Here is a 144,179-nt window from a genome sequence, read left to right on the forward strand (position 1 = left end):
TAGCAACGTACGCCATTGTTGATTGACTATTCATTTAAACTCGTGTACAGCTGGCGGCGGACGAACGACCGGCCGCTCGCTCGATCGATCGATCGGTACAATGATTCAGCTTCAAAAGAAAGATCAAAAGCATCGATTTCAATGCGTATTCTGTAATTTAAAAGGGGGGCTTCTTGACATAAGTTAACAAACGGGATACAACTTCTAAGGGGTTATTTTAGGTGATAATACAGAGTTTTCGCAATCCTCTACAACGCAACATTAGAGTCCGGTAACACAACAGTTAACGATTAATCATAGACCCGATTTTCTAGATTGATTGTACATTATAGTCAATACAATCGAACATAGAAAACTGTTCTACAATCATTGATAAGCTTTGTGTTACAGGCCCTATAGATCTTGATTTTCGTGTGCAAAATTCTTTCATACGATACCAGCCTGCCATGCCATGCCATTTGCCTGCCTGAGCTCGCGGCGGGACTGTACTATCATGAATATCATGACTCCAGCTGGCTGGAGACATGCGAAATGTAGATTATAAAATGGATAGGAAAGTGGTTTTTCAGACATATCGAGTACATATTGAGTAAGGAAAAACTTACTGAATTCAGATTTAGATATAAATCATAATAGTCCATCGAATCGATGTTGCATCTAATGTTGATTATTTGTGGATCACTGGCAATTGATTCCATGGTTCAGATCACCTCTCCAGCTGAACCATTTCGCATGCGCTGATATGTACACAGCATATGCAATAGGCTTATTCGTCTGAAACACACCCAACTTTGCGTTTTACCCCTTTCCCTACTCTTCCTTCACAAACGATATGCCTCTAGCACACAATGTAATTGGCATTAAGTATTACTTTCCCCCGAAATGGGTGATTAGATTCAAATTTTCGGGGGAACCACTTCCATTGACGAGTGGATACCAGGCGCGACCGTGGGGTTTCGAAAAGCACCCTACACAAGGGAAGCAAGTCTTTTCCAGATTATGAAAATGCATCCCTTAACAAGAATTTGGCTTGTGAAACCCTACAAGACTTGTATTGGAAATGAATCCGCTTTTCAGTGTTTTAAACATCGATTTTGACACCCTAAACGTTATTATATAGGCCTATACGTAACGTATTTGCCCACCCTTTTTACGCGTGGTCGCGCCTGGTATCCACTCGCCAATGAGAGTGGGCCCCCTGGACGGCCTCTCGAGCTCTGGGATGAACCAAATGTGGGTCTGGAAAGTCGTCCTAAATCGGATATGTCGCTGTTACCATAGTATTTTGCACACGAACCGCAGATATTGATGTTTCCGGTGCAGATGCGAAAGCTAATCAAAATCCTCATGTCACATAATTCAAATTGCTGGACAGCCTTTTACGACGGGCCCAAAAGTCTCTTCCAAAATCAACTACCGTCGTAAATAAGCGTTCGCGTTCTCTAACGAAAGGTCGGGAACGGTACCAGGCGGGGGCGTCAGCGATATATTGATATCTGATATTCTAGAGTATTAGCCTGGCTATAATTGCGAAATAAAAGTCATGCAGAAACGCAAAGTATTCAGAACACGGTTTGTTTGTGAGGATTAAAGGTATCCTTTCTTTTAAATTTCACTCTTTCCTTTCCATAATATTCATAAACAAGTTCTGAGTCCATACAATGTATTGTATTGGTCAGAAAAAACTGTTTTTAGAACTGTTTTTATTCTCAAAAAAAATATATAAAGATGAGAAGTTTTGCCAAGTGAGCTTTCTTTGGAAGTGTTTTTTAGAACTGACATAAAAATGAAGAGCGCCACCTTGAGACCAAATGAAATCAATATCTGCTCATAAATATTCATATCTCTCGCCTCTGCGCGAGTCTGAAGCAAGTGCCGATCTCAAGTGCCAATGCACGGAACGGGCGCATACCGCGGAGTCGAGTGTGTTCCTTTCCTGGTTTCAAGTGCGACTTTTTCTTGCAATTCCACAGTAGAAAGGGTGTACATTCGTGCAGTCCCTCGAATCATGGACCTACTATATAGCGATGCAAATACAAATAACTTGGAAACAACCAAGGAGCTACTTGAAATGACCATCATAATAATTGTGATGTTATGCACGTTATTTTATATCGCGGAGAATATTAATAGACCTACATCTGGATATCTGGGCAGAGTATCAGGTGCCGAGAGGGAGAGAGAAAGAAGGGGGGGGTGATCTCCGATGAAAAGGGGAAATGAAAACAAGGTCTGACGGCTTTTTCCTTCCTTTCATCTTTGCTTCGTTGATCTGTATTGTTTCTCAATTTCTCCAGGGTATGGAGGGAATGAGATCGGGTGCTTGTGAAAGGGAGAGAAAGGCCTATATTCTTATTTATTATATTTTTTCTAGTTTTTTATTTCTATTTTTTTCTTATATCAGGGGTGTTTTGATTTTCAGCTGAATTTCAGCTTATATTTGGCTTTCCTCTGTACAAAAGTATGGGAGCTCTTTCTATCTCAGATTTTTTCGATACTCTTCAGCTTTTTTCAGATCTTTGTATTTGTGACCACTCACATCCCTGTTATATCTACATATGTATTTTTGTTTGGTTCCGATTCACTGAATTGTTATCATTTTCTTCAGGTTCTGTATATTGATTTTTTTCATTATTATCACGTGTAGTAATATACGTTGTAATTTCTTAATTGTCTAAATAATAGGGCTATGCTACATTTTTTAAAGGAAAAATTAGAAATAATTTTGTATTGAACTAGCTTGGCCGCCAATTTCGTATGTTGCTTTGTGTGTCCTATAGGCCTATATAATGTTCTCTATCCACCACTGAATTTGTCAATATACTGCCTCACCGTATTTATCAATTAAATTGGACAAATACCGCGTGGCCTAGTGTTTTTTTTTACAATATCCAGGGGCGGATCCAGCTCTCACTAATAAGGAGGGAGGGGACTGAAAAATATTTTATATTCCCCCATTGGCGTACCTGGCATATTTATTGCGTAATCAATAAACACAATTTTTTTTGTAACAACTCCCCCCCCCCCCCCCCAATATGGAGGAAAATTGTGAATTCACAGAATCCCTTGTTATGTGAGTTATTTCACCACTCATTTTTTTTAGAGTACCATTTTGAAATGTGTCTGTACCAATTGAAATGAAGTCACTGATTTGCCTTTTTCCCTTGACATAAACCGATGCATGCGAGTTTTACACACAAATGAAATAGTGCTCGCTCAGTTCACCCTGATAAAAGTTTGTTGTAAAATAACAGAAACATATCAATGAAGCTGTGAGGGAAATCCGTAATAGATTAAGAAAGTTATTATAAATTTAAATTATGGATTTGTGACGTTATAATCGAGCAGCTGCCCATTATGTCATGCAATAATTATATCATGCTTGAATTTCATTTTTTAATGGTTCCTGATGACTTATTTTCTGTTTTCTTTTCATGATCGGGTGTAAAATGATTTGTCTATTGATGTACAAAAAGTAAAGTAAAAACGATTTTCGATTTTCTGAGAAAATGACATTTTATTAATTTTTTTAACATTCGCTATGTAGAAATGCTGCTCGCAAATGACGTCACAACTAAAAAAAAAATTGTAATAACTTTCAATTCTGTGATGGATTTATCTCAAACCTTCAGCAATTTTAATGCTATTTTTACAATAAACTTTTTGTTAGGGTTAACTTCCGCTTTAACATTTTGTCAATATTCTGTTCCGATTCACCAAATATCGACAAACACTTTTTTGCTATTTGTCAATATGACGGCCATTTGAGCAAAGAAAAACAAAACAAAAACAAAACGAGGGGGGTTAGTCTCATATCTGGAATTCCCGGGAACTCTTTATTAGTCAGATGATTGACCAATCAGACGGTTAACCAATCACATCCTTCTTATTCTAATGAATATTCATAACGGACAAGAATATCTGGCATACGTGTTGTAAAATCAATAAATAGAGCTAGATGCCCCACAATCCCGGCATTTCCGTTCAACTGCAGACAAGCAATCATCGATTCGTCTTGTCTTCACTCTGTTTCTCATTTTGTACTTTCTTTGATTGCGGTAAGTGTTATATACCATCAAGTGATTTATATTTGCATTACTTTCATTTACACATAACGCAATGTGTGCGTTTGTGTGTGTGTGTGTGTGTGTACATGGGCTATGGGCTATGATATGGTTGTATAGCGTCCTTTATTTAGTAGTCTAGCTTTTGATCTTTGATCTTCATCAGGACTGTAACTCTGTAAGCATGAAAACACAGAATACAATATGATGGCTTAAATCAGAGGTACATGTAGGCTATAAAATGGTGATGTTTCAGTTTGCTTTAATAGAGCATCGGCACCAGCTTAAATGGAGAAGGGTGTTCTTCTGAGTATTGTGATACCTCATTTATCAAAATCGGTCAAAAATTGAGAAGGTGCCGCCGAAAAAAATGATTTTGGCTCCATAGGACCACCCCCTTTGAAAACGTGTATATTATACATTTCTTGACATATTTTGTAACATTTCTTGGCGATAAATGCACAACGCGTATATATATTTTTTACCACACCTCTGCACAACCACAACTTTTGAGACTGAATTTGCGACACTCGGGTGCGCGGTTCCAAAGTTGTGCAACATTTTGGAAATAAATGTCGGGCCCAAAATTGCCCCAATAGATGATTTTGTGTACAAATCCAGTGTAAATTCTCTATGTAGCCACAATTGAAAAATATTTCATTACTTTGTTTACGTTTGCTGACTAAAAGCAATTGATTTCATATTATTTACGACTGAAAAAAGTATTGCTGACGATTTCCGTCGAAAAAAAAAAGCATTAAAAAACAAAGAAATACATAATGTATAAAAATTATGTACATGGATGTTTAGGAATGGCTGTCTGATCCAGCTTGAGTTGAGTCATGGATCACATCCGAAGGGTTTTCTACAAAAGTGCATAAGAAAAATGACCTGTTTAATATTCAACGTCACATGATCTAGTGGCCCAATAAATGATCAAACTTGATTAAAAAAAATTCACCAAAAGTATCAACTCTGGCTTCGATATTATTAGATTCATTGGATTATTAATTGGTCTATAAAAACTTCTACATCAACACGAAAATCACCCAAACGGATACGGAACATATAGGTTATTACAAAAATGCACTCAGACACTTCCATATTTGGCCAATTTGGGGCCACGCACACCCAGATAAGATGTTTAGGGCGACACCTTCTCATTTTTTGGCCGGTTTCAATAAAAATGGTATCAAAATGCTCAGGAGATGAACCTGCATCAAATAAGCAGGTGCCCCAAGAAATTTGGAACATTTCCCTTTTTTTACCCAGTATAGCCCACCTCTACTTAAATGTATTACTTAGTTTGTTTATATGTATAAAGGTTTGTGATCGAATCGTAATCACCCTTGTTTATGTAAAGTAATCATCATTATTGTTAATAACATTGTTCTTACCATTCATATTTTTTATCATTAATAAAATTAGCATTGTTTGTACCATCATAACTAATACTCTTAACACTACTGCTACTGTCATGACTTTTACTTCTATCATCATTTCTTAATATCATAATAGGCATTTCTGCTAACTAAACTAAATATTGCACATCAATAGAGACAATGAAACAAGGGGATTTTACAAAGTAATCAAGGACAGTATTAAAGTAACATTTTCATTTGTATACGGCCTAAGTTTGAACTGAAAATGAAATAAAGATTTCCGAGTAATTGAGGTACAGTCGGGTTATCTAAATAGTTCTTTTGCAGAAATTAAAGTAGGTCTCAATGATCTAAATTTTAGATCATTGAAACCTACTTTAAAATTTACAGAGTGGACTTGGAGCTTCAAAAGTCACACTAGATATGATTATTAGTATCATTATTATTATTATTATCATGTAGATATGCGTTGGGGAAACTCTAAGTTTTCAAACTTTCTCAAGTGTGTGATGAAATACATCATAAGAGGTTTTTGATGTGAGAGATAATGGGGGCGTCGTGGTCTAGTGGTAAAGACCATTGGCGGCGGAATCCAAAATATTTAGGGGGGGTCCACCTAAAATTTTGGGATGGACACAGGTAAAAAAAATAGGGGGACAGGAGACCCCCCCCCCCCCCTGCTTCCGCCGCCTATGGTTAAGACTCTCGTCTTTCAATCTGAAGGACGTGGGTTCGATTTCAAGCCATGACGTGTTTTCCTTCAGTAAGAAATTTACCCACATTGTGATGCACTCGACCCAGATGAGGTAAACGGGTACCGGCAGGAAGTAATTCCTCAAAAATCTGTGCGCACCGGAATCGGTAGACCAGCTGAACCGGGGTAATATAGGAGCGCCTTGAGCACCTAACAAGGTGGATACGTGCACTTTACAAAATCCTCTATTATCATAATGGGTACTTTATTTATCATAGAAATATGCGATTAGGCCAGATTTTCTTTACATTTATTTAGCCGACTCCGTTAGGCATTCAAGTAAACCATTATTCTTTTACTGTTGTTCGTAAGTTGATGGGAATTCTTCGCGGCATGGTCAATTTTTTTTTTTCGAAGAAAAGGCAGTTAACTTTAAACAACAGGTGTATAGAAAGAGACAGTTTGTTCGATTATTGGTTAATATTCAAATTTAACTACGTGGGCAGGTGTAGTTCAAATACATGTCGGATTCTTAACACAACTTGTGATGTGTTTGAAGTTACTTAAGAAAACCAATTTTATTTGCTCATTTTTGTTTATACATCCATATCCATAATAGATTATAGAGAATTTGTACTGATTTTTTTGTTGGATAATAGAGTTAAATACACAGACCGGAACCAAAAATGAAAACTTATCATAACATTTCTTACAAAAATGACTTGATGACATTTTCAGCTTTTGACTAGTTTTTGTGATATCTAATTACGCCTATTTAGCGCAGCTTTCCAATTTTGCATTAAGATCACGTTTGTCAACTTCTCCTGACAAAACAATTTAGGCCCAAAAAAGAGCCAAATAGGACACCACAAAACCCATCGTTTTCACTATTAGTTCCTGTCTGGGTCTTTAAACTTGAATTTAAATATGAATAATGTATTCGATCAGTGTCTATGGTTGATGAGTGTGGGTAAGTGTGATTATGTGTGTATGAGCGCGTGTGTGAGGGTATGTGGGTGTGTGTGTGTGTAAGAGATGATGTGTGTGAGGGGGTGACGGAAAATTTAAGAGATGTCATATATTGCGTTTTTCGCAAGGGGACAGAGTTTCAGCTGCGAAGAGTTACTACGTTTCTACTGCGCTAACCATTTGCACATTTGCTATACTGGAAGCCACATTAAACCTTTAGTCATGGTAGTTGGATAGTTGTGAAGAGATGTGAAATGTAATATCCAACAATGAGCATTTTATTTGATTTGTGCACTAAGCCATGATATGGAAATCCCAAAATGTTTCACAATAACATACTGCACGTCTACATTTGTACATTGTATACATTCATTCACACAGTGTATAGAGATTGTAAGCTGATAGAGTGTGTATACTTGAACTTATAGGTAAGTACGTAGCTTAAGAAATCTATTTTAATTGTTAGGAAAGCAAAAGCATGACTTTGATAACTTATTATATGAATATATTTGATCCACGTTACTTTAAATTGGCTAATATTATGAACATGATCTTCGAAAATAATGCCCTACCGAATCTTTCTGATGAATTCCCTGACGCCATCCCTACAACACATGTAATGTAGCTCGTCTCATTTTCATGTTTTTTGTTTCAAACATTTTTTGCTAGGAATAGTTTGCCTCTGCATTTCCCCCCATTAAGTTGTGCGTTTACATTGTATTTATGTCTTACACTAGCTGTTATCATAAAATTACCAGCTGCTTATATGTCGTTAGGCAAGATTAGGTTTTATGCATCCCATGATTGGAAAAAAAGTAGTACCATTACACACGAAATATAGTCATTTCGGTTTTCAAATTAAGATGAGTATGTACACCATAACCGTGATACGTCGTTCTTTTATAAACTTCAGGCTTTAATTGTAGCTGAACCGAGAGCCGAAGCAAGTTAATCGCGTTTACACGTAACAAAAAAGCAGATTCTGCATCGGCTCGATGCAAAAGCCGATCACAAGCCGGATCCGGATCCGCGGAGCTTCTCTATCCGGCCCGCGAGACTGTGTTTTTTTTTTTTTATCGCACAATATGAAACATAGCTCAATATGATTACATTGTGTATTCATGAAACCGTAATACAAGTAATGGCAGTCAAATTAATTTGACTTTTAAACAAAGTTTAGTGGAGTCTTTTTCGTCTGCTCTACTTTCTTATTAGATGACCAGCGCTATTTTGAAAAAGTAGTTTCACATCAAACGTTGATAACACGCTGCATTTGAAAACACGTGCGCGCACATTCCAACACGCGATCAATTTGGTTAAAATGTAAGCTTAATTGCCGGTTCAGGTCTGCGGATTTCTCAGGGGTTTATTAGTCATCATTAATTGTTAGCCAGGTCAAAATGGCATCAAATTCTGCAAATAAAATAATGGTGGATCCTGAAAATCGTTTTTTCCATGAAGAATGGACAGACAAGTATGCATTCATTTTGCCGCAATGGAGCACAAGGCCAATGTGTTGGCCAATCTACTTTGACTACAAAAAAATATTGATAGGCCTACTGTACAGACCATTTGACCGCATTAGTCTCGACTTTAAGACGATGCCGACCTCATATACCGGATTTAGACATTTGATGGTTATTTGCAACGAAATTACAAGGTTTGTAATTTGCGCGCCTTTAAAATCGCTCGATGTTGAGACAATCTGCGAGGCACTCATCCAAAAAGTCATTTGCAGTTTTGGACCACCATCATGTCTTGTCACTGATGCAGCAGCTTCTCTTACATATAAGAGTAGTATAGGAGGTGGTCTGAGAGTCCGGTTGAGGAGCAAATATTGAGGGTATGTCGCGGAAAACAATAGAATAATCCCCTGAGAACATAAGAGAGTGGAATTCTCAAACAATATGTGAAGAGGAGTGAGGGAGTGTTAGGAGAGTATATCGACGATTGATAACAATAAACATTATGCGGTCTGTTTGGACTTGTTCTTTTGTTGCGATGAGATCAAGGAAGAAATAATCGATAATAGGAAGAGTGGTCATCCCCCAAATTATACAATAAGAATGTTTTATATACCAACCAGTGGTTTGGAATGGTCGTGTGTGTTTTAAGGAATCAATGCGTATCTTTCCAAGCATAAAGTGTTGTTCATTTTTGTCTCGCCTGCATAGCAGAGCGAGACTATAGGCGCCGCTTTTCGACGGCGACGGTGGCGGCGGCGCACAGTGGGTCAGAATAAGTTGAAAGTGCGCCAAAATTATGTTCCGAGTTATATTTTTACTTTAACATGTTGATTAAGGGTAATTTTGGGCGTAGAATCGACTGAATATAATTTAAAGCCGATGTGACGTCGCCTTGATACCAAATTTTGATTGGCTACTTAAAACCTATCTGTGAAAAGACAAATTACGCTAAACAATGTGTAGTATATAAACTTTGTGTTATGTGCTATTTTCAGATTGACCAGAGTGAATGTTGGTTTATGCTTCTCACGTGCCTAAAAAGTGTGTATGAGATGCCGAAAATAATTTTATGGCATCAAAATGATCATTAATTTTATTTATAAAAAAACACCTTTGAAATCTGAAAAATATTAACCGTGCTTTATCAAGCTGTGTTGACTTGTTTAAAACACAGAGTATATATAACACCACGTATGTATCACTATGATGAGGGTTTTTGGCAGAAATTATTCTACAAGTAAGTTTTATCTCTGAAATAGTTGTGGGTATAGCCCTTATTTGCGTTAGCGACCTTTATTTTGTTTACATTATGCCCGGAATTCATGTCATTTTCATGGAATGGAAGGGGAATCGTCCTCGCTGTGCAAAAGCGAACGGCAATGTACACCCATACGGTGCTCTAAGACGACTGCCCGGTATAAAAATTACCGTTTTTGAACAGGTTTTTGGGGTGTTGTGTCAAGTAAAATCGGCTCTAACATGAAAACGGGCAAAAACGGGCAGCTAAATTTGGTATCGACTTAAAGCTTATAGACATCGGGAAAAATGATGCTTATAGAATTTAGACGGAAATCCACGGAAATCCAAACGTTTCTAATGTAAATGCAAAAAACATGGATTTTCAGCCCATTTCGAGGAATAATCATCCTATAAACATCCTGAAAGGTGTCTTTTATCTACTTTGAACCCTTTGACACGAAAAAAAGAATATATCAGGATTATGTGGGAGCCATTTCGGATTCCTACATGAAAAACCTCCAGTGAAATGGCCTGTTTTTCAACTAAGTTGTCATATACGCGACATTTTCCAAAATGTCACATTTTACGATTTGAGGTAGGAAATTAACAACCTTTATGCAAATTCCAGAATGAAATATTTTGCTGAAGTATTCTTCAAAGTGTTGTCTTTCAGCTAGGCATGACAAAAATTAAAAATCTGAAATTGCCCAAAATGACTTTTGGCGCACTTTTGTTTCGCCCCGGCCCACTGTGCGGCGGCGCACAGTGGGCCAGGAGAGAGCAAAAGTGCGCCAAAACTGTTTTTTGGTCATGAAACAAATTTAGTTTTTTCATGTTCTAAGCAAAGATAAGAACCTGTAGAATGTCTCCATACAATATTTCTCCATGAAATTGATTATTAGTTGCCAATTTTATTCAATATTTTCGGAAAATGACTATTTACGGCTACCGCATGTGTAAATGACACGTTTTAGATATTTCACTGTTTTAACAAAACGAACTGCTTAATTTATTTCTAATTCACGGTGCTCTTTGATGAATGATTGTTTTAAGTGATCGAAGATTTTAAAGATATAATGATAATCCCTTCAGAGGTAATTTTGGACGAAACCATTTGACAATGGGGGGTTTTAGCTATTTTTTTTTTCCATGAGCATTTCTTTTACAAATTGCTGCCGATTGCTGCGCTGTAAATACCATGACGGTCTTTGTTATAGTTCATGCTTTACACTGATACCACATTTAGCTGCATATACGTGCATTTTCTTGAGTTATAACCAATTTTCCAACCACATGTTCGCCGTATTTATCACAAAAATCGTTCCAAGTTAGTGTCCCATTATGCGCGTGCCGAACTTTGCGGGTGACATTAAACTATTAAACTCCCCGTCGCGCGCTGGGAGAGAGAGAGGGGGGGGGGGTGTCTGGCTCAAGTGTCTGGCTCTTGTGACTGGTATCTGCCAAAAATATTTTCGTTAAACATACGTAAAGACAAACTTTCATTTCCACTTCCACTAACTATGTAATAATACATGTAACACAACTTCATGTTGATGCCAAACTGTTCCATCCCGTGTTCCATATCTGATATGCTGTCATCCTGAGAAGATTAATTCTTGAGGGATTCCCGGGTAAGATTATTAATTTGTTTTGTTGTTCATAAACCAAGTAGGGGCTACTTTATATCGCTATAACACACATGACTAGGGATGTGATAGGTCTCACGCAGTTTTCTGACAAAATATAAAAATGTGTATAGGACAGAGATGGGATATACGTGGGCTCTATACATATATAAGTTGCATTATCATTACAAGTATTTATCCCCCCAAAAGGGTTTGTAACTTCACATACACGTAGAATTCGTTTATCTCTTGGCTCATTCTAAATTTGCTATAAATTATTGCCCGATCAAGAAGGAAGTGTATATTATAATTTCAAGGATTGTTTGGTTTATGACTCTCATTGACTTTATATGTATTCCACAGACTAATGGTAACAGGTGACATTGTGATTAGTAGCAATTTTTTAAGAGTACAACAATCACAGCCTCTTCCCCCTGATGTTCAAAGTATGCTAATAGTCCAGTCAATCTAGCCAGAATAGGGGGGTAACCCACCACTAATTGCAACACAAGATATTCCACTGAAATGCTTTCCAGGAAGGTCCCCTAAACAACATACTAAAAGTTCCAAGAAATCCAAGCAGTGGAAATTTATGAAATTTGCATATTATGCAAATTAGCCATGAAAAATTAGAAAAAGAAGGGAAATAATCCAAAGATTACAAATTAAATGTCCAAAACAATTTAATTTAAGTGGAAATTCATGATAAATAACTGAATTCAATGTTTTTAATCAAAAGTGCAAAAATTTCTACCTCATTTGCATATTATGCAAATAAGCATCCTTATATGGAAAAATGTCAAGATATTGTGAATTTTCTCATACAGACTGCTTGAAAAGACTTCATTAATGTTGACATTAATATGCTACTATATCACTAAGCATGATAATTCATCCCAATACCTGAAAATTAATTTGCATATTATGCAATTTAGCCATTTAAAAAAATAGAAAATGAGGAAATTAATCCAAAGATTACAAATCAAATGTCCACAGCAAGTAATGTTGAACAAAAGTTCATGATGAATAAATAAGTTCAATGTCTTTATTTAAAAAAGCAAGCAAATCTGCCTCATTTGCATATTATGCAAATAAGTATCCTTATATGGAAAATGTAAAGAAATTTTGACTTTTATCACATTGACTGCAATGAAAACATTTCAGTTTTTCAAATTAATATGCTGCTATCACTAAGCATTCAAATCTATCCTAATATGATTTATATTCCAGGAAAAATACTGGAAATATATTCTTCGCTTCCTAAGCTCGTTAGTCTGACAAGATGATGGGATTGGCAAGAACAAAGCACAGTATTTGAATTGGTGTGTAGTTTGTTAGAGTTGAAAACCCTTTCTTATGTGGATGGGAACGACTTAGACTTTCTTGAAATTTCACCGCATAAACATGATAAAGTGAGGCCAGGAAAAGCAAACTTATGGCAGGTAAGATCTGATGAGTAGTCTCATTAAGAAGTGCAGCAGAGATTCCGTCTGGCCTAGTAGCTTCATGCAGGTTTTCTTTAACATTTTCTTCAGTAGTCTGGCTACACCTGCTTGACTAAACAATATGTTATCTGGCCATATCTGGGTCAGGACTGGGTCCCAGGACTTCAGCGTCATCATCATCATGATCAGTGGTGAATACTAAAACTAAAAATATTTGCCTTCCTTTAATAATGATATTCCAATGCAGTTGATAGCTATTGATATTAAGGGCTTCCAACATGCTAATTGTTACAGCCTAGATCATTGTCAATCCGGTCAACAAATTATGTATTATAGGCTTGTCTACAAACCCTCTTATGGTCCTCTTTAATGCATTGTAGCAATTCTGAGCTTTACCTTACTGATGCTTTTGGAGCTCTAAAATGTGCAAGCCTTCCTAACCTTTCTCTAAAACTCTTGACATCTTCCGACACAACTTATGTCCATTGTCTCATTGAGGCAACTTGTGTCGGAAGAAGACATGGTTAACGGTGTGTTCGTGTTAAAGTCCTCTTGATTGGCATTCAGTCTCCTATGCTCGACTTGTCGGATTTCAGTACAGAGAGTTGTATGATTGTCCAAAGTACATCTGCATGACACTATTAAAGTCAGCATTCCTCCAGAAGAACATCCTTAGTTGTACCATAAAATGTTTATTCCTCTGGACAACCTCACAGTATACCCATGAGTAGCACATTGTGGCAAATAAATCCTGGAAGTGGTACACACTATCTAATCAATGTTGGATGATATTTGATGGTGATGTTAAGGGTGTTCCATTATGTTGTGTCCTCTTGTTGGAAAGGCAATAATCTGGCTTAGTCCTCCATCAGGTTTGTTCATTGTCTCACTGAGGAATTTCTGTTTACCATAAATATCAGGAAATTAATATTATTATTTGCATACGACTTACTTAGAAACTATAGCTTTAATATTTGGAGATGGTTGCCATAGGAGATTTATCAAAGAGGAAAGAACAGAAAATGGATGCTTCATCATGAAGCAGCAACTGGATTCAGCAAGAACGTCTATAATCACGATTCGTGTATCTGAGATAGATGCCTATAATGCACTTTAAGCCTTCATCATGAATTTATGAATGGCTTTCATGTCGCTCGTATAGGCAAATGCCCATTGTTACTCTTATCATGCTTATCAAGCATGCCCAGAGATCTTGTGATCCAAGCAAGTTCTCATATTCACCACCAAGACAAGTGATGATGATGATGATGGGTTCTTGTAAAGCGCCGGTATCCGCCTCAGCTGGGCGCTCATGGCGCTTGCTCAAAAATAGGAAATATCTCACAAATTTCAATGTCTTCAAACAGTGCTTAGATCATCATTCAGTTCAAGTACTGTCCTGGTAATGCTACAATTGAGTTATTCTTGTCTTGGGATAATGTTGCAGTGGGGAACAGAAATGTCTTCAGGTAAGATTCAAAAGTTGATTGTGTCTCTGCTCTCCTGATAAATTGGGGAAGGCTATTCCACAGATTTGGTCCAGAGATGTAGAAGGCTCTGTCACCCAAGGTTGTGTGGCTGAGAGATTCCCTCAGCAATGCTTGAGCTGCTGATATGAGACTGCGTGTTGGTCTATGCTGAGATAAGAGCTCTGAGATGTAGGGTGGAGATTTATCGTTAAGCGCTTTGAATACAAGGATCCCAAGTTTATAAGCTAATTGGTGTGCTACAAGGACCAAATATTCGAAGCTAATGGGCTTTTATTTATACGGGTGTGACATCTTGTGCTGATCACTTGGCAATCCAGGAGCTTGCTAGCGTGGACTATACTCGCAAGAAACGCAAAGTCTCTACAAAGTCAAGAAGAGAGCAAGACTTGGATGGAAATAATGAAGCATTCAAGCAGTGGGATCCATGTAGAATGGACTCATCATTGTACAATATGAGTGGGGTAACTGCTCGTGACAAAAGTCAATATCAACCAAGCAAGAAGTGTAGGGAAGGTCATCATGGTTAATACACATAATCTACATGGAATTTTAGAGGAAAGTATCACTTATGTGTTTCCTTGAATATTTTATTATTATTATTATTATTTTGGCGTCACCTGTGCCTGGGAGGCGAAAAGCGAACTGAATCACTATGACCCGCAGGTCTCTCCTTCCGATATAACTGATTGGGGGGAATATTTATAACATGTCGGATGCTTATTTGCATAATATGTAAATTACACTTCAGATATTAAGCTGAGTATTAATGTATTAGCCATTCTTAGTGATCACATCATATTGATCTAGACTGAAATGTTTTCATAACTGTTTTTGTGAGAAAAATCAAAATTTCTTGATTTTTTTCCATATAAAGATGCTCATATATATGCAAATGAGGTAGATTTATTTACGATTTTTTTTTTTTCATTTGAATATAAATAAATTTGTAAAACTTATCATGGGCTTCAGTTCAATTCGTATTGATTTCTGCACTTGATTTCCAATATTTGGATTATTTTCCTTATTTGTAATTTATTATGGCTAATTTGCATAAAATGCAAATTTTGTGATTTTCCATATGCTTGTATATTTAAGGACTTTTAATATGGTGTTTAGGAAACCTTCCTGTAAGGTATTGCCATATTCCAATTTCAATAGATAATCTACTTGCAATTTTTGAAGGATGTATCACCAGTGTGTTTTCTTGAATATTTATAACATGTTAGATACTTTTATTTGCATTATATGCAAATTACACTACAGACACTAGGCTGAATACAAATGTTTTCAAAGTCCTTAGTGATTGCAGCATGTAAAATCCAACATTAACGAAATTTTCAAGCAGATAATGAGAGAAAAATCACAATACCTTGAAATTTTTCCATATAAGGATGCTTATTTGCATATTATGCAAATGAGGTAGATTTTTTTTGCACTTTTGACAAAAAACATTGAATACAGTTATTTATCATGAATTTTCGCTCAAATTGAATTGTTTTGGACACTCAATTTGTAATCTTTGGGCTATTTTCCTTATTTTTCTAACTTTTTATGGCCAATTTGCATAATATGCAAATTTCATAAATTTCCACTGCTTGGATTTCTTGGGACTTTTAGTATGTTGTTTAGGGGACCTTCCTTGAAAGCATTGCAGTGGAATATCTCGTGTTGCAATTAGTGGTGGGTCAAACCCTATATTGACTGGACTATAAAAGATCCTCTCACCAAAGACATAATAGTTGGTGAGATAGCAGAGAGAGACTCTGATTGAGAATAACTTTGTATACACCGTTCTTGGTGAAATTGTAGGGCCTTGTACTGGTTAACCTGCAGAGGACCCGGCCTCTATTATTTATCATTTGAATCATTATTTTAAAGATTTCACTGTCCACTTCTGGTATCAATCCATTTTAATTCATGTAGTTGTGGTTAATCATTGTACCAAGGGAATGAAAATACTCCTTTGCATTTTTTTTTCAATTTCACTGTGAATTTTACAATTCCGGATTTATGGTAGGGCGCCCTCTTTAAGCGTTACTCAAGTCACCAATTGAATTGTTTGTACCCTGAGCACAGACTTTTCTTGTTTGTTTGCCTGTTTGTGTGTTTGCTGTTTGCTAAATATACTTAATTATTGCTGAAATTTCTCTAAAACTAGTTTCTAAAAATTTAAAAATTATTGTAGAATTAGAAACATGTAATTTCTTCTCAAATGTTAACAGCCAATCAGAAAACAGTATTTTAACGACGTCATCAATATTTGAAAAAACTTTTATTCGTACACATGTGTGAATAATGGGTTTTGGCGCACTTTGGGTTCATTCTGGCCCACTGTGCGGCGGCGTGAACATCAAATCTTAACCTTAGGTTAAGTTTTTGAAATGACATCATAACTTAAAAAGTGTATGGACCTAGTTCATGAAACTTGGATATAGGGTTAATCGAGTATTACTAAAAATCCAGCCTGAGTTTCAGGTCACATGATTAAGGTAAAAGGTCATTTAGGGTCAATGAACTTAGACCATGTAGGGATAATTATTTTCAAAATCTTAACCGAAGGTTAAGTTTTTGAAATGACATCATAACTTAAAAAGTATATGGACCTAGTTCATGAAACTTAGACATAAGATTAATCAAGTATTAGTAAACATCCTGCCTGAGTTTCAGGTAACATGATCAAGGTCAGAGGTCATTTAGGGTCAATGAACTTTGGCCAAGTTGGGGGTATTTGTTGAATTACCATCATAACTTTGAAAATTTATGGATCTAGTTCATGAAACTTGGACCTTAGGTTAATCAAGTACCACTGAATATCCTGTGCGAGTTTCAGGTCACATGACCATGGTCAATGGTCATTTAAGGTCAATGAACTGTGGCCGTGTTGGGGGTATTTGTTGAATTACCATCATAACTCTGAAAGTTTATGGATCTAGTTCATAAAACTTGGACATAAGAGTAATCAAGTATCACTGAATATTCTGTACGAGTTTCAGGTCACATGACCATGGTCAAAGGTCATTCAATGTCAATAAACTTAGGCCATGTTGGGGTAATTGTTGAATTGCCATCATAACTCTGAAAGTTTATGGATAGAGTGAATGAAATGTGGACATGGATGTAGTTGACAAGTCTTAAGTCAACGTTCAAATGTCATTTATGGTCAATGAACGTGGTATTATATCATTATATGAATGGTGTTTTTGTGAATGATTATTTTATAGTAGTTTTCAAAGTTAGCACTACTGCTATATTAAATCGTGTAATGCAGGCGAGACTGCCAGAGGCGTTCCACTTGTTAGTTCATGTTGCTGTGGGTCCAAGATTGTGCAATACAATGGTGACGTCATGCATTGAATAGGCATGGTAAATCAATAATACCAGCATTGTTCACTACTCTAGTTTGAGACTTGTATTCGTATAGTTACTCAGATCAAAAGAATGGTTAATGTACATGTAGTTAATGATACAGAATCCTTAGTGTAGTTTGTAGTTGGATTGGTATATGATATGTTTTGTTGATTGTGTTAATTAGTATATTTTGGAGGTTGCTAGGCAACGACTAGGTGTTTATATTTGCTATTGCTGTTTAACTGTACTACCATGCAAAAATATCATTGTCTGCTACCTGATTGAAACGTTTAAAAAGTTGGTGTTCATTTTTTCACGACTAGATGTTTATGTTTGTTGCTGCTGTTTCATACTGTATCACCATGCAATTAGAACCACCTTGCTTGCAGGCAAAGACCCATCATACCCTGAATGACTGAGTCATATCGATTATTTTGAAAACCGGTGTTCGACAGCTTTAATTCGATCGAACATCGATGCATCGAATTTTGAAGGCGGGAAATATCGAGTAATTTTTTTTTTTGCTCCGGCCGTCGCGTCGATGCGCTATGCACGCACTGCATGCACCTACGTATGCGCTGGCCGGGTGAGTGCACAAGCAGATGACAGAGCAAAGTTCGTTTGTATTTCCATGATCACAAAACACAAAAAAGCGGGGGACCAATGCAGAATTCTTCCCAAAATATCTTCAACAATGATATTTGCAGATTACAACTTATAAGTTTAAAATTAAACAATATTAAAGACATGAATCACGCAGAGTCGATCCGAATGATTCGCAATCCAGACTCGCACACACCAGCCCCGTCCGCAGCCCCGTACACTCACTCTCCCGAAACGACAGGCGTGCTTGCCAGCGCCAGCCAGCGGAGAGCGATGTAACTTAATTGCCTGAGATTGTGTAGTTGGCGGAGTAGTTGGATCCAAAACGAGCTCCAAATTGATGGGAATAAATACGTAATTGTCTCTGGATGGTCATTTGAATTGGTATACAATGCTGATATAACGATTGTGAGGAAAGATTGTGGAATATGGGTTATGACGATGTTCGAGAATTAATCCTGATATGATAATCAATTTTTTATTTTAGACGCAGGGCATGCGATCGAAATAAATACGAACGTCTCGGATCGAGCTCTAAATTCATATGAATTATTATTGGGTGTTAAATAATTACGATTTAATAAGATTTTATGGCCATACTAAGAATATTGACGATGTCAGCAAAGTATGTTATGTTCATATGGAAGTATTAATAGTATTATACTGGCATTATTTTTATTCCATCTCTGGACATTTCCGAGAAAAGAAGCACAATGTGCATGCGCGTTCGATGACGTATGACATATTTTCCATTCATGAAATCAGAGCCCAAAGTTTGACACAAACTAGCTTCAAATTGATGGGAAAAGAAATCAAACGCAATTTTCTCTGTTTTGTCATGCAAAATGTTATTATTTGGTGATATTACGATCTTGAAAAGAGTTTCTGCATGTTGACAATGGTCGAGAATCAATCCTGACGTGATAATCATTTTTTTAGACAAGTGCTCTCACTCAAGTCGATCGTCATGTGATGTCCGTCATTGAAAATTGAAACAAAATACAAACGTTTCACATCAAGCTCTAAATTCATATTAATGATTATCATATGCAAATTATTGTTAAATATTACGATTAAATAATGTTCTATGGTCATGGTATTAATATTGTTCATAAAAGCAAGGTTTATTTTAAGTTGATCGCGTCAATTTTCCGGTAATTTTCTGGTTTTATAAAAGCACAGTACTGCGCATGCACGATCGATGGTGATGAATCCATTCATGAATTCATCGTGCAGAAATTATCTCGGCACGAACAGACGAGTTAGACTCGAACTATGATCGAAATAAACTTCAAATTAATGGTGAATAGGCATCATAATTACACAATCTGTTTCATTTTGGGGGCAATATAAATCAAGTAAGTAGTAGTCAAGTTGGACATTACTGTTTATTTTGATGAGTGATTGTGTGAACCAAATAGTAGGGGAGAGAGATAGGGTTCCCATGCACCCGAATGATATATTTTTTAAACCTACATTTTTGTAATCCGTAAGATGTGTAGTGAATGAATTTTGATGTTCCCAAAACGAAATATTGTCCCATGGGGTTCAAATTCAAGATGGCGTCCAAACTAGCCGCCATATTCATGGGATTTGGATTTTCGTACATAGATTCCGACACAAACATTCATTTGCCACAAAATTAGTGTCATATGAAAGATAACTAAATTTTCTGCAAGTTGATACTATTCATGGGTGATAAAATGGTAATTCGGCTGAGATTTTAGTACGAAAAGTGCAATTTTAAGATTTTTTTCAAAAAAATTGAAAAATTGCGAAATACATGATTTACCATAAATCTGAAGAAAATAAAGAAATCGCCTCGAGAATTTCTAGAAAACTTTCCTAATATACAATTATTAAGTGGACGAAATTCCAAATCGATGTCGTTCTTAGTCACAAACTTATTATGTCTCAAACTTGAAAATTCAATTTTCAGAAATTTAGCTTTTTTTACTGCATATCGGAGACTTGGAGATATTAATGTATATTGTCACATTTTCAACCCAGAAAATGGAAATAGGCCTTCATAAATGCGAAATTATCTCTTATTTTGTTGGTAGAATTTACTACAATCCCTTTATTCTTTGATTTCAAGTCGGTTGATATAGTTTTTAAAAGAATTTGGCAAAAATTTGTGTGTTTTTGTATAAAAAATTGCAAATGCACTGTTATTGATCAGATTTATTATGAATATCAGTATTAAATGCACAATCTCAACATTCGATATGAAAGAGGATGTATCAACGAAAATATTTGCAGGCTTCATGCCACCATAAGTATCTTCATTTGCTTCAAATAGAAGGAAAATATGCTGAATGTATTGAGCGATTTTGCGCTAAAGTGAGGCCAAAATGCAACCTTAGTGTGGCAGTCACATCCATGAAAACGATTGCAAAGTGATGAATGGTATGTCATTCAAATAATACAATAGCTTGGATCAGCCTCTCGCATCGATTGTGTAGGTATGACTAACACACCGTAATGTCCAGTATGTAATGTGCATGGTAAAAGAAATGTTTCTGATTTAGAAGGATGCAAAGACAAAAAAAGGTGTTTCTGTTACATTGTAAAGAAATTTATTAAATATTGTCTATTGGAAACAGTTATAAGATACACTAGCACTGCAGGTAAAATAGATGAAGTTCTTACACATCAATACACAGCTCAAAGGAATTGTCGAAGCTACCCCCACTTTATCTGTATTTTGAATCTATGGCCTGTATTCCTAAATCAGGTTTATCTTCGAACACAAAATTAGTGTCATATGAAATATGAATAAATTTTCTACAAGTTGGTATTATTCATAGGTGATGAAAAGGTAATTCGGCTGATCTTAATAAGATAAGTGCATTTTGAAATTGTTTTCCCCAAAAATGAAAATTTGCAAAATACTTGATTTACCATATATCTAAAAAAAATAAAGGAATTGCCTTGAAACTTTCTAGAAAACTTTCCTAATATACAATTATTAAGAAATTGATTATTTTACTGCATTTTACAGACTTAAATTACTATATTGTCATTATCTTTACCACCCCTTTTCACCAAATTGATAAATTTTTCTAACCTTCACCTTTATAATCCTGGAGTCGTATACTGAATGAATTTATTTTGATGTTCTGAAAACTTGAATATTGTCCCTTGGCCGCCACTTTGACGGCCATCTTGGATTCTGACAAAAGAACTCTTACAAATATTTTGAGGGTATTCTGAGTATGAGAAATTAATTGAGTGGGTTATCTTTATTCTTTACAATTTAAATCAAACAATTCTGATACATTAAAGTGCCAAAAATGACAAAAACCTCTTTCTGTTGACCAATGTAAAGAAGGGGAAGGCATTTTTGGAACATTGAGATGTGTATGGCTGTGTTATTAATCTATTTAATATTTTCAAAAGTAGAAAATGTGGTGACGAATCAGTACCACGGAAAAGGCCTCCTGTAAATTGCATTTTACAACTTCCAACAATTAACTTATATCATGTCAAAATGCAAGCTTTATGGTTCTTAGGGAGGACTTTGACAAACAGGCAGTCAATCTTAGAAGTCATTGGCAGGCTCATGTGCTACATTTGGGCGATCTTTTTAGCTAAAACTTTGTGCCAATGTGATCTTGAAAGATATATTCCTGATCCAGAAGTTGTAAACTTTGGACTGGAAAAGCAATTTTGCTTGCTGCAAAATTCAAGAGAATTTTATTCTCTTTGAGAATAAAAACATGGAATTTTCTTGGTTGCCATCCGGGCAACCATGATGGCAGTTTTGGTTACCAACGTCATCCGGGCGACCGCTAATTTCGATTCCTGCTTTGGAGTGGGGATGGTGGATGGAATTTCACTCACGTGTGATCCGTTCCTTTTTCAAGATTCCTCCGTTTGGCTTTGATACTTCGTAAGACCTGGGTTCCTCACAGACTTTGGATGCTTTAGCTGGTATCCAAGTGTGTTATCTTGGATGTATAACTCTCACTGGCTGTCCTACATGCAGAGGTGGTAGATCAGAACTTGCATGTCGATAATGCACTTCCTTCACCTTGCCTTGCCTATTCAAGAGAAAATCAGTGGCAGTAGAATCTCTCGAGAAATAGTGACTTGATAATGTGGTTCTGATGGGTCTACCAAATAACATTTCTGCTGGTGATCTAAAGTAACTTTCGACTGGTGTTGCTCTCAGGTTCATCATTGCTAGTTGACTGTCTTGGCCAGTCTGAGAACATTTTGTCAACAGATTCTTGACTGTACGAACCATCCTCTGAGCTAATCCGTTTGATCTTGGATAGTGTGGAGAAGAAGTAATTTGCTTGATATTCCACTTATTTTTTTCTGCTGCCTTGCTTGATGTTTCTGGCACGTTTCACTCTGCTTTATCAACTGGTCGATGTCCTCGTTGATGTTTGACAAGAACACCGTCTCACGAGCAAGTCAGCTGGTACTTTCGATTCCCATGTGTCCTAGGTGAAGCTATCCAAGGATATCATTCCTCAGTGACTTCGGTACGATGACTTGACTTCCCGTGAAGAGTATTCCATGTGATAATCCGATGTTATCTCTATACGACCAATACTGCATAAGGGATTTCAATAACTCTTGGATTGTTTCAGGCCAACTCTTAGTAACTATCTGCCATAATGATCTAGGTATTGGATCATTAGCTGCTTCTCTCTGAAGTTCTGTCCTCTTGTGTTTTCTGAAGAGTAATAAGTCGATCGCATATGCGAATCTTTTTCCTAAGAGCAGATGGATTTAACTCTGACACCTAACGGTACATCGCATGCTTCCTTGGGATTACAAAGTCAACTCAATGAATCGGAAAGAATCATGTTGTTTCCAGGTCGGTAATTGACTTGAAACCTGTTTCCTTGGACTTTGATTATAAGCGATCGCTGTAGATGCGGCAGTGCACTTGTAAGAATTTTTTCCATATAATTTCCAGTGGTCTGTGATTGATTATGACTGTGAATTCCTTCTCGAACTGATATTATAGAAGCGTTTGATACCAAACATTAGGACTAAGATTTCCCTCTATGTTTGAGTAGTTGGACTGTGCAGTGGAAAGACTTTGGATGCAAACGCAGCAGGTTACCATCCTGAAGCAAGGCATGCTCCTAGATTTTTCATTGATGTATCCATCTCGACAGGCCTCTCTCTCTGGGTCATAGAACTGTAGGCATGCACCTGATGATACTGCACATTTCAGGCTGTTCAAGGAATGTTCATGATCATCGTCCCAGATGAACGGTACTTCCTTGTGGAGAAGTTATCGAAGTGGTGCTGACTTTTCCCACAAATTAGGAATATATGCTGCTAGGTATTTGAACAATATTAGGCATTTCTGAACATCATCCTCTTCGTCCTTGGGTAATAGTACTTGGGTAATGTGTTGGCTTCTACCTTGCTAGGATCTGAGTAGATATCTGATCTAGTGCACTTGGAGCCAAAGAAGTTGATAGCTTCTTTCTTGATTGTGCACTTGGAGCTGTTGAACACTGAGCCTTCTTGCTTTGCCGTCTCCATGAACAAGTACCGATTCTTGTCGTGTTCCTCCACGTTGATCTTGTCCTACAATTAATGTGCTGCAATTGCGTGGTGCGTCTATGGTAGGTTTAGCGATGTCCTTGACATGAAACATCGTTTTTTCCTTTGAAACTACCAATAGCATCGAACTGCTCTGGAAATGCTTGTTCGAGATCCTCATCACTTGTGATAAGTATTTGTTCAGGTTTAGGGTTAGGTGTTGGTGTGTCATAATTGTACATTGAGTAAATTGTGATAATTCCAAGGTCAGTGCAACCTAACAACCCAAGGATAGCTGAAACCTTGACATCTGGTACATAGAATGTCTATGTTGAACATTTTGGACTGTAACATTTTATGTCAAATTAGTGTACCTTTACATTTGATTGGAATCTCACCATAAGCTTCAAGTTTTACTGGTGTTTGTTTCAATAATGATTCCCACTTTGAACTTTATATTTCCTCGGCGTACGGACTATGATAATGTTAGTACTTGCACTTGAGTCAACTCTTAGGTAGAGCTTATGTTGACCGGCTCTGTGGGCATATGTAAATGTTAGCAAATGCTACTGTGCCTTCTGAATTTACAACTGTGTGTGGTCCATTGGTATGTATTATGTCAAATTATGCAAAGTTGGATAGACTGCCTTTAGACTGATAATGATCAGGATCTGTGATAGTATCGTGTGCTGTGTCCATTTCGCTGATTGGTTAGTTCTTTCGACGTTTTGATTTTGATCGTTGCAGACGAAGGTGCTAAGCAGACATGGCAGAGTGTCTAGCCTGCCGCATGCTTCATGCAAGTCAGAATACAAGCATACAAAATGTGTCTAAGATCTGTCAGCCTGGCTGCATGAAACAAATATCAAACGACACTCGATTATGCATGAACAGAATAAAGCTATGTAAAATGCTGATTGAATATAAACATTATCGTATGTTCATTCGAAACTGGTCCATGTGTTAACTTTATTATAGAGTTACATGTCCAAAAAATAATATAGCATCATTTCGGATAATAAATCGTATTGTAACGCTATAAGAGAATGAAGAATTTGAACTAAGTGTGTGTTTGAAATACACAATACACTTTCAACTTCCGTTAGAGACATAACCATATTGAAAATGGAGGTATTGATTAGGGTGGTAGACTAAATGAACCTGTGGGCATGACCAGTAAAAGTCAGATCTGAGTTAGTATGGAGTTTATTCCGTAGATGAAACTATATCCAAAAGAAACCGACAGATATACTTTCGAAGTTAAGTATTATCAGGATGCTTTTGACCAAATATTCATGTTGCCTGTCATGCTTACTGACAAGACTGAATAATGTGCTATCGTAATCTAAAATTAAGTTAAGGAGAATTGAGATTTCGCCACATTGGCTGCTTGATAATCCAACAGGAATAGTAATGTCCTTGTCATGACACTAGCGAAGAAGCAAAACTGAACATGAGGTAATTGTTAATTCAGATACTACTTAATCTATTTATGTATAACAAATTAAACAATATAATAATTTTGACAGAATGATGTAACGTTTTTAGAAAGATTTTCTAATGATTCTAAATTCAGGTCACCTTGAGCTGATTATAAAATGAATATAAAAAAAAATAGCATCATAATTTCAAGATGATTCATTTACGATTTAGCAGCATTGGCCAGGTATAACAAGAATCATTTATAGATAAGTGAGCATAGAGGGATCCCTATCTCCTTGATTTTCCTTTTAAACATAATAGCATCAACTTACTCTCTCCAGACTGTCCATTCGCTAGTTGATGCGTTGTTTCTTGAGGCTTTTCTGGTTTGTAGAATAACCTTTGCTCCTATCACTTTGATTCTGGTTTGCATTTGTTAAGATTTTCTCAGGTTATATTAGGCGAGCGGCGGGAGGCCAAAATTTGGGACTTTAATCCCCCGACTGGATCAAGGCAAAAACATGCATAATTTTGAAGGAAATTTTCTGAATTTTTCAGAACTGAGAATTAAAAGTGTCGCAGAGTGTAGCGTCACCATGGAAACCAGCCTTGAATAGGCCACGCCCATTTTTTGATAAATGCAAAGCAGTAACTTATTATTTATATTTGTTAATTAATTAAACTAATTTATATATAAATATAGAATTTACAAGGATAAAATCACTACAGATTGAATATGATAACGCCTAGCAACCAAATATATATTTCATACATATTTGATTTGAAAACTGTTGCCTAGCAACATTATTTTCCATAGCAACCATATTCACTTTTCAATATTCTCTTATTTTTTTACCAGATTAATTCATTTTATAATTTTTTGTTTGTTTTTATTTTGTAAAAACTTAAAAACTAATGAAGGTGGAATTTAATGAAAAAGTGATAAAAGAGGAAGACTAAGATGTATAATGCATTTATGATCATGAAAAATTACATTATTGCCATGTTTGATTAACCCCTGCATGTGACAGATATCACTAATATGTTTGTGTGTACAGTGTATTTACGACTATACGCATCATTTAATAGATTTTATAATATTGCTATAGATCATTCTTAGATACCCTGCTGTGTCATGTTATCTGTTTTATTCTTTAAAAATTGAGTATTCATAGATTTTTCTATTACCTATGGAAACCATTTTATGTTGCCTAGCAACAATATTTTCCCTAGCACCCATCACTTTTTGGCGATATTTCAAGCCTGTAACCTCCCCAAATCCCCGTTTTTGGTACTCAAAATGCATCTTATAATATTCTATGCATTTATCGTAGTGATGACAATTATTTCACCCATCTGGCCAGGCAGTAGGCATATCGAGAGAGGGCATGGCTGTACGCAGAAAATTTTTCATTGGGGTTTTTGTTTGTTTGTTTGTTTTATTTTCATTTCTGCGTTCACAATACATTATCAAAAATATTTACATTGTTTGTAATATACAAAATAATTCATAATGCATACAATATAAACATAATACATAATTTGAAGGAAAAAAATGGTGTGGGCATATACTTCAGTTTATTAATAATAAAAAAAGAGCATTAACAAAATTTAATGAACGCAAGGGTACCGCCATCCTGGGCGGTTAAGCTTGTAATTGATGGCGGCCTCAAAATATATGCTTGTGATGCTAACTTGCTTCGCTCTCGCTTCATACTCGGAGGGAGATTACTCCTGATTGAAACTTTGGCGAAAGGTGACTCAACTGGAAGACGCTGACGTCCTGGATTCTCATAGGCACGAAGGATTATGTCGCGGTCTTTCATCAGGGCGAAGCGGACGATGATTGATTCAGGTCACGGGGTCTTGGTCAGTGGCGAAATTATGCTAGGGAGGCGGTGTGCGTTGGCGAGTGGTATCTTTGAAGCGTCTGCCGTGGGGATTCCAAGAAAGCTGGAGAAGACCTCACTTGCCTTCTGGTAGACATCTTCGTTGGGTGATTGTTGAACACCATACAGGAGAACGTTTGCCTTTCTATCGTGGATCTCAAGGAGAAGAAATTTTCCCTCCATATCTTCACGCTTCTTCTGGATGTCGTTCTGTACCTAGGGTAGCTGGTCTTTCTCAATTTTCGATATTCTCGACGAGGAATCTGACACACATGATTCAAGCATTTCAACCTTTTCTTTTGTTAGGCTTGAGGTTAATCGAGTCAAGTCCGTCAAAATCCGGTCAAACTTACTGCTCATTTGAGTTGTCAACGCACGAATCAAATGTTTGATTTCAGTGATATCCGCTGCCTTGTCGGGCGCGCCCGTAGCTTGCCCGAGGATCGGGGCGCTGGCGTCTTGAGACGATGTATCGTTGATTTGCACTGCCTGCGGCTGCCACGCCCAGGCTCTCCTTTGGCTTTAAAACCGAGGATTGTATGTCCTTTCCTCACTGATTTCCTAATTTTTCTGACGTGTGATGACATTCATAGTAAATACTTATCAGGCCTGAACTCCAAGTAGAAGATATCGAATGTAAAATCAACGAAAATGTGAGTTTTGTCAGTTTAAATTCGGGAGATTTGGCGTGCGTGTGCGTCCTCTAGTACATCCGTGAACTTCCCAACTTTCATGTTTCGGTCATGAAAAAGGAAAAACGGAATTCAGCCCTGTAGTTCTGTTTTTAAACACGTGAAAAGCAAATCGCAACACGCTTTCCGCTCTGTGATTCTGTTTTCGAACAACAACAAATAACGAAGTTATTGAATTAAAAATGTACCAATATTTTGTGAAAACAGGTATATGTACATCGTCATGAATATTCATTAGGTGGGCTGAAGATGTCACATCTCGACTTAGTTTTTTCTTATGCTATTACATGAAATTATAAATGTTTCTCTTTTTTTCAAATAACGAAGTTATTGAATCTTAAAATTTACCAATATTTTGTGAAAACAGGTATATGCACATCATCATGAATATTCATTATGTGAGTGATGAAGTCACATCTCCACTTTCTTTTTTGTTATGTTATACATGAAATCATAAATGTTTCTCTTGTTTTCACACATGTGTAAATGATGTGTGTCCACTATAATGAAATAAGATGAGGCAATAAATAACTAATGCATTTCATCAGTTGTCAATCCAATTGTTTTAGTTATTAGTAGAAAAAGTTTGAATAAACCTAATTTCATATAATATAATACAAAAGAACAAGTGGGGATATGACATCATCAGCCCAAGTAATGAATATTCATAAAGATATGTCTAGAACTGTTTCACCCGAATAATTCAAGTCAATAACTCGGTTATTTGTTATCCGATTTTGATCAAATTTTCAGCATTTTGCTTTGTGAATTTTACTCAATATTTCCAGCCCGGACCAGTCCTTTATGTGACATTTTGTAAAACACACCCCATACCTCTATTTCTTATCACTATTTCTTATTATTTTTTTTAGTACAGAGCGATGGCTGAGTTCAAAGTCATTACGACCAGTAGCGATGTTCCTGTGGGGTGGCGATTGGCGACACATGAGGAAGTAGAAGGTTATAAGACAAAGGTTGTGGGCTTACTTGGCGACATGGATGAATGGGTCATCGCTAAGCTTGCAGACGGATGGAAAATTTCCGGTTCGGGGTATAACTACCAAATTCAGAAATGTGCAGATCCTTCCGAAGGGATGGGCCATCGAGTGATCATCAATATGAACAAATCTTTCAAAAGTAAGGAGATCATATTTATCCTATAAAAAATCCAATTCGGTGCCAATGTGGATTGTAATAATCCTACATTATGATTTATCCGATACCTATTTCTCCTTAAAGACTACAGTTCACCACATTAAGTTGATTTCAACCAATAGAGGAAAATCAAACAAACAAGAAAAGCGACGAAAATTTCATCAAAATCGATTGGATAATTTTCAAGCTTCGCTTATTTTTACAAAATAGTTATAGTTACAATACAGCAAATGAGTGTCAGTGGTGTCACTCACTCGTTGTAATGAATATGAATACCGAACGAACATGGTTAGAATGTTCCGTTTAAAGGTATAAGTCTAAATAAATAAAAAAAAAATTAGCTCTCCCGATTCGCGCTGACATACTAGTTTTTTCTTTCTTCATGTCTGATCAAATAAAAAAAACGTGCCTTGGCTATCCACTTTCAGTTATACTTCAGGAATATATTTTGATTACTATATATAATAGCATCATACTACCCCATTTGAATTATTGCAATGTTGTCTGGGGCTACACCTTCAAATCACACTTAGATAAACTACGTATTTTACAAAAAAAGTAGTTCGCATTATTTCAAACGCTCCCTACCGCACTCATACAAAGCCTCTATTTTCTCAACTGAACATAATGCCATTACAGGACTTGATATCATTACATTATCTCGTATTTATGTAAAAAAATTTATGCTAAAATCTTGCCTCCTCTTTTCAATGACATTTTTGTCCCAAATTCTACAATACACTCTCATTTCACTCGCCATAGCAATCAAATTCATCTACCCTTAGCTCGATCAACTATATCTTTAAATTCCTTTAAAACTTGTTTTCCTAAGTTATGGAATAACCTCCCCTCTGACATAAAATCCAGTTCAACTCTTTTTAGGTTCAAGAGACTTATCAGAAAAATATTAACATGTGCTTAAAAAACTTTCAGTCAATTATTTGTTCTTATCTCATTGAAAGTCCTCCCTTCCCCCCACGTCCCCCCCCCCCACTCTCCCTATGTTTGCGGCTGTTGCATCAGTGTACTTAGTGTAATTATTATTAGTTGTTGTATATATTCTCAGTGTACATTTTAACTCGGTGTCCCCTTTTTACAAGCTCTGCTTTCTCCGGGGTCACCAAACCGTCATTCTATTGCTATATTTAGTATTTGTATAATTATATATTAATGGTATGTATTTAATTTTTCAGTGTTATTGTTTGATTTTTCTATTTTTATTCCAATTAACTTTTTGTCGGGGTGGACTTGTCCTTTAATGATTTTGGTGTCTTTGAATTTTGTATCATTGGAAAAGGCGAAGTTATCATTCAAATTAGACTTTATTTAATTCGATTTGGCAATATGAAAACCGTCATTCAATTTCGCAAAGCATGAGTCGAAGAAAGAATTCTGTGTTGGATAATGGTTTCATTTTCATCCATAGGCAATCAATTTCGCACTTACGCCGGTCAAAGAAAACAACGTCTAAAGTGGCCTCCTTCCCCTTTTTATATTTACTTTATTTCTTTGCTGTAGTTTTTTTAATGACGGAGTTTGTTTTAGAATTTGTATTGATCATATTTCGTTTGGAGGCTTTATTATTTTCATCTTGTTACATAATAATTGTGAATTAGTAAATATTAATTGCATAGATGAGGACGTTTGTCTTTTTCTTCATCTCGTCTTTATTTGGTTTAAGCATTTTTTTTCTAATGCTTGTCTCTCGTCTGTCTCATTCGTCGATTTCCTACCTATTCAACCGCTTGGGAAAATACGTCTTGAAATGGTTGAGCCACTGGGGGAACTTATCAAGCAATGTCGATCAAAATAAAGATAAATTACGGTAGTAAAAGTTTACGAGCTGCCATGATTGCAACTTTATAAAAAAAAAACAAGCCTTCTCTGACGACTGAACATTTTGGATCCATCCTCTTAATGCTCACGAATACTAATCTTGTCCTTTCGTGGAGCGTTGTGGCCCAGTGGATTAGTCTCCGGACTTTGAAACAGAGGGTCCTGGGTTCAAATCCCAGCCATGGCGTAGTTTCCTTCAGCAAGTAATTCATCCTTATTACGATGCACTCAACCCAGGTGAGGTGAATGGGTACCTGGCAGGAATTTATTCTTTGAAATGCGTGTGCGCTAAAATCTGCGTAATTACGGGTGCCAAGCTCCAGCTGAGGTTATAATATCCAAGTCCTTTGGAAGCGCATTGAGACACTATTCATAATGTGATATGCGCTACACAAGAACTGTATATTATTATCATTATTATTTCGACGCTCACAGATAAAATCATTTGACATGGGCGGTAATTCAGCGAAACAGAATGGTGGGGGAGGAGGACACAACGATCCCTCCTTCGAGTATCGTACAACAGCCTTTAGACATGTTTGAACATAGTCAAGTTTTGTTTGCATACGATTTATAAAACGATTTTCGTGACAATCTGAGATCTTGAGAGAGGCTACTTGGCATACATGTATAGGAAATCGAAAAGTTGCATACTTGATTCCATGTATTCAAAGCAAAGTGCCATAAACGTCCATTGAACCGTTAAGTTAAGGACCAGCTCTTGAATAAAAGGGGAGGGTTGAAAAATTGAGAATATCGATAAGGACTCCTGATAACTTCAGAACACATGCAGCTTGGATAACTAAATCAATGCATATTCTTTGGATCAATTCGTCTTTTTTTATTTTTTGACACCCATCTCCAATTAAAGTTGATTTAAAATGCTAGGGGAAAATAACTTTAACCCAGTTCAATTAGACGTTTTATCTGTAATAAATATGGAAAAAATAAAACAGATACACTTCGTCACATTGCATAAAAGTTGAACAACTTTAAAATGTTACGAAAACGTATTTCAAATCGTGTTATTTAATACGTAGGTTCCTCCCACGACATATCACGTTTTAAGACTGACGTTTCAACGAATTTGAATGCCAGGTTCGAGGATAACTGAATTAATTTTTTTTTTTTTTTTTCAATTATTTAACAATTACATGCTAAAGAAATAGAATTAGACAAAAAATTAGCTTAATTGTTGATCCACATTGTCAAACAATTCCGCGTATAATCAAAACGAAGATAATAATAATAATGATAATAATTTAGTCTTATATAGCGCTTTTCATGAAATCCATATCAAAGCGCTTTACAATGTAAAACATACGAAATATACAAACAAAAGTGAAATTAGAAATCATATAACTAAAAATATAAAAAAATATCAAGGACACTGTAAATGGGGCTATGTTAAATATGCTTTCTTCATGAGGTACGTCTTTAAATTGGACCGAAACAATGTGATATTTGGGTTAATAATAATAATAATAATATAGAGCATTTCTAAAGCGCCAAATCCACATTGATTATGTGCTCAAGGCGCTGTAATATACTTGGCGTATTATTATTACCCCGGCTGTAGCTGTGCGGCCATACAACGGAGGGAAGCTGGAAGAGTGTTCCAAAGTCGTGGGGCAGAGCTTGAAAAGGACCTATCAACAAAAAATTTCGTTTTTGCTTTTTTGACTGTTAAGAAATGTTGATTTGCAGAACGTAAGGACCTACTGGGAGTATATGCCTGGATTAATTCAGAGAGATATTTTGGAGCATGTCCATGAAGAGGTTTGAAAGTTAGGAGTAGTATTTTTAATTGTATACGAAATTCAATGGGGAGCCGGTGCAATTGTTTAAGAGTAGGTATTACATGGTCATGTTTTTTAGTGAGGGAAACTAGACGGGCTTTTCTGGAATTCCATGGAGCAGGCTATTGCAACTGTCAAGAAGTGAACTAATAAATGCATGAATGAGGACTTCAGTAGATGACTTAGAGAGATATTTACGAATTTTACCAACTTTTCTTAGAGCGAAGGATGCTTTACGACAGATGCTGTTGACATGGGGACGCATTGAAAGGTTTTAATCAAACAAAACACCTAAGATAGTAACCGTTTTAGAGGGATGGATATAAACATTTGCAATTTGAATTGGAGGTAGCCCAGGGGTATGTCTACGATGGGAGGAGATATGCAGGACTTCAATCTTGATATCGTTAAGGAGTAGATAGTTCACCGTCATCCAGAAACGAATGGCACCAAGACAATCTTCCACTTCAGTCTGCAACATTCGGAGAGCTTTCCAGACTTGAATGAGATATACAGTGCGTCCCAGAAAAAACGAAACTGAGATTTAGCGATGATTTATCATAACTTAATCACAAATACAATAGACAAATGACCTACCAATGTAAAGCTTAGAATCTCCTCTTTCATCTGATATTACTTAAATTATTCCTCATTCACGCATGAGCGAGCAAAAACAATTTGAAGAAAGGATACCAAAAACTCATTTGGCGGGGGGTATCTAAATTTCAAAAAGAAAATCACATGTCTTAAAAGTTCAATATCTGCTCTTTAATTTGATACCTCAATTACAGAAAATGGTCAAGAAATAACAAAGTTCTGGTTATTTGAAATAAGGCTTGAATTTCCATAATTTCATTAAATAAACTGTTTTCACCAGTTTCCCACAGAAGCTATCGCATGGTTAACAAAAGACTTAATGCATGGCTGATCGTAAACAAAACGGAGTGTCGAGTGAGTTTGAACGCTAGCCTGTAAAACCTCTTCATTTTATGAAATTATTGAAATTCAAGCCTTATTTCAAATAACCAGAACTTTGTTATTTCTTGACCATTTTCTGTAATTGAGGTATCAAATTAAAGAGCAGATATTGAACCTTTTAAAAATGTGGTTTTCCTTTTGAAAGCCAGATACAACCCGCCAAATGACTTTTTGGTATCCCCTCTTCAAATTGTTTTTGCTCACTCATGCGTGAAGGAGAAATAATCTAAGTAATATCAGATGAAATTGGAGATTCTAAGCTTTACATTGGTAGGTCATTTGTCTATTTTATTTGTGATTAAGTTATGATAAATCGTCGCTAAATCTCGGTTTCGTTTTTTCTGGGACGCACTGTATAATTGTGTGTCATCAGCATATATCATACACGATAAACCATACGAATGTATAAGATATTCCAACGGTGTCGTGTAGCATATAAAAAGTACTGGCCCGATGACCGAACCTTGCGGCACCCCCCATTTAAGTAGAGTAGGATCAGATCGTGAGACATCTATGATCACATGTTGATATCGTCTAGTGATGTTAGAGTCAAACCACTTTGCTACAGTTCCAGAGACACCAAATCGTGTTTTCAGCCTGGAAAGAAGAACATCTTGATCAACTGTATCGAAGGCTGATGTTAGGTCCAAAAGTATGAGGATAGCATCATCTTACTTATATTCCGATGATGGATCTACGAACATGGACGGGATAACCTAAATTATTGTTGTTGCCGTTTTATTGTTTTTTATTATTATTTTGGTTAAGATTTTTTGGTGTTTGTTTTCAATTCTTCATCCAACTAGTTTTGTGATGGAGTGCTATTTTGTTTTACTCTATTTATAACGCATTTCTTTCTTTGTATTTTTTTTTCATTTCAAGATGGAAGTCGTCGACGGTCCTATTCCGAACATAAACAGCATGATAATAGTTGATTTTAGTGAATAAAAGTTAAAGCAAATATACATTAACAAGATGACTAGAAACATTTGATTTGTAAATCATATACACTACTCAAAAAAAGTTAAGGACCACTTTTTAATGTGTGTATACAATTTTCAAACCGGGTGTTGTATTTCTAGAAATACCCGAATATGGCTGTCTTGAATCTCCTCAAACACCCTGTAACAATTTCACACATGGGTGGTTTCAGTTGTTGCATGATGTCTCTCGCATTATTGCATATCCTGAAAAGTGGGCCCATTGTGAAGTGGTACAAATGTGGATTCAAATGCATTTTCTGTCTTTAGTCTCTACAATCAACAAATTGCTGACAATAGCAATGCCAAGATACAGCTGTCCAGAATGCCATCAAACACAATGACATCAATTTCACACATGCAGTTCTTTCATGATGTCTCTGGCATCATTGCAGTGGGCCATAAGACAAGTGTCTTCCAAAGCATTTTCCGTCTTTAGTCTGTACAATCAACAACTTGCCTACAACAGCAATGCCAAGACACCACCTAAGTGAAACAGATGTAGCCAGAGCCCTAGGGATGCTGGAAGCTGGCCTCAGTCAGCGAAGAGTAGCCAGAATGATGGGCGTGTCACACAGTGTCATTAGCAGAGCAAATCAAAGACACCGAGAGACAGGGCTATACTCCGAGAGACCCCGCAGTGGCCGACCAGTTTCGACAACCCCTAGAGATGATCGCTACTTGACGAATCTCAGCCTCCGCAACCGCTTTCACAGTGCACGCCGCCTCAACAATGACTTCGCTGCAGCAACTGGAGTGATTGTTTCCACTCAAACAATCCGTAACCGACTTCACAGAGCCAATATGCATGCCAGACGGCCAACTCAGTGTGTCCCACTCACCCCTGCTCACAGAAGAATTCGTCTCAACTGGGCCCGGGAGCATGTCAGATGGACCAGACAGCAATGGCGTAGAGTTCTGTTCACAGATGAGAGCAGATTTTCCCTTGACCACAATGATGGACGTTCGAGAGTCTGGAGGCGACCAGGAGAGAGATTTGCAGACCCCTGTATTGCAGAACATGACCGTTATGGGGGAGGCAGCGTCATGGTGTGGGGAGGCATCACCTACGCCAACCGTACTCGTCTCTACGTGGTCCCAGGGGGAGCAATGACAGGAGTGAGGTACAGGGATGAGGTCCTTGAACCTATAGTGGTGCCATTTGCAGAAAATGTGGGACAAAACATCATTTTCATGGATGACAATGCCCGTGCCCACCGAGCTAGGGTGGTGACCGAGTTCCTTGAGGGCCAGGGGATTGAGCGTATGGAGTGGCCAGCGAGGTCCCCGGACTTAAACCCGATAGAGCACGTCTGGGACATGATGGGGAGGAGTCTCGAGCAGCTCGAAGCCCATCCACTTGGACTGCAGCAGCTGGGTGTGGCTCTGGAGGCTGCATGGGATGCACTGGACGTCAGAGACATCAATCGCCTCATCAGCTCCATGAGACAGCGCTGTGAAGCCGTTATTGCTGCAGGAGGTGGTCACACTCGTTACTGAACTGCCTGAAAGACACTCAGACATTCGTTTTTACCACTTCATGTCGGTAGCTGATACCCCTCGGGGCCCACTTTTCAGGATGTGCAGTGATGCGAGAGACATTGTGCAACAACTGAAACCACCCATGCGTGAAATTGATTACAGCGTGTTTAAGGACATTTAGGACAGTTGTACTGAGGTATTTCCAGAAATAAAACACCTTGTATAAAATCTTTATGTACGTTTTAAAAAGTGGTCCTTAACTTTTTTTGAGTAGTGTATAATATTTTTTTTGAGCAGGTCTGGATTTGAAAAAGCCTTCCAAGAATGATTTGTAGAGTAAAAACGTTGTTTGAATTCAACGCTGATTGTATATGAACGTTACATTCGACGGTAACAAAAAATAAACATAAGCATTTAATCAAAGTCCTACTTTAAATATATTTTCTCAAATTTCTGTTTGTAGTCTTACCGAAATGTTTTATAATTTTTTTTTTTTGTTTGGTTTCAGTCACTAAAGTCGAATATGGGATGCCTGGTGGCTGGAGGTTGGCGACTTACTGGGAAGTAGAGGATTCTATGAAAGATGTTACTGATTTGCTTGATGAATGGACCATCGCCAAACTTCAAGATGGGTGGCAAGTTGTCGGTGGAGGATATGGCAACAAACTTGAGAAAAATGATGATCCCAACAGAAAGTTTGGAGACCAGGTGATCACCTTAATCAGGCCAGTGAAGGATGTTCGTGTTGTTGAAATCGCAAAGGGCATCACACGGGATTGGAGTTGGGCGACGAAATCACAAGTCGAAAGCGTAAAAGGAGATGTAGAAAAATTACTCGGAGAATGGTCTATTGCAAAGCTCTTAGATGGATGGAGAATTGATGGTAAAGGATACGGCTATAAGATCACCAAGTGTGATTCTGTTGAGGGTATTGGGGAAATGGTTATTGTACAAGAATCCCTCTAGATAATGATATTAGCAATTCTGGATTAGGGGTGGAGGCAAACTTTCCAGCCAGACGTTCAGCTTGATTCGGGGGGGGGGGGGGGCTCATATTAAATTAGGCAATTCGGGCCATGCGAAGAACTTTTCCAATGGGAAATGGGTAAGATGGTTAATATGGCTATTTTATAGACATTTGAAAGCGAGGGATTGAAGAAACCTAGAGGGTTATAGAAGCAATAAGTTGCATTTGCACTTTCATATTAAACAAGGGAACTTGAACGATTTGTTACGAAATTGTGTTGATTGTTTCATGAAGGATAGCAAAGTTTTCCATTCGGCGGTTTAAGGGGGTTTGATTCAGCACCCCCCCCCCCCCTCATTCTTGAATTTCATTATTTCTGGATTTTCAAGGAGTTTTGTCTTATCAAGTATAGGAATGAAGAAAAAAAAGGATGTTTAAGGAGGATTAGGGACTCCATAAAGAGGCTGATCAAATAATCGGGATACAACTAACATTTACATGTTAAAAAATATTAATGTATTTTCTTGATAAAATATGTTTATTTTGCTCGCTTGGCTCATACTCGACAAAATTAAGTATCAAAATAGGTAAACGCAGAATCTCTTCCCATTTCAACTAACAATGAAAACAAAGGGCTATTTGGATAATTTTAGCATGTTTAGGACTGTAATACAGGAGTTGCTAGTGTTTATTTATGATCGGTGTTGACGATTTCAGGCCTATTTCAATACTGCATTCTGTGTTTAAAAAAATCCTTGAGAAAGCAGTTCACGATTGCATTCGTATCTTTAAGGGATCGTCCAGGCTGGAAATATTTGTATTTCGATAAATACAGTAAAATTCACAAAGCAAAATGCTGAAAATTTGATCAAAATCGAATAACAAAATAACAAAGTTATTGAATTTTAAAGATTTGCATTATTTCAGTGAAACAGTTTTAGGCATGTCTTTATGAATATTCATTAGGTGGGCTGATGATGTCATATCACCACTTGTTCTTTTGTATTTTATTATGTGAAATTAGGTTTAATCAAAAATTTTCTATTAAGAACTAAAATAATTGGATTGACAACTAATTAAATGCATTAGTCATTCATTGTTCATGTTTATGTTCTAATATATTATGTTTGTAAAAGTGGAGGGCTCCGGTGTAAAGCCGTTTTTGTATTAATTAAACAGGACTACCAGGCACCTTAGTTTATATAATAAAGAAAACATGAATAAATGAATAATAAATGGTAACAAGATTTTAGAAAACAGTTTTGCGCATGAGTACAAGTGGGCCTATATAACATGTATAATATATTGTCTTGGAAATGCGTTTATCCTTAATTGTGAACAAAAGATAGAAATGTACTTTTATTTAGAATGGTTATACGTTAAGTAATTATAGTAGATTAAATGAAATATATTTAAAACGTGATTTTGATCACTCTAATATGTTATCATGTCTATTGAACTACGTATGAGGAAATAAACGTATTTCAGGGGTGAGATTCGAGGGTGTGAGACTGAGAGTGCATCATGTGTGCCTCTGTTATGGGCAGGTGAGGGTGTATTAAGGTCGGTTTTGACAATCTAGTTCCAAGTGCATTTTCTGGTATTTTACCATTAACCGGGGACGTCCCCGGTTCAGATTGCCATGCCTTTCAATTCCTCATGTCGTTCAAATCGTTTCATATAGCATGTATAGTAGACTGATGTTTTGTTCAAGGACAAGTCCACCCCAACAAAAAGTTGATTTGAATAACAAAATAAAAATCCAATAAGCATAACTCTGAAAATTTCATTAAAAGTGGATGTAAAATAAGTAATTTAGAAAATATTTAAGTTTCGTTAATTTCACAAGAAAAAACAGTTATTATGCACATCCTGGTCGGAACGCAAATGGGGGATCGATGACGCCATCCACTCACAATTTCTTTTTTGTATTTCTTATAATATATGAAGTATAATAATTTTCCTCCCCATTCTCTGTGAAACAAAATTTTCTTCCTCCCTGAACATGTGGAATTACCACTGCCTTAACATTTTTAGTTCAGTCACGTTGGTCCCTATCAAACCTATACGAAATTTAAATATTGCGTAATTCAAACATAACAAATTTTCTCATTTGTATAAATGGTTGGTGAGAAGACTACATCGATTCTATCAATTCTGAATATTGAGTTATTTGCATTGGTAACATATAAAGTTAATGTACAATGAAGTAAATGTAATCAATATTGTGCATTGTGAGCATTATAAAAAAAACAATTTTTATTCGAAGTGATATGTATTTCATCATTTTTATATTTAAGAGTCTTTCGTATTTTTTTTTTCATGAGAATGGTGAGGTAGAGTATCGGAACTTTTGAATATATTATATTGGTTTGCTCTTATAGAAATATGATATCTAGGAACCATGAAATAATAAAATTACATAATGAAGTGATGGTGTGTTTGTCAGCATCTTTGGGAATTCAATTTGCTTTTGTCTTGATACATAGTTGCAGTGTATCTGTAAATTATAACGTATCCTTTGAACATAAATATGATTTGTAGAGGGGTTTGAATCTTGCCTTGATCTAATTAAACAATTTTTTCTGTGCGTAGGTTTCTGGGTAATAGCAATATTTTTTAATTCAATATATTGTACTGTAAATAATTGGTTATCAATTTGGATGCAGTTACCCCATTGCATAAACGCTACGCCAATGCAATTCTCAATGCGACAAAGGAGAGTGCCATGACGAAGTTGGTCCCTGCTGTGACGCACTGAGAGCGTTACCAGAACTTAAAGGGGTGGTCCAAGCTGGAGATATTTACATCTTAATAAATAGAGTAAAATTCACTAAGCAAAGTGCTGAAAAATTTATCAAAATCGGATGACAAAAACAAAGTTATTGAATTCTAAAAATGTGTATTATTCCGGTGAAACAGTTCTAGGCATGTCTTCATGAATATTCATTAGGTGGGCTGATGATGTCATTTCCCCTCTTGTTCTTTTGTATTTTATTATATTAAATCAGGTTTATTCAAAAATATTCTACCAAGAGCTAAAACAATTGGACTGACAACTGATTAAGTGCATTAGGTATTTATTGCAACAACTTATTTCGTCATAATGAAGACACATCATTTACACATGTATGAAAAAATGAATCAATTATAATTTCATGAAATAACATAAGAAAAGGGAAAGTTGGGATATGACATCATCAGCCCACCTAATGAATATTCATGATGATGTGTATATAACTGTTTTCATAAAATATCGACAAACTTTAAAATTCAATAACTTCATGATTTTTTGTCCGATTTTGATGAAATTTTCAGCATTTTGCTCAGTGAATCTTACTCTATTTGTTTAGATAAAATAATTTTAGCCTGGACCATCCCTTTAAGCGATGTGGTACAGTCTACAAAATATCTACAAAATATCGAGAGACCAATGCTCATGTACATGTAATTAGCACTGGTAACTAATTTCGCAGTGAGAACTGTATTGGGATAGTCGGGGTATAACGACCTGCAAAAAAAAGACTTAAGACGTTTTGAAAATTGTTTGTGAATGTTTATAACCGTTTGGTATTTGCTTGGATGATTGTAAATAACTTGGTTATAATGTGACTAAGGAAACTATGAACTGAATGAATGACATAAACAGAGAAGACAAGTGTTCTTCAGCACTTTTAAAAATTCACTTTTTTATGATCTTGATACAAATTTAGTCATTTATTATGGTAGTCTGGGGCCCGTTTGATAAAGACTTATAACTGCCATGGCTGCGGTGTCTCCGCAGCCAATTACAATGAAGGTTTCCTGGTAGATACATTAAAGCCAGAGTTACCAAAGTTGTAACTCTTTATAAAACTGGCATCTTGGTCTGTTAATAACATCATTTTGGTGGTGGTATCAAAGTCTTTGGCCCGTATTCTGAAGTCAGGTTTAACTTAGACTCAGGTTTAAAGTTGTGGTTTAAGTATGGGAAGCCAAAAGTATCAAATTTTTTTATTAAGTTGTACGTTTCTTATGTTTACTGTGCTCTTTCTTTATTCATCGATGGTGAAGCCAATAATCTTTTTATACTTCCTAGACAATTATGAATGATTTGAGAGCCAAATGACCTGAAATATGATATCTCTACTGTTAGTGATTTATGTAACAATTGGCTCGCCATACTGAAACCACAACTTTAAATCTGAGTTTAAGTTAAACCCGACTTCAGAATACGGGCCTTTGTGTTTATTACAATAGTTGTTTTATCCTTTTCAAAGTTGTTATAATTATACAACGTATTAAGAATTATATATAGTATGTGACAATGTATGTTATCACTTGTCAACTTTCAAATTGCTCATAAATAAATACACAAGTCATAAAGGTTTTTTTTTTTTTACTTTTAAGGGTCTTTTCGTGTCTGGACTTCTTACAGCAAGCGTATTTTGACATACGTATGACATTGAGGAAATGGTATTTTATGGAATTTGATTTCTTGCTATGAATGGTATATTATTGAATATAAGAAATTGGATTTTGTGATTGAGTGGCTTGTATGACGAGAGTTCATGCCATATTAAGGCATCTTAGGCTTGTGATGTTATGCACGCCAGCATACACTGGCTAAATCACCTACGTGTGACAGCACTCTAACGGGTAAGGCACTTAAGACTCGTTTAGAAATGGAGCGACTCAGAAGCATAAGCTAGCAATGTCTGGAAACAATTACAGGTCAAGTCCACCCCAGAAAGACATTGATTTGAATAAACAGAGAAAAATCAAATTAGCACAATGCTGAAAATTTCATCAAAATTCAAGAAGTTAATTTTTATTTTCATTGCAAATATAAATCAAATACAGATACAAATCAGAGTGTAAGTACAAAATCAATATTACCTCAACATAATAATATATAATAAAAGCTTGTAAAAAATAGTATTAAACGTGTATGGAAATGAGGGGATCCTCTAAAAAGCATTGCTTGTGGCTTTATTTTTCACCAAACAGTGATATGCACAACTCAGTGACATGCAAATGAGTCAGTCGATGATGTCCATCACTCACTATTTCTTTTGTTTTTTATTGTTTGAATTATACACTATTTCATTTTTTACAGTAAGCACCAACTTAACTGAACCATATGTAGTATCAAACAATGCTAATTCCACATGTTCAGGGAGGGATTGATTTTTATTTCACTTGATAATGAGGAGAAAATTTGAATATTTCATACTTTATATAATGAAATACAAAAGAAATAGTGAGTGGATGATGTCATCAGTCTACTCATTTGCATACCAACCAGGATGTGCAGATAACTGTTTCGTGAAATTAAAGGAGAATGAAACTCTTGGAGCAAGTTAGCTTTTGTGAAAGCAGAAAAATCAAAGAACAAGATCAACAAAAGTTTGAGTAAAATAGGACTAGCAATAGAAGAGTTATGAGCATTTGAATGTCGAGATCATTACTGCTATGGAGATCCTCCCATTGGCAACGCAACCAAGATCTATGATATCACAGATGAACAATTCTCCCCTTGTGGACACTGAAAATATACCCCAAAACATCTCTTTTTGCTCGTTCTAATCATATGACAAACGATTCATCAATAATATAATGTTGTGAAACCTCTGTACTTGTCCTCTCATATTAAGAGAACACCTCACCTTGTGATAGATTCTATAAAAGTGAGAATATAAGTGAAATAAGTACTAAAGCAATGAGGGAGTTGTACGTGTGTGACATCACAGATCTTGGTCGCATTGCCAATGGGAGGATATACATGGCATTAGTGATCTCAATATTCAAATGCTCATAACTTTCTTATAATTCATTCAATCTTCCTCAAACTTTCAACAATATGTTTCTTTGATTTTTCTCTTTGATATGGATTCAGCTGGTTTCAAGGGTTTCATTCTCCTTTAAGCGAAACTTTAAGATATCATAACTTTCTTATTTTACATCTGAATTTGATTAAATTTTCAGTGTTTTGCTTGTTGGAATTTTCTCTTTTTATTCAAATTAACTTTTTTGTTGGGGTGGACTTGTCCTTTAATGAGAAAAGTAAATTAAAGAGGTGGTAGCTCCGGATTCATTGACTTTCAAAATCTTTGAATATTAGCTGAGCCTTTTTTCAGGCTTGCATTTGCACACTGAAACAACATCATGACCTCAGAATATATAAGACATCACATTCAGATGTCGTGACATGGCAAAATTATTTTAATATCTTGAGTTTGTTTGCGCAGATTTGACCAATATTTATTTAGGCTTGAGATGCATTTTCTCACCATTTGTGAACATTATGGAATATTCCTTAGCCCTGTCGATTCATATCTGAACGGGTCTCGACTTGATAAATTGAATAACATGTTATGTTATACAGGGCCAGCTGTAAGATCAGATCACAGCTCCGGTGCCGTGGCTACCCTGGGTAAATAGGAGTTATTAAATTTTATTACTACAGATATCTCTTATTGCATTGTTGGTTTAACGGGTTATGTAATACAGTTAGTTATATCGTGTGTATGGGTTATAATATTTGGTATATTTGGAATAAAATTTTCATTTTTCAATCATTCAAAAAGATTGCGTTATGTAATCATGTTATTTACCTCATGTAAAAACAGTCAAATAGCGAGAGAGAGAGAGAGAGGGGGGGGGACAGAGGGACAGAAAGATAGATACAAACAAAGAAGGAGAAGAAGAAGATAAAGAGGAAGAAGAAGAAGTAGTAGTAGTAGAAGCACTAGCGTACCTACGGGGGGGGCAGGGGGGGCAGTCAATTTTTTTTCTGGTACGAAATCCTTTTTTTTTTTTTTTTTTTTGCTTGTCAATTTTTTTGGCGGACGGTTTTGCCCCCCCCTGTTGCACCCACAAATGTAATAACGCCCACAAATGTAATAACGCCCACAAATGTAATAACACTTTACCCACAAATGTAATAACGCCCACAAATGTAATAACACTTTACCCACAAATGTAATAATTTCACCCACAAATGTAATAATGCACTTTACCCACAAATGTAATAATTTTTGATCGCCCACAAATGTAATAATGACTTTACCCACAAATGTAATAAATTTGAAGGGCTTTTTGGCGAATCCGTTCTAAACCAAAATCCTATAGTAATGCGTTCATATAGCCATGGACCTATTGTAATAGGTCCATGATATAGCACAAAAGTGCGAAGTCTTTTTTCCAGACCCGGTTAATTAAAAAATTATGATATAAGTCCAAAGTCTTTTTTCCAGACCCGGTTGTTATAAATAAATATAACATTAGTCCAAAGTCTTTTTTCCAGACCCGCTTATTTCAAAAATTATAATATAAGTCCAAAGTCTTTTTTTCCATACCCGGTTATTTAAAAAATTATAATATAAGTCCAAACTAAGATACGATAATGATATTCCAGTGGAATAAAAATGAGAATCAAGCTTAGTCTTTTCTCCAGACCCAGTTAATTAAAACTTGTGGAATTAATGTCTTGTTGTTGCTTTAACTTATACGGCGCGTATTGTGAATATATGCGCTAAGAGTAAATTGAGAATCAAGCGTAGTCTTTTCTCCAGACCCAGTTACTTAAAACTAAAAACTAAAACCCTATAGCACGAAAGTGCAAAGTGTTTTTCCAGACCCGGTTAATTCAAAAATTATAATATAAGTCCAAACTAAGATACCATAATGATATTCCAGTGGAATAATAATGATAATCGAGCTTAGTCTTTTCTCCAGACCCAGTTAATTAAAGCTGGTGGAATAAATGTCTTCATTGTTGTTTCAACTTATACGGCGCGTATTGTGAATATATGCGCTAATAACAAATTCAGAACCAAGCGTAGTCTTTTCTCCAGACCCGGTTACTTAGAACTAAAAACTAAAACCCTATAGTAATGCGTTCATATAGCACAAAAGTGCAAAGTCTTTTTTCCAGACCCGGTTAATTCAAAAATTATAATATCAGTCAAAGTCTTTTTTCCAGACCTGGTTGTTTCAAAAACTATAATATAAGTCCAAAGTCTTTTTTCCAGACCCGGTTAATTCAAAAATTAAAATATAAGTCCAAAGTCTTTTTTCCAGACCGGTTAATTAAAAAATTATAATATAAGTCCAAAGTCTTTTTTCCAGACCCGTTTAATTCAAAATTTATAATGTAAGTCCAAAGTCTTTGTTCCAGACCCGGTTGATTAAAAATATATAATATAAGTCCAAAGCCTTTTTTCCAGACCCGGTTGATTAAAAATATATAATATAAGTCCAAAGCCTTTTTTCCAGACCCGGTTGTTTCAAAAATTATAATATAAGTCCAAAGTCTTTTTCCAGACCCGGTTATTTTAAAAATTATAATATAAGTCCAAACTAAGATACCATAGTGATATTCCAGAGGAATAAAAATGAAAATCGAGCTTAGTCTTTTCTCCAAACCCTGTTATTTCAAAATTATAAATAACAATACAACAAAAACAGAATAAAGACCCCATAATCTTACTAATGCTGGATAACATGGACATATAACGTAGTCTTTCAGCCAGACCCAGTATATGTCTTTACCCCACACCCAGTTTTTTTCTTTTTAATAATACTAAGACCCATACAAAACATTGTAATAATGCATGGGTAAAGCAAACATCTTTTCTCCAGACTTGGTTATTAGTTGAAAACAAAATAAAAAAGTTTTTACAAATATTCCAAAACGAATACCCAATAATCTAATTACTGTGGAATAACTGTGTGTGTGTGTATTTGAGTTTTGTCAGACGTGTATCAATCAGATATGATTATTTACGTCTGGGACCGACCTTTAACGTCACCATCCGAAAGACGTGACCAGGGCTCGAACCTCTGCATCAATTCGTAACTTCCCCACAGCTTGGATTACAGGCGCACGCCACAACGCCCAGTTAAATCGATTGTAGACTTTCCTCAAGACACAGTTATTTCAAGAATAAAAAAACAATAAAACCCAACCCCCAACAACGAATCTAAGAACCAACAATCCTCCAAATTAAGAGCATGTAGAAAAGCACATGTTTAGAGCGTTGTCTTTATTCCAGACCCATTCATTCAAAAAATAATTTAAACAATCTTAAAAACATAAAACTTTGTCATATTCTTATTCCTGTGGAATAACACGAGTATTATGCTTAGTCTTTCGTCTAGACCCGGTTATTTAAAAGACAAACAAATATTGAAAAAAAAAATCAAGGCTAAGACCAATCTTCAAAATTAAACCTAGTTAAAAATGCTTGGGTTTAGAGTGTTGTCTTTACCCCACACCCAGTATTCTTAAAAATACAAATTAAGCGAAACATTAATCTTAAAACTTAGACCCCAGCATCTTCCAAACTATAAGAACCATGTGATAACGCATACCACAAATACGACAAATTAATCATAGGCGTAAATAGTCATATGATACGCGCCTTAAGGCCACCGCACACCTTACGACTGTTCGCGATCCGATTTTGGAACAAATCGCTTTTTGCTCATTTTCTGAAAATGTGAATGGAACATATCATTTTATTTGAGGTTTAAATTAATTGAAAGAATACTAATATAACCATTTGAAAGATTGCAAGCCTTTATTTCGGAGTAAAGGCCAAATTAGTTTCAAATCGTAGCCAATCGTACGACTGTTATGACGTCATTACGACTAGATATCAAATTCGCTTTTGTTCTAAGATGGATGATAGCATAGTCACATATTTGAACATAGGTATTCGTACGATGATTTAGAACATAACACAGTAAAATATTCCTAGTCTCAATGTTAGCATCAAATTCTACTACATTTTTTCTGAAATCGGGTCGCAGACCAGTCGTAAGGTGTGCGGTCGCCTTTAAAATCCAAGATAACAACAACAACACAACGTAATTCTACATCAATGATATTGTGGGGTCTTTGCTGATACTGTTTGTTTGTTTTTATTGTTTCTTATAATTTCCTATTTTGAAATAACTGGGTCTGGAGCAAAGACTACACCATATTTCCATGCTATTCAATGTTGATAAGATTGCAGGGTCTTTGTTTTGTTGTTGTGTTTTTTAATGATTTTTATAGCTGGGTCTGGAGAAAAGACCACGCTATATTTCTATGTTATTCAACATGAATAGCATCGTGGGTTTTTGTTTTTTTATTATTATTAATTTATTATAATTATTCATCATTTCTTATTTGAAAGATCTGGGTCTGAATGAAAGACTACGCTATATTTCCATGTTATTTAACATTAATAAGATAGTGGGGGTCTTTGTTTCTTGTTGACTCTTTAAAAATGCTTTGTAATTTTGAAATAAGTGGGTCTGGAGGAAAGACTACGCTATATTTCCATGTTATTCAACATCAATAAGACTGTGGGGCCTTTGTTTTATTACTATTATTATATATCTTTTCCATGATTTGTTCTTTGAAAATAAGACTATGCTATATTTTCAAGTTATTCAACATAAATGAGACAGTGGAGTCTTTGTTAATATTGTTCTTTATAATATGCTATTTTGAAATAACCGGGGCTGGAACAAAGACTACATCATATTACGATGCTAACTGGGCGCTGTGGCGTGCGCCTGTAATCCAAGCTATGTGGGGAAGTTACAAATTGATGCAGAGGTTCGAGGTTCGAGCCCTGGTCACGTCTTTCGGATGGTGACGTTAAAGGTCGGTCCCAGACATAAATAATCATATCTGATTGATACACCTCTCACAATACTCAAATACACACACACACACACGCTATTCAATGTTGAAAATATTGCGGGGTCTGTTTTTTATTGTTGTTGTTTTGTTTTTGAATGATTTTGTTATAACTGGGTCTAGAGGAAAGACTATGCTATATTTACATTTTGTTCAACATTGATAAGATCGTGGTGTCTTTGTTTTTTGTAATTATTATCTATTATTTTTTATTTGCTATTTGAAATATTTGGGACTACGCTAAACGTTATTCAACATTAAGAAGAATTGATTTTGGGATCTTTATATGGAAAGTTGTTTAAATGTTTTATAAAACCGGGTCTGGAGAAAAAAGGCTGTTACTTTGCGCTATATGAACGCATTGCTATAGGGTTTTAGTTTAGAACAGATTCGCCAAAAATCTCTTCAAATTTATAACATTTGTGGGTTAAGTCATTATTACATTTGTGGGCGATCAAAAATTATTACATATGTGGTTAAAGTGCATTATTACATTTGTGGGTGAAATTATTGCATTTGTGGGTAAAGGGTTTTAATTTTTAGTTTTAATAATTGGGTCTGGAGAAAAGACTACGCTTGATTCTCAATTTACTCTTAGCGCATATATTCAAAATAAGCGCCGTATAAGTCAAAACAACAACAAAGACATTTATTCCACCAGTTTTGATAACTGGGTCTGGAGGAAAGACTAAGCTCGATTCTTATTTTTATTGGCGCAAATATTCACCTCTGAATGATGTGTGCCGTATAAGCTAAAACAACGACATTCTATTCCACTGGAATATCATTATCGTATCTTCGTTTGGACTTATATTATAATTTTTGAAACAACCGGGTCTGGAAAAAAGACTTTGACTTATATTATCATTTTTTAATTAACCAGGTCTGGAAAAAAAAAAACTTTGCAATTTGTGCTATATGAATGCATTCCTATATGGTTATAGTTTTTAGTTACCGGGTCCGGAGAAAAGACTATGCTTGATTCTCAATTTACTCTTAGCACATATATTCACAACTATATGTGCCGTATAAGGTAACACAACAATAAACACATTAATTCCACAAGTTTTAATCAACTGTGTCTGGAGAAAAGACTAAGCTCGATTCTCATTTCCATTCCACTGGAATATCATTATTGTATCTTAGTTTGGACTTATATTGTAATTTTTGAAACAACCGGGTCTGGAAAAAAGACTGGACTTATATTATAATTTTTGAAACAACCAGGTCTGGAAAAAAGACTTTGGATTTATATTATATTTTTTTAAATAACCGTGTCTGGAAAAAAGACTTTGGACTTATATTATAATTGTTTAAACAACCGGGTCTGGAAAAAAGACTTTGGACGTATACTATAATTTTTGACACAACCAGGTCTGGAAGAAAGACTTTGGACTTATATTATAATTTTTGTAACAACCGGGTCTGGAAAAAAGACTATGCACTTATACTATAATTTTTCAATTAACCGGGTCTGGAAAAAAGACTTTGCACTTTTGAGCTATATCATGGACCTATTACAATAGGTCCATGGCTATATGAACGCATTACTATAGAATTTTAGTTTAGAACGGATTCGCCAAAAATCCCTTCAAATTTATTACATTTGTGGGTAAAGTCATTATTACATTTATGGGCGATCAAAAATTATTACATTTGTGGGTAAAGTGCATTATTACATTTGTGGGTGAAATTATTACATTTGTGGGTAAAGTGTTATTACATTTGTGGGCGTTATTACATTTGTGGGTAAAGTGTTATTACATTTGTGGGCGTTATTACATTTGTGGGCGATTATTACATTTGTGGGTGTAACACCCCCCCTGTGGTAAATCCTAGGTACGCCACTGAGTAGTAGTAGTAGTTAAAGTAGAAGAAGAATTAGGAGGAGGAGGAGAAGAAGGAGAAGAAGAAGCGCAACAACTACTAGGCCTACACACGGCCCTGAGAACGACATGGATTGCTGACGTAAATTTTAGGAGCAAAATAAAATTGTTTCACCACAAAATGAAGATCGTTTTGGTCCCATGAAATTTGACAAGCAAGCCCCTGAATTGTACTTAATTTTGGTGACTTGTTCTGTCTTTTATCATCCCTATCAGATTTCCAGTGTGCTCCCTATAGACCATATCACACACAGCGCCCCCAGAAAAATGGAGTGTGCTTCAGCACCCTCGCTTCCCAGGGTCATGCTACAACAAGACAGGGGGCGCCATGGGTCTAATTACAACAGGAAGGCAAAATATATTCGTTCGGCCCAATCCAGTCGATTTTTTTTCAATTTGATATTGCTGATTGACAAAAGTGTATGAATATGCAGTGGCGTACCATGGGTCACGGCATTGGGGGGGGGGGCACCAGCAAAAAAATTGAGTCACTTAAGCGCGCACAGTTGCCAGGTATACTGACCTTATAAAGACATTTTAAGAACAGTGCCAATAAACGGATATGTATCTCACTGATCAAAGAGCGCGAAGCGCGAGCTGAATTTTTTTTTTATATTTAGACCTGAAAAGGGACATTATGAGCAATTTTGTGTAATCATGATACGTACCTGTTTCGCTAAACAAACAATGCGAACGCGAAGCGCGAGCTGATTTGTTGTATATTTATTGACCCCCAAACAAGATAAGGACTATATTTTAGGAATCCATTAAGAGTATACATATCTCACCATAGTCATCTAATGCGAGTGCCAAGCGCTTGCTGATTTGATAGAATTACATCTAAACCCATGCACTTGTAGTCATTGTAAAATTTAGGAAATTTAGACCTGAAGATGGGCATTCTAAGGCTTGTTTGTTGGAATTCACTAAGACCATACGTATTTCACTATCCAAATAATTCGAGCGCGATCCTCGAGCTGAAAATGTTTGATATTCAGATCAGAAAAAGGGATATCTTAAGGACTGATTTTAGGAATTCATGAAAAGCAGACATATCTCACCAATTCACTAATGCAGACGTAAGCTTGAACAGGAAAAGTTTTATATTAAGACCTTAAAATTGGTCAATCACTTTATGTAGTCATGAAAAAGAACCATATGTCACTACATGAAACAATAATAACTCGAAAGTGCGAGGAAATATATTTGGTGTATATTGCCTTGAAACGGGAGGTTTTCGTACAACAGGATTATATATATATGTCAAACAGGCAATGTGAGCACCAGGAACAATAAAGACATAGGCCCTGAGCAATGTATGTTTCATAAAGAAAAAAATTCCTTATGTAATATAATATAACATAATCATAATATATTATAACATTATAATGACCAATAAATCCTCATTTCCCACTACGATTCTCTTTCTTTCTCTTTTTCTCCTTTTCCCCGTTTTTTTTTTTGGGGGGGGCCAGCCGATGGGGGGGGGAGGCACGTACCCCCCATGCCCCCCCCCCCCCGGTAGTTACGCCACTGTGAATATGATTGAAAATCTGATAGAAATGCTTAATACTGAACTTCTTTTGCCCAAATTGGGAAGATATATCAATGACTTTGGAACTATTTTTTGACTGGCGGAAGATTTAGGGCTATTTTACTGCTTCAGTTGATGAATTCGATCCTGTCATAGCTATCTTCATACTACGATACCCTTTTCTGGTCAGATATGGAATGTCAGATATAAAATCCTTTCCAATGGTAGTAAACATTTCACCCTCTTATTTCACGTTTATTTTTTATGAATTTTGTAAAACTGCCATTTTAAAGTCTATGGGCAATGTTTTATGTCGCGTGGCACCAGGAAAATAATTAAGCCAATAAGATTACGGGGAGAGAGTCAGAAGAAAAATGCGCAGCATACAGGGAAGCGGCTGAAACGTAATTATGAATAAAGGTGATTATGAAGGCTTGATAATCAGTTACACCAATTGACGGTCTTTTATTAACAGGGATGTATTCTATATATTTGAATATCGAAGTAAGAAAGAAAATGTGGTGGCTACTTTTCATCGGGTTCACATGTTGTTCAGTTAGTAAGTATTTCTCCTGTTTCTTTCAATGGTATTGTGTTTTCTGGCATATATGCCCGCCATGCATATATTGATGATAAGAAACTCGTCCATTTTAAATTCGTTTTTCTTTAGTCATTGCAAACACACCATTTTTTATGGGTTGTTTTGATATTTCCTTGTTCTATATCCTTGTTGTTTGTTTGTTCCTTATATTAATATGCTTTGTGTTTGATTTCTGATAACGGGCATTATAAATTTGTATTCTTTATTGCTATCATTATTTTTGTCATTATGAAAAATCCACAATGCCATAATTGTCGCTTGTATTATTTAAAGTAATGTTATTATCGTTATCATTATCATCATATGGATTCCGTAAAAACTTCTCCACTAAGCTGGCTGTTGTTGATATACAGGATAGAATAATTTCTGAAATAAATATAAATCAAAGTGTAATAGGGATCTTAATGGATCTTTCTAAGGCGTTTGATTCACTGTCTCATGTCATTCTCTTAAAGAAATTAAGTACTATAGTGTCAGAGGTATTTGTTCTGAATAGTTTAGGTCTTATCTTTGTAATAGAAAGCAATATACTATTTTTAATTCATTCTTATCTGATTTTAAAGCAGTCAATACTGGTGTGCCACAGGGATGAATTTTAGGGCCCTTATTGTTTTTAATTTACATCAATGATATTGTAAATTCTTGCCACTATTTTTATTTTATTTTGTATGCTGATGACACTACTCTTCTTGCCTCCAATAATAACTTTAATTAACGATGTGCAAATGTTAATTTTAATCTCTCAAAAGTCGCAATATGGTTTAAGTGCAATAAATTATGTTTAATGTAGTAGTAGTAGTAGTAGTAGTAGTAGTAGTAGTAGTAGTAGCAGTTGTAATTGCAATAACTATTATTCCTCTTATACCAGGATCTGCCTTTTATTAAGCTATCTTCTAACAAAAAGCGCCAAGGAAATTAAATTTTAACTAAAAACTTTCCACTATGAATGTCCGAGAGTTTTATTATCAGTCTGATTGAACTGAAGCTGATTATCGCTGCTACCTTTTAGAGATAGTCGTAATTGAAAGTTGAATTTTAAAGTACACCTAAGCTTTATCTCAAAGGCCTAAACACATAATGCGAGCGGGAAGCGAGAGCTATTTTTTTTATCTTTCATGTATTTAGACCTGAATATTACTAATAATAATAATATAGGTATATTTACCCAGGGTGTCCTCTTCAGTTCTGAAAACTGTTCTCCCAGTGGGTCCCGCTATTATTATTACCCCGGCATTAGCTGGACTGCCTAGGCGCTCATACATTCAAGGAATTCCTTCCTACCGGGTACCCATTCACAAGACCTGGGTTGAGCGCAACACAATGTGGATAAATTTCTTGCTGAAGGAAATTACGCCATGGCTGGGATATTGATATTGATCATTCTGATCAGCTTTTGTAGCCATGAACAACATGTGTATCTAACTTAACAACTGATACGTGCTCGAAGCTCTTGCTGAAATTTTTTGACATTTCGACGTGAAAATTGGACATTCTCAATAACATGTATAGTCAATAGGATGATGGTTATTTAACTAAAGAATTGATGCAAGCACGAAGCACGAGCTGGAGACAAAAAAAAATATTTATTGTAATTTGTAATTGTCAATAGGATGGGTAACCAAACTTAAATATATATTCCTGGCTTTTACCGACTTAAAGCTTTTTTGTATGGTCAAATTTAACGGAAAAGGTATGATAAGGAAACACTAAAGAAATTGCTTGTCTGTGTGCGTTGTGTTCCTTGAAAATTGACGAGATGTAAGAAAGCGTTCATACTGGCATTTTCTTATTCGTTTATTTATCTATTTATTAATTTATACTTTTATTTATTTGTTTATTTATTTATACTTTTATCATGTTTTTTTATTTTTGGTGCAGTTGAGTATGATAAAAATTGCGCGATATAAATGTACAATTGTTATTATTATTCATTTATTAATTCCCAGCGTTTATCCTTACACATAAAATGTGAGTGTTCGCTGCCCGTGCACGTTATATTTACTTTTTTCCTATGTTTGTGTGTTCTCCATTATCACTGATTTTTATGTTATCATCCAGGCGATCTCCCCACAACCGAGGCCTGTTATACTACTACTTGGGAAGCCTGCGCGGTATATTTACTTTTTTCCTATGTGGGCGTGTGGGTGTGTGTGTTCTCCATTATCACTAATTGTTATGTTATCATACATGCGATCTCCCCAAAACCGAGGCCTATTATACTACTATATGGGAAGTCTGGAATAGAAGAAATCCATCAGTCAGACCGCAGGTCCCTATGCTAATGAGCAAAAAGGACAGATTCATCCAAATCATCTCGTGGCTGAATCCTCCTCCTTGCAAAATCTCGTGATTCGTGAGATTTTCTTTCTCTAAGAGTTTACCTGTTTTAACCTCAAGTTAAATGAAATATTATTACACCATCAGATAAAGTAAAAGTTACTCTTTCATATTGGTCATTTATTTTGTATACAATATTTTGTTAAATAAGTAAATTTCTGGCCTGAAAATGTGCCTTAAAACTGAATTTTCTTCCTCTGTTTTCTTTTGCAAATTGTGCAAAACTTTTTATTTTGAGCCTCAATGATATCTATATCACCATAAAGCTGAACTTCTGTACTTTCTCACAATGCCAATCTTGATATGCGGCACCTTTTAATCGGGTCAAGATCACACTTTTCCCACCAAGGTACAAGACGAGATTTCTGAAATTTTGCACTTGCAAGAAATCCAGAGTTCTGATTGGCTGGATAAGGTTCACAGAACAACAGGCGCGGGGTATTTGAGGAGATTACCACATGGGAAGTGTGACCTTCCCACTAACCCAGGCACTGGAACCGTTGGAATTTGCCATTGTGTGGTCTCTTTGACCAATCAGAGAGCAGTATTCTTGTTTTCAAGCTGCTTTATGTACCTGGCAAATGAAAAGTGTGATCTTGAACCGATTAAACCAATTCTTATTTTGAAACCTATATCATTTTAAAGCATACATATTCAGCTTTATCATGATATAAAAATCATTTGGGCTCAAATAAAAGTAAAGTGTGAAAATAGCAGCTTTTGTCAGGTGAAAATATTTATTTTGTAGCATATTTTAGATTAAAATTTTAACCTATATTACAAAATCTTTGAATAAATCCAAACACATGACCTGAAAGAATGATTCTTTTGTTTTACAATGGTACCAAATTCATGAAATTCGATGCACAATTAGAGCAGCAATGACCGAATGAAAAGAGGTGTTTTGGTCCGCATCAAGCTCATTAAATATGCAAAACATCTCAAGTCATGAATATCACTTGGATGAAAGAAGCCACTTTCTTGGGACCTGCAGTCTGACTACCATCCACCATCGAGACCAAGCCCGCTGCAAGTGAGTGATAGACAATGATTATGATGACACTTTTGAATGTATTTTGGACTTTTAAATATATTTAAATCCCATCAAGTACCTCCGTTATACATGTTAAACTCGATGAGTCATAGTTCATGTAAAGCATCAGTCTCTTTCAGTCAGTTTGGATAATGATACGACAGAATTGGTTGTTTGTTTGTTTGTTTTATTTCCGTATATGAAAACAACGAATGAAGAGTTTGGTTGCAAAATGGGTTAGATCCACTTTGGACCATTCCGAGAAAAAAAAATCCTTTTTATTTTAACTTACTGCAATATTCATATGAGAAACTAAATTGTCATGATGTACTACCCTATCATGTAAACATAAAATTTGGTATTAAAGAAGTCTAACTCTCTTCAATTTTGTTTCTCTATATATATTTTTTTGAAATTATTATTGTGGACCTTACCCCTTTTGCAAGCAAACTAAAATGAATCCAATCTGGTTGGAATAAAAAAAAGTGATATATTCAAAAGAAAAATCATTGTGGACCTAACCCCTTTTGCAAGCAAACTAAAATGAATCCAATCTGGTTGGAATAAAAAAGTGATATATTCAACAACACAAAAATCTTTGCGGCCTAACCCCTTTTGCAACAAAATTGAAATGGACCTAACCCCTTTTGACAAAAACAAATTCTTCTCCATTTTTGTTCACTTTTTAATGGGAATTTAAACTATTCTTTGGTATTATTTTTACAGAGCTACTAAAAATCTATACATTGTGACCAATAAAAAAAAATCAAATTTTATGAAAAATGGACCTAACCCCTTTTGCAACTGAGCTCTTCATATATTCAAACCTTAAAATTTGACATTCTAGGGTATAAGCAATTTTATAATCAAGATCAGGATGCAAGCGCGAAGCGCTAGCTGAATATTAATCTATACTGAATCGAATAAAAATTTAAATCACAGAGTAATACGTAGATGATTTTAACAGGACATGGCTTGCATTGAATAAAGAATGCAACGCGATGGGCGAGCTGAAATTTTGGGGACAATCTAGAAATAAAAACATTTCAAGCAATTTCATGCAAAGGATGTGTATCTAGCTAAACCAGTAGCGTAACAACGGGGGTCACGGGGGGTAAAAATCAGCTGGCAAAAAAGAGGGAAATAAAAGGGGAGAAAGAAAGATAAACGTAGTGTGGGAAGAATAAATAATTTTATAATATATTATGTTTTGTTACATTATATCATGTATATTATATAGCATAATAAATCTTTTGTTCATAACATTCTGGAACATGAATTGCTTCGGGCTAATGTGTTCATCACGCCTGGTTCTCTCTTTGCATGTTTAATTATATAAATAATCCCAATCAAAGGGGCTAAATCGTGTTAAAACATTTCATTTTCAAGTCAATATACACCAAATAGATTTTCCTCGGAATTCGAGTTTTTATTATTTTATGTATTTTAGTGACATATACTTCTTTTTCAGAACTTCTTAATGTGATTGCCCCCCTTTTAACGTCAGAATCTAAAACGTTCCAAATCCATGCTTAAGCATTACATTGTGTTTCTTTTTATTTTATATTGTCCATTCCAAATAAATTCGAATGTGATTCTTTCTATTTCCACAGAAACCCACTTCGGGACCACAATCAAAGATGAGACATAAATCAGCTTTGAAAGTGCATAAGTTTTTAGAAGATGAATTTTCCCTAATATGGTCAAATCTCTTTGCTTCAATAACTTTTTTATTTTGCTTAATATTTATTTGTAGTTCATTTCTTCTTTGACCTCCACATCCATGGTAAAATAATATATGTTCCCAAAATCTTCACTTCTTTAACCATATTCCATCATTTTGGGACAGAGTCCTGGTTTGTACTGGTTCCTAATCTCATTAAATTAATTTTATCCTTGTTTAATATGAGACCACTTAATTTACCAAAAACATCAAAAAGTAATTCAAGTCTTTCTAAGGACCGTTCATCTCGTACAAAAATCGATACATCATCAGCATACAGCACTTGTTTAACTTCATTCTGAGCCAACAAAACACCCCTAACCCCTGTATCATTTCTTATAACGTTTGCAAGTATAATTCAATAGATAATATAAAAATATAAGGCGAGAGGGGATCTCCCTGTCTTACCTCTGTATATCAAAATAACAGTTGTGAAGCCACCATGTGCAACACAACTACATGCTCCACTATCAAAGTTTTGATCCACTTTCTAAAAGATACACAAAATCCAAACATTTCTAATACATTTTGTATAAACTCATGCGATACAGGGTCAAATGCTTTTACAAAATCCACCGCTAATAGATAGCCTTTTATATTGTTATTCAAAGCCTGAAACAAAATATCATCAATAAGACGAACTGCTTGGCCTATATCTCGATTATTAATGTATCCATAAACCTGGTCAACCTGTATAATTTCGGGATGAATCTCTTTAATTCTTTTGGCAAGAACTTTAGTGAGAATCTTAAATAGGGCTATAGTTTTTAATGTATAGAGGGTTTTTACCTAATCATTCAATTAGTCTAAGAGTGATTACTCCTTGTTTCTGTGATGCAGACAATTCACCTTTTCAAAAGCTTCATTTAAACAATCAACCAATAGGTCATCAATTACACACCAAAAAGTGGAGTAGAATTATGTGGTTAAACCATCATTACCTGGGGCTTTATTAAGTTGCATGCTTTTCAAAGCCTCAAAACATTCACTTTTGCTTAATTTACCTTCACAGCTATTTTTATTGTCTTCTTATAATTTAGTAATACCTTGGAGGAAAGGGAATTTTTTTCAGTAAATTTTCAACATCATTGCAAACTCCCTTACACATGTTACAAGAATATAAGGAACTGTAGAATAATTTGATGATTTTTAGAATTTTACCTTCACGGTCGCTATGTATCTGATTATCTTCACCTATTAATTTATGAATCTCAGATTTACGTTTGTTTGATAACACAAGTTTTTAAAAAAATGCAGAATTCTTTTCCCCCTTTTCACCCCAGGCCGCGCGTGACCTTACTTTGAGACCATCAAGGCCAAAGTCAAATAACTTCTCAAGGAGCTCTCTTTTTTCCTCCAAATTTTTCCGCAAAACATCAGAGTTATTCACAGCAATTTGCTGTTCTAAGTATTTCACTTCAGACTCTAAAATCAGCTTTTGCTTATTTCTTTCTCGTGCATTTTCTTTAGAATATTTTCGAGTATACTCTCTAATCTTTTATTTAATAAAGCCCCAAAGCAATGAGTAATTAGATAAGACATTTCTGTATTGCTTTTTCCAACTAAGAATATCATTTTTCATAGCAGAAACATATTCTTTATCATAACATAGACTGTTATTGAATTTCCAGTATGAAGGACCTCGCTTCACTTTTTTTTCCCACTACTACAGGTAAGCAAAATTCCAGAATGGTCTGGAGTTATAGACGGTAAAATGTCACATTCCAACACCAATGTTTCAACTTCTTTTGATATTATCCAATAATCTAGCCTATTTTGAATAGGTGGTGTCTTCTGTCTGAAAGTAAACTGTTGTTTTCCGATCCTGGATATCTTTTCCTCCAAATATCTATTAATTGAAATTTGTCCATGAACTCCAAAAATTCTGTATTAAATCTAGATTTCACCTGTATGGTTGACCCCATATGATCTGATTTATCATCTAATATCATGTTGAATTAATAAGACATCACAACTTGTATTATTATAAATTATTATTATGATTATTATTATCCTTATCATTAGGCCTATAGATCTTTATTAAATAAATCATTGTAATTATGATACAAATATAACCTGTAAATACATGTTTCCGTGCCATAGGCCTATATATGTATATTAAACATGTTAAATGGGGAAATATACAATAATTAGTTGTAGACAGTCAATCCTAAGAGTAAAAATAGCCTTTTCCTCGTAACGGTTCGTTTCGCTCTCCTTGTCTGTACCTATCAAAAGCACTTCTTATTAATGATTGATATGATATTGACGTGTACATTTTAAACTAGAAAATTAAAATTTGATTATACTGTGTATTTGGTATGTGTATTACATTATACTTAACTTAATTCCTTCTGAAATTGTAAGATTACTAACTACACCTCAGTGAATGGTTTTACCACATTCATATGTATATAAGAGGTGCTTTTCCCGAAAACGAAATATCCATGCAGCATAAGGTTATGAACAGACTTAGACAATACGCAGCTAAGATGAAAGCGAGATACACAAGCGAACTTAAGGACAATTACCGCCCTTTCACACGGTTAAAGAAAATCGTAATTTGAATGATGATTCCAGTGAAAAGTAAGGCTAATGACGAATTTTAGCATGTGTGAAACGAAACTAGAATCACGAATTCAAATTCCAGTTTTATTTAAATTACGGTACGACTTTTCCGTGTGAAAGGTCCGATGACAAATAGCAATCATCATTACAATGACGATGATTCAAGATTCACGTGTGAAAAGGCCCTTAGTTATACTGAGGCTATATCAATAAACGAAACAAGATCGTGTGACTCCATTTTGCCATTCAATAATGTTATATACCATAAAAACATGTTATGTTTCGTTGTTTGATATCATAGCGAAGATTTCAGAATTATTCAAAATGTTTGATGTGATGAAAAAATGCTTAGGTATTATTTTGATTGTGTATGTCTTGGAAAATCCCGTGAAGTTGTCGGTCACTTTACATGCCTAAGATGCATATGTCGTCCTGAATATGCTACGATATGGGTGATGAAAGTGTGTTTCTGTGTATTTATTTTGCCTAAAGCTATTCCCTGATTATTCTTATATCATTTTATACATTATTTTTTATTCTAATTCTACCAATATTATTATGGATTACCACAGTTTTCTTTCCCTGGCGTTCCCATGGTTGATATTTCCTATCTTGTTTTGTTTATACAGAATTGTATTGTTTTTGTATTTTTCTTTGCTGAATAAAAAATAATGATAATAAAAGAATGTTTTAAGTTTCGCACTCTGAAACATTAAATAACAAACAAGAATCGAAGCATTGTATTTAATGAAATATTTTTGACGAATTTAATTCTTGCAGAGTGACATAACAATCGTTAGAAATAAATGAGAAATTATAGCTTTATTGCCGTATTAGATATGAATCGTAAGAGGAATTCGATGTTCTTTCTTAATCATAACAGTGTCATTGAATACTTTCTCTGTAAACAAAATTGTCAATGAAAAAAATAATATTTCCTTGACGATAGGCCAATTCCATAGCCAATTAAAAGAAATAGATAAGCGGTATATAGTTCATTGTCTAACTATGAGAGTTTAAATATTAAATAGGTAAAGGTACAATAAACATTTTCATGCATAATGGTAGGATACTAATACATGGGATACGTTGAAGAACTTTAAAGAAGTCCCATTCTTTTAAACGTTTCCACCACGATTCTTGTCAAATAAATGTTTAAAAATAAACAAATAGTACTGTACTGGAGATAAAAGCAAAAGGCGAAATAGGGAAAGAGATTGAAGATGAATATCTAGATTTCTATTACATAGCTCAGTGGACATACATGCATAATATTTGCCCTACCCCCTCCCTCCCCTTCCTCCATTTCCCAAACATTGTTCTTTCTTTTTTATTGCCCCCTATTTTATAATCCTGTATCAACCTCTGTGCATGAATAATAATATTGCTATAGAGAGGCGTGCGTAGTGTGTTTCGTACATCGGCCGCGCATGTGCATTGAATTTTGGGAAGACATCAGTGGTGAGGACTGCGTTGGTCTGTCTGCACTTGTGTAAGGGTGTGTGGGAGTGTGTGTGTGTGAGAATGTGCAAGGTTGTGAGTGGGGTTGTGTCTGTGTGTGAAAGAGATAACGTGTGCAGTTGTCACAGGTCGGGAGTGTGTCTTCCCCTACATGTCAGTAGGGCATTTTAGGAATCCCTTCACAGACGATTTCTATAACGCGGATTATCTTTTGTCAAAGGCCTTATAATAACAAATCAGTTAATCAAAGACAAACTAGCAGTGTCGTCATGGACTCTGGACAAGCGACATATTTGCACATTTTTTGTCCGGTCCGAATCTTAAGACGATGTGCTGTCCTGGTGCACCAACTATCGACAATGACCTCTAATCTGTCCATTGTGATTTGACAGGCATTTTCAATAGATTCACAACGTTGCAGAAAGCGTCTGCGAATAGGATGCTAAAATACGATGGTGCGTCATCAAGGACCCCATGGAAGAACAGTGGTAAACTGCAAAAACCAGGAAGCTGTATATGTCCACACCAGAGAAGTATCAAAATAACACCTGTTTGGAATCAACCCGATGCTGTTTTAATACCAATTGGTGTTGTATAAACACATATCTGGTGTTAGACCAAAACCATACTGGTGTTCTTTAACACTTCTCTGGTGTGGACATTGCGGGCTGGTGTTAAATCAACACCGGAGTTTTTTCAGTGTATTCTGTTAATACCGCTGAAATGGGCCATCTTCCTTATATTACGATGTTTGACGATTTTTTTAAATTGATCATGTGTATATTTTATTGCTTTATATGGAAATAAACACAAACAAGGGCGAATGCGTACATGGTGTATGTAAACGGCAATAGGTAGTTTTTGCATTTACTACGGAGACACTCTCTACAACGCATCGATTCCTTTGAAAATGCAATTAAAATCACAACGGAGAGGTGGGAGGCTTTTGTCGAGAGTTGGTGGACTGGGACAGCAAATCATCCGACGATTTGCACCAGACGAACATCATTTCGTTGTCCAGAGTGAAGAGATTCCGATGCTGTTCAGGGGCTCATTTCATAAAGAGTTGCAACTGTTGTAACCTTGCCATTATGGCAACTACCATGGTATACTTGTCTTTGATTGGCTGCTGAGCCCTGTTGCCATGGTGGTTGTCATAGGGGCAAAGTTACAACAGTTGTAACTCTTTATGGAACAGGCCGTTGGTCCACTAACTTTTTATCCATTGTGATGTGACTTGTATTTTCAAAGGAATTAGTGCGTTGTAGAGAGTTTCCCCGTAGTAAATGCGAAAAAGTCTGGAATAATCCAAGAAAGGGGAACTGGGGAAAGAGCGCATAAGGATCATTCGTTGTGTGTGTTGAGATGATGGGCGTCGGGTTGTGCGGGATGCTTGTGAGCGTGGGATGCTGGAGGGGGCGTGTCGGTGTGAAAGAAAGATTTGGGTACGTGCGGGTGCACCCACAAAAAAGTGTGCGTCAGGGCGTGAGAGGGATGGTGTGTATGTGTGAGTGGATGAGGTTGGTTGCACGAGTGTGTTTGGGAGACAAAGTGAGGAAGATGAGAGAGAAAGAGATCGAGAGAGAACAAAAATGTGAGGGTGAGAGGGGGTGTGTGTGTGAGGGTGTGTGTGTGTGTGTGTGTGGCGTTAATCGTGTTTGTGAATGGACGGAAGGAGGGTAGGTCCATTTAAAGTTTAATGATGGAAGAATGAATGTTTGGGTATCTGCTAAGTAATAAACTCATGTACTCTGTCTAACCTGTCTTAGTTAAATGTCGAATTGAATTTTTAAAAAGCAGATAACCCGAGATAACAGTGAGATGTGGTGCAATAACTAGCTCATCTATTGCATCATGAATATATTGATAGTTTATTATCATCGAGGTCAAACCATAATTCTCCGAACTCTCTGATGCACATGGATATTTACATTCGAATTGAAAGACTGCAGGTGCCGTAGTAGTTTGTTATCCAACTACATCACGAGTGCACATTTGCTCTTATTAATGTTTTTTTCGATGGAATGAGCTTTGTTTCTAATTTAGGAATGGAAATTGGATGAAAATGAAGTTGTGGCCTTTATTCCGGATCGATAATATCGGTGTAAATATCCTCGTCACTCATTCTGTTCAAGGACAGGTAATCCTGAAAGTAAAAACAATATTAACAATCATCATGAATTTCAGAAGAAATACCAAATGATGGCCCGTATTCTGAAGTCAGGTTTTACTTAAGGCTAAATGATAGACGTTGCAGTAAAACACTAATTTCGTGAGAAAGTCTGTAAAACCAAGGTTAAGTATGACTATGTCATCGTGGATCTAGATCTGGTACAGTTACATAAACTAAACTTTGTGAAATCATAAAATCTAAGCTGAAATTCGATCACACTGAAGATCGCCAACATTTTGACACTTTTGGCTTCCCATAATTTTAGCACAGAGTTAGACCATGGTCTAAGTTAAACCTGACTTAAGAATACGGGCCAATGAATTTCAGAAGAAATACCAAATGATGGGTTGTGTTGAGAATTGCACATTATAAATATTAAGACGTTAATAGGTTGCAACAGATGTATACCTTCGCATCTATCTTTGTCCACACGGTAAAATAATATTGGGTAAAATGTTTACCACCACGAGGGTAATTACATGTATGTGTCCAACCAATTTGGGCAGTATTTTAACCACTGTGGGAAGCATATTTTAGGTTCAATTAAAAAAGCAGCAATTACTTTAGAATGGGCAAGATTTTCATCACACTGGATAGATAAAATGCCTAAAGAAATTCCCAATTTTGGTTGGACACATAATTACCCTCATGGAGCACTTTCACCCAATATTTTAAGAGTGGAAGTCGGCACACTTTTCTGTGGCTGTTAACAGTATATTTCATTTCCTTTTCTCCTCTGAAATATTACAAGAGTATGAAGAGTATGTAATCTAACTTATTGTAGGAAACATGTTAGAAAATCGTAATAATGTTACCAAGAATAAGATGAAGAGATTTGATTTTTTTCAAGCAGTAAATGTGTTCTAGTGATATTTCGTAGAACAGTAGGCATTCCAAAATATCACACAGTTCACTGCAGTGGAAGAGCATGCCCGGGACAGCATTGCTATTCAATCAAAACTTTGGGATCATATATATTTTGCAGATGATCCAATCATTTTCTTTTCTTCAAATGCCCCTTTATTGAATTATAAAATGAGCAATTTCATCAGCATTTGAATTGATGGAGGATGTTTCAATCGGTTACACTTCGTAATTCCGAAGGTTCGTAATTCCGAAGGATCTTTATTCCGAAGGTTCGTAATTCTGAAACACGTAAATTGCCTATACCTCGATGTTCGTTAATCCGAAAACGTAAAAGGGGTCGTTAATCCGAACATTTGTGGCGATATTCCGAAGGTTCGTTATTCCGAAGGTTCGATAATCCGAAAACGAAATAAGGTTCGATGTTCCGAAGGTTCGTTAATCCGAAAAAGGAATAAGGTTCGTTGTTCTGAAGGTTCGTTAATCCGAAAACGAAATAAGGTTCGTTGTTCCGACGGTTCGTTCGTCCGATAACGAAATAAGGTTCGTTAATCATTTCGTTTTCGGACAAACGAACCTTCAGAATTACGAACCTCACTTCGTTTTCGGATTAACGAACCTTCGGAATTACGAACCACATTTCGTTTCCGGACTAACGAACCTTCGGAATTACGAACCTTATTTCGTTTTCGGATTAACAAACCTTCGGAATTACGAACCTTCGGGATTACGAACCTTCGGAAATACGAATCTTCGGAATAACCGAACCTTCGGAATTACGAACCTTCGGAATTACGAACCTTCGGAATTACGAACCTTCGGAAATACGAACCTTCGGAATAACCGAACCTTCGGAATAACGAAGCTTCGGAATTACGAATTTATGCGGTTTCAATCTACTTACATTAGAACCTTCTAACATCCAACCGATTTTGGTTTGCATATCGTGGAACGAATTTCGTTGATTTGTGTCCGTCTTCCAACAATTACTCATAATCTTGAACCTGTTAATATAATAAAGTAAGTCAAACAATAATTATCAACCAATAAATGGCACTTGACAATAAAGCTGCTCTCCGATTTGTACAGCCATCTTCGACTCTGTACTCATTTGGGGACCAATATTCTAGAAATCATTGCCAAAACAGAAAATATGTATTTAACGTTTAAATCTACAAATTATCGTCGTTCATCAAAATTTGCAGAGAGTGATTGTAAGTATGATTGCCAAGTTCCCAAAATCATATCGTACCGATGTCGTATATGAAGCCCTGTTCTTAGTACCATATGATGATGTTTCATCATTGTTACCACTCGTTAGATGCGTTCGAATATTATGCAAATAGAAAGAATCTTTTACAACAATAAGTAAGCTGATCATAATATTGAAATAAAATACATTCACACATAAGTAACCATATTGGTAAAAATGTAACATGCATTTCAATTATTTGAATGAAGTAAAGAGTAGTCTACAAAAAAATGTGATGATCAAGGGCACATGGAGCAAACCAGAGATCAAACTTAGGATTTGCAAGTTTCTATTCGGTGGAATTAGTCAAATCTATAATATCGGCTCCATCATGACATAATATATATATATATATATATATATATATATATATATATATATACATGTACTACAGCTTTGGCAACTCTTTTATATTTAAATATTGTGTGAAAGAAATGGATGAAGAGAACAATGGTAGGCGTAGCTTAAATCAAGGTTCCCTAGAGCTATCTACCCTTTTTGGAAAAATTGGTGATGCCGAAAAAATGTCTCTGCCGGGAATCGAACCCGTGCCCCCAGCTTTGAACGCCGGTGCCTTAACCACTAGACCACAGAGACGGGTTAGTGGCTAGGGCGACCCCGATCCAATTGACCGTCAGATAGACAGATTTTCGACACCATACCAATTATAATTTCCTTTGTCGGGTGAAGGTGGGTTTTGAACAATGACAAGCCGCCATGCCTCAGCTGGATCAAAGCTATTGCTTTGATACAGTACACGTATGGGAGAAAGTATACAAGCTTTGATCCAGCTGAGGCATGGCGGCTTGTCATTGTTCAAAACCCACCTTCACCCGACAAAGGAAATTATAATTGGTTAATTATAATATATATATATATATATATATTCTGTCAAAACTCAGTTGGAACTAAATACAATGCATTACCACTTTGCCTCATTTATATCATCTATGTCCAACACGCGGAATGTAATATCGTTATATATATATATATATATATATATATATATATATATATATATATATGTGTGAAGTTATACATGTACTACAGCTTTGGCAACTCTTTTATATTTAAATATTGTGTGAAAGAAATGGATGAAGAGAACAATGGTAGGCGTAGCTTAAATCAAGGTTCCCCAGAGCTATCTAACCGGGGCCCGGGTTCGATTCCCGGCGGAGACATTTTTTCGGCATCACCAATTTTTCCAAAAAGGGTAGATAGCTCTGGGGAACCTTGATTTAAGCTACGCCTACCATTGTTCTCTTCATCCATTTCTTTCACACAATATATATATATATATATATATATATATATATATATATATATATCACGATTCCTACAAATAAGGATCCTTGTCATACTAGTCACGCGTTTGATATAAATTTTTATAGAAATACAAATTATTCAACCAAACATCTTCATAAATATAACTCATTCAAAACATTTCCACGTAAATACCCGAAATTGGATTTCCTTCCTTGTTTGGTTTCACCATTTCAAGAGAAGTTTCATTTTCAGAAGGAAACTTTTTTGCAGGAACGAGGGGTCAACTGTTCATGTGGTAAACAAGTCCAATAATGAAATTGTAAATTTTGCTGATTGCATAGTCGATCATTTCTGTTATTAATGCCTCTCCATACAATATATAATTCGATGACAAACACTTTGAATATATAACTGGTTAGATTCTAGGGAAAGTATATATTTATTGGTTGAACTCAATGGTATTTTAACATGATGAAGAATGTCTGCATAAAACTGTCTAAAGATATATTTAAAAGGCATGGGCGGCATACGTATCTGACTTCTGGATTGTTAAACGGAAGGCGTACTAGTATTTAGATAATTTCAACATAAAGTAATACTTACTACACTTTAGGCCACCCCTGTTCATGGCAAGCAACGAAGGACATAATTATTACTATTCCAAATTGAATGCTTAAATTACCTTTAAATATCATGCCAAGGTTGTAAGATACCTTTAGAGGTGAATAATCAAGGAAATCACAGATACCATTACATTTGACAATGTTTGAGTACGATTATAGTCATTGCTAACACACGCACTCGTAGTTATTTATGTGTAATCATGGTATGGAACCATTCTATCATTTCCTAAATACATCTTTAAATATATATACATTGATGGATTTACATACATATCCAAAAGAAGAATACTACTGGAAGTTTTATATTTAAATTCTATTCAATTACATTTATTTCCGCCTCTTCTGAAGCAAGTATGTTCATGTATATCCTCCTGAAAAATATACGTGATCAAGAGGTTCCAGCATTATTGATCGTCATTTTGTTGTTGCTTATTGATACGGTAATAGAATTTATGGTACAATAATCATAACCTGACTTGATTACTTGGCCCCAGCAACTAAGTTCTAGTTTTTTTTAGAATACTGTCATATCGCTATAAACATAAATTAGAATTACAGAATTATACAGATTCTTTTGATTTATACCAGATATGAACCATTCACTATATTTGTCATTTATCAAAAGAAATTATAACAAAAATGTACTGTGTTTTAAAAAGAAATACCGAGGTCTAATGATGGAAAGCACCAAAAAAATTAAGCAATGGGCTTAATCATTTTCAACAGGTGAGGGCGCTACTTACAAATCTTCCCCACAGTGCCTTGGTCTCCTCATCCGATATCCCTTAGAGATCCTGTCTTCTAATTCATCATCGTTGACTCCAGGGTAGGGCTGAGCGCCTAACGGACAAAAAGAGCAAAATTACAGGAGAATTCTCGTATTAAAGGTAAATACCAATTTGTACTCAATTAATATAAGTTTACAATTATAAAAACGTAAGTAACCTATATCGAAAAAGCATACCTATACATTTCCTTGATTTCCTGCTAATTCCCAATACTGGTTCTTTTTCAATTACTCAAATCATTATCTTTATTGTATTGTAACAATGTCGACTTCATATGTGTTGTATGTATTGTGTTCCTCTGAATGTTTTATGTATATATGTATTGTGCAGGGCCCTGGTTGACAACACTCACTGATAAGGCTACCCAGTGGGTAAAGAAGACAAAAAAAAGCATGGAATTCTGGTCAGATGTCGGGTCTTTCTTCAACCAATATCAAGACACTGTCCCACGTGTGCATATCTGTGTTGGCCATATTCAGTGTGACCGTTTATAGAGTTCATGCTTTCATACAGTTCAGTTTATTTAACTGATGAAGTTAACCTTTGTTTTACAGATTTTCTCAATGATATCAGTGTTTACTGAAACTGCATTCACGTATTTTTCAATCCGACATTTAAAATTTGATGACTATAAGAAATTAAGGGTTAAAATGACCATAATAAGAGTCAAATAATCAATATATTCGAGTCATGCATTCTTACCGAGGGTAACCAGCTCCCAGAGGAGAACACCGTACGACCATACATCACTATCGGTAGTGCACCTACCGGTTAATATTGCTTCAGGTGAAAGCCATCGATGTATCGTCTAGAGATATAAGAAAATATCGCCCTCTGAATCAAGATGATCAATATAACGATGATAGGTCTAAATGATTCCTTTCCCGGCTAATCACCCTTAACCCCCCCCCCCCCCAACACACACACACACCCTTACACACACACACACACAGCCTCACAGACACAAGTAACATGTTGGGGCGTAACAAGACTTTGAATTTTATTGTTTTGTGTCAAATGGAGCAAACAATGACTTGAAATGGATAACACCAAATTCGAAAAAATAGAATAAGTTTAATCAACATTGTTGTTAAATATTAGAAATATACAGACAGCTAACATCAAAGCATATACCATTTTATGCAGTCTCATATCGAGCGTCTTTAACTTTTGCAAAGAACTTTTGTGAAAATTAATTTTTAATCATAGACATTAAGTTCAACCTTTTACTTTTAGCTTTTTAGCATAACGCCCTCTACTAAACAGATAAATCTTAACTCTAAAAAGCCAGGGGGCGGAATGCGCCCCCCCCCCCTCGATATTTTTCGCGATTAATCCACCGCGCGAAAGTTTTTGACCGCGCCGTTCACTGAATTTTTACTCTCAAGTCTCGCGCAACTTTTGAAACCAAATTTGCGATGCCCGGATACCAGTTACAAAATTACGCAACATTATGTAAATGCATGTCAGGGTTAAGTTTATAAAGATATTAACCATTACCATTATTCAAAATATTTGCGGAACTGATGAAAACTATAGGATCACAAAGGCTTAGTTTATCTTTGTACAATATCATAGATCATAATCATCCTTTTTGTATATCGAACATACGTTAGGTCTATTCTGTAAGCAAGACTACGTGAAATTTAAGTCGAATGGTCGTTTCAAATAGCAAAATAACTTAACCAAAGTAAGTAAGAATTATTTAGGGAAATGTTATTAGATCACACACCTTCGCGTGGTATGTTTGGTGATTGATGTTTTTTTACTCTTCTCTAATAAGATAAATCCAACATTAGTATACGCCTAAAAATGTTTATAAAATGGTGAGAATTTAAAAAGGACTCGGACGAATAAAGAATGTTCCGATTGTTGAAAAAAAAAGTTAGATATATCATTATTATACCCTTTTGAGTTCAATTTAAGAGTATGACCGAAAGATTTGATGTGAGATAAGATTTCCCAATTGGGGGAACTGTGCCCAATATCACCCACCCCCCCCCCCCCCCCCCCCATCCCCTTCCATTGCCCGCTGCTGTGAAGGCCTACTATCACTTTCTCTTCATTATTTCCTTTCCGACCTCAAATTCGATTTGGATAAAGCTACTTCCAAAATCGCCTAACAAGGAGTTGCGATTGATCCGATCAACCACATTGCAATATTTGTATGCGAAACTGAATGTTCATGATACCCTACTATGAGAACATAAAATTGGGTATAAAAGAAATCCACCTGTCTTTATATTTTATAAGATATTCTTTTCCAAAAAAAATTTGTTTGGACCTAACCCCTTTTGCAACTAAACTGAAATGGACCTAACCCCTTTTTTAAAAAAGTGATTTTTCTTTGCTATTTTAGTTCATTTTTTAATAAGAATTTCAACTTTTCTTTGGTATCATCTTCTTGAGCTACTAAAAATCTATACATTGAGACATAAAAATCAAATTTGATGAAAAATTGACCTAACCCCTTTTTCAAGTGAGCTCTTCATATCATTATGGTTGATCGGATCAATCACAACTCCTTGTAAGACGGGTTCAATTATTTTGACACGATTAGACATAACTTACCTTTTTTGGAGAAGAGATCCTAGTCAAACCATAGTCTGCAATCTTACATATTTTATTTTCTGACAAAAGAACGTTGCTTGCTCGCAGGTTCCCATGAACAACCTGTTCAATCAATAAAATTTGTTATAAAAAAATCAAAGATTAGAGGCACCGATCATAAAGCGACGTAATGCATTTTAATAACGAGAAATTAATATAAATCGTAGTGCTTAGAAAATGTTTATTGATAAATTTGAAATAAAATAAATACAGAATAATGTATAATTATCATTTGAAGTCTTATACCAGATTAGACTAAACAAAAGTGGGCTGGATACAGAAATGTTGAATTTATTTGATAGATATACCGTAATAATATTTCGAAATACCTTTCGAGTAGAGTTTTTGATTTATAGAGGAACATCTCTCACTGGCTATTATGAGCTTGACATTATTTTTTGTATCCTGTTTATATCCAAATTCGAACTCATGCTGGGTATAAAGCATCAGTAGTTTATATAAGCCGGACCACCCAGGATCAGATCCGGGGTGATCCAGGGCATTCTTGGAGCATCTTTGGCATCCTTGAAGGCCGCTGTAGGTCCGTGATCGACCGGGAGGACAACGTGGCAGCTTTGGGGAGGTCCAAAACATCCGGCATCCCCTGTGGACTGCCGTGTTTGCAGAGAAATTCGGAACGGTCCGTTTAACTGCCGCGTTGGCCTCCCGGACATACTCGGTCCTCCAGGGATGCCCAAGGCGTCTGCACGGATCTCTCCTCCGAACCACCCCGGATCTGATACGAGGTGGATCGGTGTCTATTTTGTGACTGCATGGGGATAACTTTAAACACGATTAAAAATTCACGCCCGTGATGCCTGACTATAGAGGTTCCTAAATAAACACGCTGAAAGTGTCACCTTTTGTGAAGCTAGAAACTCCATTCCTTTCGCGATCTGCCAGGCGAACGTAAGTATTTCCGGTTCCTTGACCCGTCGAACAATAGATCTAACATTGACGTAAGCCTTGTACGTTGATCGAGTCTTTCCTGCGTTGGTTTGTAGATACGTCAGCAGCGTGCCGTACGGAATGTATTCATACACGATGAACGCTGCAAGGTGCATGATGGGAAAAAGGGTAGAAGAACGATGATCTGCTTTTTTTTTCTTATTACTATTTTTGTACAATATCATTCGATTTGACTTGCATCACTTCAGGCTGCTGTATCAATTTCCTCATGACGGAAAATAAAATTGAATTGAATTGCTTACATGCAAATACTAGCTAACCACTTTGACCGCAGACTTTGTTATTTCGTATTCTAGGCCTAAAGTAATGTACTTCTCAGTTCTGGTATGTTAATAATGTTTAACGTCTAAATGTATGTGCGCGTATGTACGTGAGGGTATGTATGCACGTGGGTGTGTATGTGTGTAAGTAAGCATGTAAAAGAACCAAAAAAGCCTTCCTGCACTTCTTTCAAGTATTTTTATTCTAAGCATTAGAGTTATAGTTTAATTTGAATGTCAGTTTTTTCCTGAAATCTCTTCTCAACCTCTATTCGGGTTGGTGCCAGTGTAAGTAAAAAAAAATGGGCACGAAGACTTCAATTTAAAAGAATGGTCCGGGCTGAAAATATATTTATAGCTTAATAAATAGAGTAGAATTCACTGAGCAAAATGCCGAAAATTTCATCAAAATCGGATAACAAATAACAAAGTTATTTTTGCTCAGTGAATTCTACTCTATTTATTAAGCTATAAATATTTTGTGAAAACAGTCGACATGAATATTCATTAGGTGGGCTGTTTTTTTTGTGTTTTATTACATAAAATTGGGTTTATTCAATTCTTTTCCTTGAAGAACGAGATAAATTGGATTGACAACTGATTTAGTGCATTAGATATTTATTGCTGCAACTTATTTCATTATAGGGGAGACATATTATTCACACAAATTTGATTTTATGTAATAACTTAAGAAAACGTAAAGTGGAGATGTGACATCATCAGCCCACCTAATGAATATTCATGACGACTGTTTTCACAAAATATTGCTAAACTAAACTTCAATACCTTTATTATTTGTTATCCGATTTTGATGAAATTTTAAGGCATTTTGCTCAGTGAATTCCACTATATGTATTAAGATATCAATATTATCAGCCCGGACCATCCCTATAACGTCAATTGTTCTCAATTGAATAGGAAATTAAATTTAAACGACCCAAATCTAGATGACTGTCCTATATTCTTCTTTTCAGCCTCCTTCTATTCCCAATTTCTAGAATAGATATTTTTCTCACTACTTTAAAAAATCATAAGGCGGCACCCCCTCCCAATGGAGCACTGCCCCTCTGCGGTACCTACACTTTAAATGAAAAAGAGCTAATCTGGTCCCTTATAACACTCCTCTTAGAGTGAGACGAGGGATCAATCATTTTGGAGTGGGATTTACATCTTTTAAGAGTGCAATATAGCTTATTCTGGAGTGAAAATGTCAAAAAATATAATGTTCGCCCCAGTAGGAGCTATGACGCACTCTCAAAAGATAATATCCCACTAAAAAACGACTGGTCCCTCGTCTACATCTTTTGAGAGTGATTTATAGCTCCTTCTGGAGTAAAAATTTCTAAAAATACATGATAATCACTGATCGCTCCAGAAGGAGCTATAACGCACTCTCAAAAGATGTAAATCCCACTCGAAAGAAACTGGTCCCTGGTCTACATCTTTTGAGGGTGATTTATAGTTCCTTCTGGAGTAAAAAATTATTTAAAAAAATAATATACACTTTTCGCTCTGGAAGGAACTATAACACACTCTAAAAAGATGTAAATCCCACTCGAAAACGACTGGTCCCTCGTCTAAATCTTTTGAGAGTAATTTATAGATCTTCTGGAGTAAAAAAATATCTAAAAATGATATAACTTTTTGCTCCAGGAGCTATAACGCACTCTCAAAAGATGTAAATCCCACTCGAAAAACGACTGGTCCCTCGTCAACATCTTTTGCGAGTGATTAATAGCTCCTTCTGGAGTAAATATATATTTAAAAAAATAGATACACTGTCCACTCCAGAAAGAGCTATAACGCACTCTCAAAAGATGTAAATCCCAATCGAAAACGACTGGTCCCTCGTCTCACTCTGAGAGCAGCGTGATTCGGGATCAGGCCAGCGTTTCATGAAAGGACTTGGCAACAGTGGTTCTCAGCCAATAAAAATAAGGGAAAGTTGTCTGATCTGACAACTTGTCGGACGAAAATGTTAATGAAACACTCCTCAGATTAGCTATTTCTTGATTAGAGTGTATATACTATTGCATTATAATACTACATACACTGTTCTAAGCAGCATCCGAGACACTTGACCACATTGATGTGTTGAGGGAGAGCCCATAAGGTATTCACGATGTCTAGAAGATTATTCTTTATACCGCTAACACCTGGATCAGGGAAGTACGGAAGAAAAACAAACAGGTGAAAATTTTAAAAGGGTAATAAAAATAGCTTTTCTTTTTTTTATCAATCATATCTATCTCAAAATATCCTTCGACCATATAAAGCAGAACCTAACATAGAATACTATAGATATATACATAACATAAATATACAAGAATGTATGATTTGAATATACATCATAATCAAAATAATAGATCTACAGCAAAATTATATTTCTCTATCATCAATTAAATAATACAAATTTTATTATTTTTCACATAAATATAATGTCCACCAACACGGAAGTAATAAAGCATAGAATTAAAAAACACTTAATAATGGTGTTTTTCTAAATTTGTTTTAAAAGATAATATTTGGCGTACAAAATAATGGAATTAAATTAAACTCCTATATTTCCATAAAATCCCCCAAAAAATCATTTTTAATTAAAGGAACTTTATCTTCTAAAATGAAACGTTGTACATCCATAATAAAACCTCTTGTAATTGGACAATCCCCCCCAAAAAATTATATGATTTCAGCAGAGTTATTACAGAATGAACATCAATCAGACTTCGAAATATTCAGTATTTTGATATATTTACTGACCTCAAATATAACGTGGATCAATTTAAATTGGAATAACGAAACAGGATTTAATAAGCACTAAACATATCATGGCCCAATATAAATTTGGAGCATTTTAAAGAGTATTCCATTTATCAAATGCTTTAGGGGGTTAAACGTTTGATGAACACTCAAACTATGAATATACTGACAAACCCTCAACACTTTCATTTTGTTTTTAATCATAGTCTCTTGAGACGTAATAATTACTTCTGACATGAATTTCGGAATATTTATTTTCCAGTAACGATGGATAGCCGTATAAACTTTTTGGTTTAAGAACATAATTACAAATACACCGATCTGCTAAAAAAAACAGGAAAGTTGGGGGTTACACCTGGATCCAGTGAAGCACAGATAGAACACAAAAAAGGAGAAAATGATAAAATGGATAATACGAATAACTTTTTTTGGTTCAACTACATAATTACAAATACACCAACTCCCACTTCCTGATAAAAAAAGTTATAGATCATTTGTCTAACGAAAGGGAGCTTGGACAGTAATATTCAGAATAACGTTTGGGGATTTTTTTTTATCTTTCGATATAAAAACTTTTAAAAAATTGCTTTCCCATTTGAAATATTGGATTGCCAATACACAAAATTACGAGTTAAATAATTTAAATAAGAAGCTGAAATCGAGACACAGTATTATTTGAAGTTATTCTACAACTACTATATACTACTACAATACAATATAAAAACAATAACAATCATCATAATGATGATGATAGCAATTACAATAATAATGAAAATTATGATATAATGTTAATAACAATAACAAATGATAACAATAATAACGATGATAATATTTATTGATAATTATAATTTTTGAGCGCACACACCGTTTAACGACGCCCACGACGCTAGCCCTGCAACAAACATCTACAAATTCACATGGTGCCCTCTTTTTGTTGCTCTGTTCCTATTATTACTTTAAAATTGATGCTAGGAAAATGAAAATGCACCTGATAAATCTCTTATTGCTGCTTCGATCTTCTTTTTCTCTTTCCCTGGTACACCTCGAATCTCTCCTTTCCAAACCTGACCGAACGGGGTGACGCCAATGGATCCAATCTGGGAGTAAAATCGAATGTTTCTCGACGGTACCTTGGCCCCAACTTGTTTGCCAGTCAGCTCTCGTTCAGTCGTAGCAACTGTAATGGATTGGAGGTGATTGGTATTTGGTATCAATGAAATCGATATAATCATCATAATTGCCTTCATCATCATCGCCATCACCATCATTATCATCGTAATCATCATCATCACCACCACCACAAACATCATTATCATCATCATCACCATCATTATTATGATCATCATCACTACCATCGCCAACATCATTATCATAATCACCATCATCATCATCACTATAATTATCATCATCATCACCATCACCATCATTATCATCAACACCACCACCATCATCATCATTATCATCATCATCACTACCATCGCCATCATCATTATCATCATCATCACCATCATCATCATTTTCACCATCACCATCATTATCATCAACACCACCACCATCATCATCATCATCATCACTACCAATCGCTATCATCACCATCAGTATCATCATCATCATCACCATCACCATCAATATCATCGTCACCACCATCATCATCATTATCATCATCATCACCACCACCATAATCATCATCACCACCACCATCATCATCATTTTCATTATTATTATCACCATCATTATCATCATCATCACCACCACCATCAATATCATTGTCACCACCATCATCATCATTATCATCATCATCACCACCATCATCATTATCATCATCACCACCACCACCACCATCATTATCATCATCATCATCATCATCACTACCCAACTGGAAAGTACACCGTGCCTCACAGTGTGTTCACAGTGTGGAATACAATGTGGAATCACATTCCCACTGTAGTTGAATCTGAGCATTTCAACAGTGTGAATCTCATATTCACATAGTGAACAACATGAACACGCTGTGAACAGTCACACTGTCGAAGCTGTCCACAGTGTACAAATGTCTTCACATTGTTGAAAGTGAACATTTTAACAGTGTGAATAATGTTTTTACATAGTGCACACACACTGTGGACACATCGTGTGACACTGTGTACTTTTCCAGTATCAAAATCATCGTATTTATTATCACCATGTGACCATCGTCGTCAACACCATCCCCATCATCATCACCGTTTTCACTACTATAATCATCGTTGCCATGATCATCATCATCACCATCACCATTTTGATATTCCATTTCTTTGTCTTCTTTTTTTTTTCTTTCATGCTTTTTCTCTCGTCGATTTTTATAACTTATTTTCATATCCCTCCTTTTCTTATTAATGTTTTTACTTTCTTTTATTTATGGCAATGTAAAATGGTCAATAATTTTTACATATACACTTGTATTTTGACTATATAACTTAGAAATTATATTTCATCTCAGAGGCAGTAATTTTTTACAAGTTCTGCTTCTTTTTTAGTGTCTCATTCCTTATGTTTTCTACATCATGTGCAATCATGCTATTGATTTTGTTTATGTATCAAGATTTGTTGCCAATTTACTTCAAACAAAATTGTTAGTATTATTTTCATTATGTTTTTATATTGTTTTCTTTAATTGTGCATTTGATACATGGAAAATAAAAACGCTTCAACTGAAGTGAACCTTCGTCATTATCATGACTAACATCAATACCAACACTATCATCATTACCACCATCATCACCATCATCATCATGACTTACCATTTCCATACATCCTCATCTCGGATGAAGCCTCGTTTGTAAAGTTTTCGGTTCCACTGTACGTAAAAGAAATGACAGCGCATACACAGCATTTGATATATCATAGTGTGTTTGCAGAGTAATATAAAAAAGAGGACATTAAAAAGATCCATTTATCTAAAAATAATTATACACTTTAACAACATAATGAAGACAATTATAGTGTTTTTCTTGTGATTCTCAAAATTTATGTTTTTTTCTTCATTTTTTTTATAAATTATATTTTCAAAATATCAATAACAATGTATCGTTTTATTTATAATAAACGTAGTAAGAATAGTAGTAGTAGTGGTGGTAACAGTGGTGGTAGTACTAGTAGTAGTAGTAGCAGTAGTAATTGTAGTAGAAGTAGCAGTAGAAGTAGTAGTAGTAGTAGTAGCAGTAGAAGTAGTAGTAGTAGAAGTAGTAGTAGTAGTAGTAGTAGTAGTAGCAGTAGAAGTAGTAGTAGTAGTGGTAGTAGTAGTAGTAGTAGTAGTAGTAGTAGTTGTAGTAGTAGTAGAAGTCGTAGGAGTAGTAGTAGGAGGAGGAGGAGGAGTAGAAGTAGTAGAAGTAGTAGTAGTAGTAGTAGTAGTAGTAGTAGTAGTAGTAGTAGTAGTAGTAGAAGTAGTAATAGTAGTCGTCGTCGTCGTCGTAGGAGTAGGTGTAGTAGTAGTAGTAGGAGGAGGAGGAGGAGGAGGAGTAGTAGTAGGAGGAGGAGGAGTAGTAGTAGTAGGAGTAGGAGTAGTAGTAGTAGTAGTAGTAGTAGTAGTAGTAGTAGTAGTAGTAGTAGTAGTAGTAGTAAGAGAAGTAGTGGTGATTTGGATTACCTGATGTGATTCGTTTGATTACGCCCTGAGAAAGAGAAAGGAAGAAGAAAATACATCTCTGAATTATCTAATTTGACTAAGTATATTATTTTTCTCATACAAAATGATAGAGATATAATAATTGCATCAGCAAGAGATGATATCACTGAGAGAAATGTAATGTCTTTTTTAATTAGTCCTGTGTTATATGAAGAAAGAAAATGTTTCTTCATCGAAAGGTAAAAATTAGAGAACCAAATTACGGTGCTCAAAATTGAAAATGCAATATTTATCTTGTGTTTACCAATATCCATCGATTACATCATTAAGGCAATGCAACATTTAGCATGAACTAACCCAATCTATGCATAAGAAAGAATATATGGCGCAAGATGGTGTTCATCAAGACTGTTTCATGGCAACCTTATTTTTCGTTGTTTACGCTAGGTCTTGTGTTAACAATCCAAAAGTCGACATTTTCTAACCTGAGTCTGGTTTTCTCTCCCTCCTTCGCTGAAAGATAAAAATGAAGATTGCCAAAAGAACGACAAGAAGACAGATGATGACCCCAAATGCTATGGAGAGGTTCCGGTAGAGATCTTCATTACATCGCCCCGTAGATGAAACAAGGTCTAGAAGAAAAAAAAAATTGGGATAAATCACTATTTACTTTTTTTACATAAAATGTGTTAAGGCCACCGTACACCTTGCGATTTTTCTGCGACCCGATTTTGGAATAAAACAAAATAGAATTTCATCTCAGTATTGGGACAAGGAATATATTACTGTGTAGTGTTCTAAATCGAATGTTTCTTCACGTTCCAATCTTTACAAAAATGCAATGGCCATTTGTTTTTTTCAATCGTCAAAATTCAAATTTGGATTTTTTATTTATATATATGAAATATATATATTGCACCCCCTCTTTATTCTTTTTTTATTTTTACAAAAATAGCTTAATGATCACTTACTTTCTTCATTTAATGTTAGAAAGGTGCATACAAAGACTGTATCCTGTTATTTTAGTACATAAAATGCTTGGGAAATTGTAAACCGTTTTATATGACAAAAAATCACAAGATGTTTTATTTTTGTCGGGCACCAGATGAGTAATCTGGTGTAAAATCGCTAGATATAGCTAATAAAACAGAGTTTCCGTTATTTCTACTTGATTTTTTTTTGTCTTTCGCATAACTAATATAGGACATGCACATTCATGGAATAATTGATTTATTGAAATAGTGAAATGAAATTGGGGGATTAACCCAAAACATAATGTTAAAAACATAATACAAATAAAAACAAGCATTATTCTAACTTAGTGGTTTTAACTACAAAGCATACCGAAGATAACTAACTAATGTGCAACATTCCTTGCTATACACCGAATGCCAATGAATAAACTGACACCACATCATGTTTGTCTCCAGAAGAAAAGAATCATATTTACATTCGTGTGTTTGTTCTCCCACACCCCAAAACTCACCCACACAAACACATACATCAGAATATTTCGAGTATCAAATGTCATGTTTACTTACAGTCGTCGAAATTAGCCATTTTCGCCTTTTTATCACCGGTACCATATAATAATATCTATAACTAATTACCAACATAATGTATTGGCTATGAGGTTCAATGAGGATGTAGCCGTTATGATTTTGTGACATCAGAATAATAAATCTCAAATTAATCGAAAGTGAAATCAATTAATCATGATAATTGTCAAGACTAACAATAGTTTTGTATCGTGTATACTTAACTTCTACACAAACGTTGAGTATGTCTCATAAAGAGCATAAAGATTTAATGTAATTTGGACATCAATGAGATCATATTGGTCATGAAAGTGGTAGTCTCCATTGAGTACGCAGTGACTAGTAAGTGTGCAAAGGTTTCCTTGTTGACAGACCATATCAATGATATAAAATGTAAAATTGTGGAGTGAAATGGCTAAATTTATAATATCACATCAATCAGGGGCGGATCCAGCATTTTCCAAGGGGGGGGCAAATTTTACCGAGGAAAAAATAAGTTTTTAAGAAAAAACTAAGGATATTCAAGAAAAAACTGAGGATATTTCGTCCACGAAAAAATTTGGCAAGCAAAAAAAAGGTCTTCACTTTCACTTTCAAAGGGGGGGGGGACACTTCTGTTTTAACGGCATTTTTACATTAAAAAAGTTAATTGTGCCTTTAAAAAGGGGGACACGGCCCGGCTTTGCCCCCAACAGGATCCACTCGTGACATCAATATGTCAATGATTGGATCCGGAACTTATCTACAGCTTTTCTTAACATTTTACATGATTTGAATGAAAAGATACCAAATTTGATTGCTTTATCGGCACGACCATTACAACAAATCTTGCTCAGAAATTTTGGATATTACAGAATTTCAGAACCAAATAAGTTTGCGTACAGTCATTCGCAGTGGCCCGTATTCTGAAGTCAGGTTTACTCAGACCCCGGTCTAACCCTGTGCTAAAATTATGGGGCCAAAAATTATTTTGATATTGTATTGGATGGCGGTGGCTCTCCATGGTTAAACTACAACTTTGAACCAGGGTTTAATTTAAACCTTAGTTCAGAATAAGGCCATTATGTTTATAAAAGGCGTTATGATTTCCATAATGGGGGACAAGAAATGATTGAGGTCTTTCGGCTCACCCCTGATAAAATAAATTTTAATTATTCTTTGCGAGCGTGCTTAAAGGGAAAATTTGCTATTTTAATAGGAAATGAAACGGCGTATAAAATCATATCATTAGACATTAGAAAACTGTTTCTGTTTCTGTTTATGGTCACCCCGTAGGAAATCGGCAGGACAGCGTTTTGCTGGTAAACGCCAAGCTGGTATACAACCAATTACCTAGAAAGCATTTTACGTCTAGGTTAATCAGTAGCTGACCTTATAGACGACAGATCTTACTCTCGGGCGTTTTTATTAGAGTGGAGACAATGGCAGAATGGGGATTCGAACTCACAACCTTGCGATTATGAGTCCAATGCTCTAACCATGGAGGTAGAAACTGCTCTAACCATAAGACTACAATACTCTATGTGACAGTCCGACCAATAGGAATATTAATTACAATTGCTTGCTTGTTTGTTTTCAAAGGAGGAAAGCTCCGGAGAGGGAATATTTTGATCTTTCGATGGCAGGGCTCTGGGAACGATATTTAAAGGGGGGTGCTGATGTAAATTTGACAAGCAAAAAAAGGGGGTCGCTAAAAAAAAAAAAAAGGAAGGTCATTTTGGGAGAGAATTTTGACAAGCAAAAAAGGAATTACAATTCTCCATTTTGTCATATCTACCACAATTCCAGGGGGTGCTGCATATGGAAATAATACACGCAGCCCCCCCCCCCGGAAAATCTTGGGGTGCTTCAGCATTCCCGCTTCCCATGGAAAAACTCAGCATAAAAATCTAGCAGTTCAAAACCTAAACTATGATTAACAACATGCTAGCCATTGAGGGAGGTAGAAGATGTTTATATTCTCTTGGAGTGTGCCACCCCCCCCCCCCCCCGCCAAACGTTGCAGTTGGCACTTCGCTTTTTTTCGGTACAAACCTTCTACATACAGATTGGCCATTTGTGACGTCACATTTCCCGAATCATCTCCATGGATACACGTAAACATTCCTTCATCTTCTTGGCCAGCCAGGGTGATATGTAAAATAGATTCGACGAATTCTTCATTGGCCCGAACACTGGTGTGAAAATTGTCGTACTTTGCTTTTTGCGTCAACCGGATTGTCTCCGAAAATATTGGCGTTCCTGAATCTGACCACGTGATCCCGTTGGACGCGTTCATTGGCTGAGAGGCATTGCTAGAGGCTGGCATAACGATGAACGCGCATCTCAGAGAAATGTTCCGGCCCGAAGAGACGTAAGTCGTTAGCGGGTCTAACCATTCCTGTCCTGACACCGTTAAAATCTGGCCAAAATCACATAAAATGATTAAAAAGATATAGGATAAATCATTTTGATTTCTTAAAAAAAAGGAAATAAATAATACAATTTTAGGAAAAGGTAAACTTTATTTCAAAATCAATTCAAAGTATTCGATAAAAAAAAATGTAACCACAAATCAGAAGAAATGTACAATGACAGGTTAAAAAAAAGACAGTAGAAAACATATCAAAAGTACAATTTAACATAAGACAATGCAGCGTATTCGATTGGAAAATGGTGTAGGAGAAAACCAAGGTATGGCTTGTATAAAATACACCAAGGAGATGAATAAGAATTGAAAAACAACTAGCAATAATATTGACATTGACATTGAATAACAATGACAAAAAATAGACACAAAATAATATACAAACATGAGGGGTAAAGATGAGTATTAATACGAATTAAAAAGGTGAGTCTAATATTATTTTTCAAAAGAATTTTAAAATTATTAAAATGATTATTCTTAACTGGTTCCCCGTTGCAGCAATTAGGATCACTTTATCAAGATCACGTAGGGGGAAGTGGGGTAATGACGAACACCTTTCTGATCAGAGCGATAGCAAGAATCAAAGTGAGCCTTACTCCAAAACTAGTACATAATTTGATAAAAACACACCATATATTGACTGTAACAACGTCTTTATTCAACATCAAGCATTCCTTTATAATTTATAGTACAAAACCCAGATTTTCGGGATTACCCCGCACTTCCGGGCCACAGGGTAATCGCGAACGCCATTCGTGGAAACATAAACAAGTAAAGATATGTAATTTGGATTCTTTTCGATTATTCTTTAATCGGAGAAGACAAGTCAACAGATCCCTGCATGGGAAGTCAGACAACATTCTGTGTTTCGGCTATTATGTCGTGACAGCAGAACCTCACCTCTCCTAGGAGATATTGAGATGTTCGAGATTACCCCGCGTTCAGGATTACCCCACTCTTCATTCTTCAATGAAGGAAACGTAAAAAAGCGAAAATCTGTCATATGCATTTTCCCGATTATTCTTTAATCAGAAGAGACCAGTCAACAGATCCGTGCATAGGAAGTCAGACAACATTCTGTGTTACGGCTATTATGCCGTGACAGCAGAACCTCACCTCTCCTATATATATTAAGGTGTTCGGGATTACCCCGCGTTCGGGATTACCCCACTCTTCATTCTTCAATGAGGGAAACGTAAAAAAGCGAAAATCTGTCATATGCATTTTCCCGATTATTCTTTAATCGGAAGAGACCAGTCAACAGATCCGTGCATAGGAAGTCAGACAACATTCTGTGTTACGGCTATTATTATGCCGTGACAGCAGAACCTCACCTCTCCTATAGATATTAAGGTGTTCGGGATTACCCCGCGTTCGGGATTACCCCACTCTCCCCTATACGAAGAAATAATAACGCCCACCAATATTCTATCTTCGGTAGTAAAAACAATTTTCTTAAATGCTGATATTTGATTTTAAAACATTCAAAATATCTGATCCCTCTCTGGCTCACTTTACTCTAATCGGGTGCCATATGAATACACACTTTCTAAAACGTGATTATATCTTGAAGCCACGTTTTCACGTGTATCAATATATAGGCCTACAAGGTATAGCTTTCATACCATACCCCTATCGACATTGCATAATTATCAAGCATGGCTAGCAGTAGGCCTATTTGATCTAAAATGTATACATAATATAGGATATTCATTACTCTTTCTCCGGGTCTTTCTCCCAATATGATTTCGAAGTAATTCATCACTTGGAAATACTTGGGTAAAATTTTAACCAGCACGATGGTAGTTACTGTGTCCAACCAATTTGGGGCAGCATTTTACCAAATGCGGGAAGCATATTGTCCAGTAAGGTTAAAAAATAAGCAGCAATTACTTTAGAACGGGCAGAATTTTTATCCCAATGGATAAATAAAAATGCCCAAAAGAAATGCCCAATGTTGGTTGGACACGTGATTACCCCCATGGAGCATTTTTAACCAATATGTTTAGAGTGTAGTATATAGAAGAGTCTCATATATCCTTACCAATGTAAACTTCAAAAGTATCCATCCGAGACAGAATGAAAGAGAGGTCACTGCACTCTGCATTTTGATTCCACCTAAATCCTGTTTCCGAAGATAGTGAAAAGAAATAGATTAGAAGCTCAAAAAAAGATCTCAACATGTACACTATACAACAAAAAAATTACTCAATATTGGGTAAAATGGGAAAATGCATGTTAGTTGGGTAAAAAGGTACCAAATATTTTGTAAATTTTAAACAATGTTGCGTTGAAATTACCCTTTAAACATGTATTTTGCCCAATATGAGGTAAAAAAAAAATTCCCAGCAAACATGCATGTTCCCTTTTTACCAAATATTTGGTAGAATTTTACTCAGTGTTTTTAGAGTGTACAGCGCAATCAGGAAATCAACAACTACAAATTGATGATCAAGGGGGCGATAAAAATGACACCAATGCGATGTTATTTATTCGACCCCCGACCCCGAGTTCGTTGGTAAACTCGTTATCTGACGTGAATGATTGATTTTATTGAATTTGTAGGACATTATCAATACATGTCATATTTTACAAAGAGCAATAAACGGACTTTGGAAAGTCCAAATACTTGGAGCGGACATAAACTTGTTTGATCAATCCAACCTGTCGTCTGCAATGAAACATAAGTATATATATATATATATATATATATATATAAACTAAAAAAAGTTTGGAATTTCTCCCAACTCCCAATTTTACACAATGCACATTTGATATCATTCAAAAGACCATTTAATCCTCTTTAAAATCATACCCTACATGATATAATTATGGTTCACATGAAGGTGCAGTGCCTTAACATTAACATGGAATAAAACACACCTCTGCACAAGCAAACACATAACAAACAAACAAAGAAACAAACATGCATGAGTATTTCAAACCACGACTCAAACCATGTTATTTCACAGATCTCCATGTTAATGTTGATGTTAAGGTGCATGAAAACAAAATAATCCGCTGAGAAACTCACTCATTACCACTTCATGTGGAACATAATCATATCATGTAGGGTATCATTTTAAAGACAATTAAATGTTCTATTCTAATAGTCACTAAAACCGAGGAGGGATTATCGATCAAAGTTAGATTTCCAAACTTTTTTGAGCGGTTTATATATATATATATATATATATATATATAAAGGAAGAGGGCCCTTTGCACAACGTGTATTGCAGCGCGTCATGTTCTACGTATAGGCGTAAATAAATCAAGCATTAACGCTAGACGTAGCTTCCAAGTATCTCTTTTATTGCGAGCTTAATTCGGCCAGTGGGGCCTTCATCAGGCCTATAATGCATTGAAACAAACAAAATAGAGCAAAACCATACAAATAAAATCGTAATAACAACAAAGTAAATAATGTGTAACAAAGGGTACAGAACAGAAGGATTACACTAAGATAACAAAATAAAATATAACAACAGAGGGGGTTGAGTACAGAACAGAAAGGTTACAGTAAGATAACAAAAAATAACAACAGAGGGGGTAATGGCTTAGACGAGATGGTGGAATACAATAGAAACGATTGGGAAACTTAAGTGTGTGGAAAGACAAGGTATTTACCAGCATTGAAATTAACTTTGGTTTCTGTTCATCTGGAGGAGTAGTAGTCTTGTGTAGGTAATACTGTGAAAAGGAGGATAATGTTTCAAGTAAAATGACAACTCGTTTCAATATTATTCTATATCTTGTATTTGAGTACATAACTATATTGATCTGTTTACATAGTATTCAAGTAACTGGTGATACAAGTTATAGTTTGAGAGCTTGACAATGTACCTTTTTATGTCAAGCTCTCAAACTATAACTTGTATCACCAGTTACTTGAATACTATGTAAACAGATCAATTTTATTTAAATATTGTAAAGAAATGGATGAAGAGAATAAAAGAGTTGACAAAGCTGTTGTACTTGTAAAACTTTACACATTTGTATGTATACTTTCTTCCATACATGTACTGTATCAAAGCAATAACTTTGATCCAGCTGAAGCATGGCGGCTTGTCATTGTTCGAAACCCACCTTCACCCGACAAAGGAAATTATAATTGGTATGGTGTCGAAAATCTGTCTATCTGACGGTCAATCGGATCGGGGTCGCCCTAGCCACTAACCCGTCTCTGTGGTCTAGTGGTTAAGGCACCGGCGTTCAAAGCTGGGGGCTCGGGTTCGATTCCCGGCAGAGACATTTTTTCGGCATCACCAATTTTTCCAAAGGGTAGATAGCTCTGGGAACCTTGATTTAAGCTACGCCTACCATTGTTCTCTTCATCCATTTCTTTCACACTATATATATATATATATATATATATATATATTTATATATAATTATATATGTGTGTGGGGGGGCTGGGCGGATGTGTGTGTGTGTGTGTATGTGTGTGTATGAGGGTGGGTGAGGGTGTGTGTGTGTTGTGCAACAGTTCTGATGACTGTATTTTCAAAAGTCCATGCAGAGGTTCAATTGTAAACAAATTGCTTATAATGGTACGTATACACTGGAAAATCATTAAGTGTTGAATAAGCATCTCTTAAAAGAAACTTTGAACTTATCTAAATTACTGAGGTACCGTGGTGAATCAGGAAGTGCATTCTACAAATTTGCTGAGGAGTGTGAATGCGATAGGCCTACCTAATATGATATGAAAGGCCAGTGAGCAAGAAGAGTTGAAAATTTCAATTTCGAAACCGAGTTGCGGATAGAATTGGGCCAAGGTTAATCTTGGGATTTGAAGGCCTGTCCTAAAATAGGAGTGTCTCGTTTGCATTTTTTCTGTATTCCTTGTTAAATCTCAAACTCGAAAACGCGAGTTTCTTAAATATTTGTAGTTGTAATCTGCCAGTTTTGCTGTGTATTTTGTTTCAAGCCGAATAAACGGTATTTCACTTTCGCCATTAGGGCCAACTTTGTTATTAAAACGTAATTAATGATTGTGACATTTTCTCTAAAAAAACGTTCAATATTTTCGGTCTGGGATCCAGTGTCTGTATAATCGTACACAGCAAAAACTGTGGTGTTAACCGGTGTACATAGGGGACCACACCAGTTATTTTACACCGGTGTTAAATTGGTGGTGTTAGTTTTACACCTATAGGTGTTATTACAACACCTATGGTTGTTACATTTACACTCTTTGGTGTTATGTTCAATCTCTAGGGTGTTATTTTAACACCTCAGGGTGTGGTCCTCTATTAACACCAATTGGTGTCAGTTTTAACACCACATATTTTACAGTGTATAGCTGATCTTCGCGCTCAATTAATGCAGCCAGGATATGCTATCATTGTATTTCATCTAGATGGAAAAATTGATATATTGATATAATCATGTTGTTGAAGATAAAACATAAAATGGACATGAATTTTCGGTGCCACAATCAAAGAGACCATAAGAGGATATTAAAGGTAAATTCCAGTTTTGGGAACGATCTCAAAATGACTTTTTACAGAATTTAATATAATGATCACCAAAGTGTATTTTTGTATGAATAAAAAATATGTGCCAAAGGATTCTGGAAGAAATTGTGTAATTGCTGAGAAATAAGCAAAATAAGCGCGGATTCGGTCACTTCCGTCGGGTCTTTATTCCAGCAATAATAATACACTGTCCCACGTGTGCCTATCTGTGTTGGCGATCTTCAGTGTGATCGTTTTTAGCTAGATATTATGATTTCACAAAGTTCAGTTTATGTAACTGTACCAGATCTAGATCCACGATGATATATCAATACTTTACCTTGGTTTTACAGACTTTCTCACGAAATCAGTGTTTTACTGCAACTACGTTCATTTAGCTTTACACTAATGAAAACAGGAGTAAAATGTGCATAATCAGAATCAAAATCAGAATTCCGACAGGCTTTTTCATCGCATTGTTGAGCCGTTGTTTGCCAAGCTAGTTTGTTTTTCACTCAAGTGTAGTGAAAAACTAATAGCATGTTTCCAAGTAATGTAAATAATATAGTCATAAATAATGTAATGGGGAAAGGAGACGTAAGTTTTGATAATATTACTTCCTTAATATTGGATTATTCAGTATCTAAGGACAAAGGAAAAGAATCGTTTCCGGTTTGATACTTCTCCGGTCGCTTTTTGATCCGGTTGGCATGGTTACATGTTATTTTTCCTGTGATATTTAGGTTATATGAAATTATAATCTACATTAATTTTCCTTGTGCCAACTCTTTTATTATGTTACATGAAATTTTAGAAATAAATAATTTATAAATTTATCCTAATTCTTCGTTTGTAATTTCTTAGTAAGAATAATATTGTTATTTCTTAGCTGTATTACCAGATAATGTCCTCGGGCTTTAAGAAATATAATAAGCCAGGGAGGTTTCATAATAATACTTTTATTATGGAAATAATCGTTAGCCCTAATATGAATGTTTTCGGCTAAATTTAGTCAAAGCTTTTACCATCATGGCAGTGTCACTACTGTTACCAATGAAGCGTGGTTGAGGTATATAATTTTGAAAAAAAATGAGGAACTGTGTTGGTTTAAGTAATTATTATATGTCACCCTTGTCCATTTCCTTTTCGGGTTGTGGGACTTTGCGGGATGCCCCCCTCCATCTATACGCCAGTGAGTAGGCTTATGGATTCAAAATACTGGGCTTAATTACTTACTCACTTCCTGTCTACATCTCTAATATCATTCAAGCTTTCAAGAAATTGTGGATTCCCTCAAGAACTTCAAACAACAATGTTATACATTTTCTTGTTTTTCTTATACTTGTCAATTCAATAGCAAATGTGTCACCCCAAACCATTGAATTTTATGTTAATAATGCCATATAAACTTAAATGGAAAATGGAACGAGACTTACCTCGAATAACTGTCAACTCCACAAGAAGTATGATTGGCTTGCAAGACGGTGGTTAAAGGCACTACATAGTTTGGAGATGTCACCGGGAACAGTAGGTTACAAAACAACTTATAGAGACTCAATACCAACCGTGCATTGAATTAAAGTCATTTTGGCGAGGTTATGATGTTGTTTGAGGAATCAGTAAAGAATGGATGATCCTTGTAATCCGAATCGTATTGCGCAGTTATATTTTTTGTGTGGCTTTCAGTGTATAGTCCTGCGTGTGATAGAATTTGTTGGAGGATAATGAAGTACTTTGCCGGAATTGTTGATTCCCATGCCCATGTCACACCTCATTTCCTTGACTCATATTTCGATATTCACTTTTAGTGACGGTTAAAGGGATGGTCCAGGCTGGAGATATTTGTATCTCAATAAATAGAGTAAATTTCACAAAGCAAAATGCTGAAAATGTCATCAAAATCGGATAACAAATAATGAAGTTATTGAATTTTTAAGTTTATCAATATTTTATGAAAACGGTTACATGCACACCATCATGAATATTCATTAGGTGGGCTGATGATGTCATTTCCCCACTTTCTTTTTTTCTTATGTTATTACATGAAATCATAAATGTTTCGTTTTTGTCATACATGTATAAATGATGTGTCTCCATTATGATGAAATAATTTGCGCAATAAATAACTAATTAATGCACTTAATCAGTTGTCAATCCAGTTGTTTTAGTTCTTGGTAGAAAATTTTTGAATAAACCTAATTTCACATAATAAAATACAAAAGAATAAGTGGGGATATTACATCATCAGCCAACCTAATGAACATTCAAAAAGACATGCGTAAAAACTGTCTCACCGGAATAATGCAAATTTGTAAAATTCAATAACTTTTTGTTTTTTGTTTCCGATTTTGATGAAATTTTTCAGCATTTTGCTCTGTGAATTTTGCTCTTTTTATTGAGATATAAATATTTCCAGACTGGACCATCCCTTTAACTTTAGTTCGTGTAATCGGTGTCATCATTCCACTGTCTGCTTCGTTTGTGTGACCTAGCGCTTATGTCCACAGAAGTTGGATTCATTTTCGGTGTTCTACTCTTGAGCGAACAGGCCCGATTCACAATTTAGGGGATTAGGTGACAAGCTTTGTGGGCATTCAAGGCTGCCGCTATAGAATTCTGATCATATGATTTCCGCAATTTGCATTTTGTTAGTAGGGGAATAGCCAACCCCAGCAAAAGAAAGTAGGTTACAAAAATAAACAAGTATGATTGAAGAGAACTGGGGAATAAGAAGGGAAAATATATCAAAGCAACCCCCAAAATCAAATGTGCCAACATGACCGTAGAGGGCGTAACTAAACTTTATTTTATTTATTCAGTTTCATTTATTCGTTTGATCAGCTATAAACTATTTTCATGTCATTATTATTATTATTATTATTTTAGACTAGGTAATTACCCTGTTGCAGGCTCATCAAAATGTTATATTCTGTGACTTTTTTACTTATAGTTTATGCTTTTGCTCAACTGCAATTAATGTTGCGATATTTTCTGTAACATATTTATCAGATTATCTTTTTGTTTTGGAACTGATCGTGATCAATGAAGACTATTAAAACCAAAATAAAACAAATAAATGAATGAATAAATGAATAAACTATTAAATAAGCCAATAAATAAATAAGTAAAAGTATAAGACTAGTTTTAAATCTCCTTAAGTAGGGATAAACCACACATACAATAATAGAAAAATCTCTGGACTGAAAATTAGACAAAGAGTTAAAGGGGGACTCCACCCCAAATTAAAAGTTGTTCTTAGAGGAAAGCAAAAAATCAGTCAAATCAAGTGGGTATGTGAAAACAATAGCGTAATAAGCCAACAATTTCGCAGGGGCTAAGCACGGAGTGTAGAACGAAGTTTGAAGAAATAGTCGCAGCCGAGCATATAAAAGCGAGCGAATTTTTTTCTGCGGGGGCTTAACATGAAGTGTGAAACAAAATTTTGAAGAAAACAAATCGTAGCCAGGCATATAACACGAGCGTTGTTTTTTTTTTTGTGTGTATGTTTTTCCTTATTTCCATAGTGTAATCTCATTTTTAAAACAGCCATAACTTTCTTTGTAATTGTACTTGTCCGATTTTTTTCAAACTCTCATTAAAAAATTCATCGAAATCGGATGTGAAATAAGAAAGTTACGACATTTTAAAAATTTCGCTTATTTTTCACAAGACAGTTATATGCACAACTCAGTGACATACATATGAGAGAGTCGATGGTGTCCATCACTCACTATTTCTTTTTTTTATTGTTTGAATTATACAATATTTCAATTTTTACCAAATTAACATTAAGGACCAACTTAACTGAACCATAAGATGTTATAACAATGACCACACTTTCAGGGAGTAATAAAACTTTGTCTCACAGGGCAATGAGGAGAAAATTAGAAAAAAAATATTATTTCATATAACAACATACAATAGAAATAGTGAGTGAGTGATGTCATCAGTCCCCTCGTTTGCATACCGACCAGGATGTGCATATAACTGTTTTGTGAAATTAAGCCAAACTTTAAACGTCTTAACTTTCTTATTTTACATCCGATTTTGATGAAATTTCCGCTGTAATGCTTGTTGGATTTTTTTCTATTTATTAAATTCAACTTTTTGCTAGGTTGGACTTATCCTTTAAACACTAAACATCACATACAACAAAACTACAATCAATGTCATTAAAAAAAAATAAGAACACAACCATCTCGGAGGTTCTAATATTGTTTGATTCAAAACGTTCCTTTCTAACATACAAATAACTCTTCCTTATGGAAAACATGATACAGCTAGTTCTTACAGGGGAGGGGATAGATAGATCACCGCTCTTCAAATATAATTGTGTACACGTAATTCCTTGGGATAGAGTATGTGAGGGAGTGTGTGAGGGTGAGTGTGTGCGTTTGTGTGTGGTTGTGTGTGCGCGTGTGTGTGAGGGTGGGTGTGTGTGGGTGTGTGTGTAAAATTGATGGGTTCTTCAGACCTGCATGCATCAATCAGATGACTATTTCCGTGTGGGACCGATTTCTAACGTCACCATCCGAGAGATGTGATCAGGACTCGAACCTGGAACCTCTGCATCAAGTTAATTTTTTTCAATCTTTTTTAACTTATTGTATTTTCTTACGCCTACACTTGCGAATGAGTCCCAAATTTTCGAATGTTTGATATATTATCTTAGCGGAACCACGCTCTACAAGCAATGCTTTTTAGTGGATCCCTTATTTCCATATAAGATTTTGTTAAAACTATTCTACATATGTTTTGGAACTCGTAATTGATTTGTAATCATTGTTATCATATTTCATTTGTATTTGTTTATATTTATGATGAATGTTTGATTTGCATTTGTTTATAATGTTGATAATGAAAATGGAAAAAATAAACTTGAATTTCAAGTTGAATATAATGGTAACTTCCCCACGTAGTTTGTATTACCTGCGCTCGCCACAACATGCGATCAACCTTTGTAAAATCTATTAAATATTAGATCAACAGGACTCACGAGCCTAATTACAACATGAAGAAAAAATAATATTCTTTCGACTCAAGCCATTCCCAATATTATGCAAAGTTTGTTGCATAATCATTAGCCATTTAATACTGATTCTAAGGCAAGCAATGTACTTCCTTCTTTCCCAAATGGGGAAGAATTTCACTAAACTTTTAGAACTATTTGACTTGCGGAAGACTTAGGAATATCTTACTGTGTCAGGTGATGAATTCGATCCCGTCAGGAGATGTCTTCATAAATGCCTATCTATTTCCCAAATGAATAGGTCGAGCAACCTTTTTCTTGTTAGATAATAAAATCATGATGTCAAATATATTCCCTGTGCACAGGTTGTAAGTGCTATTTTAAATCACATTTTGCATGTATTGTTAATTGTATCAAAGAAGTTTCCCTGTAGTTTGAAGCTGTGTGTGGTAGCATTCAACGAGCTCTATTCATTATTTTAGGATTTTGCGTTTGTTTTGTTGTTTTTTTTTTTATATCGATGCGTGAAACTTCATATGTGTCGATTGAAATCTACTGATGCATGTTCAGAACCTGCATATAACCATGTTTAAACTGCATGAACCATGTCTTTACGACTTGCCTTGTCTTAACCCTGGATGATTATTTATTTGGATACTATAGCCTCCATAGGGCTGATCTCCCAAAGCAGCGGAGGGAGAAAACCAGGAAGGAAGGAAGGGATGCTCACAAACTTCTGCCTGATCAGAATCCCAACGGAGATGGCGCTATGAGACACCGATTAAGCCCCCATCACACTTATTCGGAAGCAGTAGGAATCAAGCAGAAGCTGAAAAGAATAAAGTATTCAAAAAATCTAGAAATTTTGGGGAGGAACTTATTAATTCACCAAACTGGAGTTGAAATTCAGTAAATTGACCAGGTGAATCATCATACACTATTCAAAATGAACCGCAATGGAGTCAGATTCATAATTCGTGCTACATTCTTGGACATTCTAGGCGCATTCTAAATATTCTGACTGCATTTTGAGTGCATTCGAAATATTTTTGTCATTTCTTTTGGCCGTCCCGAAAGTGTTGGTCATGTTCACGAACGGTGTACGAAGTAGATTTAAATGACCAACTGGTGGTCGAACAATAGTCCTTTCATTCCGGCCAATTCTGCTTGATTCGGGATAAGTGTGATGGGGGTGTTGAGGCGCCTGACTATACATGGAAAGTACGGGGTGCGATCCCCGGCCGCGGCACATATGCCCGTGAGCAAGGCATTTAATCGACAATGCTCTTTTATCTTACGTAAAAATAAATGGAAATGGTTACAAGGTGTGCACTTGTGTGTTAGAAAAGAATGAGAAAGATTTATGAAGTATACAATACAACTTTGTACACTTTGGAATGGCAAGGGACCCTTTCTATTTCACCTTATCCCATTACTGGTTCGTATATGACAGCAGTGAGTCCCAAGCGTTTGTCTTCCCTGGTATTACGTCACCGAATAAAAATCGATCTGCTAGATATTTTCCCCAGAATAGAAACGACGATTTTTCGGCCTTTCTTCATCGAATTTCAAGAAACCAACTTAGTTATAGTTCATGCCAAGTATTATTTTGTTTCTGCATACTATTTTACGTCAATCTATAACAAACTTAGTCAAAATAATGTTAAATTCTAGTCATATGACAAGAACGACTATTGGACATGTTGGAGGTCTTTGTCTAAAGTTGGTAAGCCTGAACAGCAGACCGTCCTAAATTTCAAAACTGACCCCCAAAAAAACAAGGACTTAACTGCTGTTTTTATTCAACGATTGTTTGTCCTCTGCAATGAAGGGCATTTTGACAAACTTTTTCTCCGTTTTTGATCCTCTGTACGTTGCTGAGTGGGATGATAACGTTTATGTGAGGCTGGCTCTAGCCCCCCACCCTCGAAATAGTAGATCCCGCATCCTCATTTAGCTATACTCTAATTGTCAAGGACTTAACACGAAGCCAGATCGGCTGTTAATAGTGACCAGCCGAAATTTGAATTTGTTTTAAATCTTAAGGATTAACTTTTGAATCTCAAAATATCTAAATTCAAATCTTTTAGATTTATATTCAAATCCACAAGGTTTAAACCTCAATCTAACATTCGGCTGGTCACTATTCACAGCTGACCTGGATTTATTTTAAATCCTTGACAGTTAGAGCGTAGACTCCGGAAGTGAATATGATCAAAGCAGAGATGTCCTCTCAGGACAGGGCTACTTCTTCCGTTTTATCAGCAAAATTATCTAAAATGTATATATTTTGATCCCTGTAACACAAACGTTGGTGATTGATCGCTAGTTTTAAAAGAACAGTTCTGATTGGTTCTCAGTCAGTCTGCTAAGCAAAATGTACATGCAACGATGGTCTTGATAGGCCATTCCGTTTAGACATTAATCGCTAGGCTTTGTGCAACAGAGCCCTGGTTCCGAGCCTGGTATTCGTGCAAAAGGATGCTGGGTGACGGTCAACTCAGTGGCGTACCGTGGGTCACGGCATTTGGGGGGACCAGCAAAAATTTCAGTCACTTGTTGGCGAGCAAAGCTCTCTCAATTTCCAGGTATACTGACCTTATAGAGAAATTTTAAGGACTGTGCCATAAAACGGATTAAATGTATCTCATTGATCAAAATAATGCGAGTGCGATGCGCGAGCTGAATTTTTTTATAATCAGACCAAAAAAAACGTGGGGTCATTATTGGCACATTGTTGTAAATCATAATACGTACCTTTCTCACTAAACAAACAATGCGAGCGCGAAGCGTGATCTGAATTTTTTTTTAATCCAAACAGGGACATTTTTATGACTATTTTTTTAGAAATTCATGAAGAGCATACATAAAATTATCTCACAATAGTCATATAATGCGAGCTCCAAGTGCATGCTGATTTTGTAGGAATTATACGTAAAAACACATGAACATGATAAGTGGAGATTCTGCGCATGATCAGAGGAAGGTCATTGGTACTAAAGTGACATATTGGTTTAAAATTCAATGAGATAAGCACCTACTTAGATGTCTCGATTATTCATGTATTCTTTTGAATTGTGTTTTTGTTTACTTGCGTCCACGAACGAGTGGTATTTCACAGTTTGCCAGTACATTGTACAACATGCTATGATATGCATTCAAAGTAGAAATGCAACAAATACCTTTATAGAATGTTCATTGATGTGCTATTCTAGTCACCTGGTCTATTCAATTTCTTCATCCCGCTATGTCAGGCATGCATACGTAATATCGTGCTTTGAAATCTGCCCATCTTAAAGAAAGAAATGAAAGGTCATTTGACCAAAATTGCCTAAGAAGCAACTACGAACTGATCTATCCACTAATGCGAACGAAAGCAAGGACTGGAAATATGTTATACTCAGACTTAAAAAGGGGCAATCACTTTTGGTCATGAAAAAGAAGCATATGTCACTTCATTAAATAATAATAACTCGAAGTGCAAGGAAATATATTTGGTGTATATTAACTCGAAAACGGTATGTTTTTAGTACAACATGATCAGTGGCGTACCTAGGATTTTCCACAGGGGGGGCAAAATCGGCCGCCAAAAAAATTGACAAGCAAAAAAAAAAAAAAAAAAAAAAAAAAGGTCTTCTATTAAAAAAATTTAGGTTTTTGTCGTACCAGGAAATAAATTGACAAGCAAAAAAAAAAAAAAAAAAAAAAAAAGGTCTTCAAGCTCATCAGGGGGGCAGTAAAGGTCTTCAAGCTCGTCAGGGGGGGGGGGCAAAAAAATGTCTTTTAAGCTTGTCAGGGGGGGCAGGTATATGTCTTTTGTATGGGTTGTTGCTCGTCAGGGGGGCAGAGTGTTTTTAGTACAACATGATTATATATCTCAATAAACAGACAAAGTGAGCAACAAAAAAATAATGAACACATAGGCCATAATCAAATTATTTTTCATAAAGTTATGAACAAAATATTTATGTAATATAATATAGTATATAAAAATAAACACTAATTTATTTTCCCCCCACTCCGTTTCTCTTTCTTTCTCCCTCTTTTTTCCTTTCCCTTTTTTTTTTGCCAGCCGATGGGGGGTACGTGTCCCCACCCCGTGCCCCCCCCCCCCCGTAGTTACGCCACTGAGTCAACTCAATAGAATTTCAAGTTTCTGGAATTCGGGTCATGTCCAATCCGGCCACCAATGTGAACTCCCATTTTAACACTGTTATGGTTGACAAGCTATATCACAATAGTACTGATTTGTTTACTTATATATAATGCATCTTGTTGCATAGGTCGTAGTTTGAAGCCTCAATACGGCCTGCAGATCCTGAAGAAGACATCCGGCAACGAATTCCAGATAGGAATTGGGTGCTTCGCATATAGAACATCAGTGCATGCCTGAGATACTGGCGAAGTATTCGTGATGTTTCCCCACGGGCTGTCCGTTGGTTTGCGTTTATTTCCCGCCACTGCACCCTCGAGTTTACGATGGTCACTCTCCGAGTTACGCCGTAACACAATCACCGAGCTAACTCAGGTATGTCACGCAACTAGAACATGCAGTAAACTTTCCAAGCTAGTTGATCGCGAGACAGATAATAATGAGAGACTAAAATGTACTCAAAAGTCACAACCAGCTACCTTAGAATCACTTCGGCTGTCATCCGAGGAGGTATCCCATTACCTTCGGCACACACTCGGCATCCATTCGGCGCACACGAAGCTAAAACAAGATCGCCTCGGACTACTTCGGGAAATCACGCTGAAGACTCACTTTCGGCAGCCATTCCAGAATATTACCAACACGTATGCTATTCCACAGTCTGAGAGGAAAATTCCTTCTGTCAACGAGATTAAAGAGGCGATGCTTCAAGGTCAAGGTGGAGTCTGTTACGAACTTAATATATTCACGAATAGGTAGGTTAAATGCCCAGTCCACGATTATCGTAAGGTGACCGTACGGTGATCGAGTCCTGCTAATCGCTGGATCTCCTTTCCTTAGGGTGGCTTGCGACGGTCATACGTATGTACCAATGATTGGCTAAGAATTTATTTACCTTGGGGTTATACACATTTTTTTTTCCAAAATGAAGATATCGTGTTTTTTTTTTATCACTTCAGTCTAAAACACTCTTAAAATTTGTCAAAATAGCCTACGGATTAACTGAACTAGTGTCCAACCAAAACTAGTACTCAAACTCAGTCAGAATTTGGGTAAATTCCAACCAATTATTCGGTAAATTTTGGCCGTTATTATTACTTCGTCGGACACAGGGGCTGACCGTGACCCGAGGAGACAAAGCATTGGAGGGGCACTATTGTTTGTGGACAATGCTGTGCCCCTCCAATGCTTTGTCTACTCCGGTTCATTTCAATTATCATTTTATTTCAAACAGTCTGGTTATTTATTACAAAACCTTATTAAGAAGAAATGAAGCACAAAGAGCAAAATGTTGCGTAAAATAATAAAGCTATCGTACGTAAACAGATATAAGTCAGCAGCGGCTGGCAAATGTCAGAACTCTGGATTTAATTTGAACCCTCAAAACATATCCTTTGCTTGTAATCACTCACAGTCGATCTGGATTTTAGGATTTATTTTCGCATAGATATATAGGTACATCGTAAAGAACTGATCACAGAACCAACGCTGTATGTTTTATGTGGTTTTTGCTTGTCAAGATTTTCGGGGACAAAATTCTTTTCATTTGTGAATCATGAACCTATTTGTTTTATTTTTTATCAAGCATTACTATTATTGTTCATTTTGCTTATTAAGCTTTCGGGAGACAAAATGTCCTCTACCTGTCCATTTTACATTGATGACCTTTCCTGTGTTTGTCTTGATTTGTTTTTGCTTCGCTTTCTGCTTGGCAAGCTATTACGGAAGACAAAATGCCCTTCCTTTTGGACTTTCGACCCTTTTTTTTTCGTTTTGTTATGTTTTGGCTTCGGGAGCTTCTGTCCCCCACCCCCTTTCCCCTTTCGGGACCGTACCGCGGCTCCGGACTTTGATTTTTATAACAAGAACAAGTGGGGCTATTATACAGGTGACACAAGTCCTGCTGGTAATCTTTACTATTATAATTGCTCAGAGCTCGCCCTGTTGTGATACCATGATGTCACGTGAGTCATTTTTTGTCTCACCTGCATAGCAGAGTGAGACTATAGGCGCCGCTTTTCCGACGGCGACGGCGGCGGCGGCGGCGACGGCGACGGCGGCGGCGGCGTCAACACCAAATCTTAACCTGAGGTTAAGTTTTTGAAATGACAGCATAACTTAGAAAGTATATGGACCTAGTTCATGAAACTTGGCCATAAGGTTAATCAAGTATTACTGAACATCCTGCCTGAGTTTCATGTCACATGACCAAGGTCAAAGTTCATTTAGGGTCAATGAACTTAGACCATGTTGGGGGAATCAACATCAAAATCTTAACCTAAGGTTAAGTTTTTGAAATGTCATCATAACTTAGAAAATATATGGACCTAGTTCATGAAACTTATACATAAGGTTAATCAAGTATCACTGAACATCCTGCATGAGTTTCACATCACATGACCAAGGTCAAAGGTCATTTATGGTCAATGAACTTTGGCCGAAATGGGGGTATCTGTTGAATTACCATCATAACTTTCAAAGTTTATGGATCTGATTCATGAAACTTGGACATAATAGTAATCAAGTATTACTGAACATCCTGTGCAAGTTTCAGGTCACATGATCAAGGTCAAAGGTCATTTAGGGTCAATGAACTTTGGCCAAATTGGGGTATTTGTTGAATTACAGCCATAAATTTGAAAGTGTGTTGGTCTAGTTCATAAAACTTGGACATAATAGTAATCAAGTATCACTGAACATCCTGTGCGAGTTTCAGGTCACATGATCAAGGTCAAAGGTCATGTAAGGTCAAAGAACTTTGGCCACGTTGGGGGTATTTGTTGAATTGCCATCATATCTCTATAAGTGTATTGGTCTAGTTCATAAAACGTGGAAATAAGAGTAACCAAGTATCACTGAACATCTTGTGCGAGTTATAGTAGTTTTCAAAATCAGCACTGCTGCTATATTGAATCGCGTGATGCAGGTGAGACGGCCAGAGGCATTCCACTTGTTTTCCTAACGCACGGTTCTTGTGTATTCTACTACAGACTACTAGCTGCATTGGGATACAACGTTCATCTGATTGGTGGAAAGTTCATGGGCCATGACAGATATCACGTGACCAACATTGTGCACGATGCCGAGGTCAAAGGTCAATGTCATCTCGTCGAAGTTGGTGCATCGGATCCGACGTTCTACCCTATTCCGCTTAACTTCGGTGAAGACAGTCCGGTGTACCAAGACTCTTTTCTCGTTTACAGATTCAAACTGATTGGTCAGAAGTACCTGCAACGCTATCACGTGATTCGCCAAGGTGACCTTGACATGGCTCTTCTCGATGACCACGCCCACTCGTCCAACTGGAGATTGATATCGGAAATAGATATCGATACTGATTGCGATCTGGAACACTTCAAGGAGCCGATGTCGTACGTTTTCAACGCTCTTCCGCGACCAAAGCTGAAAATGTTTGAAGAGGGGATGTTTGCAATGATTTACAAAGAAGGGAACATGGTCTACATCAAAGACAATTATTGTTACTTGGAAATGGGAGATTCGATCGAGCGTAGGGTCATGGACACGATGGAACAAGTGCTTGAAGCATACGGCCAATTCATGCCCATGATACCACCAGAAAAGATACGGATGGGACTGGCTAATAGAAAATTGACATTCAAGCCTCCAGGCGAAGAGAAGAGTGTTACTTTTCATCCGATTGCAAGGGATGACCATGCTGTCAATCTTTCTAAAATTTATTTAACTAAGTAGACCTATTCCTTCCAGGATAAACTTAATGAAATTATCAAGATTGCGATTGAAGGAACTACAATCTCGGAATCTCGAAATGAACTTTTTGTTGAAAGAAACTAAAATATAGAAACGCATATCATTCGGAAAAATGAATATATTGTTGCATAACATTTATCTTTACGCTTTTCTTATTCTCAAAAGACAACAGGTCACAGCTGCTCTTTTAAGCCAGGAAAGTTGTGTTGTATAAACATGATAAATGCAGTGCGGTGTTTGTTTTAAGGCCTATATTATCAAGTATTATCGTTCTGTAGTCATGATAGTATTTTTTTCTAAACGACGAACATGGAGGAAAATTAAGAAGAATCTCATAGGGAAATCTTTGTTATTAATATTATTATCATTGTTGTTTAGACCTGACTGTGGGAAAATCATAATTAATCATTAAAAACGATATCATCCAAAAGGAACCACTCGTCTTGATCAAGTTTCTTCTTTAAAATAATCCCATCTGCCAACTTTTTCTTTCAAAAGTTTTTATTATCTTTTGCTGTTTTTGATTCATTTTGTGGTATGGATTTGTACGATTTATTTTTATGGGGGCGGTGGGGAGAAGTTCCATTCAGTAAAAATTTTAGTGGCTACGGAACAGCGATTTGTGCCGATTTTTGAAGCAACAAAAATGACAAAATAATTCAGTCCTCATGAGCTTTTTTGGATTTTTAAAGCTTTTTAGCCTATATTCAGATAATAGTACATTTTTCATACATGCAAGGGTAATAAATAAAATATACAAAATAAAGTGAAGTACATACAGCAACATAACAACTAGAATATTATACATTGTGATATACATTTTTTTAACAAAGATTATCATAACCCATAATACAAATAAAAAATTAATTTCACTTGTATTTACTGTATAATAATGCGGTATTGCATGATGAAAAAAATCCAAACAAGATTTTTTTAAGTTCAGAGCAGATAATAAAATTAAAATAATTTGTTGAACAAAGATGTGAATAGACTATCTCATATTAAAAAGAAATATATATATGTATATCTCCATATTTTGTAAGACAACACCAACAATTAAATTGTGGGGAGATTTAAAACATGAAGAGCGCCATCTAACGTTACTGCAATCTAAGTAAAGGACAAGTCCACTCCAACCAAAAGTTGATTTGATTAAAATGAAAAAATCCAACAAGCATAGCACTAAAAATTTATTCAAAATCGGGATGTAAAATAAGAGTTATGACATTTGAAAGTTTTGCATAATTTCACAAAACAGTTATATGCACATCCTGGTCGGTATGCAAATTAGGAGACTGATGACGTCATCCACTCACTATTTCTTTTGTATTTTATTTTATGAAATTTTCTATTTTTTTCCTCATTGTCAAGTAAAAAAAAACGATTAATTCCTCCCTGAACCCGTGAAATTAGTATATGCTTCAGCCATGTTGGTCCTTATTGTCAAATATGTAAAAAATGATATATTGTATGATTCAAAAAAAAAAAAGTAGTGAGTGGAAGACACCATCGACTCTCCCATTTGCACGTCACTGAAGTGTGCATGTCAGTGTGTTGTGAAAAAAATAAGCTAAACTTTTAAATGTTTTAACTTTCTAATTTTGCATCCGATTTTTGTCACGGTAATGAAATTTTCAGCGATATCCTAGTTTGATTCTTCTCTTTTTATTCAAATCAACATTTTTTCTGGGTTGGACTTGACCTTTAATTGGCTGTTTTTAAAATCACAAAGATATTCAGACGCCCAAGCTCAAATCAAGATGAATATCATGTCGATTGCATATATAATTTTTTTTTTTTTTTTTTGGGGGGGGGGATTTCTATAGGGATTCGTGTAAATAATCTTTTCTGATTGATAACTATCCACTATTCATGGTAGGCCAATTCGTATACACTTTGAGCGTGTATTGATAAAGATAATTTCAACTTCAAACATTATCCGCTTTTATTTCACATGTTTGATTTGATTTGATTTGAATATGTTCTCATACTTTACAAAATATATAACAAAATATCAACAAAATACAAGAAATTCATTTGATTGTAACTCAGAATATATGTAGAAGATTATGACGATGGCAATAAATGAAAGTGAAATATGAAGGAATCTGCATAAATAAAACAAATTTGTAAAGTCAGCAGACAAAAAACATACAAAAATATTAGACTACATTCATCTGGAAGGGCCAAAGTTAAGCATTAAGAAATCGTGGGGTAAAGAATGTGAGGGAAATTGGATAATAGGAGAGAGGGGAATGTGCGAAGAAAGAGAAAAATTCAAAACCAACGCAGAATACACTCTTTTAAAACAAATTAGTCAAACTGACTTGACAAGTTGTCAGCTGGGTGCAGCCGATTATGTCTTGTCACATTTCTGATATTCTAGTCAGAAAAAAGGGTTCAAGGCAAATACATCTTACATTTTGTTCAGCCAGTGCGTCTTAAGTTAGTCCATTATAAAGAAAGGATTTCAATTTACATTTAAATATAAAAAGCTAGTTATTTATGATTAGGTTTGGAAGATGGTTCCAAACCTAGGTCCTTCAAATGCAATCGTTCTTTTAGCAAATAACGTGCGATAGGTGGAAGGTGGAATGAGTCCCTTTGGCGGGTAGGCTAAGAATGGATGAGGTTTCTTTGAAACGATGATGGAAATTTTTCGGTAGATAGTCTTTTGAGAGTTAAAACATAAATATATACCCCAAGCAAAATTCATATAGTTCATGAATTTTCAGGATTTTATTATTTTTCTAGATAATGATTTGTGTGTGCAGAGCCCACTTTTTCAATTCAAATAACATGTCTAATAAGGTCTTGTTAGTATTGCCCCAAGTCAATATTCCATAATTTAGTCGTGATGAAATGAGAGTCATATATAAGTTTAATGGTATATAATCAAGAATTTTTTTTTAGTTTGTTTAGAATACCAATATTTCTAGAAATCAATTTACATAAGTAATTAATGTGACGCTTCCAAGACAAATCATGATAAATATAGAGCTCAGGAAATTTGGTAAATATAAAATTGACATTATCCATAATTGCTTGACCAGGTAGATTTTTAAGAGAATTACCAAATATTACTGATTGAAGTTCTCTTTTCAATAGATTAAGCAGTGTGTGGGGGTCACGGTGAGGTGGAAAAAAAAATCAATTATCAGCAAGCAAAATAAATGACAAAATATTGGAAGAATTTTTCAAATCATTAATGTAAAGAATGAAAAGTAAGGGACCAAGGAGTGTTCCTTAGAGATATCAATTTCAAACTAGTGTCTTGTACCCGCATAAGAAAAAAATCGTCTACGAGAAGACAGTGAGGTACCTCCTGAACCGATTCAAGGCCTTCGCACGAATACCATTGTGTGATAATTTATATAACAAAGTATAGGTCTAATGGTTGGTCAAGTCGAAGGCCTTGGGCTTGCAAAGGTCCACCAATATACCAATAGCATGTAATTACTTATCAACCGCACATGCAACCTTATCATTAAAAGAAAGTAAAGTATGAACAGTTGATTGTTTTTTTTTTCCTAAAACCAAACTGAGAATCACATAATATTTGACAGTCAGTTAAAATTTGATTAAGTGTGAGCACATCATTTTTTTCAAGTAACTTTGAGATGGATGTGTAAGAAGTGAAATTGGACGATAGTTGCAAATATCTTATCCTCTGGGTCGTTTTCCTGACATAGCAGCGATCACTTCGTGTAAACTGGATTCCAAATATGCATCCTCAACCCTCCACTGGTCGTCATAAGGTTCGGAGCTGACAAAAAATTACAAATATGCGGTTTGTCCAGAGTCACTGACGACACTGCTGTTTTGATTCACCGAATTTCGACAAACTTAAGACTGCTTCGTCATGAAGGATTTTTGAGAATAGATTCTCCACGTTCCGGGAAATGTCTAGTGCGTAGTGGTTGTGAAAACTACCGATTGTAGAGGTGTCGTTGCTCAGTGGGTAAGTCTCAAGACTGTGAACCACAAGGTCCGGGGTTCAAATCCAATCACAGCACTAGCGTCCTTTGGCAAGGCGTTTATCTACATTTGCCACTCTGGCCGGTAGGAAGGAATTCCTTGAATGCTCGATGCGCCCGATCAGGGTAGCCGTGCTAAAGCCGGGGTAATAGTATGTAGCGCTTAGAAACATTTGTATTAAGTGCTATATAAATGTTGCATATTATTATTATTATTATTATTTATTATGAATCGGACTAAATTCCTAAACTTAATGGCCCGTATTCTGAACTCGGGTTTAAATCAGACCCTGGTTTCAAGTTGTGGTTCAACTATGGAGAGCCATTGGGGCACAAATCCCCAACAGTACACATCCAATTTATCAACTCATACGACACCCAAATAGTCTGGGAATGATATATATAACTGAAGTATTTTTCAACATTATGAAAGCAAAAGGAAACAAAATAGTAAGCATAAGAAGTATACAACATAAACAGAATGTTAGAATGTTTGGCTCCCCATCATTTTAGCACAGACTTAGAACATGGTTTAAGTTAAACCTGACTTCAGAATACGGGCCTTAATATTCTTAAAGTTAACCACCCTCTAATTTCGATGATGGAGCTTCTCAAAAATAAGGCTGAAAGTCTTTATTTACATAACATTTTTCTCACCCTATACATTTCATTATAAGCGCTGTTTAACACTTTTATACAACGCCGTTCACTATCATTATGAACCTAACAGAAGTTGTTTAACATTTTAAGCAACCATGTTTAATATTCATTCAGAATTAAGTATTGCATTTTGAACTTTGTTGTTTAAGATTTTATACACTCATTTTAAGTACCTGAACAGCTACGATGTAAGGTTAATATAGTAAACAACGTTGTGTTAAAAATTTAAACTTGCAGCGTTTTACTGTGGTTGGTTCCCAACTAGGATCAAATTCTAATCGAAGGAATTTAGAGAGAATACGGAGCTTGTGTAATCGAGTGGAAATATTCTTAGTTTTAGTCAAAAGGAGATACAAGCTATACGTAATGTACGTGGGTAATCAGATGTTCAGTGCAAAATCTGTCTGTGTTCAACATGTTCAAGAGCTTATTGTGGCGGGGAAATGAATCTTGCAGAGCGCCATCTAACGGCAAACGCTTTAGCTACTGAGGCCCGTATTCTGAAGTCGGGTGTAACTTAAACTCAGGTTTAAAGTTGTGGTTTAAGTATGGCGAGCCAATTGTTACATAAATCACTAACAGTAGAGATATCATACTTCAGCTCATTTGGCTCTCAAATCATTCATAATTGTCTAGGAAGTATACAAAGATTATTGGCTTCACCATCGCCGAATCAGGAAAGAGCACAGTAAACATATGAAACATACAGCTTAATAACAAATTTGATACTTTTGGCTTCCCATACTTAAACCACAACTTTAAACCTGAGTTTAACTTAAACCCGACTTCAGAATACGGGCCTGAAAGTTTAGCGGTAATAATAATAATAGTCAGTTCTTGTATAGCGCATAACACATTATGAATAACGGCTCTATGCGCTTCCAGTCTACTTGGATATTATTACCCCGGCTGTAGCTCAAGCAGCCTTTCCATCGCTCGACATTTCAAGGAATAAATTCCTGCCAGGTACCCATTCACCTCACCTGGGTTGAGTGCAGCACCCTCCCTGTCTCACTGGCTGACGAAAATAAAATGCATTCATAAAGGAGGCAGTGGTCGAGCAAAGTTATGGGGGTGGCTCCATCCGTTTTCATCCGCTCAAAGACAATGGACGAAATTTGCGAAAACGTAACGGAAAAGAACGGACACGGATAGTATGTAGCGCGGATGTTCATCGGAAACCTAGCGGATAAAAACGGATGGAAGAGGATGACAGCTCCGAAGGGGTTACCGAGGGTTTTGAATACTGCATTCGCTTATATAAATACATACTTTCTATTTCCGTGATACTAACGATGTATTTACGTCCCATGTACCTTACCTTTTCTCCCTCTTTCCGTTGTTCAGTGGATGTGAGTTGCGAGAATGCCCAGAGGATGCGGAGTGGATACAGCGGACGTTTAACGGATGATAACAGACATGGAACGTTCGTTGCTCGTATATGATGCGGATTTACATCGTACGCGGGGGAAAGTTCACCCGTTTTAAAAGTCTTGTGCAGCTCAAAACTTCTTGCGCGGATGAAATCACAATGAGTACTTGACGGATTCATAGCGTTTTCCAAATGATGGCAAGAATTGTTTCCGCTTTACATCCCCTTTGCACGGTGAGTGCAGTGGGACCAAGCCTTAAGGACGGTTGGGCCAGCAGCGTTCCTTGATCGACTGATTGATCTAAATATTGCTTCTGTTAATTGATTAAATCATTGTTTTATTTGTTTATTCATTAAGGAACTGTTATCATACTCATTAGTATTATTTCTATTTTTATTAGTATTATCATTTTCATTAATGTTATTATTACCATTATTATTATCATCATTGTTATCATTATTATCAATATTATTATTATTATTCTCATCATCATCATCATTATTTTTGTTATTTTGTTAATTCAATGTGTTTCGGTAGCAACAAAGCCCCGGGTCTTGATGAGTGTTCTCAAAAAAATGGTTAAACTCGTCATCGAATTGATAAGCGAACATTTATGTCATATACTTAATCTATCACTAACTTGGATATGATTCATTCACTCTATTGTAACTGTATTGTAATGTAATAATGTCGATTTATCGTGTTTTTATATCATAAGTTCGTATGATTGTTCTATCTATACACTGCAAAAACTCCGGTGTTGATTTAACACCATCATGTCCACAACAGAGAAGTATTGAAACAACACCAGTTAGGAATCAAACCGATGCTGTTTTAATACTAATTGGTGTTGTATAAACACCTATCTGGTGTTAGACCAAAATGAAACTGGTGTTGTTTAACACTTCTCTGGTGTGGACATATATAGAGTCCGGGCTGGTGTTAAATCAACACCAGAGTTTTTGCAGTGTACATACATTGTATAAGTATGTGCAGGGCTACAGACTACCCTGGGTGAAGAAGGCAAATAAGTTTTTTAAAAATAGATATACCAATAATGCATTCCTACTACCATTGCTTGAAACTCTTTATTCTTCGCAATCTTTATAATATGAACTCGTTCATTAGGAAACAAATGCTTTAAAATTGATCGGAGTGAAGAGGCGCATGCGTGTCTCTCAATCAAATTTATGCCCCACCGCCAACGGGGCTCCGCAGACGAAGATGAGTCAAAAAAGGCTGGGGATTCCCCTAGAAACAGCGGATCACATGACCTAAATGACGTCACTAAAGTAATTATGCTTTGGCACGTGTCTTGCGCTCTCCGGATCGAAATCCGGGCAAACTGCGCATAACAATTACACCGACGGAGCTCGCTATCGAGGTCTTCCCTCGGCGGGTGAGCTCATCCTCATACACACACTCGTCGCTCGTTCGCTCTCCACGGACTTTCAATTCGTGTGTATCAGCAGAAGACGAAACACATCGGGGGTCCCTAGCATTGCGTGTGTTGCGACGCAGACGGTATTTTATATGTTTTCCTTTTTCGCGATCTGCACAGCTGATTCGTCGACACAAAGCCAACACATGACATGCGACGACAAAGAACGTGCCAGGATTTCAATAAACCCGATCTCTTCGGCAGAATCGGAGCTCCAAATGGTGCAATAGCACAGGACTATCACCCGTGGATTATTCATTTTTATGCTGGCATATTTTGAATATCCAGAACGAAGAACCATGGCGGAAATCTCCTCTTTAAAATGTAGCTTCATTTCGTGGCGGATGTTTGTTATGATCTATGTCGGAGGTAAGTTATGATGATGATGCCGTTATCCTTTGTTATTGCTGTATCCTGTTTTTGTTTAACCTAATTATGAGCTATCACTATTCCTAAGTTCACGGGAGTATCGTGTATATCTGCGTATAGACAACAGCATTTAGTGGATTATCAAGTTTCAATCAATTAATGCCTGAATGACAGAACCCGAGTAGTATATTAACAGAGATATAAACCAGGAGAGCAGTGTTGCCGTAACAAAGCGCTCACAAAGAACCTGTGCGCGCATGAGTTTCCATCATCAATCCTATCGGCAATGTTTTTGATATATTTTTCATCTTATAATAATTCATGATCGTGTTGTATTGTATTCAATTGTGCATCATCATGGTTGACACATATGCATAACTTGAATGCCTCGGCCTTGCTTGTTAGCAGGTCACGCATGCATGTGTTAATGACTTTGCCATATAGCCGTATTATGATGTAGGGTGCATTCATTTTACATTCAACCGATGTCGTCCATCAAAATTTGTGCTCAGTATCTTCATGGAGATAAAAGTGAGATACATTTTGGCCTCATTTGAGATGAACTGGGGTTTTTAGTTACATAAATGTCATCAATGGACTACATGTAATGTATCTATATAGTTTATCATCTTCCTCGGCACTGAGATGCTTGATGAACCCTCCTGTTTACATGAGTTGGTATTTTATTACCTATTCATTCCAAGTGTTGTCAGTCGTGTTTCTTTTAACTGCATTGGTAAGAAATTATATAATAATTATCAAGACTTTAAAGGTAGCTGTAATTAACCCCCCCCCCCAAAAAAAAAAAAAGTTGGGTCTATTTTTTCACGCCTTTTCCCTATAGAGCTTCACTGATGCTGATATATATTATATGATATAGTAGCCATTGGTTTTGCAAATCATATTTCCTTAAAATCATATTGTGATGCTAGTGTTAACACTGATATGAAGGTGAATATTTCCGTATATAGTGTAAATGTAGCAGGAGCTATTATATTAGAGGATTGTGTCCTTTAGTGTATATGTTTTAGAAATTGTATTATATTATGTCCCGGGAAAAATGTAAGACATGGAAAAAAATATATTATCAATGTACCTCATTTGAGCTTTATCACATAATCATATGATTAAAGGGATGCTCCAGGCTGGCAATAACATGATTTGAATGAACTGGTAAAGAAAAATCAGACAAACGAAACACTGAAAATTTGATTTAAAAATTGGAGAAGGAATAACAAAGTCATGGCAATTTAAAGATTTGAATTATTCCGGTGAAACGGTTCTAGGCATGTCTTCATGAATATTCAATGGAAAACTGATGATGTCATATCCCCACTTGTTCTTTTGTATTTTATTATATGAAATTAAATGTTTACCTTCAAGAACTAAAAAAAAGGAATGACAACTGATTTAGTGCATTATATATTCATTGCTGTAACTTAAATCATTACAAGGGATACATATCATTCATACAATGAAAAAATGAAACAATTATGATTTCATGTTATAACATAAGAAAAGGGAAAGTGGGGATGTGACATCATCAGCCGATCTAATGAATATTATTGACGACGTGTATATAACTGTTTTCACAATATATTGCTACACTTTAAAGTTCAATTACTTCGCTAGTCAGAAATTGATGAAATTTTCAGCATTTTGCTCTGTGAATTTTACTCTTTCTATTTAGATATAAATATTCTCAGCCCGGAGTATAGACCTTTAAAGCATGTTATTAATCATGCTCTTTGTGACGTCCTTATTAAGTCCTGGTTTCGACCTATGAAGTAATAATAATGATTTTCCCTGCTATTGCTAGTCTTGTCTCCAGATTTTATTCGAATGAATGCGACTGCAAGCTCAATGCGATTGCAGTGCAGCGAAACTGTGAATGCAATACCGTATAAAAATAAAAACCTTCTAATTTTCATCCACAACAATTTGGATTCCGTTACACAAAGGTTACCGATTAATCGTATGCTTGATTTTTGGTAAAGATTAATTGTACTTTGTAATCAATGCAATCAATTTAACAAAATAAGTCTACCGTCTGCGATGATTGCTAATCTTTGTGTTGCTGACCCCAGATCTAATCGCGGAAAAGAATCCAGAAGTTATTGTCGGAACAAAAATCGACTACCAATTTCTTTTTTTGTTTTAATGTTTATCCTTGAACATCGAATTAGAATATTGTGGTGCCAACATTCTAGGGCTTTCTAACCACAATGTTAGATACCGTGGGATTGAATTCTAATTGGCATGAAGGTATGTGAACTTTACACTAACTTTGTGCTAACAGAAATTGCAATGAACTTTTGTCATAATAACAGAAAATTAGTGAATTAATGCCATTAATGTTTGTGCTCTACTCCCAGATTTCAATGCTATTACGTAATCAAGTTGGCATGAAAGAGACGGGACTTCCATATTTTCCACAATGTGACCATTTTGATATAGTAGAACTGGATCCTGTTATTATATATAGTATGACTTAGGTTCAAAGGGGAAAATTTACATATTTGTACATAAAGGATTCCTCTCTCTCTCCCCCTCTATCTTTATCTCTCTTCCTCTCTTTTAGGTACACATGCACACAGCAAAAACTGCGGTGTTAACCGGTGTACATAGAGGACCACACCAGTTATTTTACACCGGTGTTAAATTGACAGTGTTAGTTTAGCACCTATGGGTGTTATTGCAACACCTTTGGTTGTTACATGTACACTCTTTGGTGTTATATTCAATCTCTAGGGTGTAATTTTAACACCAGAGGGTGTGGTCCTCTATTAACACCCACTGGTGTCAGTTTTAACACCACAGTTTTTACAGTGTAGGTTGGTTGGGGTTGACACTGTCTTTCCAATTATGACCTGTTAAGCCTGTTTGCCGGTTACAAATAAGAATTGATCTTATTGGAAGATGATAGATTTTTTTTAAGCCAAAGACTTCGGTTACGGTTTCCCAAGAATCATTATTTATTGTTTCCTCTCCGAATCTTGCCTAAATTTCAGCATATTGCGAAACTCGAGGTATTATACCGTCCATATTACACTGCAGTGACTCACACACTCGTGTCATTATTTTTTTCCTCCTATTTCGCAAATGTAAATGCCCGTTTCGAAATTCATTAAGCAAATACACCTACCGTACCGCACCAAATGAGATGAGACTTTCACGCCCGAACAAAGACACGAACAGCTGTGAGTCTATTGTTTGCTCGGTTGGATAAACTTGTTGATTTTTGTGTGCCCCCGATGGGTTCACCCAGGACAGCCATTTATAGAGAACTACTGGACCGAGAATGGGGTAGTCTATAAATGCGACCCCCCCCCCCGCCATTTATCTCCTTCCCCCTTCTCTCCCTCTCTCTTCCATTCTTTAAATCTTTCTTGTCCCGCAACCCCCTTCCTTATGTTGGAAAGACTGGGTTTTTTTCACTAATCTGCAGACTCATACCCTGATTGAAACTTTTATTAACATGTGGGTCTCCACGCAAAGACTAGCATATGAGGAATTCAGTACACAAGACATATACAGGCTGCACATTCAGACCCGTAACTCCAGTGAATTGTATGCACAGTAGACTAGCTAGTTTTTCCACAGCGTACTAAAAAAATACGGATTCGTGAGTGTTACGTAAGATGTAATAATATATGTATTCACAGGGAAGGGACCAGTGGAATACTTGGGTTGTTTTTTTATGTTAAAATAGAGAATTACAATCATCACGCAAAGCGTTACATCAGAATGGATTGGTAATTTGGTATTGGCTATTATTTCGAAGTGTAGTTCAGGTATTGTTCAATAATTACAAGTATATACACGCGAACCACATAGGCCTATACACTCAAAAGAAAATGTTAGGCCTATGTACAGATGAGCTCAGTCAGCGTATTGGTCGTATTCTGCATCATCCTCGTTATTATCATTTTCTGCAAAATTGCAAAAACTTTTGATTATTTCCATGCGAAAAAATAACCTTAAATACTCATGACCGTTTTTCGTGCCTGCATGAACAAACTAACACGTTTTTGTACTTTACCGTTCCTTGTTTTGTTCCATCGTGTTGTCTCCAAGTTTGTTATTTCTGGATGAATAGCGATTACGTTATAACGGACCGGCTATTGTCCTCCACCAATTATTTGCATACAATTACCTCCATCGTTATGCACTCTTTGCGGCCCCTAAGTCATCTATTCACCTGAGGGAGGTATAACGAACAGATTGGGTGATTGTTTGCTGTTATTATTGTTTGGAGATGGTTTTGTTTGTCGACATAATAATTGAAACCTTGGTCATCCTTGGAACAAGACTAGACACGCCCGAGATCAACAACTGTAATTATTCGCGCGAAAACACAGAGAAAATAAAATAGGGTAGATTACATACTTTTTGTTTGTACCATAATAGCCTTGTTGTGAACAAGCAATTTGCAATCACATGATTTGGCTGCTTTTTGACATTACCCTTGATAATGATATTCAACTGAGGGAAAAAATGACGTCACATACATTTATGTCGGTGCCAGGTAAAAAATGGCAGAGGTTTATGGCAGAGGTAAAAGTGGCACAGGTAACAATGGCAGAGGTAAAAATGGCAGAGGTAAAATGGCTCAGGCATAAATAGCAGAGGTAATTACTGCAGAGGTAATAATGGCAGAGGTAAAAATGGCAGGAGTAAAAATGGCAGAGGTATTTATGGCAGAGGTAATAATGGCAGAGGTAAAAATGGCAGAGGTAATAATGGCAAAGGTAAAGATGGCAGAGGTAAAGATGGCAGAGGTAAAAATGGCAGAGGTAAAAAAAGGCAGAGGTAAATATGGCAGAAGTAAAAGTGGCAGAGGTAAAAATGGCAGGGGTAAAAATGACAAAGGTAAAAATGGCAGAGGTAATAATGGCAGAGGTAAAAATGGCAGAGGTAAAAATGGCAGAGGTAAAAATGGCAGCGGTAAAAATGGCAGAGGTAATGATGGCAGGGGTAATAATGGTAGAGGTAAAAATAGCAGCGGCCATAAATGACAGGTAAAAATGGCTGAGGTAAGTAGGCAGATGTAAAAATAGTAGAGGTAAAAATAGCAGAGGTAAATATGACATTGACGAGGAAAAGAGCCCTTCCCGTCATTCAGTTATAATTATTGACCTTGAACGGACTCTTGTCGACGAAATAGGCTTATGAGCTGATTACATATTATGTGTTTTATCGTTTTAGGTGTATTACTTTATCAGTTGATGTGATTAAAGGACAAGTCCGCCCCAACAAAAAGTTGATTTGAATAAAAAGAGAAAAATCCAACAAGCAAAACACTGAAAATTTCATCAAAATCGGATGTAAAATAAGAAAGTTATGACATTTTAAAGTTTCGCTTAATTTCACAAAACAGTTATATGCACATCCTGGCTGGTATGCAAATGAGGAGACTGATGATGTCATCCACTCACTATTTCTTTTGTATTTTATTATTTAAAATATGAAATATTCTCATTTTCTCCTCATTGTCAAGTGATACAACGATTGATTCCTCCCTGAACATGTGGAATTAGCATTGTTTAATACTATATGGTTCAGTCAAGTTGGTCTTTATTGTCAAATCTATAAAAAATGAAATATTGTATAATTCAAACAATAAAAAACAAAAGAAATAGTGAGTGAGTGACAGCATCGACTCTCTCATTTGGATGTGACTGGCTCGTTCATATAACTATTTTGTTAAAAATAAGCGAAACTTTGAAATGTCATAACTTTTTAATTTTACATCCGATTTTGATGAAATTTTCAGCACTATGCTAGTTCAATTTTTCTCTATTTATTCAAGTCAGCATTTTCCTGGGGTGGACTTGAGCTTTAAACGCGAACCTTTGCCATATTACCTCTGTCATTCTTACCTCTTAACATGTTTACACCGAACCTTTTATGTCACCCCACCCCCCCCCCCCCCCAGCGCATGGGATATGATTTGATCTTTTGGTTTTTATTTCCGCGTTTGGTAAACTATAACTTTTATAATCATTTGTCAATACATGAAATTGATAACAAAGGATTAAATGTCAACAATAACAGGAAAAAAATCATCCACCTATTCATATATTAATACTAATGATTATGATAAAAATAATCAAAAGTAATAAATAGTAATAATAATCATAATGATAATAAACTTTTTTTGTAATTGTTTAAACTTTTTAAACAACTTTAAAAAGTTTAAACAGTTGTTGTTAGAGTGACGGGCTTAGACAACGTGCTTAAAATTTTAAACAGCGTTTTTACAGTGCAACTCATATTGCAATTAAGTCTCTTAGCGCTCTGCAAATGAGGAATTGAGGAAGAAATTTTAAAAAAGGAAAACAATCTTTATATAGTGCAACCCCCACGCACCATTTTATAAAATGTATAAATTACTATGTAGACATTATTCACGCATTAGTCATTTCGTAAGAAACTTATACATGAATTATCAAAATACACTTTGACAAGGAAATTTGGGTGATAATGCAGAACACACTCGCCTGCATGGCATGAAGTCATATGGATTTTAAAGGTTTACTGAAAATATCTTTAACAAAAAAAGAGTAAAATGCACCAAGCGAAATGCTGAAAATTAATCGAAATCTGACTACGAAGTTATTTGTATGTTGCAATATTTTGTGAAAAGAGATATGCACGTCGTCATATGGGTGGGCTGATGATGTCACATTCCTTTTTATTATGTTATTACATGAAATCATAATTGTTTCATTTTTTCATACATGTAAATGATGTGTCTCCATTATGATGAAGTTGCAGCAATAACTAATACACTTAATCAGCTGTCAATCCAATTGTTTTAGTTCTTGGTATAAAAATGTTGAATAAACCTATTTCATATAATAAAATACAAAAGAATAAGTGGGGATATGACATCATCAGCCCACCTAATGAATACTCATAAAGACATGCCTAGAACTGTTTCACCGGAATAATGCAAATATTTAAAATTCAATAACTTCCTTATTTGTTATCCGATTTTGATCAGATTTCAGCATTTTGCTCTGTGAATTTAACTTTATTCATTGAAATATAATATCTTCAGCTTGCAGCATCCCTTTAAGTCGAATCAAAACCATTTTTCGAAAATGAAAACAGAAGCGACCAGAAGGAAGGTCCCTGGAAATACATAAAGCAACACAATGTGTGATGGGTACTTATGCCAAAAGTAAAGATGGAATGTGGATGTTGGACATTTAGCCTAAGATTCTGTGGTGTTACTTGATATTGAAGGGAAAGTTAACCATGAAAATATGATTATTTCAATAAAAGTATACATGTAGATAAAATAGAGAACATACTGTTAAAGATTTTATTGAAATCTCCCAAAGAACAACTGAGATATATTTTTTTTTTCATTTTAATGACACCACAGACGAGAAGCAAGCTATATGTCGTGTGATATACATTTTCCAAAATGCCATTTTAAAAATATGAAAGTGATTTCTCTTGTGCGGTACATACACTCTAAAAACGAAGAGCTAATTTAGCTCTATTTTGTCTAGTTCAAATTTGAACTAGACATGTTAGAAGAAGAATCAGCACTCCGAAGTGCAGTCCTATACACGCTCTTTAAGAGCTAAATTAGCTCTTCGTTTTTTAGAGTGCATGTATAATCAGGTAAGAAAATAAAAGATAATATTCCATTTATGTTACATGATATATTGGAAGCTGCTCGCAAATTATGACGTCACAATAATAAACTTCAAAAACCTAAAAACTCTCTTCTCTTATTCTTTAAGAATTCAATTAAACCTTCACAAATATTTTGGTGTCTCTATTAGGACCAACTTGTCGTCGGGGTGCACTATCCCTATAATGAATTTGCTCATTACCCGATTATAGTGCCATGAAAGGCAAAAATAGTTGTATGTTTATTGGCATTGCATAATCTTAAAGAGTACAGAGTGATTACCACGATTCTGTAGATTACCTTCCATTAATTTTCAAAGTCCTGTAATATTCGATAACCACGTGCCTTTATTAAAGGATGTATGCAGGAACGTATGGTCTGCAGATTGACAGATAAGTATAGTATACATCCTGCAATGATAATATTGATAGGGTATATAACAAGTCTGGTCACATGCACGGTTCTGAAGGTTATTTCAGGTTTCATGACGAGGAAGTCATTTCAAATTAATGTTGCCATGGATAAATGTTTAGCCGAATTCATGATTCACCGAAATGATATGGGCCTATATAATAGCGAGCAAAGGCTATAAAAGGATGACACCCAAAAACCTTGAGGGTGACACGATATTTGCTCCTGCGACAGTTGCTCCTGTCTTGATATCTAGGAGGGCATAGGGTTAGAGATAGAAGTGCAATAGAGTGTTTGGTTCAGAATGATGTGAAGATAGGGATTGGGGTTTATTTAGTGCTGGAGGTTGGATTTCCCATCGGAGTGATTGTCGCCGGAGCAAATGTCATGGAACCTTAAATCTCAAAGACTTTAAATATAAATCCTCGAGATTTCAAGCTATTTTTAGGGATACGAACTAATTCCAGAATTCGATTGGAACCTCAACTACTCGATTTATTTCATGAATTAGCAATTAGAGTGAATGAAAGGGGGTTGGGCTTGTCAACATGCACGAACGTTCTCTCAAGGTCGGTTCTATTCACTCTAGTTGCAGGGATGAAATAAATCGAGGTAGACTGTACTTGGGGACCAATCGAATTCTGGATTTAGTTTTGTACAGGCCTGGATTTGTATCCTTAAAATATAGTTTGAAATCTCGATGATTTGAATATAAAGCCTTTGAGGTCAAACTGAATCCTGAATTCGATTGGTCCCTAACTAGTCCAATAGGATTTATTTCAAATCCCTGCAAAGAGTGTCAATCGCGTGCGTACATTACTCTTCTCAAGTGTATATCTATAATAAACACAGATGATAACTAAAATGGATGCTCCGGGCTAAAGATATTTATATTTCAATAAATAGAGTAAAATTTACAGAGCAAAATGTGGAAGATTTGATCAAAATCGGGTAACAAATAACGAAGTTATTGAATTTGAATATTTGCATTATTCCGGTGAAACAATTCTAGGCAAGTCTTTATGAATATTCATTAGGTGGGCTGATGATGTCATATTCCCACTTTGGGGGGGGGGGGTATGTAATGTACTGCACATTAATTTTGCTGTGCTGTAATAATTAGGTTTTGTGTCGCATATAAAAATTCGATACTTTGATAAGTAAATCATGAACTTATATACCAGCATGTTTTTATACAGTTTCTTTAGTACTAGGTTTATGATTTGCTATTTAAAGGGTAAGTTCACCCTGAAGAAAAGTTTGTTGTTAAATAGCAGGGAAAAAAATAATAAATATTGTTGAGGGATAGAGGAAAATCCATTAAGAATTAAGAAAGTTATTAGAATTTTAAGTTATGGATTTGTGACGTCATAAACGAGCAGCTGCCCCATGTGTTATGTAATATAAAATGCATAAAATTTCAGTTTTTTTTTTAATAGTTCGTGATGATTTTTCTTTTCTTGTTTAAGACAGATGCGAAATGATTTGTCGGTTTTATACTAAAGGTACAGTAAAGACCATTTCAATGACATTTCATTGATTTTTTACCATATGATTATGTAGGAATGCTGCTCATATGACGTCACAAATCATATAATTAAAATTCTAATAACTTTTATGTTATTTGATGGAGTTTTTCGAACCTTCTACACTATTTTTTAAAATAATTTTTTCTGCTATTTTAAAAATTATAAAATTTTAGTCAGGGTGAACTTCCTCTTTAGTCGATTTTGTACATGGACAGTGGAAGATAACCTTTTTTTACATGTTGGGCCTGTTGTATCGTGCCGTATAGCGTTTTAACCCAGAAACCATTAGCTTCCATTACTGTGTTATCTGTTTCATACGTCCAAACCAACTCTAAGTTTGCATGTAATATGATAATTGTGAAAACAAGATGTTTTGACAATATTCTATTCACTCTGTCTTCACAATGAATTTCCGGTATTCTCAAAGCAAAGTGATAGAAAATGAAAGTAAGGAAATGGAGACTCGTCTACTACCATCTCATGACACATCCGCATATAAGAAAAAGGCGAATATTTTGCGAATGTATAAAGTCATATCACGTAAATTCTCTTGAAATTGATGAATACAATATCACTTTACATAATCGCTCGATATCCTTTGTGCTAAATTATGTGGAATAATGATTGCAAAATTGAATGATGGATTGCACATGAAGCGCTTGTCACCTGGCATTGGTGTGTATAGATGCCACTTCAGATTCTGTCGTCAGTAATTGATGATATGTAATTACATGGCGTTTTGATCATAATGTGAAGAAGTGCAATAGCTTTCGACGGAGAGGGTCTGACTTTTGCATAAGAAAGGTCAACTCAAATGAAGTTCATAACCTTTGAATTGCCCATTGTATGGTTATAGCATTATTTGGGTAAAATTATGTATGGTTCAAGTAGGTTTGTTGTTACGGAAGACAATTTGGTCAATCCAGCCAAGTTCTATATATGAATCGAGGTCAATTCGGCGGCAATATGAAATGTTGCGATTTGATATAGGAATACTGTTGTTGATGGTGGTGGTGGTGGGTGGTTTTGATGGTGAGAAATTGGAGATAAAGATGATGATGGTGAGTCCGTGATGATGGTGATGATGATGATGATGATGATGATGATGATGATGATGATGGTAATGATGAATTTATGGTGATGATTAATTTATGATGAGGAGGATGGACTGGATGATGATGCCATGGTAATAATGAATTGATGATGATGATGATGATTATGGACATGATGAATTTATGGTGATGATGAATTGATGATGATGAAGATGATGATGATGATGATGATGATGATGATGATGATGATGATGATGATGATGATGATGATGATGGACATGAAGGTGGTGATGATGCCATGCATGGTAATGATGATGATGAAGTTATGATGATGATGATGCCCAGTGATGGTGATGAGGATGGTAATTATTTATGCTGATTATGATGATGATGATGATGATGGTCATGATCTTTTCTATAATACTTCTATAAACAAGAAATCGATTCCACTTCAATTTTAAACGAAGAGAAACGCAACAAAACTAGGCTTGCCTTCGAGACTCGTGAAATGAGGGCTTGAAACAAGGCTAGTCAAAACACAGTCAGTCTGCTGTAGCGGATGGCCTAACACCCGACAACAGCAGACGATTGAAAATTCCACGCACGAAGAACAGAACACGGTTGCATTGTTCTGCAAACTGTGCATATCATTTTCGTCTCGGACCCCTCTGACAGAAAGCAATTATAATTACGACACACAAGATCGGTAATTCATCATTATGCCTATCACAATACATTTACCAGAATACAGTCATACAGAAACCATTAACAATATGATAGGGAAGTATATTCCCCCATTGAAATAAAGACAAATTCTACAAATGGTTCAATTAGTAGCGTCATTGCGTTGTAATAATGGCCTGTGTATTTCTTAGTTTATGGGTATATTTTTTCCATTCTATTCCCAATGCTTATTCGTAGCTCTTGGGTACCTTGACGAGCTGCCAGGCTGCGTAACGTATTTTCACTTGAATATACATGTTAACTACAGAAATTGAATACAGAATTGGTTCGAATACGTAACCGAATACATGTAAGTGCTCGGGTTTGTAATAATGAATTGATAACTATATGCAATTTCCGAGGCGCCATATCCATCTCGAGATGCTCAAGGCGCACAAGTGAAGGGGGCAAACCAAATTACAAGTAACAGAAAATCATTGGTAATTATGAGTTATAGACCTGACTTTCATACCTAAATTTTGTTTGACAGTAATTTTCCCATTCATTTCCATCAACTTTAGTAGAATTTGAAGATAAAGGAGACAACAGGAAAACAATAATACGAGTAACTCTGCAAAGTTCTTGGATTATGTATTGATCTCTTGTCATTTATGGCCTAAAAGTTGTCCTACATGACTGTTGTATAAAGCGATGTGTGAATTTCTATTACCCATTATTTCCTTTGCATTGTTTGATATTATACTCCTGCAACTGTCAATGATGGACATATCTACTGAAAATGGATGCGGGCCGATCACTTAACCATTTTTTTTATTCAGCAGTATTATCTGTTCATGTGCAATATTTATTATCATGTTTATATATAGGTATAGAAATTAGAAGAACGGCATCTTGACAATAATTGTTTTGATCGAAAAGAACTAACACTGGAAGCTATAAAACATATCTACTGAAAATGGATGCGGGCCTATCACTTTACCCTTTTTTATTCAGCGGTATTATCTGTTCATGTGCAATTATCATGATTATAATAGTTATAGGAAATAGAAGAATGGCATCTTGACAATAATTGTTTTGATCGAAAAGAACTAACACTGAAAGCTATAAAACCATGCATCAAGGACATATATCTAAATTTGGTTGAAATCCAAACTATTTGAGGTGGGTAGTTTGTTATATTGCATGCTTTTTCGCGGTTCCGTGTATTAGCAATGCAGTGTGCAGTTTATTAGCATAGTAACAATGACCGCACTTATGTCATGTCTGACCAATGAAGGTGCCGCTCTAATGAGTGTTGTGTGCATGATGGAGAGAAACTGAGACAGCGCACAGCTGATGCTGATATTAAAGGGACAATCGCACTTTCAAGATGAAAATGACTAGGTGTGAGGGTTGGTTATGTTTTCTTTCCTTTTCATTCATTCAGATTCAATATGCATGGGAGAGAGAAATGTGCGGTATGACTGACAAACATCCACACGTTGAATAATCTACCTCATATTTTGGAACAGGCCGGGAGCATAATTATAGAAAATTATAGAAAGCACGTTTCATATACTGCCATATCTAGGAAAACATTTTCTTAAATTTACACAGTATTTGACATTATTTAGCCAAATAAACATGCATTTCCATTTGATGCTGTGTAAATCTTTTTATAAAATGTCTACATTAAAATGGAAAGTCGTTGAGTATTAATAGTTTAAGGTCATTGGCGAATGGGAATTGATAGCACACGTTTATGACAAGCGTATAACGTTTCTTCTTCTTCTATATAACTTGGTCCATATTTTGGCCATCGAATGGCAACCGCATGAAGCAGCCTGACTCCATGATAAATTGCTTCACTGCCATTGTTGTTACTGTGCTAATAAATTGTACACTGTAGGCCTATTGTCAATATAATACATATACCCACGAAAACCGTGCTATAAACATTTCAGCTCGAAATGAAATACCCTTATTATATATATTTTTTTACTAGAGAAGTTTACCTCCCTGTTCCTGTGGGATAAAGGGGGACAGGGGGACGCCCCCCCCCCCTACCAAAAATAGCAGGGGGACACACTATCAAATGTCCCCCTGCTATTTTTGGTCTTTTATGATGGAGAAAAATACATCATTCACAATCGAAATAATACATGTATTTTGCACTAAATGACCTTACATTTTGGGTGAAAACTTTTTACTTTTTCTGCCCCTGCCCCCCCCCCCCCTACCTTTGGGGACAGATTTCCGCCCATGCTTGAAAACAAAATGTCTATCATGCATGATCCACCTGGATACCACACAATTATTAGCCGACGTACCACTTTTAAAGGTCAAGTCCACGCCAGGAAAATGCTGACTTGAATAAATAGAGAAAAATCAAACTAGCGTAGTGCTGAAAATTTCATCAAAATCGGATGTAAAATAAGAAAGTTATATCATTTTAAAGTTTCGCTTGTTTTTCACAGAACAGTGATATGCACAACTTGAGTCAGTCGATGATATCCATCACTCACTATTTCTTTTGTTTTGTATTGTTTGAATTATACAATATTTCATTTTTTATAGATTTGACAATAAGGACCAACTTGACTGAACCATATAGTATTAAACAATGCTTATTCCACATTTTCAGGGAGGAATTAATCGTTGTATCACTTGACAATGAAGAGAAAATTAAAATATTTCATATTTAATATAATAAAATACAAAAAAAATAGTGAGTGGATGACGTCATAGTCTCCTCATTTGCATACCAGCCAGGATGTGCATATAACTGTTTTGTGAAATTAAGCGAAACTTTAAAATGTCATAACTTTCTTATTTTACATCCGATTTTGATGAAGTTTTCAGCGTTATTCTTGTTTGATTTTTCTCTATTTATTCAAATAAACTTTATTCTGGGGTGGACTTGACCTTTAATCACTTTTTCACAGCCATAATTTGAAACTGCTAAACCGCTTTTCTGGCAAAATTGTAGAGTTTTTTTTCCATTTTCCGGAATAATGTTTCAATGAAAGAGCACAAGAAACCAACTTGGTTGAAAGGTCGACTTCTGCTTTGCCAATTTATCAGGGCCAACCCCCTGAAGATATAGCCTGTGAAAAAGAGGTAGACAATAGGAAATATGAAACGAGGTAATTTCATCTATCTCGAAAGTAATTGATAATTAGTTTACATTCTGCATAACTTGAAGCCGTAAGAGAGATCACAGTGAAAACCATTTTTTGACATTAAACTTGTTTTAGAAAGGAACGTAATTATAGAGGAGGGACATAGATTATGAAAATTCGTCATTTCTGGTGTTATAAGGGTTACCCCCAAAGAAGGCGGATATGTAGAGATAATTTCATCAAGACAGTCGAGCAAAAAGTATACAGGTAATACACATTAGAGGCGGATTCAGGATTTTACGGGAAATTTTCGGATAGGAAAATTTCACAAGTGAAAAGGGGTCTTGACGTTGATTTATGTCACGAGATATTTGACGAGCAATAGAGAGAGAGAAAAAAAGTCTTCACTTGCATGTGCCCGACATTTTCCACCTCAAATATTCTCATGGGCTTGAAGAGAGGGGAGGGGGGGGGCAGGTCGGATGTACCTTCCCCACCCCCTTCTACTGATACATTATTATTGATCGAAGATAGTATAAGACGCCCAAAGTAACAATCTCAAAGAGTTGGGGTTATGAAGGATCGGGGACGAGAGCCCGGTTCTTTTTTTTTTTGGGGGGGGGGGGGTGGATCAGCCTGTGATGTTGCGTTTTATTCATTGAATTTAGGATGAAACTCCAATATACATGACACAGGGCAATTCCATAATATATATTATACGTCCGACCCCCTATATGTGAGACCCTGTCTGTCTCTGATTTCTTGTTCTTTTGACCGTCTGTTATGTTCTCAAAGGACCATGACTTTGTCAGTTTATGAAGTGAAGTAGGACTTGATCAAAATGGGGGCCCGGGGTCGGACGTTCAAAAAGGTTGATCAGCTGCCATAATTATAGCGAATTATCTTTGACAACTTTGTCTTGTATAGAGTATATTGTCATTTACTTCGAGCAATTTTCGCTTGCTTTAATCTCTTTCTAATTCGAGATACGACCCTCCTATTCTCGTATATTCTAATTGTTCCTATTTTAACCGTTGTATAGATTGGCAAGTGAATTAGTCAATTGGTATACACTCTGTGAATTTGCTTCAGTATTATATTGATTCAATGTTATTTCATGGCCCATCAATTATCTTACATATGAATTTGGCTCTATATAATATCATCCTTATTTATGGTCAAACTCATGCTTGCCAATTTTTGTTGACACAGAATGTTAGTTTTAAGATTCTCTTTTCTCATATCGCTGTCGAATATATTACCCCCAAAAGAACGTTGCAGGCCTATAATGTATTTCACTCGGATGTGGCGCACATACGTGTATTTCATTATAATCGAAATCGAGTTCAATTTTATGAATGGGACTGGTGACTGTTGTAAGTTGAAGATATCATGAAAGATATCCCTATTCCCTTTTAATGTTATTATTTCATACAAGATAATTAAAGGTCAAGTCCACCCCAGACAAATGTTGATTTGAATAAATAGAGAAAAATCAAACTAGCATAACCCTGAAAATTTCATCAAAATCGGATGTAAAATAAGAAAGATATCGAATTTTAAAGTTTTGCTTATTTTTCACAAAACTGTGATATGCACAATTAGGTAAGTCAGTTGATGATGTCCATCACTCACTATTTATTTTGTTTTTTATTGTTTGAATTATACAATTTTTAATTTTTACAGATTTGACAATAAGGACCAACTTGACTGAATCATATAGTATAAAACAATGCTATCTACACATGTTCAGGGAGGAATTAATCATTGTTTCACTTGACAATGAGGAGAAAATTAGAATATTTCATATTTCATATAATAAAATACAAAAGAAATAGTGAGTGGATGACGTCATCAGTCTCCTCATTTGCATACCGACCAGGATGTGAATAGAACTGTTTTGTGAAATTAAGCAAAACTTTAAAATGTAATAACTTTCTTATTTTACATCCGATTTTGATGAAATTTTCAGGGTTATGCTTTTTGGATTTTTCTCTTTTTATTCAAATCAACTTTTTGTTGGGATGGACTTGTCCTTTAAATAGCACTAACAGGAGGGCCTAGTTTGAAACACACAAAAAATGAGCACCAATGTGAATATGAAATTTTAAAGTTAATTTGACATTTTATGACCATGGCTATCTCCCTGAATGACATATAATTATGTTATCTCATTATTGATGAAAATGTTTAATACGGCCAAATTTATATTACATAATGATATACGCACTTTTTTACTTCTTGTTTCTAGCGCATGTAATTGTCCATAATTATTGTTATTTTCTTTTCTAAGCAAAATTATTAATTTGATGCCAGCATATTTACAATATATAGCCTAGGATACCTTCTGTGTAGGCACAAAGATTCAAGCTATACAAACATGTAAGATATAACTAACGTGGAAAAACCTACGAGAGAGATACATAATTCAACAAAATGAATAGTTATAAATACTAATAATAAGATTAAATAATGATAATGATGATAATAAGTGAAAAGTAATTTGAAGTGTTTAAATGGGAGAGCAAAACTCGATTTGAATCCTCTGTTGTGTTTTGCAGGTGTTATAGTGCGGTAGCTTCGTTTCGGTGTTGCGGGGTGAAACCTCGATTCTACCTTTAACATCTCCCGTTCGCTGAAGCGGAGAGCCCCTGGTAACAAGAGTTTTTGAACGTGATAGACGAGTGATAAATACTGCATAACAATGAACGCTGACTTACAAAGCACTTTGTCGCTTCACGCATGCGCAAAAGACAGCCAGTTGCGGTCGGCTGGCTTCGGTGAATAGGGCTTTCCCCTCGATCAGCTGTTTGAGTTAGTCATCCTAGTCTCCTTTTCCAGACACATTATAAAAACGTCTTTATCTATATAAAAAAAAAATGATAAACCCAGCATTGCATTTTCTTCTACTATGAAACTATATCATGTATTGAGAGTATTAAGTGATATTGTGCCATAACTATCATGCTCAATTTTTCTTACCCACATGCATTTTCATTATTATTATTATCATTATTATTATTATCATTATTGTTAGGCCTATTATTATTATGAAGCGATTTCGATCATAGATTAATTATACCTTTTGTTTCATATTTCTCGATAACGGTTCCATGACATTTGCTCTGGCGACAATTGCTCCGCTCTAAACTCCACACTAATCGAATGACCATGCAAGTCCAACCCTGGGTTTAACACTATACCCTATCCTAAACATAATCCTAAGCCTGAACCCTATTGCAACCCTAACCCTACATCTTAGACGAAATTAAAGGTCAAGTCCACCTCAGAAAGATGTTGATTTCAATCAATAGATAAAAATCAGACAAGCCAATTGCTGAAATTTCATCAAAATTGGATGTAAAATTATAAAGTTATGGCATTTTAAACTTTCGCTTATTTTTCACAAATCAGTTATATGCACAATTTAGTCACATTAATGAGAGAATCGATGATGTCCCCCACTCACTATTTATTTTGTTTTTTATTGTTTGAATTAAACAATAATTCAAGTTTAACAGATTTGACAATAAGGACCAACTTGACTGAGCCATAATATGTTAAACAATAGTAATTCCACATGTGCAGAGAGACGTAAAACTTTGTTTCACAGGACAATGAGGAGAAAATTAGAATATTTCATATATCATATAATAAAATACAAAACAAATAGTGAGTGAGTGATGTCATCAGTTCCCTCATTTGCATACCGAATGGGATGTGCATATAACTATTTTGTTAAATTAAGCGAAACGTTAAAAATGTCTTAACTTTCTTATTTTACATCCTATTTTGATGAAATGTTCAGTCTTATGCTTGTTGGATTTGTATCTTTTTTATTCAAATCAACATATTTTTGGGGTGGACTTGTCCTTTAAGCCCCAATCAATTGTCGCAGGAGCCAAAAAAATGTCGTGTCACTTTCGAGGTTACTGTATGGTTTCAGAGCTTTATTTGCATTACATTTGCATAAACATGGCTTCCCATAATATATCAATGTATAAGCGGTTCTTTCTGTGTGTTTTGTATAACTAGCTTCCTGTTATAAAAAAACACCCAAAACTAGTTCCCGAATCGGTCTAATTAAACGAAATTATTAGGAAATTATTTCAAAGTGAGGAAAATCGATTTTGGGTCGATATTCCTTGTTTCACCTGAGTGCCTGTTGTTGCTTTCATTAACATTAACAAAAGAAATGGTTCAGAAAATATTCATTCAGTTCTAAGAACTTGTAGGCCTATTAGGTATCAGTAGAAAAAATATATATCAAATATAATCTCAACGGAGTCTTAACGAGCTTTGATTTATGTAATTTCATAACAATCAATCATATGATTGGGAATTTCTCACAAGACAGTCGCAAGATAGCTTCACACTGGTAAGACCAGGGTATCCTCCCTGATAAAATGTTATGTTCGTCACTTTTCGAATCCAGAGGAAATTGAATCACGAGTCTTCACTTACGATAATCACCAGTACGATTAATCACGAACATGACCTCTCGAGATAACTGCATTGTGACGTAGTGTGACGTAGACATGATGCGTGATTTCGTTCACGATACCGTGTCTCCCGTGCCTGGATTACAGAAGGCAGGCTGGGGGAAGGATCATGTAATTAGACGATGCGAAAGAAGGTTATTGTATTGTCCCGAATGTTCATGAAAAGGGGACCGTAACAGCGTCAATATGGTAAGACAGATTTTTGTGCTCAACAGACAAAATTTGCCTTGTGCGAGCAAAAGCAGGAAAGCACAGTTTAGACTCAACTCCCTTTGTCAAATTCATACTATAAAAAAACATACTGTACCTCTTTGTCAAGAGAGCTAGCACATGGAGACAGAGTTGCCCAAATATTGTAGGCCTACATCTTAATCATGCGAAAGAGTATTTCCTCGCCATAATTGCCGATTTGATTTATTCACTTATATTTAATTTTCAGTGATTTTAATGGGCAGAATTACCCCCCCCCCCATTTCTTTTACCAAAATGGTAAAGTAGTAGTATGCAATATGATTTCATATCAGATAATTATTGTATATTCATTATAACCCCCCCCCCCCCCATGAATGAACTGGTGACGGAATGTGGAAGAGATGTAAAGGGAAGGGAGGGAAGGAAGATTGAGGGGAAGGGGGGCATATGCGGGCTGCGCCACCAGGGGCAGGGGGCAGTCCCACCCTCTGATTTTCAAGAAGCAAAAACGAGGGGGGCTGAAGGAGAAGATAAAACGTTAAAATGAGGGAGAGGAGGGGATAAAAAAGAGAATAAAACTACCCAGCCAAGTATACCCCGGGACCTCCCCTTGACAGACAAACAAAACACAGGTAAAATATAGAATAAAATTTATTACTGTACTAATATTTGAATAAATTAATCTTATTCCAAATGATCAGAGGTCCGTTAACTACGACCATGAACCTGAATTCCAAAACAATTAGTACCCTAAGCCCCAAAATATATTGTAATTATCCCCGGCCCCCTGACGAAAACTCGCCTCACGCCTGTACATAAAAAATATCGACTTCTATATATAAACTATATTCATAATTCATAACAAGCCATTTTCCTCGAGAGTATATATACCGGCATGTTTCTCCACTGCAGGTTCTTTGTCTCTGGCTCAGAAATACATCAATCAACTTAGGAGTGGAATGTTCTTTGTTCCACCAACCCTCTTCCTCCTTTTCCAATCCCAATTCAAATTGTATAAGTGGCTCGAACAAACGGCATATTGGGGGTTATTTGATATATCTACACAATTTCAACTTATGGTGATAAAAGGGTAGTCGAGAATCTGTGGACACAAAAAGAAAATTGAGCCAAAAAAAAAAGCTGAGCTCAATAGATAGGTGACCCCGTGACCCTTCTTTGTAGCTCGTCAGACAAAGACGAACGAGCACATTCTTGGAGGGTCCGAAAGATTTGATTTAGAAATGATTTTTTTTTCTCTTGATTTTTGTGAATAAAATGAGAAGGAAAGAAAAGTGGAAGGGGATTAGAACAGGGCAAAATAAGCGAAATTGTTTTTGTTAGTTGTTGTTACGAAAGGAGGCACTCGGTGTAAGGGTAGTTCCTCTTTGTTTACGTGTAAAAAAAAAATAATATGTCCATTTATATAGCGCATGCCCAACTATGTGCATATACTCAACTGCGCTTTGATATTTGGTATCATATTATTACCCCGGCTGTAGCTGAGCCGGGGTAGGCGCTAAAGCGTTCAAGGAATAAATCCTACCGGGTACCCATTTACCTCACCTGGGTCAAGTGCACCACAATGTAGATAAATTTCTTGCCGAAGGAAATTACGCCATGGCTAGGATGAATGTGTGTGGGGTGTCTATGGGGTGTCTAATGAGGTAATTGGCACAAGAACCTAACACTCAACCCCCCCCCCCCCCATTTTTTAATTGTGTCGGAATATGCGTGTCTGAACGCAATTTGTATCTAGCACTTTGCAATAACCATTTTTTTTTTCACCATTATTATGGTTAATTATGATATGCCTTACAATACAACGCGTGAAACGAGTACATTGTGATCTTTAAATGATCTCAGTTTCGGTTGCTAAAGACTCCAACTTAATTATAACTTGCGAGGATCTGGACTTGACATGTTGAGGGGACATTTGCAGGGGCCGCGTAAAAATGACCATATGATTGTGGTTTTTGCATGGTCATCCCCCAACTTTTGGCTCACCTCCCCCCCCCCCCCCCCCACTTTGAAAACCGTTCCGCGGCCCCTGATTTGGTAGCTACCATCCTTCTTTCATTAAAATGTCTACTTTTATAACGAGCAAAAAATTCTACGTTTTTATTACAACGATTCAATTTTGCGATAGATTTTGATGTAATATTCAGAGAATAATATCATATTTCACCTCCTCTCTTCCCCTTTCTTTCCTTTCCTCCTTTTTTTTCAGTTGTGAAAAATTGGGGGGGGGGCGTACACGCATTTTGACCAAGAATGCTTATAGCATTTTCTTTTATCTCAATATACTATAAAAGAGCTCAGTTGATTTACTGCCTTGCTCATTAACCCCCCCCCCCCCCCCCCCCCCGGTATTCGGAGATCAGCGGCTGGCGGATCAACCTATACAACTTTGAGCCAAAATACCACCAAATCTGAAGCTGGCATCTATTTCACCTTTTAGAGCCGCGGACCTATAGTGGTTCTGAATCTCGCCTTGTAATCAGAGGGTCGTGTGTTCGAATCCCATCGCAGCCTCGCGTCCTTTTGCAAGGCACCAATCCACACTTTGCCACTCTCTACCCAGGTGTTAAATGGGTACCCGTTAGAATGCAAAAATCACTATAGCTTGTCCAGTATTGTGTGCACCTCAGTGGCGACTGGTTGGAATACTCCCCAGGGAGTGGAGGATGTGCATGCATTGTGTGCGGGGAAAGACTGATGGAATCCGATGACTATAGGGTAATGATAAATCTGTAGGCGCTTAGATGCATACTATGTAGGGCACACATCACTAACTATTTCCCCATAGACTCATGTGTTAAAAATGAGATTTGAAAAAATTTGCAAAAATGAGTCTTAATAATGACACCATCCAAATCTTTATCATTTGGTAGTTCATCCAATATCCTTCCAAAGCTAAAATTATGAAAAGAGGGTTTTCAGCATTTTTTTTCGCGCTACAGGGGCAAGGGCTCAAACCCAGACTATGTGCAAACTTGGTTGCAGTCACAGTGCTCACAGGGTTTCTTGCATATTCCCATAAAATCCAGCATTGACAAATTACTGCTTTCCCATGGGACTGAACAGATCCAGTAGTAACCCCTCTCTATGCCCATATGAAAAAAATTGTTCAGATATGCACCGTGGATTTTATATGAATATTTTTCTAACCATTAAAGGGGACGGGTCCGAAATTGCCGGATCCCATTAGTGGTGTGCGTCCTGTATGTCTTAAACGTATCATAAATAACCTGATTATTATTCATTTATTTTCTGGTCTACCCCCACAGCTTCCTTGATGTGCGAACGAATATCAGCACTAGAGGTCATCACCCAGGGTACAGTATCGCTATGGCTCCACCAGAAAGACCAATCCATCCCGTGCGATGTACGGCTCCAGGACGGAGAGCGGATATACGCATTCTCCTGGAGCCGCATGGAGCAGAAGGAGGAAGGGGAGGCCCCCTCACTGAAAACCATCGTGAAAGTGTTCAAGGATGCGGTATCGGGATCGGGAATCGAGAGCGGGAACTTTAGTCTTTCAGTGAACAGGTCGTTGGTTCTACACAGGCCCCCGACGATAGAGGACGAGGGGCTATCGTACGTCTGTAAAGTGATTTTATTTGGCGCCCCCAAGGGTCATCAAAATGCCAGTACTATTCGTGTTCTTTGTAAGTATATTAGCAACAAGTCATGTACCTTTTCAGATGAATATTGATGATTAGAGAATGAAATAGCCTGTAATTTTATTGTTATAGAGACAGTATAAAGTTTTTGAGAGAAAACAACGATAGATCATACGGCCTAATGACGTAGTGAATTATAATGATGTATTGTTATCTCACATTAATTGTAAGAAGGGGATGATAAACAGATCAAGGTAATTAATACTCAAAATAATTAATGTCCCAGAGTGCACGCTCGAATGTAGATTAATTGATCTCATTCTCACACACGCTCTCTTCTTCTTATTGCCTCCTATACAGCCGCTCCAAATGAGCCATATCCCTTTATTCCAGAATGTGCAAATGGCCATGAAAACGTTGAACGTAGGAACAACACATGTGTAATCAAACAAGAGGCTGGGACGAGTCTAAACCTAACGTGCAAGATGTCTGGATTTCGACCGCTGGTGGATCTAAGATGGACGAACAATTCTCATAGTGATATTCTAAGTTACAGAACGTTGACAAATGACTCTGATGGAACACAAAGCATGTCTGTGGCATTCGAAGTCATAGCTAGCCTTGAGAGACAGGAGTTTTCATGTAATGTTAGCGGAGAAGCCGTCTCGGGGGACAGATGGAGCGTAGTCGCCGTCCAAGGAGTAGAAGGTATTATCATTACAAAAATAATCGAAGGGCGACATTCCTACCATTCACCTTTTTTATAGTATATTATGTTCAAACTGCTTTTCCCAAATATTCGAGGATAAATCGGTTAGCCTACTTTTACAATATTTGTGTCACAGTTCCGATCGGTGGTTAAATAAAAAAACAAACACAATTTAGATATCATTTAGCCTATACATGCTATAAGAGTAGACATACCCATGATAATGAATATTGTTTCTACAATTTTTATTTCAATCAAAGTTACAAGTTTCTTCTTGGGTACGCTGGAGAGTGGATATTGGATGCTATTTGATAGGTCCTTATCCACTCTTGCAGGGTACTCCAGGCGCGATATAGTATACAAATAATACACACATTTACCGGGGTGTTAGTAAGAATTACAAGCACGCGGTGCCGTTTGAAGAGTTCTCACGCGCCCGAAGCAAAGCTGAGTGTGTCTGGACTGTTTCAACATTAACAATTCTGGTAAATATTCTAATGACCTAGCAAAATGATGTGCATGATATCTTTTAGAAGAGTAATGTAGATTCTTGTTAATTGGTATTCCATCCTCGTTTAAAACAGAACGAAACAAAATACAAAACATGGCCGGTCATTATACTGTACTTATGACCGCTCATCACCGGTCATTAGTAAATCTATTTTATGGCAGATAAATGAAAGGTCACGTATCATGCACAACCAATCATACCATTAGGATCACGTTTCCTCCTTATAATAGTAGATTTAAGGGTTATAATCCCATTGTTAAAGTGGAAGATCAGCCTGACAATAAGCTGGTTTTAGTAAATTAAAAGCAAAAATAAAAAAGTTCGGGGAAAAGGGATTTGATGAAAATCCATGAAAGAATAAGAGCGGTATAAATCTTTACAGGTTTTGAGTGTTTTTGCGTCGTATGCGAGCAGCTCCCCGTATATCATGTCATGTGAATTCAATTATTTTCATTTCTTTTTAAATGGAGCATGATAAATGAAAAGTTCTTTTTACTTGTAGAAGTGAGTATGAAATGATGTTTCTGACGATCGCCGCACAATTAATTAAATCACTTTCAATCCTCTGACAGAAAAAGGACATTTCTGTAAACATTTCTGTAAAAAAAAATCACACGACCAATCTGCGACGTCACAAAATGAAAATAATCAAAAATTCATAAATTATGTATTCTTTGACACGGAGTTTCATCGAATTTTCATCAATATTTCCCGGTTTTTTCTTCATTTATTTATTGCTTTTCCTAAAGCCATCGTATTGTCAGGTGAACATCCGTTTGAAATACTGTTCATTCTCATTCAAACTCTACAGCCGATGGCTCACCACTCGTGGTCATCATCGTCATCGTCGTCGCTATCTTGTTAGTACTCATAGTTCTCCTTATCGTCGTCATACTCGTACTCAAGAGCAGAAAGAGGTCGAGATCGAGAGCGGCATCAAGGGAACAGACGAAGCACGAGCAGCTCACTGACCTGGAGAAAGGTTCAGGTATGCGAGCATTATCATAATATCCTTTCCATAAATCAGTCCAACCGCCTACAAATATTTGTCGGTGGGCTGAAAAAATTTTGTATCTCAACAAAAAAAAAAACACCAGGACGACTCAGAAAAAAAAGTATATTTTATACTTATGACATGAGTCACTGGCGGATCCAGGGGGGACACAGCCGGCCCGTGCCCCCCCCCCCCCCTTGAGAGTCATAATCAAAATTTGTAATGTAAATATACCGCTTTTACCCAAGTATGCCCCCCCCCCTTTGAAAGTTAAGGACTTTTTTCCCCTTTTTTTAAAAATTTCCATCGGAAAAATGTGCCGCCCCCCCCCCCCCTTGGAAAATTCTGGATTCGCCCTTGACATGAGTCGCAACCTTCTTTTACCTGAGATGAGAGAGTGAGGACCTATCTTATGAAACTAAATCGAGTTTTAGGAACTGTCTAACCACTGTAGGACCACTAGATAGTTTTGAACCACCCTCACACAGCTTCAGAATGGACGACCATTTTGAAACTGACCCCATTCACACATTCATCACGAAATCTTTATCCCAACTTTTCGACCCAAATTGACTACATAATCATTACTGACTTAAAAAAAAGGGCTCTCCGTTAACTTATAAAATAAGATGCAAATGTGTCCGCCATATTGGGGCACGGGACATGAATCAAGGCAATCCTCTTTTTTATTATTATCTTGCTTGGCGATGTCGATAATGATTCTATAAATTTGCTTTGTTTTATCTCTCTTCCGTTCAAGGCCCCCTTTGCGTGCAAAATTTGAAAGATGATTTTCGGAATCAACATTGCCATGTTTTCGAATGAACTTTCTGAAAACCATAACTAATATTTTTTCTTCGAACTTGGTGCCCGGTATATATTCCCGCAAAATATGTTATCATTTTATAGCCTTAGATATGAGGGAAGATGATCAAAATTTATTTGCCAGAATGTAAGTTTTGTATACTTTATGATGATTTCTTTATCTCGAGAATATGTCATGCCGTTTTCATTTTCAGTTCTTTATCATATGACCATGTTTGATGCCGTGTTCTTAATTTCATGTTCAGTATTTTGGCATTAAATGATATCTTTAATTCGAGTTGTACGTTATCATTCATGAAGCCATGCGGGAGTATAATTTTCATGTCACTATCTTAACCATCCATATGCTAAATTATTAACAATATTGACCATGATTCCGAATATATATATATAGCTCTTGGAATATTTCTGGTATCCCATTATGAGCCATCCAATATTCATGCACTTGGGACTTAAATGTGATATTCCTTGTTGGAAATTCTGTCAAAATCTATCACAACATTATGTCAACATATTTTTTTAAAGTTCAAAAAAGGAGAAAAAAAATCGCTTGCTCGCATAAAAATACCCCCCCCCGCGCTTACGCCATGCCCCCCCCCCCCCGGATTTGTTAGCCAATTAACTGTGTTCACGCTTGAAGGTCATTAACGTAAAACCTGTCTTGCAGACTCTTATAACAAACTGGTTAAAATGAAAGGTCAGTTTGGTTCAACTAGTTTTAATTTCTTGTCGAAGTTGACTTGGAAACGGTCATTTCTGACTATGTATATATGGACTCAGTAACACCCCGCTGACCAATAATCTAGTCTTTTTGACTAGTTTGATGTCAGAGTGCATCCTTGTATTACCCACATGTTATTGCTTTGCATTGGATTAGTGACAGAAGGAGACTATAGTTCAATCTGCATTAGTGTTTCCAAAATATTCAATTGTATATGTTTTGCATCCATAAAAATACAACTTTCATCCTTATGAATAATGGGAGATATATATATATACTCTGGGTTCACCAATCAGGACCCAGTGACACAGTTTCAAATGATACACCAGCTCTGATTGGTTCCCAGTCAATGTTTTGAATTTAATGCTCATGGAATGATTAATCAATATCATTTAGTTATTTATGGGAAAGCTTTGGACATGGGATACTTATGCTTTAAAATCATGCTTAACACAAATTATTTGACCAATTAGATGACGCCATCTACGATTGATAATGAAGATGTTACCTGCCAATAAGCCAGTTCGTAGTTCCTTTCTGCGCATGATCAAAAGATTCTACGCATGATCAGAGGAAGGTCATTTATACTAACGTGACATGATGGTTTAAAATCTAATGAGATAAGCACCAACTTTGATGTCTTGATTATTCATATATTATTTTGAATAGTGGTTTTCATTTACATCCACAAAAAACAACAAGGCGTCCACGAACGACTGGTATTTCACAGTTTGCCAAGTACATTGTGCAACATGCTATGATATGCATTCAAAGCAACAAATACCTTCATAAAGTGTTCACTGGTGTGCTATTCTAGGCACCTGGTCTATTCAATTTCTTCATCCTGCTATGTAAGGCAAGCTTACGTAATATCTTGCTTTGAAATCTGCCTATCATAATGAAAGAAATGAAAGGTCATTTGACTAAAATTGTCCATGAGTAACTACGAACTGGTCTATTCTAAGGTTCATGTAAAATTGTGAATGTAGTTACTGTATACTAATACTATAGTATCCATCTTATAGTAGTTATATTGACTGATGGGTAATTTGACATTTTTATCACATATATATCTTTTCTGCTTATATTTCAGTGGTGTAATTATTTGCCATTAATATTTTCCTTGCGACGGGTTTTTTTTTTTTTTTTTTTTATTTGGTTTTTGGATTTTGTGTTATATATTTCTCACTATAAACCCGCTGGCCAGTGTTGGCCCATTCGCGGACCGTAGTATAGTAGTTATCAAACGCATGCTCAGGGCAATTTAGGCCTGAATTATTTCATCGTCATTAAACTAAAGGCAAGCTAATTGGACCCTTTAAGCAAGTATTCGCTAATGCGTACATAGAACATGCATATTAATCATTTGTAAACATTAACAAATTAACCATGTGGTGGAAGCGCTTTTATTTTGGAAATTGCATGTAGGCAAATCAACAGATTTTAACTTTTAAACCTTTAGGTGTGATTTGTAATTCATTTTCTCTTTATCTTCTTCGCTGAATACATTAGCAGTAAATCACTTCACTCTTTTGTTTCTTATTTCTTAGTTAGCGGCCGGTATGTTACCACAGTACATTGCAGACACCATAATTCATTTCAGCCATGCTTTCACCATCTGACCCTATGCGAATATATAATATACTCAAAGCTGGTTCATATAAAACTTCTTTTACTTCTTTAACCTCATAAACACAAACAACTTATCTTTTAAATGATGGGTTTCTATTTTTTTCTCTCGTTATAGACATTCGTCCAAAAGAAAACAATCACTACACTTTAGAACCAGGTGAGGCTATCAGCCATTATACGTGAATCCTTTCCTGTTTCCCGTCATTAAACCTCCGAATTGTTTCAAACTTTTAAGGTTTTTTTTTTTTTTTAACAAAGAATGAATACCATGTCGGTCAGCTGTGCTCTTTGTATTTTTGGAAAGGAACGGGAAGTCCTTTCGCCATCATATAGGTCATAGAAATAAGATGAGTGAGTCGCAAGATGTATTTGGGTATCCTATTAGTAGACTTATGCAAATGTCCTCCAGCTTAGCTATATTGTGACAACTGGCACCTTAACCAGGGAACTGGCTGGAATCGTTTCATAAAATTGTTCGTATTTTATTCCCGACTATATACACAGACGACTTTTGACCTCGCTGTTCTAAGATACCCCCCCCCCCCCAAACAAAAAAGAAATCTTATAACATTTAGGAGGGATGAATTTCTTTTAACCTAATTAAAATTTGGACTAATAATAAACTTTTGCTCCAAATTCCTATTCACATGCAACTAGAATTTCACTCCCAAAGGAACGGATTTCAAGTTATTGGGTTCTTGTTCTGTCTTATGTTATATCACCTAAGTGCAAAGTTGTAAATATGTTTTGTTTTATTTAGTTTTCAATAAAAACAAAAATAATAAAAGTAAAACATTGGTTAATGTGAATCAAGTGACTGAGAATCTCAGCCGTGTTTAAATTCATGCGTAACTTAACTACCAGGGCGCCGTCTTACAAAGAGTTGCGATTGATCCAATCAATCTCAAGTCTATGGAAATCCCTCAATGTCAGATTTTTTCTCTAGGAAATTTGCTCATTGTCCTATGAAAACAGAGAGAAGCATACTGAATTGTCAAGAAAACAGTGAATATATGAATTATGGCCATTCATAAAACAATATTTTGAACGAACATGTATTTTAGATGTTGACGTGCCTGGCTTTCCATAGTTGCGATTGATCGGATCAATCACAACTCTTTGTAAGACGGGCCCCAGTTTTGTGAAACACCATCCCTGTGATGGTGTAATAGGATGCACTGTAAAAACTGTGGTGTTAAAACTGACACCAGTTGGTGTTAATAGAGGACCACACCCCGAGGTGTTAAAATTACACCCTAGAGATTGAACATAACACCAAAGAGTGTAAATGTAACAACCAAAGGTGTTGTAATACATCTATAGGTGTTAAACTAACACCATCAATTTAACACCGGAGTAAAATAACTGGTGTGGTCCTCTTTGTACACCGGTTAAAACACAGGTTTTGCTGTGTGTAAGTACGACCAAAAACAAAGACAAACTTGTTTGGCACTGGTTAGTATTAAAGGTGAAGTCCACCCCAGAAAAATGTTAATTTGAATAAATAGAGAAAAATCAAAACCTAGCAAAACGCTGAAAATTTCATCAAAATCGGATGTAAAACAAGAAAGTTATGACACTTTAAAGTTTTGCTTATTTTTCACAAAACAGTGATATGCACAACTCAAATGAGAAAGTCGATGATGTCCATCACTCATTATTATTTTGTTTTTTATTGTTTGAATTATACAATATTTCATTTTTATAGATTTGACAATGAGGACCAACTTGAATGAATCATATAGTATAAAACAATGCTCATTCCATATGTTCAGGGAGGAATTAATCGTTGATTCACTTGACAATGAAGAGAAAATTAGAATATTCCCTATTTCATATGATAAAATACAAAAGAACTAGTGAGTGGATGACGTCATCAGTCTCCTAATTTGCATACTGACCATGATGTGTATATAATTGTCTTGTTAAATTAAGCAAAACTTTGAAATGTCATAACTTTCTTATTTTACATCCGATTTTGATGGAATTTTTAGTGTTATGCTTGTTGGATTTTCTCTGTATATATATATTCAAATCAACTTTTTGTTGGGGTGGACTTGTCCTTTAAATTCATGCATAACTATAACCAGTCATGTGAAACACCATGTAATAGGATGTATGTACGACAAAAACAAAGACAAACTTTTTTGGCACTGGTTAATATTAAGTTCTCGATTAGCCTTTGTGTAGACAATTTGGAAAACCGCAGCAAGTCGTAAAGGTTGTTTACGTTGACTGTTAATGAGCCCGGCTAATTTGGATTTCCTCTGCATAAAGGTGCCTCATGCGTGCCGACAGCATTTCTCTCTTGTAGAACTGACTAGGTGGTTGAACCCGATGTCCATCGATCCTTCTTTTTCTGCATTTTTGTTTTAATTTCTTCAGGGGTATGGTGAAATTTTGGTTTAAAGTTCCAATCGTTTGCTGTAAAACTTTGCCAGGTAGAAAAGAAGGAAACGCTTTCCACGAAATATGAAATATGACTGATTGTCACTATATTGTACATTCGATAGACCTTTTCCAACTTTTGAGATACAAACTTACAACTTAGCAACATATTCTCTCTCTGCTGGGTGAAAAAAAAGTCTTGTCACAAGAAGAGTGAAGACTATAATTATTTTCTTCCTTCTTGTTTGAGAAACAAACGTAGAGGGCGCCAACACTTATCCATGGATAGTTAATACAGGAACACTATCCATGGAAGTGTCGATGCCCTCTAACGGTTCCATTATTACTTCAGTAGAAAACGTTTTATATATGCCCCTATCTTTACTTTGTTGATGATAATGATGTAATGGAAATAAAAGTCTGATCATTCTCAGTAAATATTATACCTATGACTACATTTTGCTTTATCTTTTTTTTCTCTCTCTCTCTCCATCCATCTCTAATCCATCCCCTTCAGTTTCAGTAGTGGTAGAAGAGCCCCCGGTCGAGACCAGACTTAACGAAGGAACACAGACAGATATTCCAGAACCGCTCGAAGGTAAGGTCATAGGTCACGGGTCATTTGCCCACTTCTTCAAAAGTCTAAAGTCATTTCATGCATATTGAATATTGATTTGTAGCTGTAGAAACTGGGTGACTAATGTTTAAAAAAAAAACATTCATTAATGTTTCAAATTATATGATGGAAATTTGAATGAATACATTCATCAGGATGTGTTTATGTTATATTAGCCTACTATGTTTTTGTAGCCATCTATAACGACCGCCTCTGCATTGTCTAACTCAAAGCGTGCAACGAGCTAGTATAGGCAGCTTAAATTTCCCGCAGTTCAAGAAATTATATAATACTTTACAGAGCAATAGATTTTGCTTCAACCATGGACCTATAGGTCCATGCTTCAACCAACATCTTTTTTTAATAATTGTGTAACCACTTCGATTTAAGTCATGAATATACCTGCCACTTTTCCTAATAATGGGAATATTCCTATTTCGGATGAAAGGGAAAACATACATTTTAACCCGTGTGTTCTTATTTCTGTGAAAAAAAACTAGACTATTATTTGATAGGAAGATTAAGAACGTTCCCGTTTCTGGAAATTTGTTTCTATTTCTTGGCTACCAGGGAAGACTGATATGCATGTTATTTGTTTTTCATATTTGGGGATCATGATTATATAGACATTCTTACACAGTGCCTTCCATTACTATTGTTACGTATTTCAATTAACAGGGTAAATAAAGGGATAATGTTTGATTTTGGTTACTTACAGATGAAGACAGGATGAGTTCAGAAGATGAGGAGCAGTCCCAAGAATTGTTGAGCAAAGATGACAGGGAAGATAGCAAGTCAATCTCGATAGGTAAGTCAAGGGTTTTAAATCATGTCGTACCTGTTTGGATTTTTTTTTCTCTCTCTCTTCAAGAATGAAATGCCCAGCTGAATCAAATTAAGGTTTAATTCATTTTGTCTGGAGCTATTTGATTTTATTATATCTATTTATTTCCACATTCCATTAACAAAAAGTATATACAAGTGTAATCATTTTTTCTCAGCATAACATTACAAAAAGCAAATGACATAGTGAATAACACTATTCTAATGAAAATCTTCTTCCTCCTCCTTCTTCTCTTCTTCCTTTTCTTCCTCCTCCTCCTCTTCTTCTTCTTCCTCTCCTCCTTCCTCTTCTTCCTTTTCCACATGAAAACTCACGACCCCCACACATTACTAACCTCTTCTCCTTCTTCATCTTCTTCCTCCTCCTTCTCCTCTTCTTCCTTTTCTCCCTCCTCCTTCTCTTCTTCTTCCTCTCCTCCTTCCTCTTCTTCCTTTTCCACATGAAAACCCACGACCCCCACACATTACTAACCTCTTCTCCTTCTCCTTCTTCTTCTTCTTCATCATGTTCTTCCTCGTCCTCTTCCTTTTCCTCTTCCTTTTCTTCTCTCTCCTCCTCCTCTTCTTCTTCCTCTCCTTCTTCCTCTTCTTCCTTTTCCACATGAAAACTCACGACCCCCACACATTACTAACCTCTTCTCCTTCTTCTTCTTCTTCTTCCTCCTCCTCATTCCTCTTCTTCCTTTTCTTCCTCCTCCCCCTCTTCTTCTTCTTCCTCTCCTTTTCCCTCGTCTTCCTTTTCCACATGAAAACTCACGAACCCCACACATTACTAACCTCTTCTCCTTCTTCTTCTTCTCCTTCCTCTTCTTCATCTTCTTCCTCCTCCTCCTTCTCCTCTTCTTCCTTTTCTTCCTCCTCCTCCTCCTCTTCTTCTTCTTCTTCTTTCTTTTCCACATGAAAACCCACGAGCCCCACACATTGCTAACCTCTTGTCAATTGTTGTCATCAATAAAAACCATTCTATTCCTTTCACTCCAACCTGTCTCCAGGACCATCACAGCTCTCCAGCCGATCCGACATCGCCCATGCTGACTTCGGCGAGAGCTGGGTTTGCGTGAGCAACGAAGAGGTGAAGAGACTACGAGAAGCTAAAGATGACGACGGGACCGCGGTGGATGACCCAACTCCAACGGAAGAGCCCCCTCAGCGTCCGGGCCACTTCCGCGGCATCGCCCAAGGGTTCGGAAACCTTCTTGACACTGTCAACAACTTCCTGCGGCATGAAGCTTGATCCGATGGACACTGATCGTCGCAGCTGTTAGCTTATTTATTGCTCCTGATTTGGCTGCCTCAGCCAATCCTAGTGAAGAGTGTACCGTTAGGGATGTGATTCCTTGTCAGAAACACAGACTGTGATACAGTAGAAAGGGACGTTATGTTAATGGTCAGGAATGATTAAAAAACTTCGCTTGTACATCTTGCCATCTCTAATCTTGATGGGTATCTGAAGTATAACCATGAATGTCAAATTACATGAGCACTAACCTATTCGCAAACTCCCAAAACATGTATGCTTTGTAAGCCCTATTGCTTGTATTTATTACCTAAATAAGGATCTCACACGGAAATCTGATTTCATCATCGGTGACAATTTGGAGCCATGCTGGTTCCTAGAAAATATAGGCCTGAATGTCCATCTGAGTAATAAATTCATATAGTTATCACGGAGCTATAGATTTCATCATGTGTAGGTCTAATTCTTTATACAAGTTGCAAACTGGAAATCAAGGCTTCAGTAGTAAGCATATGCTCTCGAACTATAGGCCTACTATTGAAATTATTCCAGTGTTATCCGTCTTGCTGAGAGTCGTGAGTCACGTGATCGTGTCACATGATATTCTTGAAAGCTGCTATTGGATGATGCGGTGCAATAAGATAAATAGGCAAAATCTAAACATTGCAGCTCTGATGTGATTGTTAGTACCTTCGCACACTTTATTCCGATGAATTGCTCCTCTTTCATGTACCTCGGGTTGTCATTGAAATCGACAGAATGATCAAAATAAATTAAGGTCTTGTTGGGACAGTCGTTGGCCATGTTGGCCATGCTCTCTGGATACGACACCGAAGGTGATGTAGAATAGCGCCATCTACGTTTCGGACGCGTGCTCTTTCCGATTACGTGCCCATAGCACTGAGATCAGTGGCCCAGCATGCTAACTGCACGATGTATGAGAATAATTCTTATGTACAGCATCATGGTCACAAAATCCATTGACATTCCCGTCAATATTGTAACGTTTGTTGGGAAATGAGTCAACAAACACCTTTGTATTATTTGTTAGAATTGTCGAACTTGTACGTTTTACTGATCAATTTTAATTAATGTTTACATTGATAGTTTTTGTGATAGTTTGACCAGCTTAAACCATTACCTATTATCATCATTACTAATGTAATAAGTGCTATGTAATGTGGCAAATAGAATGCTTTCGGAGAAAATAATGAATAATAAACCTACCGTTTAGTTTGAGGCGTCGCGTCGTGAAATATGATGAAATATGCAGGTGAACTTACTTATTATTATTTTACAGAACAGGGTCTCTTTCACATTGCACACTCTGTTTATACTGCATTCTCAGAATATGTTTTAACCAAACCATGTTGTTGAATAATATTTACCGATTGTTGGTTAAAATATAAAATTACCAACTGTTGAATAAAATGTGAAATTACAAACTGCATGCATGTTGATCAAAATATGAAATTACAAACTTGTTTAAAATAGGGAATTACCAACTGTTGATTAAAATATAAAAATTACCAACTCACGGTTGATTAAAATATGAAATTACCAACTGTTAGTGTAATAACTATTAAAATATGAAATTACCAAGTGTTGATTAAAATATAAAAACCACCAACTATTGTTTAAAATATGAATATCCAACTGTTGATAAAAAAAAATGCAAATTTGTTTTCCATGCAATTTTGTTTTATCCAACAACTGGTAGGTTCATTTTTTAACCAACCTGTTGGTTACAAAATTTCTCCGAGTGTATTATCAGCATGAACACATTGGCTGACATGATAGAAGATGCGGGTTTATTAATTATTCATCTTAACTTTCTAGTTCAGGATGTTCTCTTTGTCATTTTAATCTACTCGTCTATTTGAAATTCCTCTTCTTTCGGTTTATTATTTATATCTGTTAATTTATTACGTTTACGTATAGAGGTTACACAACTCAGAAATATTACTTATGTAGTCAAAGTCACCCAGGATTAGTTCGTCGCACATAGCTGAGAAGTCCACCCCCAACAAAACGTTGATTCGAATAAAAAGAGAAAAAAATCAAACAAGCATAACACTGAAAATTTCATCAAAATTGGATGTGAAATACGAAACTTATGACATATTAAAGTTTCGCCTAATTTCACAAAACAGTTTTATTCACATCCTTGTTGGTATGCAAATGAGGAGACTGATGTCATCACTCACTCACAATTTTTTTTGTAATTTATTATATGAACTATGAAATATTCAAATTTTCTCACCGTTGTCCTGTGAAACAACGATTACTTTCCTCCCTGAACACGTGGAATTAGCATTGTTTTTTTTAATACTATATCTATATGGTTCAATCAAGTTTGTCCTTATTGTCAAAACTAAAAAATGAAATATTGTATAATTCAAACAATAAAAAAATAGAAATAGTGAGTGAATGACATCATCGACTGTCTCATTTGCATGTCACTGAGTTGTACATATCACTGTTTTGTGAAAAATAAGCGAAACTTTAAAATGTCATAACTTTCTTATTTTACATCCGATTTTGATGAAATGTTCAGCATAATGCTTGTTTGATTGATTCAATCATTTTTCTGGGGTGGACTTGACCTTTAGATCGGTGCAGAAAATGATTTTTTTTTTTTTTTTTTCATTTCTGTATAGTTTAATATCTCAAATACGTGCAACCGGTGAACTTGATAGAAGCACGAAATATATCGTAAGGTCTACAAAATATATACTCTTTGTCTTGTGTTTTGAATCATTGAATAAAATCAAGATTGTTTATACAATGAAAAAGTTAAAACACCTCCGATCGTATAGAATAAGACTAATGTAACATTGTGATGCTA

The 144,179-nt window shown here is 35.9% G+C and overlaps 4 protein-coding genes across 6 annotated transcripts in view; 3 read left to right on the forward strand and 1 right to left on the reverse strand.

The window, feature by feature from the left end:
- The first annotated feature begins 28,717 nt into the window (after positions 1-28,717).
- LOC129266155 (uncharacterized) lies at positions 28,718-37,457 on the forward strand. The gene is made up of 2 exons (XM_054903998.2): positions 28,718-28,982; positions 36,584-37,457. The coding sequence occupies exons 1-2, from the start codon at positions 28,727-28,729 to the stop codon at positions 37,039-37,041; spliced, it is 714 nt and encodes a 237-aa protein (XP_054759973.2). The 5' UTR covers positions 28,718-28,726; the 3' UTR covers positions 37,042-37,457.
- A 22,691-nt stretch (positions 37,458-60,148) lies between these two features.
- LOC129266570 (tyrosine kinase receptor Cad96Ca-like) lies at positions 60,149-89,204 on the reverse strand. Of its 2 annotated transcripts, XM_064103893.1 has the most exons (15): positions 88,873-89,142; positions 85,605-85,667; positions 84,022-84,102; positions 81,605-81,971; positions 78,518-78,664; positions 78,054-78,078; positions 77,209-77,264; positions 75,417-75,605; positions 73,720-73,824; positions 71,300-71,490; positions 70,401-70,502; positions 68,532-68,637; positions 67,785-67,881; positions 64,805-64,904; positions 60,149-63,009 (listed from the first exon to the last, which is right to left on the reverse strand). In XM_064103893.1, exons 2-15 carry the CDS (start codon positions 85,608-85,610, stop codon positions 62,944-62,946), a joined length of 1,638 nt encoding a protein of 545 aa, XP_063959963.1. In that variant the 5' UTR covers positions 85,611-85,667; positions 88,873-89,142; the 3' UTR covers positions 60,149-62,943. The 2 variants fall into 2 exon arrangements, with proteins under 2 accessions (XP_063959963.1, XP_063959964.1); XM_064103894.1 differs by lacking the exon at positions 85,605-85,667 and having other exon boundaries at positions 61,170-63,009; positions 88,873-89,204.
- Positions 89,205-96,691: 7,487 nt separating this feature from the next.
- On the forward strand, positions 96,692-100,713 carry LOC129266655 (uncharacterized). The gene is made up of 2 exons (XM_054904492.2): positions 96,692-97,313; positions 99,549-100,713. Exons 1-2 carry the CDS (start codon positions 96,820-96,822, stop codon positions 100,267-100,269), a joined length of 1,215 nt encoding a protein of 404 aa, XP_054760467.2. The 5' UTR covers positions 96,692-96,819; the 3' UTR covers positions 100,270-100,713.
- A 29,810-nt stretch (positions 100,714-130,523) lies between these two features.
- Positions 130,524-144,179, forward strand: part of LOC129266568 (uncharacterized) — a 14,175-nt gene continuing 519 nt past the window's right edge. Inside the window, exons 1-7 of one of the 2 annotated variants that reach the window (XM_064103895.1) lie at positions 130,524-130,900; positions 131,216-131,563; positions 132,887-133,063; positions 136,363-136,404; positions 139,153-139,233; positions 139,970-140,059; positions 141,087-144,179. The exon at positions 141,087-144,179 is cut by the window's right edge and continues 519 nt beyond it. In XM_064103895.1, coding sequence (XP_063959965.1) covers positions 130,528-130,900; positions 131,216-131,563; positions 132,887-133,063; positions 136,363-136,404; positions 139,153-139,233; positions 139,970-140,059; positions 141,087-141,328 — 1,353 coding nt within the window. In that variant the 5' untranslated portion in view covers positions 130,524-130,527 and the 3' untranslated portion in view covers positions 141,329-144,179. The remainder of the gene's footprint in view (positions 130,901-131,215; positions 131,564-132,886; positions 133,064-136,362; positions 136,405-139,152; positions 139,234-139,969; positions 140,060-141,086) is intronic. The other variant, XM_064103896.1, reaches the window with a different exon arrangement.

This window comes from Lytechinus pictus, chromosome 8 (genome assembly GCF_037042905.1).
Source record: "Lytechinus pictus isolate F3 Inbred chromosome 8, Lp3.0, whole genome shotgun sequence".
Lineage (NCBI taxonomy): Eukaryota > Metazoa > Echinodermata > Echinoidea > Temnopleuroida > Toxopneustidae > Lytechinus > Lytechinus pictus.

What these genes read in the sequence shown, in the direction of transcription:
- LOC129266155 (XM_054903998.2), top strand. Translation starts at nt 28,727, where the DNA reads ATGGCTGAGTTCAAAGTCATTACGACCAGTAGCGATGTTCCTGTGGGG. An exon ending in TATGAACAAATCTTTCAAAA is followed by an intron (nt 28,983 to 36,583) that starts GTAAGGAGATCA and finishes GTTTGGTTTCAG; the next exon opens with TCACTAAAGTCGAATATGGG.
- LOC129266570 (XM_064103893.1), bottom strand. An exon ending in AGCAATAAGAGATTTATCAG is followed by an intron (nt 73,825 to 75,416) that starts GTGCATTTTCAT and finishes TCCCTGATCCAG; the next exon opens with GTGTTAGCGGTATAAAGAAT. An exon ending in GGATGTTAGAAGGTTCTAAT is followed by an intron (nt 63,010 to 64,804) that starts GTAAGTAGATTG and finishes TTTTACTTTCAG; the next exon opens with GATTACCTGTCCTTGAACAG.
- LOC129266655 (XM_054904492.2), top strand. Translation starts at nt 96,820, where the DNA reads ATGTTTCCCCACGGGCTGTCCGTTGGTTTGCGTTTATTTCCCGCCACT. An exon ending in CTTAATATATTCACGAATAG is followed by an intron (nt 97,314 to 99,548) that starts GTAGGTTAAATG and finishes ATTCTACTACAG; the next exon opens with ACTACTAGCTGCATTGGGAT.